Consider the following 144,179-nt stretch of genomic DNA (forward strand, 5'->3'; position numbering starts at 1 on the left):
TATTTGAATTTCTTTGATCTCTTTTATGCATGATTGCAAATAGCCTCGTATTTCCTCTCTGATATTTGGGTTTTGTTTGGCCAACATGATCTATTTATCTTACAATGGGAAGAGGTGCTTTGTAGTGGGTTCGATCTTACGGTGCTTGATGCGAGTGACAGAAGGGGAAGCAACACATATGTATCATTGCTACTAAGGATAAAACGATGGGGGTCTATCTCTACATAGATAGATCTTGTCTACATCATGTCATCGTTCTTATGGCATTACTCCATTTCTCCATGAACTTAATACAATAGATGCATGCTGGATAGCGGTCGATGTGTGGAGTAATAGTAGTAGATGCAGGTAGGAGTTGGTCTACTAATCTTGGACGTGATGCCTATGTAATGATCATTGCCTGGATATCATGTATTTGAAGTTCTATCAATTGCCCAGTAGTAATTTGTTTACCCACCATTTTCTATTTTTCTCGAGAGAGCCACTAGTGAAACCTACGGCCCCCGGGTCTCTTTCTCATATTATTTGCCTTCGCGATCTATTTTATTTTCCTTCTATTTTCAGATCTACTAAACCAAAAATACAAAAATACCTTGCTTCAATTTATTTTATTTGGCGTTCGATCTATCAATATTTACAACTCCCTCACGTTCGTTTGCCAATTTCTGGCGCCTCTACCCGAAAGGGATTGACAACCCCTTTTACACGTCGAGTTGCGAGTAGTTTTTATTTGTGTGCAGGTGCTATTTACATTGTGCTTCTTGGTTCTCCTACTGGTTCGATAACCTTGGTTTAACATCTGAGGGAAATACCTACTACCGTTGTGCTGCATCACCCCTTCCTCTTTGGGGAAATACCAACGTAGCTTCGAGTGACATCAGTGGGCGATAATAGTCATACTGCTTACCACCAATGTCTTATCTTGATTCAGTGGTATTGTTGGATGAAGTGGCCCGGACCAACATTACATGACCACGTTCATGAGACCGGTTCTACTGACGTGCTTTTGCACACAGGTGGCTGGCGGATGTCTGTTTCTCCAACTTTAGTTGAATCGAATTTGACTATGGCCAGTCCTTGTTGATGGTTAAAACAAGACACTTGACAAAAAATCGTTGTGGTTTTGATGCGTAGGTAAGAACGGTTCTTGCTAGAAGCCCGTAGAAGCCACGTAAAACTTGCAACAACAATGTAGAGGGCGTCTAACATGTTTTTGCAGGGCATGTTGTGATGTGATATGGTCAAGATGTGATGAGATATAAATTGTTGTATGAGATGATCATGTTTTGTAAAAGTTATCGGCAAATGGCAGGAGCCCTATGGTTGTCGCTTTATTGTATGAAATGCAATCGCCATGTAATTGCATTACTTTATCACTAAGCGGTAGCGATAGTCGTAGAAGCAATAGTTGGCAAGACGACAATGACTCTACGATGGAGATCAAGGTGTCAAGCCGGTGATGATGGAGATCATGACGGTATTTGGAGATGGAGATCAAAGGCACAAGATGATGATGGCCATATCATGTCACATATTTTGATTGCATGTGATGTTTATCTTTTATACATCTTATTTTGCTTAGTATGGCGGTATCATTATAAGATGATCCCTCACTAAATTTCAAGGTATAAGTGTTCTCCCTGAGTATGCACTGTTGCTATAGTTCGTTTGCCGAGACACCACGTGATAATTGGGTGTGATAAGCTCTACGTTCACATACAACGGGTGCAAGCCAGTTTTGCACGTGCAGAATGCTCGGATTAAACTTGACGAGCCTAGCATATGCAGAAATGACCTCGGAACACTGAGACAGAAAGGTCGAACGAGAATCATATTGTCGCGGGATTTCCGCGGCCACCTATGGGACCGGGTGGAGCCTTGTTGGTTCGGTGGGGGGACAGCATGTTGCACAAAGAGCAGACAAAGCGTATGGCAGCGAGGCAGAGAGCACACAAGCGATTTACCCAGGTTCGGGCCGCCACGAGGCATAAGACCGTACTCCTGCTTTAGTGGATTGATGGAGGAATGAATGTGGTGGTGCGTAGTACACTTTCCCGGCAAGGTTTGCCTCGTGGGCGCAGCAACTACGTGCATGTGGTGGCTTGGGGTTGTCAACTTTCCAACCTCCTAAGCTCGTCCTACGAGTGCCGTGGGCCTCCTTTTATAGATTAAGGGGTCACCACCGTGGTAAAGTGGTCATTATCCACTGATATGATAGCAAACAGTGCTATCATACCTAACTCTACAGGATGACAGGGTGCATTAAATGCGCCGCTTAGTGTCACATCACTGGGAACCCGGCAAGGCTTGTCTGGCTATCTCGCCAGCTCTGCACCTGTTCTCTTGACACGTCGCAGGACGGGTGTCATCTGTAGGCATCTCTATAGGAAATGGATGCCATGTGGAGAATGGCTGCCACTTAATCATATTGCGGCTTGACACCACACTAATTGACGACATGAGTCATACTTGAGTGGTTGGTGGGGTGGTTCTGTCCCCTCGAGCCCCGGCAGACTCTATCGGGGAGCCTTGATAGCTTGCTTCTGGTGGTGGCCTCGCCCCTTGCCGGGCTCGCCTGCCCGACAAGGGAGGCCCTTCTCTTGCCGATATGTTGCTCCTTAGGCTCAATCTTGGTCCTTCAGAGTTGCATGTTGGTTCTTCAAACCTCTTGATTCTTCAATATCTGACTTGTCCTGGCTTGTCCACGCATGAGCCAGGGGAAAATGTCCGCCCCTATATATTTTCCTTGACATAAGCCCCCGGGCCTTAGCCATACGTGTCATGTGGCACGTTGGGTTAGGCCCCAAATAGTGCACAAACACATGTTGGGAGAGGGCTGTGACGGTTTGCCACGATGACTAGTCAATCCACCGTTCACTTTGCACAATTACTACGCATCGTGGGGTCGTGGGGCGGTTGTAGTTATGGTAAAACGGTAACTTTCTGAAGTGTCACGCCTCTGCCCCACTTCCCCCCCCCCCCTTAAGAGTAGGGCAAATTGGAGCGGCACGATCCATCTGTTTCTCGCCCCGCTCCCCCATCTTCTTCCTCCGCAAGCCAAGCGACAATTCCCCATCTCGCTCCCCCTTCCGCCGCCACTCTCTCCAATGAATCCTTCTCTCGTTGCCGCAGCAATGGGGAGGAGACCCGCGGACAAGAAGAAGTCGACGACCGTGGTGAGGGAGCCCGCCGCCGAGGGGGATAAAAGGTTGGTGAAGCTGAACAAGAAGCAGAGTGAGGACGTCGTATTCATTCCATCCACCTTGAGCAGCCCCATCCTTCGGGCAAAGTACGGGTACCTGTGGGGGCGGCCCACTGAGAAAGGGCACGGAGTGTCCGAGGTCTTTGAAGCGGGCGAGGTGAATCCCCCCGATTCTTATCTGTTCTTTGCCGCTTATTTCATCTGTGGTCTTTGTCCTCATTTTTCTGAGTTCTTTGAGGCAATCATGAACATCTACGGATTTCACCTCCTTGACTTCACGCCAAATGCAATGGCGACCATGGCCACCTTCGCGCACTTGTGCGAGAATTTCGTCGGGGTGAAGCCCGATGTGGATTTATTCCGGCATTACTTCGTCCCGCGGGTGGAGAGCAAAGTTAACCGTTCTGGGATCATCAGTTGGATACCACAGTCAAAGAAGAATTACCTCCCGGGGTACCAACGCGAGGGATGGGATGAATGTAGAGGGGATTGGTGCTGGACTCAGGACAAAGAAGCCCCCGAGTTTTGTGAAGTGCGGCAAGGATTGGAGCGCCAAGGGCCTTTCTGAGGATAGGTTGCGCCCGGCAATTAATAGGATCATCCGCCTGGCGGCTGCCGGGTTAACCATCAAGCATGTGGGGGCATATTTCCTCCTCTGCCGCATCTCAATGCTGCAGGAGGGGGATAGGCCTGCGTGGCTGTACAGCGGCGCTACGGATAGGATGAGACTGTTGTCGGGGTCGGCCAATAACTTGTCAGTTTATGGCCATGCTTGGTTGTGCGACCAGCTATTTGGTCGCTTCGAGATGTTCAAGCTCTTAGCTACCGTCGTTCCCCTGAACACCAACTCTGCCCGTGATCAGATACTGAAGTGGATGCCAGATTGCAACACTGAGGGAGTATCGGGCACTTAGCAGCTCCCTTCCCTTGATGAAGAGCTCCAGTGGTTGAGCACCTTGGTGGAGAAGGCCACCAGGGACGAAGGGGAAATGTATAAACTCACCTCTGCTGCAGAGGTAGCATTCATTCTGAAGAACGTCGCGGAGGACAAAGATGCCCGCCGCGTACAGATGGAGAAGGCCGCAAAGGCCGGGAAAGCCAAAGGGAAGGCTGGGAACGGGAGCTCTTCCCAGGGCGGCAGCGATACACAAGCCACAGATGATACTACCGGGGGAGAGCTTGCCGGGGATAACTTTGACGGGCTAGACGCTCTAGCCGCGGCATCAACGAAGCTCCAAGAGGGAGAGGGGGACGAGTGGAAGGAGGGCGCGGCAGCGGCCCCTAAAGAGGAATGGCTTGCGGTAGGGCCGCAAGCCCCCGCACCGGACCTAGACCAGCGCACCCGTAGGCATGCCGCCTGTCGAGGACCGATGACCTCCAACCCGACGCCACCCACAAAGAAGGTGAAGAAGATCTCCACCAAGTCTTCCAAGTCCGAGGTGGCATGTCGCTAATCCCCTCGCCTTGCTCAGGACAAGGCGCCTTCTGCCAAGAGGCCGGTGGCCACGGAGGCGGAGTCCAGCTCATGTTCTGGCTAGAGCTCCTCGCAGAGCTCATCTCCCCTGGAGCCCCTGAAGTCACGGCAGGCGCCGAAGCTGCAGGAGAGCTCCACCCTTCCATCTCTAAAGAGAATATGAGAGTCCCCTCCTCCCACGGAGTTCAACTTGAACTCCATGCTCATTGCGGAAGAGTAAGGAGAATTTCTCTTTGTGGCAAACATCTTCCTAAGCAGATTTGAATGATTTTGCTGACTGACCTCTTGTTCTTGTTGTTGCTAGTAGGGAAGTGGAAGACGAGATGGAGACCCTCATCGATCATTCCCGGAGGAAGCTTCGGCGCTTTGGGTCACTAGAGGGCGTCGAGGGCTTGGCTTCGGCGGGGAGGGACGTCGAAGACCTCGTGTCGAGCCCCCAACCCAGCCCCCAGCCTGGGAGCAGAGACTTGGCCTCGCCCGCTGGAGGTGGTGGAGACAGTCTTTCCGCCCCATCACGCGGAGGAGGGGGCGAGGTAACACAGGACGAGCTCCCTCTGGAGGAGCATGTGTCCCCTGCCGCTCAAGTTGAAGACGTGGTCATGGAATCCTCCATGGCAGAGACAACACAAAAGGTTGTCGGATCTTTCCCGGCAGAGGGCGAGGTTCATGACCCGGCAACGACTGTTGTCGGGGAAACAAAGACCCATGCCCGGCAGACTTTGCCAGGTATCTAGCTTAATCCTTCTTCCCTTTCATATTCTGGCTGTCTCCAATGATTTCTTTATTTGCTTCGAGACTTCCATTCCTTCGTTTGTTCACTGGCCCCTTCCATCTGCGGCCCCCTAGGCTGAAGAACCAGACTTGTTGGAGGTGGTGGCGGACATAGGGAGGTCTGCCGCAGATGAAGCCGTGAATGTCGCGGCTACTGAGGGACAGGATATGGATGTCGGGGGAGCCCAAGGTTCCTTGGCAGTGGTGGAGCATCCCCTGGAAAGCTCCTTGGTGGATGAAGTGGTCATCGAGGCGAAGATTCCTCTTCAAACCATGGGTCCACTCCCTTCTTCCGGGGGCGCTGCTGATGCCCCGTCATCTTCTTTCAACATGCTGGTCGTGGCGCCATTGTTGCCTGATATCGAAGCCCCGGGCCCATCCTTGACAAACGCAGAGCTCGGCGAAGAGCTTCAGCATCTTCTGGCACCGTTGCATCTGGGAGGTGGGGAGGCCGACGACTCAGCTGCCATCACCATGGATTTGTCCTTCATCGAGCCCATGGCGGTGGGCTTGAAGGAACTGTAGGCCCGACACAACCAGAAGTGGCAGGAGCTCAAGGAGCGGCGCGAATCCATCAGCAAAGTGGATCAGAAGCTGAAGGACAAGTGCCTAGAATTGCGGGAATGGTATGAAAAGCAATTCAAGGCGCTCATGAGGCAGCAAGAGGTCATTCAGACGATGAGGGAAGATTTCGTGGCTCGGGAGGGGCGCTTGGCGGACCACAAAGCATCTTTGGATGCCAGGGAGCGAGAGATCTCCCTTCTGGAGGAGAACATTGAAGCTACCCTCCGTGCCAAGGATGAAAATCTGGAGGCCTTTGTGTAGCAACGCACCAAGGAATTGAATGACAAGCATGGGGCTGCTTTGGACACCCTCACTACTGACCATGCTGCCCATCTGAAGAAGCTTGTTGAAGATCTGGATGCTGTGTCTTCCACCAAGGCCGAGCTCGACCGGCAGGTGGCCAAACTAAATGAAGACCTTGCCGGGAGTGCCAAGGAGGTGAAGGCACCACTACAAAAAAAAGACACATCCATGACTTTTTGGGCCGAATGAAAAAAATTTCTGTCATACATATGAAACTTTTATGATGATAATTGTGACAAAACCCGGTATCATCATAGATGTGGTGGGCTACTACTTCTATGACAAAAAATCATGACAGAAAATGGGTTTTTCGTCCTGGGCGGGCCGGAGACGCAGCTGCATGACATTCTTTGGGCCGTCCATGACGGAAAAAACCATGCTAGAAGTGAGGGCGAGGAAAATTTCGGGGAGTTCCCGGTTACGGTGGGAGGTCGGGGGCCGAGTGATGCGCGTTTCTCTCGTACACGTACGCGCATGTGTGTGAGGCGTTGGCTCTAACTAAACCCGAGCGAGGCGTTGGGCTCTAACTGAACCCGAGCGATTGCACTGCAGGCTATGCGTTACTGAACCCAAGCGATCGATCGATGGCTGTTAACTGAACCCGATCGAGTGATTCCTTCGCTACTGCTGCTAACTGAAGCCGATCGATTGGATGAACAGTGAGCGTTGCGGGGGGTTGGATGAACAGTGAGTGGTGGCATTGCCTCTGGATGAACAAGACCCTGCGGTGTGGTGGAGGGCTGGATGAACACTAGACGGTGGAGGGGTGGTTCAACAGTAGCCGGTGGAGTAGCGCGCGGTGGAGGCTGGATGAATAGGAGCCCGTGGAGGCTGGAGGAGGTCGACAGTAGCCCTTGGAGGCTGGAGGAGGTCGACGGTGGAGATGAACAGTATCCCGTGGAGTCCCGTTTTGCGGTACGCCACACCCCTCCCGATGAACAGGACCCCCGTTTCGACCGTAGGAGGTCCGTTTCGTCCGTTTTGCGGTACGCCACACCCCTCCCAATCAACAGGACCCCCGGTTCGACCGTAGGCGGTCCGTTTCCTCCGTTATGCGGTACGCCACACCCCTCCCGATCAACAGGACCCCTGCTTCGCCCTAGGAGGTCCGTTTCCTCCATTCTGCGGTACGCCAGGCCTCGTTCCATCACATGTTCCGTCCAAGCCCTGTCGATGAACACGACCACGCATTCCGTTCCGACCCAGCCGGTTGGCTCCCACGCGTTCCGTTGCCTCCCGATGAACACGATGCATTCCGTTGCCTCCCCATGAACACGACGCATTCCGTTGCCTCCCCATGAACACGACGACGACGCTGTTTCTCCGTTCCGACACAGCCATGTACACGAGCCTTGGCCGTACGTATGCGTGAGTAGGCGTTCGAGACCCCGCCCGTATGTACACATACGTGGTCGTATTTTCTTTCTTGCACCCTGGCCGCTGTACGTACGTGTACATGCTACGTGCGCGCCTCTACTACGACACGTGCGCGCCTCTACATCGACCAGTATGTACGTACACATTCGCGACCAGAATGACAACGCTACGTACGCTTCGACCAGGTGGGTCCCGACTGTCAGGCACTTCCTTGCATCCGAAGATGTAGCTGGTGGGTCCTAGCATTCAGGGGGGCGAATCATTTTTTTTTGCCCGGAGGCACTTCCTTGCGTGCGAAGGTGTAGTTCGTGGGTCCAAGCAGTCAGGGGGGAAACGTTTTTTTCGCGAAATATGGTGGCCCGTCTGGTGGGTCCCCGCTGTCAGGTGGAGGAATAATTATTTTGCACGTAATAAGGAGGCACTTCCTTGCTGCGGCCGTGGACCCAGCTGTCAGCCTCTCCACGTACAGTCCACGTCCGATGGAAGTCGTTCCTTGACCATGTTGACCACGCCGCGCCGAGAGCACCAGGACGGTGGACGACGGCGAGGCCTAGGAAGGGGACGACACGGAGCCGGGGAAGACGCGACAGTGGATGCCCACGCGTAGAGAAGTAAAAGGGTTCGCTGGTTCGCTGCGGTGTGAGGCTGCCATCGCCGCGGAATAATAGGGGGTGTGGGTGAGTAGAGGGATGGCCTGGGCAGCGGTGGGAGTAGTAGGGGGCAGTGAGGCCTCCGCCGCATTGCAGCCGGCCACGGGAGGCAGGAGCACGAGGCACGACCGGCGCTGGTTTGGGCGGCTGGAGCAAGAAGACCAGAGGTTGAAGAAGCACTACGGCCGTTGGATGGACATCGTACGGTCACTGGAGCTAGAATCATGCATATTGACTAAGTTGACAAAGCCCTCCGTCACGGTCAACTTAGTAGGCCCACAAGTCAGCCTGCCACTATACATCGTACGGTCACTGGAGTATTCATTTTTTTGTGCGTAATAAGGAGGCACTTCCTTGCGTGCGAAGATATAGCTGGTGGGTCCGAGCTGTCAGCGGCGGTAACGTTTTTTCGCGAAATACAAAGGCCCTTTCGGTGGGTCCCTGATGTCAGGTGGAGGAATCATTATTTTGCGCGTAATAAGGAGGCATTTCCTTGCGTGCGGCCGTGGACCCAGCTATCAGCCTCTCCACGTACAGTCCACTTCAGATGCATGTCGGTCGTTGACCATGTTGACCAGGCCGCGCCGAGAGCACCAGGGTGGTGGAAGACGGCGAGGCCTAGGAAGGGAACGACACGGAGGCAGGGAAGACTCGGTAGTTGTTTCCCACGCGGAGGGGAGTATGACTGTATGAGGTTTACTGGTTCGTCTGCTGTTGCTGGAGAATAACAGCAGGTGTGGGTGATTAGAGCGATGGCTAGGCCAGCGATGGGAGTATGGTGTGGCGGTGAGGCCTGCGCGATAGCAGAGCCGGCCGCGGGGAGGAGGGAGCAAGCAGTCCTGCCGGCGCTTGTTTGAGCGGCTGGAGTAGGAAGAGCAGAGATTGAAGAAGCACGACGGCTATTGGATGGCCATCCAACAGTCACTGCTTATGCGTCAACCTTTTTTTAGGAAAGCCTCAAATCTGTGGAAAACAGCATACAACCCATTTGCCATTATTTCTAATAATTTACAGCCCATTTGCTAATTATTAAGGTTTTTTTGGAGCCCATATTCTTTTTGTTAGCATTATAGCCCATATTGTGGCCATGGTTAAAAAATTATACGAAATTTTTGCATATTTCGGTGCAGTCCGAACTATTTTTAATCCCGAAATTTCGACTCACATTCAAACTGATTTTAAAAATAAATGTATATCAATATAAAATCCAACAAATTCTCCACGCATAAAAATTAATGTAATTTAAAATCTCGAAATGAAAAAAAAAGATATTTGAAACTAATTGCCGGTTTGATGTGTTTTAAAAATGTACAACCCATTTCTCATTACCGATGGGCCATTTTCTTGGCCAGCCGAATGAAAGCTCTCCTCGTCTTGAAAATTTTGCAGCCCAACAGGCCTCACAAAGCGACTTACTTGGCAAATCACAAAAAATTGGGTTGTGGCTGTGGACCCAGCTGTCAGCCTCTCCACGTATAGTACTCTTCCGATGGAATGTCGTTGACCACGCCGCGCCGAGAGTACCAAGGCGGTGGACGACGGCGAGGCCTAGGAAGGGGATGACGTGGAGCCGGGGAAGACACGGCAGTGGATGCCCATGCGGAGAGGAGTACGAGGGTTCACTGGTTCGGCTGCGGTGTGAGGCTGCCGTCACCGCAGGGCCTGGCTAGCGGTGGGAGTAGTAGGGGGCGATGAGGCCTCAACGGCAGCACAGCCGACCACTGGAGGCAGGAGCAGGCGGTCTCCCCGGTGCTGGTTTGGGCGGATAGTGCAAGAAGAGCAGCGATTGAAGAAGCAGCAGGACCATTCGATTCAAATTCAACGGTTACTGCTACTAGAATCGTTTGTTGACTAAGTTGACAAGCCCTGCGTACGCGTCAACTTAGTAGGCCCACAGGTCAGCCTCCCAACCGGTGCTCCCCGATGTCAGTGGGAGGAATCATTTTTTTCGCGTAATAAGGAGGCAATTGATTGCGTGCGGCCAGGCCAGCGGAGGGAGTAGGGTGGGCCGGGGAAGCCTGCGCGGCATCACAGCGGGCCACAAGAGGAGGGAGCAGGCAGTCCCGCCGGCGCTAGTTTAGGTGGCTGGAGCAGGAAGATCAGAGATTGAAGAAGCACGTCGGCCGTTGGATGGACATCCAACAGTCACTGCTGCTAGAATCGTGTGTTCACTGACAAAGCCTTCCGTAAACAAGCCAGCCTCGAAATCTGTGGCGTGTATAGCCCATTTGCTATTATTTTTATAATTTTTACTCATTTTCTAATTCATATGGAATTTATTGCAGCCCGTTTTCCATTTTTAGAATTGCTAGCCATTTTCTGGTCAGTACCAGGGTCAAAAAATTAACAAAATATGTGGGAAATTTTGAAAATTCGCAAATTTTTGCTCGGGAACGAAATATTCTTAATCCAAAAATTAATAGCCATACTAAAACAAATATAAAAATAAATTAGTACTATGTCATGTTAAATCCAATGAAATACGTATAAGATATGAGTGAAGAACAAAAACAAAAAAAGAAACTTATATCCCAATTGCTATAATTTTTTTGGAATTTTCAACCCCTTTTGATATTACTTTTAATAGACATTGACCATACTCTTAAGCCAGGCCGGAATGCATCCCTCCTCGTCTTGAAAGATTTGCAGCCCAGTAATTCAGAGAAAACAAATAGGCCTAGCTTGGGTATTCTTCAAAAAGAAATACTGGGCTGCCTATTTTCCCAAAGAACTGGTGCATGAGCATTTAGCTTTATTTATTTATTTATTTACTTATTTATGTTTAGGGGACCATGAGCATGTACCTGGGCCGGATTCATGTGAGAGCCTCCCTTCCAGTTAATTATGGGCTTCTCTATTGGATTTTCATCAGTGGGCTGCTTGTTATCAACAAGTGGAAAATGTGTTCCGTACAAAAAATAGTATGCGCTACGTACGGTACGGGGCACTAAGGGATCGAACCGTGCAACGACTTCCAAAACATTATGTTTGTCGTTCTAAAAACACATTTATTCAACCAACAGACAAAATATACTACCGATTGTACATTGGAAACAGCAGCAGCAGCAACAACCAGGGCTGGGGGTGCAACAGAAGTAGTAAGCAGGCCAGAAGAGTGAAGACGCAACTCTCTCTTCCAAACCAAACATCAGCCATCATTACAAAAGGGCTACCAAAAAAGAACAAGTGTATGCATCAAACTAAATAAATATCCTACTACACCAGGTGTACACATCTAACTAACTGGCTCAGTTAGACGTTACTATTTATTAAGCTGTGGAGATTGGCTGACGGCTTGAACCAAATGGGTGCCTGACGGGGGAAACTCCAGCTAGCAGGTCGAAGTATGATACTTGCGACCCTCTCTCCTACTTTGGGCTGCAGAGCGTGGCGGCACATATCAGGGTATGGTGCATGCAGAGACGCATGGTACGCTGTGTACACACAGTTTTGCCTGATGAACGAAACCGCACTGCCATCATGATCCTAGCCGTCGGTTATCTCCTGGTTAATCGGATAATTCAGTCCGACAAACAGAGAGCATGTACCAAGGCTACTTACCAGCCTCCAGTCAAAAATTCCTGAAGGCCCAGAGAAGCTAGGATCCTGCTCAAAGACCTTGCAGTGACTGTGATTGTATTCCGCGAAACAACACGTCCGGTACGTGCGAACGATCATCAATCTTTCGCCGTCATCTGATCAAGCCAGGAACCACCTGCAACTGCCATGCCGCTTTTCTTTGAAAGGTTTTGGGATTAGGAAGGGTAGGGACACCAGGCGGCCTACAACATCATATCAAGTTGGAGTCAAATAAAAAAGGGCTCTTGATTTAGTCAATCTTAATAACAGCATGTTATGAGCATGAATATTTTTTCAGCAAATGTTGACAGTAATATAAGCAAGCCATCATGATATCATAGGAAAGTAACATACTGTTGTAACAGCTGTTTGTAGCAATGACTGGAGTAGGCCAGCAATACGTCCAGCTATAGAAGGAGTCGACAGCATAAATGAAGCCCTTGTGTTCAATGGCATCAGAGAACCATGGAGGATGTATGATCCTGCGATGGACGTGCAGATTTATCCACTTACTGCAGTGACCTATTAGATAGGCGAGACCGCGATTGAAGAACGCAATTAGCCTGAAGTCTTTATAATTCGCAGATCTTGTGGGCACTTGGCAGATTACAGCCTTGAGCAAATCAAACTTGGTATCATGTTGGCTATTGTAAGATTCCGAGTATTCTGGGCCATGGTGCCAAAGCAGTGCAGTGTTAATCGAAGGAAGGGGGATCAATCGCCGGGTGTAGACCTCCACGAGCATCCAGCTGCCGCGACCGTCGACGAGCACCATCCAAGACGTGTTCATGTCGACCCAGTACATACCATTAATGTAGTTGAGGCTGACGGGGATCGGATCGCAGTCAAGGGGATTGATGCTCGCCACCCTATGATCGTTATTCTGCGTGACATGCCATTTCTGAAGATCATGCGACATCAGCAAGCAAGGAGCTGTCTTAAAAAGCTCCGGCCTGAGGGCTTTGAGTAAACGGTACAGCCCCGACGAGCACGCGGCGAGCGGCATGGTACTGAGATTGTCCACACGTGAAACAATGAGCTTGATTACCTCTGTGGGGAGCGAATTCTAGCCACTCTTTCGGCGTACGCTGCTCGGTTCTTCCATTGTTAGTGCTTAGGTTTCGGACGAGGGGGAGGCGCCTTAGCGGGGATGGAAGATTGGACGAGATTATGTGCGGACAAAGATGGAGAAGTGAACATGTGCTGCGGGAAGTGGACAGGTGATGATGACTACAGCACACCGCTTGACTTACGAGACACATACCAGCAGCGTAGGGTCATGTCGATGCCAGACAACTTGCTTGAGTGATCACAGTATTGGTACTCCCTACAGTGCTATGCCCTAACTTGCTTGAGTAGAGTAGTAGAGTAGGACTCTGCTCTACTACTAGCACCGGAGGAGTAGTATATTCTAATCTAAAATAGTTACAAACTTCAATGCCGGAGAGTGGAACGACTACGAGCCATACTCAAAGACCGTGTCTACGTGGTGTTTGGACATGGGCGACAACCTCAACGCCAACGGTGCTGCTCCCGTTGCACCGTATGTGTTTCTGTCCTTCCTGTTCGAAATCGTGGTAGAATTCATGATTTATTTTGTGCTTATTCGGATTAAATCTCGTAGTAACTTGCTCATATATTCAACTGGTGCAACGTCCCCTACAGCCACTCCCGTTTCATGGACGGCCTGGTCGATGCCTCCAAGGAGCCCTTCGTCCACTGTTATGAGTGCCCGATGCCGTTTTGTGGCTCGCCAGCCGACATGGTGCATCACCTCACGGATGCGTGCAGCGGTCACTGCTGGCTCTTGGCGGAGAACATCAAGTACGAGACGTGCTACCTATTCACCATGCCGGAGTCATTGGAGGATCGACGTGAGAGGGAGGGGGAGGAGATAGCGATGAACGTGAACGTGAGGGGGAGGAGATAGCGATGTCGTGGGAGGCGCAGTATTTATAGTGAGCAATGGCACACCTAGGTAAGATATGGGCTGAGCTGCACTAACTTAACTGCAGGTCCAGTTGCGTCATTGACATGTGGGCCAGACCCCTGTTGGGCCCATATGTAAGTGACCCGATGCACCTGTAGTTAAGTAACAGCTACATGGGCATATTTGTTGGAGTAAATTACGGGGGAGCGAAGGGGTGGAAATATTGCTGGTCACAATGGATTGGATGAGCGTGGGGGGAGGAGAGTCATGCATGCAGATTTTTTCACACGGGGTGGAGTGGTGGGACCGCCGGAGGGAGAAGGAGAATTTGGCAGGCATATTGTTTCCACACATGGAGAGGAAAAGATTTGGAGACGAGCGGGCTTCCTCCAGGTATGGGGAACGGTGCATAGTAAGTCATCTTGCATGCCGAGCTAGGTACAATCTCAAGTCATTAAAAACATACACGCCCCACACATGTTCATATTTCAAGGTGCACTAAATTATTGCATGCAATGATTAAGGTCGGCCATAATGGTGGTATCTTAGCTGGTATCATGCACACGGGAATAGGAAACATGCTGATGTGGCAAAGAATTAAAGAAGAGAGGGGGGTTAGAGTAACTAGTGTTCATGCATGCATTGGTAAAAACGCATTTTTTTTGTGAAGAACGACAGCACTAGTTGAGTACTTTTGCAGACTTCAAAAACTATTCCACCGCCTCTACTATCTTGCTAAGAGTAGGTGAAATTTTTGAATCGAGCCCTTTAAACTAGAAGGGAGGTAGTGGTACTCTAATAGCTAACCTTGTTGTGATGACAAGATAGGACATGGCACGCACCTGGATGGAGGAACTAGTCTGCATTGCGCATTTAATTTTGTCTGAAGTCAGTGTACCTCTACTTTCACCAGACTTATAGAAAAATGTGTCAACATTCACAATGTCAAATCAATATTTTACACTCATTATAAAACGTAGTTCTTATACTCATTATAATCAGTATTGTAGATATTGATATTTTTAGTATAAATTTGGTCACGGGATTTCATTGGTGCATGTTAAAGCGTGGAGGAAGCGGAGCTTAGGGCTTGCATTGTCGGTCTCTACATAGGTATTTCTCTTCATAATCTTGTAATTTTAGAGACTGATTGCGCTTTTGTGGTAGCGTCTCTTGCATCGGGGGACTATGACAGGTCTGCTATGCGTGACCTGAAGATGAAAGCGTTGTGCATCTCGAAGTTGATAAACAATCTTCAATTGTCAAAGATTAGCCGTTCGCTAATAAGGTGGCACACTTAATCACTAAGTATAGCTTTGACAATAGATTAGATGGTATTCTTGTAAATAACGTACCGCCCTGTGTGGTGAATATTGTATCGAATGAGTGTACTGGTGTGGCTGGTTAATTAATATAAGGTGGTGTTCAAAAAAAAGTATAAATTTGGTCAAACACTTTGCAAACGGTTGACGGGAGTAAAAAGGACTGAGGGAGTATCATGCATGCGGAGTAGGCAAAAAAATTGCTTGTCTAAAAAAAGGCAAAAAAATATTGCTCATTTATAGCCGGTCGAAGTCTCAAAGGGCGCGACCGCGCGAGGGAGGCGAAGGTCATGGGAGGCGGGACGTTTGACAGAATTAAGTGAAGTTACATCCACGCGCCGGCATGGCGTGCGAATAGGCAGAAGCTATACCGTCAGGCCTACGATATGGGTCTAGTAGACATGACATCTAGTGGGTCCCGCATAGTTCTCGATAACTCTTTGGGGGCTTGCAGTCGTTTATCCACCGGGCAAGCCAGCAACCCCACGTCGTTCGCACGCCCTACTCTTCCCCGTCTTACCTTACAACAGTTCGCTCCCAGTCTTCCCGTCCTTTCACATTAGTTCGCTCCCAGTTTTTTTTGCGGCGTACAACAGTTCAACTTCTCCTAACCCTCCTCCAGAATCCATGGCCTCCCAAATCTCCATGGTCGCTGCTAAGTACCAGGTTAGAGCCATCACCGGCGATTAGTTCATCGTCATCTACACACGTGGATCTGAGACGGTGAAAGCATGGCTTGCTCGCTTCCTACGCATGTTCAACAGTTCAACGTGTGAGTGGGTCACTGGGCTAGATGTTGAGTACACCACAGTCCTGGGACGAGAGAAGGATCTAAAGGACGAAGAGAGGAAGAATCCCGCCATGATCCAGGTTTGCGTACATAACGTTTGCTTGGTCTACCACATATGCCATGCCGATGTTGAGTGCCAGGATTTTAAGAACTTCCTCAAGGACAAAAGAGTGAAATTCGTTACTGTAGGCTTTAAGAACGACAGGAATGTCCTGCGTCGGATAGGTCCCGTTGTAGGCCAGCCCTTCGATCTCCAGAAGGCAAGCCTGGTGTCCTCCTCTCAACCTTCAATGTTGACCCTGGCAGCAGCCATGATTGATCCTTCGTACGCTAAACTGAAGAAACCTCATCACGAGTTTCATCATGCATGGGAGTCGAAGACATTAGATGAAGATCACATCCTGTACGCAGCAATGGATGCCTACCTTTGTTTAAATATCTACAAGGGTTGGATGAAGAAGCAGAGCCCAGTGTCCGGTTCAAGCAAAGAAGCGTCGGCGAAGAGGAAGAGGAAGAGGGACGAGGACGAAGTCGAGGACGTGGACTCAAACTCCGAGTAGGTGGCAGTGCCATCGCTCATGCTGGTTCTACTGCAGTGTCAAGCGGACTAGTTGCTTAGTTTATTTTCAAGGGTGTGTTGTGCTGAGGCCCCAGTAGAACTATGTTTATGTTCTTTCTCGTTATTTGAACTCTTTAGTACGTACAGTAGTACTAGTACTATGTCTTACTACTGTTCTTCTTGCAGTTGGTACTACTGCTCGTATCTTCGTGTTCCTACTGTACTTAATACGTTCGTACTAGTAGTATAATTTGGGTCAGTAGATTTGTGAAAGAAGTTCGACGGAGCGAAGGAAGAAGACGGCAGAAGAGGTGGAAGAAGCCCTTCTAGCCATCCATGTTGCATCAAATGGCTCACATGAGTCGACTAACCCAAATTGCTCCTTCAGATTGCAGGATCCACGTGGCATTCAAGGTCTCGAAGGTAGATTTTGCGTCCGCACCCGATTTGCGGGCTCGACGCGCGCGCGACCGGCTTCTGCCGCGACAGCCACCATGCGCGCCACCATGCGCGCCTCCTCCGCGCGGCCGGAGACGACAATGACACGGTAGTTCCTCCTCGCCGGCGTGTTGGAGCACGCACTCGTCCTCCTCTTCATACGTTGCATGCATAGACGCGGCTCCACCAACTGCTCGCGTGCTTGGCAGCACGGTGGCATCGCGAGGAGGGACTACAGACGACGTGAGCGGGCGAGCCTTCGGCTTCATGGCACAGGGATGGCAGCGACACAGCGGTGATGGGTGAGAAATTGTTGTCCGCAGCAGGCGGGCGCCTGCATGCGCAACGGCGGTGGCATATTGATGAGTGCGCGTGTGGGAGCTTAATTTAGTTATATATATAAGGTTGGTCAAACTTAAAATAAAACCGTACTAGTACACGTAAACATTAGACTTAGGCAGCGCATTTATTAGTTAGTACCACAGCCACGATACGGAATCTTGTGCAAGCGTGTGAACCGCGGCCGCACGGTCGATCGAACGGTGTGTCACCATGTCGTGCTCGAAGGACATCCACCGAACCTTTTTGTGTGTGTGAAAACAATCCTCGAATATTACTCAACTTTTTTTCCTGTGAAAGTTCTTGACGCTGCAATATTTCCATATATTTGAATTTAGCTCCAGTTCGTGTTTATTTGGATTTGGACGTTTTAGGTGCGCCCTAGTTTTTTTTAATACTGATTTTGTGTGTGTGACTGAGAGAGAATGTGTGTATGTGTCCATATGTGTGTTGTGGCGGAAGGGCAATGTGGAGACGGTGTGCGTGTGATACAGACATAGAGAGGTGTGAATGTGAAAATGATCATGCATGAGTGAGACATAGACAGATGCCGATACGTTGTGTATACATGAGAGAACGGTATTCTAGTTTAGGGCCTATTTGGTTCCAATAAGTCACCTGACTTATAAGTCAGGTGACTTAAAATCAGTGACTTATAAGTCACGCCTGTTTGGTTGTCATCTGACTTATAAGTCACCTGACCACACCTTCCCACCTTTTTTAATGTAAAGGTGATGGGACCCACATAAAAAGGGGTGACTTATAAGTTTTAAGTTGGGGTGGAGCAACTTATGACTTATAAGTTGGGGTGACTTAAAAGTTGGGTCCGTTTGGCAAAATAAGTCACTTTTTGCACTTCTCGACTTATAAGTTGGTGACTTATTTGGAACCAAACAGGGCCTTACTTGTATGTGTGTGTGAGAGAGAGAGAGCGCGAGAGAGAGATAGAGAGAGGAGCATCCATAACACAACAACCATCTCTCTCGATTCGTTCGTCCCTCGCACGGTAGCATGCAACACATGCATCAACGCGCACATTTTGACACCCTCACCCGGCCCCTACCCACCTCAAGGCCCGCACAATCTCTTCGTGAATACCCATTTCTCTCCTTAGGTTTGTTTTCTCTCAATATCTGACACACACACACACACAGAGACACACGTAGCACAACACACACACACTCCTCGAGCACACAATTCATCCCCATCCAAGGTTATACGGCGACCACTCTCGCTTGTGCTTCTTTGCACCCCAACATGCACAACACCTCAATCTTCAAAGAGGGCATCAAGCAGATCGAAGACGGCGACCACACCGCGCTAGAGAATGCAGTGTCATTTGGAAGCAGGGTGATGTGACGACGGCTGACTGACTCCTCCCCCACCCTCTCTCTCTCTCTCTTGCACAAAATTACCAATCCCTCTCTCCCCTACACAAAATTGTAAATCCCTCAACCCACGAGATCCTTCCCCTCTCGTCCATGTTTTTCCAGCACTCTCATCAAACATGTTGTCTCTTCTCCTTCCACGTATACAAAATCCAGATGCACACGCATCTCATGTATATTACATGTATCCATCTTTCTCATAGACCTAACTTCTTCCTCTATCTTTCTCTATCTATCTCTCTCTCTCGGTGTGTCTCGTTAGGTTTGTCTCCTACTCTCTCGTCCACATACATACAATCTTTCCCGCCCTATCTGCTCCATCTTCAAAAGCTCTCTCTGCACATTTCATTCACACATTGGGATATGTCAAAATGTTGCTTCTATAATGGCTGATGTAGAGTTGGTTGTTTTTGTTGCATCCTACAAAGTAATAACTATGAAATGCATTTAGATTCTCATTTGACTAGGATTATGTGAGTTTGAGCATGTTGTGAAGTACTATAGACCTTGTATACATCTTGGGATTCGACAATGATTGTAACTATTGAATTGTATAGACCATTACATTCAAAGTCAATAGCCTAATATATTTATTTCACAATTTCAACAAATGATTAGTTCACTACAAACTAAGAAAACAAATGTGTACTCCCTCCGTTTTTATTCAAGTCCGCGTATTAGCATTGGTCAAAGTCAAGTTTTGTAAACTCTCAGAAAGCTTATAACAAAAAATATTAACATATACAATAACAAATAAATACCATTAGATTCATTATTGAATGTACTTTCACATCATACATATTTGTTATGGTAAATGTTTATATTTTTCTATAAACTTGGTCAAACTTTAGGAAGTTTGACCTCGGTCAAACCTAATATGCAGAGTTTACTACTACTACTCGCTAGTTGCTTAGCCGAATCACTCAACATGCCACACGGGGAGTCCAGTGTCACAAAATTTTGAGGTCGGCGGGAAAATCTCCCGCGATCCTGATTCGAGCAGTGGGAAGTTACCATCATAGCCTTTGGAATAGGCCTACGGATGACGCTTGGTAGGGGGCTGTTTTCATAACTTCAAGTTCACCCTACCCAGCCAACCCCACCCCGGCACCCAGAGTAGTACACCTGAATACTCCCCATTTTCTATCCCCACTGCAAAATAGACTTCTCCATGGCACCGCAGCCTTCGTGCTCCTCCCCTTTACATCGGCGCACTCGTCCACCGCAGTGCATCTGCCTCATCGACGACCTCGTACGCCGCACAGGAGCTGGTCCACCGTCGTCGTCGTACACGGAGCCTCTTCCCTGGCATCGTCTTCCATGGTCTCAGATCTGCTTCCCGGAAGCCAACGCCAAGCGCAGAAGTACCACCGTCATGGACAATGAACTGACTGTCGTTGCCGACCATGACTCACAGAGGCCGCCGCGACCATCGCTCTCCTCCTCGATTGGTAATGTGTGTATTGAATCACTTAGCAGTACATGTGCAGTTCCAATTTTGTTCATACCTACCCTTCAAATTTCCTGGGTGCTATTGTTCCCATAAAAGTAATTGGTTATAGCCTCCATTGTCCAACAGAATATCAGCTTGTAATTGTGCGTCACTCCTGTATCGTGTTGTGCTTGGGTAGGTTTTTCATCTGCAACCAGTAGTGTGGCAAATGATGGAAAGGTTTTTAGAACTAGCAAGATCCCCATGCGTTGCACGCATCAAGATGCATTTGTATGAGTAGTTTATCTTGTGGGAGAAAAGGATGGATGAGGGAAGGCCTTATTTGTAAATCTGGAGAGGGGTATGGGTATCTTTTTGCAAAATTCCCATTTTTTTCCTTCCTATCTGTCAGATATAAATCAGACGACCTATATTGCAAGAAAAAAAGTAGACAGTAAAGGAAGTAGAGATAAATATTAAATATTAAATAAATGTAACAGTAGAGATAGCATGTTGAGATTTTTAAAGCACCGCGCGTTGCGATTCTGTTGGAGATGCTCTAACATGGCAGACGAGTGCTTTAATGTTGCCCACAAGATGCGCGAGTATTACTAGTAGTATATTTTTCTTTCCATGTTGAGATTTTAAAACCACGAGTGCGAACATGCAGAGGAACAATGAAGACCAAACACGGGATATTCGGGGCATCTTCAAGGAGCGTGGCAAGTTAAAGAGGAGCTCCACCGAACCTGTAAAACGAGCTTTGGTAAGTAACACCCTTTCAATTACTTTCGTGTAGCCTTGTGTTCTTCGATGTGTATATGTTGTAGTTTCTGTTTCTCTTAAGCGTGGTGTTCTTCGATGTGTAATAAGAAGAGTCATAATCGTCCTAATGCTTTCGTTTTTAGCTTGATGTAGGAAGTGGGTGTTCTCACCTTGTAGTCTGTTTTTATTTTTTATTTTTCATTTTGAATTCACTTCTCTGAGTTTTATTTATCTGCTTCTACTAAATGGATCTAGGTTGCTTTGAGTATTGATCTAGAAAATAAGTAACTTCATGTCAGGATGCAGTTCCTGCGAGGAGGGAAGTATGGTCAACCTCGAGATCATGTTTCCAAAATGAGGCTGGATTACACACAAGGTGCCAGTTCGCTAATGATGTTGGATTAGACACAAGGTGCAAATTCCCAGATGATGCTGGATTACACACAAGCCGGGTGGAGTCGTCAGCTGTTCGTGTCCTCGTGGCATTAGTAAAGGCTGAAAGAAAGCGTGCAGCAGCCCTTGAGAATGTAGCTGAGTTCCTGAAGAAGAGAAAAGAGAAATCAGATGCTCTCTTCACCCAAGCCAAAGAAGAGATGGAAGAAGCCAGAAATAAGCTAGCAGAGGAAGAGCAGGCTAGGCGTCTCCTGCTATCTAAAATTGTTGTCAATACAAAATTTCCTTCATAATAGCTAGGTTCAAATGTTTATCCAGTCAGCATGCCTGTTGTGATGTCCGTGCATCTACTAATGTGGCACAAAATGTATTTTTTCGGGTCATGTAATAACAGCAATTACTTTCCAAACAATAACAGACGAAGCATTGGACATGGTATAGTTCACGCGCAAGCCCGACATTCCAAGTTCAACTTCCACATCAAACTCATGTCCACAGATATATGTACATTCATACATAATGTCCACAACCATGATTGACTTCAAAGCCAAAAAAATGTGAGGAGAGTTATAAATAAAGAAAATCCTCTACTAGTTCCTGCTACCAGTGCGAGCACAAGAAGTAAAGACCATGCGTAAATTAATTATATTTTAGTCATTTTTTGTGTTCTAAAATGCTTGTCGGCTCGCGGAAGGACGTGTTGCCAGCACATGCACGGATTCAATGAAGGCAGGCGGGGCAGTCTTAAGCTGGTTGCACGCGGCGAGGAGGCGTGCTTAGCCGAGCTTGCAACGAGTGCGGCCCTCTTGGCCGGCGCGCCGGTTCAATGCCTGCGCTATGAGAGGTCGTGTCCTTGTCAGAGCAATTACGTGGCGAGGAGGCGTGCTCAGCTGACTATTCCTACAAAGGTGCTCCACCACGAACCCGGTACCCGCGAATGCAGCAACCGTGCACCTAGGGTTTGAGGGTTTATTTGTTAATGTCACCTTTACGTAACACTCGTGTGTGCGAGACAGCGGGAGGCCGACTGCGTGCGTGCGCCTCTTCTTTTCGTATATGTACTCCACCGTTTGTCTGGTGTCCAAAAATTTATAATAACTACTAGCAATGTGCCAATGCGTTGCCACACGATCAAAGTAGATTAATACATATTCACCGATTTGATAGAAAAAAAGTCTAGTTTTGAAATACGTATATCACTAAAAATATGTTATGTTTCACTCAAAATATATTCCTTTGGCGGTTTTGATGAGATAAGGGAGGAATGTTGTTGGTTTCAAGATTCAAGAAGTGGTATATGTCTAATTTCTACTCTTACTAGCAAGATGCCCGTGCGTTGCACGGAACATCAAGATCTTGTGGGAGAAAAGGATGAACGAGGGAAGGCCTTATCTGCAAATGTGGTGAAGAGTGCGGGTAAATTGCCATATTTTCCTTCCTATCCGTCAGATATAAATCGGACGACCTACATTGCAGGATGGCAGGCCCACCATCATCACCAACTCTATTTTTTATCCCTACTCTTATAAAAAGCATTGTCGGTGATGATCGTGTGCCTGCCATCCTGCAATATAGGCCTTCTGATCTAAATCTGACAGATAGGAAGGAAACTATGGCAATTTTGCAAAAAGATACCCACACCCCTCTCCACATTTGCAAATAGGGCCTTCCCTCGTTCATCCTTTTCCCCCACAAGATAAACTACTCATATAAATCCATCTTGATGTTCCGTGCAACGCATAGGCATCTTGCTAGTTGTTGCAAAAAGCCCATGTGTGTGTGAGAGAGAGGGAGAGTGGAGGAGGACGGAGTGCATGTGTGACAAAGACACAAGGAGTGTGTGTGCGATAGGTATCAGCTTAAAATGAGGCGATAGTGTGTGTGTGCATGATCAAGAGGGCGTGTCTCAAGAAGGGAAGAAAAATCTACATAGATACAAGGAGCGGGAGAGAGACATGTATGCGATGGTGGAAGCACGAGTGTGCGGGTGTATAAACCTCTCTAGAGGCTAGCTAGTCGATAAATGTTTGTGAGAGAAATACGAGTCGGGGAGCGAAAGCCAGAGTTTTGTGTGTGAGAGAGAGACGGTAGTCGGGAAGGGGAGTGGAAGCAGGAGTTGTGTGTGTGTGTGTCTGTGAGAGAGAGGAGATAGTAGTCGGGGTTGTCTGATCGGTAAACAAATGAATAATGTCAGTCTGGGATGGAGACGAAAAGGAGACCGCAACAAGTGATGTGTTTACAGGAGAGAGAGAGAGAGAGTAATTTTAGTGGTATGAGTCATATGTAGAGACATATAGGGTGTGTGAGAGAATCCAATAGAGAGAAAGACAAAGTGAAAGACGAGTGGAGAGTGTGTGTGTGTGGCAGTGAAAAAGAAAGCTTAGGTACCGAGTGATACTACAGAACAGTAGAGACGTGAGAGATAATGAAAACTGTGTAATGTATAATGATAGGGAGAGTGTGACACTTCTCAAGGGAGACTTCGAGAGACCATGTTTGCGAGGATAGGAGAAACATGAAGTGAGCGTGCAAGTGAGCTGGAGAAAAGAGAGTGATAGCTACCTGAAGGAGCATGCATGCGAGAGAGATGAGCGTGAAAGGAGTGAACAAAAAGGGATTCAAATATTTGAATTCGAGATGATAATACATGTAATCCATACTCGAACCAAAATTAATCTATCAAACATGCGTACTCATATGAATTCACGCACATCTATGTTATTTAATATGTAGATATTACTGATCCATACATTTTAGTAGAACATAATTTGGTTAAATTTTTTCAAATTCAACCTTAAGATTTCGATATTGTTGTATTTGTAAATCATATTATACATATAAAGGAGCAGAATTCTTTGTTGTGCTTTTGAAAGTATATATAAAAAAATGATGTATATAGAATGTAATTCCAATTGAAAATGGATCCCGCCCGAAAAAAATAGGATACAAACGGGATTCGAATTGAGTTGGCACGGTAAACGTGCACTCTGCAAAATTTGAACAAAATGGGGAAAGTCGCAGTAACCGCCCGAAACCAAAATCTGCGACATGGAAATCACTACTGCCTATCCCTGCCACGCAAAGCCTATCTACTGGATTTCTATAGGTTTCGATAGGGGTAGGTTTGTAATTTCACCCAAACATGACATAACCGCCTCTCACCCGGATTCACACACGGTGGGCGCCAAAACACAGTGTGTCCTCGACTGGAATCAACTCCCTCCCCGATTCATACACGGTGGGCGCCAAAAACAAACTCTCGTCGGCAAATATTCGGTGTATGCGAGATTACCGTCCTATCCCCAGCCGACTAATGTTGCTGTGATGTAGTAGAAATTTGAAACAGGGGATAAGTTTGTAAATTTGCTCACATTTGAGACAAGCGCGCCCTGAATACATGGTTCCCCCTTCCTCTCTACATCCATTTTCCCCATTCGTACTCCGTCGGCGCCAAAACACCCTCTCCACCCCACCCTCCTCCGTCCGCCGCCATCCGCCACCCCATCCACCGCCGTCCTCCTCCACCATGCCTCAGCTGATACCCCGACGCCGCCGTCCATTACAAGAGATCGACCTCTCTCATCCACGGCTTCGGACCGGGATCCTTGCATCCCGTCCTCTCGCTTCATCCCTGCCGTCGTCCACCTTGCCAACACCGCTCCTACGACCGTCTCGTCCACCGCACCCTGCCGCCACTGTCTACCCTCCTAGATCTGCTTCCACGCCGCTGACAGCCATCGCTACCGCAGCACCATCAAATTCTCAGCAGATGCGTACACGGTGCCACACCAGAGGCGGTACTCTTTCAAATCTTCTCAACTTATTTGTCGCAGCAAGAAAATAGATCGCCACTGCTTTACTCCGATTTCTTGTCTTGGTTGCGAAGTTACCTTTGTCCGGTTTGCACCTTCAGATCCGCCATGGCACGCTCAACACTATACTCCCAATGCTTATGGTTTTCCCCTTTTATATTCCACACTAGTTAAATCATAGTAGACTAAATTTCAAAATTGGGTCAGTCGATTTTTCAGAGCTCACCGGAGTTCGCCGGTGCGATCGAAGGGGCTCGGATGGTTGTGGGGCCTTGCTGAATGAAGAAAACTCAACACGGGTGGGGGTTGGGGCAGGGGTGGGGGTGGGGGTGGCGGAGGAACACAGGCGGTGGGGGCCGGTGGTCCGGCCGGCGGCCCGTGCGGTGTTCTGTATGGGAAGAATTAGAGACGAGGAAGAAGAATGGTCAAGAGACGTAGGATCTTCATTCAACTGCCTGAAATGGTCGAGAGACAGCTAGGAGTTGCATTCTTAATGCGCTTTGGTTCATCATGTGTGGGCACTGCGCAACCAACATTTTATTATCCAAAATCTGCTTGCTCTTCTTTACCATGTTCCTCTTCCGTTCTTCTTTAATATGTACTCTCTCCGTTCCTAAATACAAGTCTTTGTATAGATTCCACCATGGACTACATAAGGAGCAAAATGAGTGAATCTACACTCTAAAATGTGTCTGGATACATCTGTATGTGATCCATAGTGGAAATCTCTACCAAGACTTATATTTCGGAATGGAGGGAGTATGATAGTAGTACAGTATGTTCCTTGTACTGAAGATGAGCAGGGATATTTGCAGTGTAGAGGTCTATACAGTCGGTTGTGATGGACACTTTGAGCCTCTTTGATTCGTAGAATCTTGTAAACATAGGAATAGGATTTGTAGTGGCCTGCCCACTTGAATCCTATAAGAATAGCAAGGAAATGCGGGGAGCTGTGTCGCCTTTGAGAGTTACACTGATATTAATAGTACCGCACCTTCACTTGAAGGGATCTGGTATCCGAAGCCTTTCTAGCTGTACCGGCAATACTAGCACATATATTCCAACAAGTTCCACTTTGTTGATTTTACTCTGATGCTTAAGGTTTTCCTATTATATCTACACTATGTTCTGTGTAGCTGCTTTGTGTTGCACTAGCAGCAGTCCACTCTTGAAGCTAAACACTGCAATGACTTACAAAATTAGCACCAAGGCATTGAGTGCCATTCTGGATGCAATGAAACTCATACGCTCCCCACCTATTGATTCTTGTTCAGAATATGATCCTAATGACTATTCTAACCTCGAGGAGTCAAAGGCAGATGGCCTGTCCTGTTCACCCATCAAGGTGCCTGTTCTAATTTGGCAATGTTTTATTGATTACGGGTATCTTGCATATGTTGTCTTGCATTTCTTCTACTTTGTTGCACCGCCATGTGCTTAGTTTACTCATCATATATGTCGAGATGCCATCCCCATCCATTATCAATACATATTCCATCTATCATCATACCATGTTTTTCCACTCAAATGTTGTTCTTGTGCATCAAACATCAAAAAGGAAGAGGGTGATTGCCGAACCTGAAGGAGCACCAGCAAAGTCCTTGAAAAACGTGGTGGTGCCGGAGAAATCAGACAACACCCCACTTATATTGGTTGTACAACCAGTGACACAAAATGTAGGACCGACTCCAGCAGACTGTACCCATATTTCACTGGCCACACCACTAGCCCCACCACACATCACCTGCACTCCAGCAAAAGGTATACCGATTTCATTTGCCATAGCACCAGCTGTACCACAGAAAAATCCCACTCCAGCAAAAACTACAGCAAGTCCACCGGCCGAAGACCTATCCCAACTGCAGAGACGGCCAATTCCTGCAGATTGGAACCACATTCCATTTATTCCTAGTTTAAAATACAATGCTTTCAATGTTGTTAGGGACTACGTGCATATATTCCCATCATGGGAAGATTATTGTGAAGACAAACACCATTTTCACATCTTCCTATCCAACTTACGTGTAAGTGCTATTATTCATGGTTATTATTTTCCTGTTTTCTGCTGATTGAACACATCAATGATTTACATTACATTGTTGTAACTAGGCGAGGGTCAATCTGGATAGTCATGACAAGCAAAGCTTGCTTGTGCTTTTCAAGGAAGCATTGCAGTAGTATCGGTGTTACCTGAGGAAATCACACTTTGATGGCAAGTCTATAAACGAATTTCCGGTGAAGTCTCCAGTGCTAAATTTAGAAGACATTGAATGGAAAAACCTTGTTATGCACTGGTCTCGTTCCCAGGATGAGGTACTGTCTATGAAATCACATGACAATTTGAACTTCTACTTTTCTGCATGTGCCTTACGGATCTTTTTTGCAGGAAATCTGCTCGAAGAAGAATTCTGGTTTGACAAGAACGACAGGATATCGCAAATATGCTGCCCGCTGCTTTGCTCTTGTTAGTACCTATTGTCTTGTACCATTGTACTTGCATACATACCTGGTTCATTATGTGACAGCAGTATGCATGATAGCTTGCTTATCAATTGTTCGCTTCAAATTATCTAATCTGTATGAATGGTTACATTAGTGAAGAATATATCCAATTCCAGTGTTTTTTTAGCTCTGCATTGTTCTTGTAAGTACATGTTGTCCTTTATCAGTGTACTTATAATGACAGGTAGTTGTTCATGTACCATCACTCTGCAGCTTATTTTCCTTTGCCCTCCATTTTCTACACATCAGATCTATATTTACTCTTACCATAAGGTTGGTACTGAAGAAGTTTAGTTGTGCATTGCTCTTGGCTGTACCTTTTGCCTGTATCGCTGCACTTACATTTATAGCTACTTGGTTATGTAGCATCACTCTTCATATTATCTTAAATATACTCCATTTTTTCGTATATTATCACATCTATATTTACTCTTAACAAAATGTAGAATAAAGGCAATGCTTTTGAAGAAGATTCTGTGGTAAACTTCTTGAATTGCCCCCCCCCCCCATCAGCATGGACAAGGCCTTTATAGAGCCTGTCTTCACCAATAATGTAAGTTTGTCCATCTCAAGCCTTCAAACTTTGTTGTATATATTTGGTTAGGTATGACTGCAACAGCTATTTATTTTTGGTGTTTGCATCAAATTGCTTGTTTAGAGTTTATTATGTAGTTCATAAACAAAAGTTTGTCCTTTCTCAATTTAAGTGTTCAGTTGTACAACCAAGTTCCTTCTTCATACCATGTAAATTAAACTATACAGAGCAAGTGATCTTCTTTTGCACTGCATGTATGCTTCTGTTCTTCATCCGTATTCCAGTGGTGTGGTGAACCTACCCACTACAGCACAATGTCATATTCTGCAATGTCTTAACTATGAACAATGTCATATCATTCTACTATTATTTAAACCGTCTCTTTATTTGCCAATCTGAAATGGTATAAATTGACAGCACACTAACCATTGATACTTATGAGTTCTTGATCTGTAATCCAGTGGTGTCGTGAAGCTGCCAACTCCTTCATAATGTCATTTCCTGCCATGTCTTGACCTGAATAATACCATATTGTGTTAATGCAATTTTAAATTGTGTCACTTTATTCGTCAGTAAGAAATGTGATGAATTGTCAGCACTGATACTTTTATGTGAAAAACCTGTCATCTGTCTGCTTGTTTATCTTTCAGAGTGAGGAAGATATAAGTGTTGAACAAGCACAGTCTCATCATCTTGCTCAGCTGCTTGCGCTGCAGCTCCCCAGCAGGGCTAATCTTTCTTGAACTCTATTGAGTTTTGTATATTATTTTGTCAGCGTGTTTATTTGCACTGGTGGCGATCTTTGATGCCTCGTGTATGTACTCTGATGTCTGCTTGTGCTTTATTATCATAGTGGCGAACTTTGCTGCCCAGTGGATGTAATATGCCGTAATTTCTTTATTGTATAGTCTAGGTTTTTTCTTATTCACGATGCCGCAATTATTTTACTATATATATCCTGTCTTCGCAGTAAATCGGCCAAACTATAAAATTATGGTACATAATCGGGCCGTCATGCAATCACGATGTAGGTTGGGCCTGAAACATGCCGAACAGCTCATAGGCCGGCAACAGCCCAAAATTAACCCCGGCCCATGATTGTGCGAATCAAATCACGGGCTTTTAACATGCCAAAATTGTCTCGGTCCTTGTTTGGCCCAATCAGATATCGACTGCGAGCAGGCCGGATGCAAAACTGGGCCGTAGTTAGGCCCAACTATATGACGGGCTCTTAACAGGCCGAAATTAATATAGGGCCGAAATGTTAAACGGGCCCTTAATAGGCCAAAACTAATATCAGGCCGAATTACTAAGTGGGCCTTTAGCAAGTGGGCCCAAAAGCATAGTGTCCAGTTGACGGGCCGAATCTGATATGGGCCATAATTGAGCCCAAAGCCTCTTAAAGGGCCGGACCTGATCTGGGCCATAATTTGGCCCAGAACGTGGTAGGCTTTTAGCGAGCCGGATCTCATATGGGCCACTATTAGGCCCGGAGTGTGGCAGGCCATTAATGGACTGGATCAAATATGGGCCGGCATTTGGCCCAAAACATGGCAGCCAGTTAATGGGCCGGCCTACTAGGGTCCTCAAAATCTTATGGGCCTATAGCTGGGCCGACCCATTAGTGTCGGCGAAATCTCATGGGCCTTTAGCTGGGCCGGCCCATTATGATCCGCAAGAATCTTGTGGGCCTTTACCTGGGCCGGCCCATTATGGCACACAAAAATCTTGTGGGCCTTTACCTGGGCCGGCCCATTATGGCCCGCAAAATCTTGTGGGCCTTTAGCTGGGCTAGCCCATTATGGTCCGCAAAATCTCGTGGGCCTTTAGCTGGGCCGGCCCATTATGGTCCGCAAAATCTTGTGGGCCTTCAGTTGGGCCGGCCCATTTAAACTTGATGGGTCGGTCCACGTGTCAACATATCATAGGCGTGTCTCGCCCATTGGATGAGTGACCCTGTGCCAACGCGGACCTGACACGTGTCTCCTCTAGCCAATGATGATTTTACACGTGGAAAATCCCCATTGGTTGGGGCTGTTAATGGGTTATCGGATCCAAAACCCGACCCGATAGCTTAACGGTCTTCCGTTACGGTGGATGCCACGTGTCGGCCACCCTTGACGAAAGCACTTCTGTGGCTCGCGATTTATCGTCATGGAAGTGGACACTTCCGTGATGATAATTTTGGTAATGTCATGGAACACTTCTTTGACAGCACAGGTATGACTATCTTGATTCTTTCATAAATTTGTCATGGATGTACATGCATGACAAAAAATGCGACCTACTGTGACAAACACATATCATCACGGAAGTGTATTTTTTTGTAGTGCACTCAAAGAAGAAGCACGACAAGCAGAGCTTCACTTGGCTGACGTGCAGTCTCAGCTCTCCTCCAAGACCCAAAGCCTTGAGACCACCAACGACAACATCTCTGATATGAAGGCAAGAATCGACTCGCTGGAGCGGTCGGTAGAATCCCTTGAATCCCAACACCAGTTACTGTCCAAGGACTTGGAGACCGCCAAGCGCCTCCAGCAAGATGAAGAGGACAGGCTGAAGAACCGGGTCGACATGAAAAACCTCTGGATCAAGATCCTGATTGACATTGCAGAACGTCTTGGCGCCCAAGCTGCGGCAATGGGCATGGACGGCCCAATCTACTTAGCCAGCACGCAGGAGGTCCCGAGTGTCAAGCTCGGGATCTTCTTCGACGAGTTGGTTGACAAGTTGAAGGTGCATGAAGAGGGGAGGGTCGAGCGTTTTGCGGCCGAGTCGCGGAGGCTCACTCATGACGCCCTCTTCATGGTCTTGAGCAACATCACCTGTCTCCACCCAGAGCTCGACCTTGGTGATGGCTTCAGGAAGCCACTAGCGGGTGCTGACGTTGCCGCTGCTGAGAGGAAGGTCGCTCCCCTTGCCGACAGGATTCTCCATTTTTAAGTTATCCCTTCTAGTCCTGTAACAGAACATGATGTATATTTTGTGTTTAGTCATTTCATCTCTAGTGTTTGTGCGAGGCTGATACTTCTAGCTGGATCTTTAAGTGTGTGTTTATCCCTTTAAACCCTATATGCTCGTGTTCGTATGATCAATTCCTATGCATGCTCTGGATGCCTGCCGATATCATATTACCGCAATTGTCGTAAGGGTCCGGCCCTTAACAGTCATCTTGGCGTGGATGTGTCTCGGCACATTTTTCCCAGGTAGCTCTCGACGCAGCCTCTCATTCTGTGAGTGTGGCTCTGGACAGGACGATGGAGCGATCAAAGAAACTAGCCAAGGTTCCATCGCATGAGGGCTTTCACGATACAAACACTTACTGGAGTTAAGGGATAGACGACTGCAGAAATCTGAAAACGCATCAAATAGAGTGATAACATGGACTTAGCTTTCATTTCAGGCTTCTTTTTCTGTTTGTCGGGCCGCACGCATTCTACGCATTCGCGGCGCCTGGAGAAGCAGAAGGCGGTCCGGAGGTTTCTTCATTCCCATCAAGGATTGTCATGTATCTCTTGTAGCTGGCGGGCATAGGGACATGGTGTCAGGCTTCCTCGGTCCTCCTCCTTTTCGCTCCCCCCCCTCGAGTCAGTGCAGCGGCTGCCGTCGTATATAATGTGCCAGTGCGGGCAGCCTCGCCGAAGTGTGCTTGCCGGGGCATCAATTGATGGAATCATCCCATCATTCTGATCAGGATTTCCCACGATGGGGAAAATACTGGACCGAGCGTCGCGTGGTAATCGTTGACATTGATGACGCTGAGGCTAAAGCAACTCGACTGTTGACGAGGTGGGGGAAACAGGAAGGATGGAGCTCGTGTTCGCAAATCTTGTGCCCCTTCCTCTAGACAGCGTTTAGATGGCGATAACGCCATATGAGCCACCAGAGTAAATCTATTGCCATCAGCCATGGTCTTGGTCGTGACCGTTGCCATGGTAAATCTTGGAAGGTGGCAACACGGCGCGAGGGTGAATCTTCCCCTGCTCCACTTCTGCGCCTCCTTGGGCGCCACGGTCGATGGCACAGTCGAGGATGAAGATTTTGATGAAGATGACACGTGGTGTACGCTCTCAGGTTCGCCAAGCACTCCCCCAGCCTGGCACGCCAAAGATGTCGCGGGATTTCCGCGGCCACCTATGGGACCGGGTGGCCCCTTGTTGGTTCGCCGGGGGGACGACGCGTTGCACAAAGAGCAGACAAGCATACGGCAGCACAGTAGAGAGCACAGAAGCAATTTACCCAGGTTCGGGCTGCTGCAAGGCGTAAGACCCTACTCCTGCTTTAGTGGATTGATGGAAGAATGAATGTGGTGGTGCATAGTACACTAGCCCTGCAAGGTTTGCCTCATGGGCGCAGCGACTACACATGTGTGGTGGCTTGGGGTTGTCAACTTTCCAACCTCCTAACCCCCTCCTACGAGTGCCATGGGCCTCCTTTTATAGATTAAGGGGTCACCACTATGGCAAAGTGGTCATTATCCACTGATATGATAGCAAACAGTGCTGCCATACCTAACTTTGTGGGCTGACAGGGTGCATTAAATGTGTTGCTTAGTGTCACATCACTGGGCGCCCGGCAATGCCTGCCGGGCTATCTCGTGAGCTCCGCACCTGTTCTCTTGACATGTCGCAGGACGGGTGTCATTTGCAGGCATCTTTGTAGGAAATGGCTGCCATCTAGTGAATGGCTGCCACTTAATCATCTTGCGGCTTGACACTGCACTGATTGACGACGTGAGTACTTGAGTAGTTAGTGGGGTGGTTCTGTCCCCTCAAGCCCTGGCAGACTCTGCCGGGGAGCCTCAATAGTTTGCTTCTTGTGGTGGCCTTGCCCCTTGCCGGGCTCGCCTGCCTGGCAAGGGAGGCCCATCTCTTGCCGATATGTTGCTCCTTAGGCTCAATCTTGGTCCTTCTGAGCTGCATGTTTGTTCTTCGAACCTCTTGGTTCTTCAATCTCTAACTTGTCCCTGGCTTGTCCGTGCACGAGTCAGGGGAAAATGTCCGCCCCTATATATTTTCCCTGACACATATAGTAGATATGATCAACTTTGTGATGTTCACCATTGAAAACTACTCCATCTCACGTGATGATCAGACATGGTTTAGTTGATATGGATCATGTGATCATTTAGATGACTTAAGGGATGTCTATCTAAGTGGGAGTTATTAAGTAATATGATTAATTGAACTTTAATTTATCAAGAGCTTAGTCCTGATAGTTTTTGCATATCTATGTTGTTGTAGATCAATGGCTCATGCTACCGTTCCCTTGAATTTTAATGTGTTCCTAGAGAAAGCTAAGTTAAAAGATGATGGTAGCAACTATACGGCCTGAGTCTATAACTTGAGGATTATCCTCATTGCTGCATAGAAGAATTACGTCCTGGGAGCACCGCTAGGTGCAAGACCCGCTATAGGAGCAACTCCGGACATTATGAACGTCTGGCAGACTAAAGCTGATGACTACTCGATAGTTTAGTGTGTCATGCTTTACGGCTTAGAATTGGGACTTCAAAGACGTTTTGAACGTCATGGAGCATATAAGATGTTCCAGGAGTTGAAGTTAATATTTCAAGCAAATGCCCGGGTTGAGAGATATGAAGTCTCCAACAAGTTCTATAGCTGCAAGATGGAGGAGAACATAGGATGGAGGCATGAACTCTTTTGGCTTGTTGATAGTGGGCATGCCCCTTGTGGCCTTCCCACTAACAACCTTACCTTTCTCCTTGTGCCCTTCTCGTACAAATGTTTCTTTTAGAGGAGTGGTGCACTTTTGAGAAGATGTCTTCTTCTTGCTTGTGCTTGGGTCAAACCCGAGCCCCTCTTTGGCAAACACATCATTGTGTTGGCTCAATACCTCATTTATGTTCTTTTGTCCTTGAGCACATGTCATGAGACCTTTCTCGATTTGAGCCTTGAGAAAGCGATTCTCCTCAAGAATGGATGCTAGGTCACTACTAGAGTTAGTAGTACAGGCATCAACATTAATAATAGGAGAAGAGTAAGCCTTGGCTAGAGTTTCAAGATAAGTAAGCTTGAGCATCTCAAAACTCTTTGTAATAAGGGTGAGCTCTTCTTCCTTAGTCTTGAGAGACACGGAAAGGAGCTCACAATCCTTAGAGAGAGAAGCATGAGACTTCGCAAGCTTACTTTTATCATTCATCAACTCTTCACAAGAGTCCTTAGCCTTTTTCAAGGAGGCAAGATCTTTAGAATGAACACCAATGTTTGCACCAATTTTCGAGCTTCCTCATATTGGACTTTCCGCTCAAGGATTTCATATTTTTCCTTTCCCTCGGTTACGAGGGTTTCGAGTTCCTTAATGGTGACAGTGTGCTTACCCACCATCTCCATAAGCATATGAAACATAGTGAGCTTCTTTCCTTTGAGGGAGCACATGACCTTATTTAATTTAGCAAACATGGGGTCATCTATATCATTATCATCATAATTATCCTCCGCATCAAGGTACTCATCACTAGGAGTAGGAGGTGCAAAGAGAGGATGATCTGATCGTGGAGTTACCTTGACCTTGTCAGGAGAGTTTTGGTCCTCTCCATCTTCTACCACAGACTTTGCCATTAGGAACTTGTGAGCATTGCCCTTGTAGTCTTTCATATAGTTGTAGGTGACAACATCACCACTCTTATTGACTAGCCTCAAGGTGTTTTGAGAATCTTGAGCAACTCTGACAACACCACTAACATCATCTGAATCGGATTCTTCATGAGCAACCATTGCTTTCCCATCTCTCTTATTGAGCTCTGAGTTCGAGGGGTTTGGCAACTTCTTCTTGCGAAAGGTCTTGTGAAACCTTGGTTTATCTTCTCTCTTCTCTTAGGGTCAATCGTTGGAGAAGTGGTTGGCTTCTTCGGAGTTGTAACATTTTCTCACTTTCTTCTTCTGGAATCTTCCCTTGAATTTTCCCGCGCTAAACTTCTTGACAAAGAGGGCAATGTCTTCATATGAAGAGCTCTCATCGGAGTCAATCTCATCACCATCTTCATCCTCGTCATCTTCTTCTTCTTCACTGTGCTCTTCTTTATATACATGCTTGGCCTTGAAAGCAAGAATGATTTTTGATGTTGAGGTACCATGCATGGCAAGATGTTTCGTGGCATTTTCCTTGGACTCTTCAAATAGTTGGAAAGTGGATATGATGTCATCTGGAGTCATTTCCTTGAATCCATGGTGTTGTCTTATGTCCCACACCATTTGGTGATGATACAGAGCAAGAGCATGGAGCAACTTATCCATGAGAAATCGCTTAGACAAGTTGAATCCATCTTGTGTCTTGTCACACTCACATGACTCGATGTCAGCGGTGAGAGTCATGAGACGCTCAAGGAGTTGGTTGGGAGATTCACCTTTCTCCATACAAAAGTTTTGCAATTGACCCTTGGCAATTTCATATTGAGCAAGCCGGAGAGTTGAGGTACCGGTCTTGGTCCTCACAATGTTATCCCATAATTCCTTGGCACTTGTGATATGTATGTATGGTCTCCTTTGCTTGTCAGTCATACCTCTCCTTATGCACATGGTTGTTGTGTTGTTGAGATTCTTGTCATACACCTCTCTTGGAGTAAGATTCTTTGGGTCAACCGCTTTGTAGGCATACTCCAAGATCTCCAACATCTCATCATTTCCATATCGAAGATGATCCTGCATAGAAACTCTCCACAAAGCAAAATCAGTAGTTGTCAATGTCAAAACCGGCCGATCTTGGGTAGGGCGTCCCGAACTGTGCGTCTGAGAATCGAAGGTAACAAGAGGCGGGCGACACGATGTTTACCTAGGTTTGGTCCCTCTTGATGGAGGTAATACCCTACTTCGTGCTTGATTGACTTTGATGAGTATAGGGGTTACAAGAGTTGTTTTACCTCGAGATCGTAATGGCTAAACCCTAGAAGTCTCGCCTGTATGATTGTGATTGCCTCTACGGACTAAACCCCTGGTTTATATAGACACTAGAGGGACCTAGGGTTGTATAGAGTTGGGTTACAGAGAAAGGAATCTTCATATCTGGACGCCAAGATTGCCACCCATGCAAAGGAGACCCCTATCCAGACACGGGGGGAAGTATTATATCTTGTACCTTTACAGCCCACTAGTCCGGCCCATGTCACATAGCCCGGACACCCGGGGACCCCTTAATCCAGGACTCCCTCAGTAGCCCCTGAACCAGGATTCAATGACAATGTGTCCGACACGCAGATAGTCTTCAGCATTCCAAGGCGGGTTCCTCCTCTGAACACTCCAAAGTAGTTGATCAAAAGAACTATATCTGGCTCCATACTATAGTTACAACTCTAAACCACAAGGGCAAAATACTTAAACAAAAATAGGTCATGTCTTCTGACAGCTCTTTCAGCGAGGCGCTGTGTTCTGGCCTTATTATTATTTCTAACCGTTTTTCAGCCTCCCGCTTCGCGTTTTGATATGCGGTCTTCATTGACACGTCTCATCAAAGTGGAGATTGTTCCCCCTTATTGTGGGATTCTCATCAATACGGGTTTGGGTAATCCAACTGTGTCGTTAGCATGACCCCTGGGGAATAGGCGAGTTTTAAGGCTTGTGGGGGTTCTCGATATTCACTGCCTTTTTAAGAAGATAAGGATCCACATTTCTACCCCCATGCCTTCTTCCTCCTCAGCCCATCTGTCCTCGAGCTCTAGCGCCCCAGCTTCAACCCCTTCCGCCCCCAACCAACACTCTAGCCATGTCTAGATCTGCAGCGCAGTGCAAGTGGATAGTCTCCTCCGTCACGGAGGAGAACATCAAGGAACTCCGGGAAGCGGGGTACTTAGCGAAAGAAAACACCCACCGGCTCCCTGCTAAGAAGCAGATTGATGTCTACTACACAACCTTCTTCTTGTAGACATTCTTGGGCCTCCAAGTGCAGAGGTTTGTAGGATAGTAGCAAATTTCCCTCAAGTGGATGACCTAAGGTTTATCAATCCGTAGGAGGCGTAGGATGAAGATGGTCTCTCTCAAGCAACCTTGCAACCAAATAACAAAGAGTCCCTTGTGTTCCCAACACACCCGATACAATGGTAAATTGTATAGGCGCACTAGTTCGGTGAAGAGATGGTGATACAAGTGGTATATGGATAGTAGATAATGGTTTTTGTAATCTGAAAATATAAAAACAGCAAGGTAACTAATGATAAAAGTGGGCACAAACGGTATGGCAATGCGTTGAAACAAGGCCTAGGGTTCATACTTTCACTAGTGCGAGTTCTCTCAACAATAATAACATAATTGGATCACATAACTATCCCTCAACATGCAACAAAGAGTCACTCCAAAGTCACTAATAGTGGAGAACAAACGAAGAGATTATGGTAGGGTACGAAACCACCTCAAAGTTATTTGTTCGGATCGATCTATTCAAGATTTCATACTAGAATAACACCTTAAGACACAAATCAACCAAAACCCTAATGTCACCTAGATACTCCAATATCACCTCAAGTATCCGTGGGAATGATTATACGATATGCATCACACAATCTCAGATTCATCTATTCAAACCAACACAAAGTATGTCGGCGTTCTGGGAATGGGGGTCCCCAGACTTGCCTGCCTGCGGCGTGGATCAAAGGGGGCCCAGCATGGCCCATCTTCATCAACATAGACCCAAGACCCTCGCGAGGGGCCAAGCCTCGCGGGGCGGACGACACGGAGCTCCCTCAGGCACGGCCTCGTCAGGCTGGCTCGCGAGGAGGCGGAGAGATCAAGGCGGGGTACCTCATGAGGTGCCCGTGACGCAAGCCATGACAACCCAGGGGCGCCAGGCGGGTGCCAGCCCGCGCAGTGTCCTCCTTTCCCCTTTGGTGCAATGGGGGCAAGCGTAGCCGCGGAGTACCAAGGCATCAGGCAAAGGTTGCCATTTCGGTGCAACAAGACCAATACCAGGAGGACTGCAAGACGGAGGTCATTGTGGAGCCCATGACAACGTCACCACCAGGGCTTTGTGCAGGCGAAGACTACTTTTGTCAGGATAGCTGGTACTATCTGTCCCCCTTCAAATTAGCCCGCCATTGTTGGCTCCCTTCCCGCTTGATATTTGGGAAGAGGACCAGGGCCTCTATAAATAGGACCAGCCACCCACGAGAGGTAAAAGAGGACAACCGAGGAGAGAGAGAGAGAGGGAGAAGGGTGACTGAACTCCTCCCACCAGTTCATCCCCCCAGCCAAGAACAGACCCTCACGAGGCTGTTCTTCCTTGTATTGTTCATCATCATCAGCCCAAGAGGCAATCCACCACACACTGGAGTAGGGTATTACACCACAACGGTGGCCCGAACCAGTATAAACCCTGTGTCTCTCGTGTTGTTCATTCCGTAGCTCAGATCTTAGCGAGGCGGAGGGGCGCAAGTAGGTAGGAGGCGAAATCTCCGCGCGCACCCCAGTGTTCGAACCTCAAGGGTCTGCCGGAACCCGAAATCCGACATTTGGCGCGCCAGGTAGGGGTGCGCCGGAGTTTTCTCTTCCGCCACCGCCACAGCCTGCCTCGCGATGAGTAGCGCGTCGCCCGCTCCGGCCACCGGCGCCAGCATGGGGGCCAGGGGGCTCCGAGCCCTGGCCCCAGCCCTGCAACGGGTACGGTGGCCGGACAAGTTCAAGCCAACGACGCCGCCGCGCTACGGCGGCGCGACAGACCTGCTTGCCTTCTTACTGGCGAGCGAGGAGGCCCTCCTTGAAGCCGGAGGTGACGATGGGGTCGTAGCCAACTGGCTCCCCATGGCCCTCACCGGCGCTCCGCGCACATGGCTGCTCCACCTGCCGGCAGCCTCCGTGGCCTCTCGGGAAGAGCCCCGCAGCCTCTTCCCCGCCCATCGCGCTACACCAACACCCCCGGTCATCGCGGCCCTCCTGGGCGGCTCGCAGGCGCCGCCTACAAGTCACCACATCAAGCCGTTCATCCGCTGGGTCAGCGCCGCTTCCACGTGGCAGGGGGCTCTCCTGGACCGGGCGGCGCCCGAGACCAGCCTGACCTTTAGCTCGGAGGACCACCCCTCCAACTCGGCCTGCTCGGGTGCGCTCCCCATGCTGTGCACCCCCACCATCTGCCAGGTGGCCGTCACCAGAACTCTCATTGATGGCGGTGCAGGCCTCAGCGTGCTCTTGGTCGAGGCTTTCAACCTCCTCTGCATACCCCTGGAACGGCTGCAACCCAGCCGGCCCTTCTCAGGCGTTGGGGGCGGATCATCCAGCTCCTTGGGACAGATCCGGCTCCCAGTAACCTTCGGCACCTACAACAACTTCCGCACGGAGCTGGTCGACTTCGACATCGCCCCCATCGGCCTCCCCTACAACACCATCCTCGGCTACCCAGCGCTGGCCCAGTTCATGGCCGCGACGCACCCGGCGTACAACCTCATGAAGAACCTCATGAAGATGCCCGTGAGCAGCGGTGTCCTCACCGTGCACGGGGACACCAGAGACGCGCTGCGGGTGCTCAAGCTCGCCTTCAAGACGGCGGTGTCGGCACAGCCCGCCGACTTGGAGACCCCCGAGCCCAAGGGGGCTGCACCCGCCAAGAAGAAACAGTTGTTCACCCAAGACAAGGCAGAAACCAAGCAGATACCCGTCGATGAGGACGGGTCCACCAAAGCCACTTTCACCATAGGCGCCAACCTCGAACCCGAGCAGGAGGAGGCCCTGGTCGGGTTCCTGCGCGCAAACAAGAAGGTATTCGCTTGGGAGACTGACTAGTTGGTAGGGATCCCTAGGAGTGTAATCGAGCATCACCTCAACGTGTGCCCCAACGTGCGCCCTGTGAAGCAGAAGGCCAGGCGACAGTCCACAGAAAAGCAGGCCTTCATCGTCCAAGAGACCCGCAAATTAGAAGCCGCTGGGGTCATTTGCGAGGTCCGATACCCGGATTGGTTGGCCAACCCTGTCGTCGTGCCAAAGAAGGGAGGGGAGGAGCGCATGTGTGTCGACTTCACCAACCTCAACAAAGCATGCCCGCAAGATCCGTTCCCGCTCCCCCGCATCGACCAGATCGTCGATTCCACCGCGGAATGCGACCTGCTATGCTTCTTGGATGCCTTCTCTGGGTATCACCAGATCAAGATGGCGGTAGAAGACGTCGAAAAGACAGCCTTCCTAACCCCGTGTGGGGTGTACTGCTACACATGCATGCCATTCGGGCTGCGTAATGCAGGGGTGACCTTTCAGCGGCTGATGCACATCACCTTGGGCCCGCAGCTCGGGAAGAATGTTGAAGTTTACGTCGATGACATTGTGGTAAAGTCTCGGGAGGCCAGGACCTTGATACAATACCTGGAGGAAACCTTCGCGAGCCTCAACGCAGTGAACCTACGGCTCAACCTAGAGAAGTGTGTGTTCAGAGTCCCCTCAGGCAAGCTCTTGGGTTTCCTCGTGTCCCACCGAGGCATCGAGGCTAACCCAGAAAAGGTCAAGGCGGTGGAAGACATGAGCCCGCCAAAGACCCTCAGAGAAATACAGAAGCTCACGGGGCATGTGACCGCGCTAGGGCGCTTCATCTCCAAGTTGGGGGAACGAGCGCTGCCCTTCTTCCAGCTAATGAAGAAAAAGGGGCCCTTTGAGTGGACTGAAGAGGCCGACAAGGCGTTCCAGGATCTCAAGAGATACCTGACCAGCCCACCGGTCATGGTGGCTCCGCGCCCTCAAGAGCCCCTGGTGCTTTACCTCGCCGCCACTCCCTACTCCGCCAGCGCAGCCCTGGTGGCAGTTAGAGAAGAGCGTCGAATCAAAACCGCGGCAGCAGCCCGGGACAAGGAAGAACAGGAACAAGGAAGGCCCACAGAAACCGCCACCGCGACTGAGGAGGATCAGCCGCCGCAGAGGAATGCACCGGAGGCGGAAGAGGCCCCTCTCCTAGATGGCCAGTCTCAGGAGGCCTCATCGCCTCAAGAGGCGCCATGGTCTCCGAATGGAGCCGCCAGCACTGACGCACCCAACCTCGTTGAGCACCCAGTGTACTTCGTCAGCACGGTGTTGCGGGATGCGAGGGCACGGTACCCCATGCCTCAAAAACTCCTCCTCGCACTACTGGTGGCCTCGCGCAAGCTGCGGCACTACTTTCAGGGTCACCCCATCATGGTCGGCTCGTCATACCCCCTGGAGAGAGTGCTCAGGAGCCCTAACTCAGCTGGAAGGGTCGCTGAGTGGAACATAGAACTGCAAGCATTTCAGCTCGAATTCAGCATGACCAGGGTCATTAAGGGAGCAGTGTTGGCAGATTTTGTGGCAGAATGGACGGAGGCACCAGGCCTCAAGGCAGACGAGGATAGGTCCCTCTCCCTGGGAAGTGAGGCGCCAGAAGGCTGGGTCATGTACTTCAATGGGGCGTTCTCCAGGCATGGCGCTGGGGCTGGGGCGGTGCTTATATCGCCCACTTAGGACAAGCTCTACTACGCTGTGCAGCTCTGTTTCCAGCAAGGTGAAAAGGTCTCCAACAACATAGCGGAGTATGAAGGTTTAATAACGGGCTTGAAGGCTGCAGCTGCCCTGGGAGTGAAATGCCTCACCATCAAGGGAGATTCGAAGCTCCTTGTCAATTTCTCCAACAAGGTGTACGAGCCGAAAGATGAGCACATGGAAGCCTACCTTGCGGAGGTCCGCAGGATGGAGAAGCAGTTCTGGGGGTTGGAGTTGCAACATGTGCCCCGTGGCACCAATCAGGAGGCCGACGACATCGCCAAACAGGCGTCCAGGCGGTTACCTCAAGAGCCTGGCGTTTTCGAGGAGCGGCTCTTCAAGCCCTCAGCCCTGCCGTCAATGTCAAACATGGCTCAGCCTCGGGAGGAGCTCCCCCAGCCACCTGCCAGGGGAGCTCCGGCCTGTGGCCCGGCCTCAGGAGCATGCCTGCTCCTGATGATGGAACCTCAGGAAGGATGCTAGATCATGGAGCTCCGGAGTTACTTAACACAAGGGACCCTACCGGAGAAGGAGGAGGAAGCGGAGTGAGTGGCACGCCAGGCAACGGCGTACTGCATCAAGGATGGAGAGCTCTACCGGAAGCGACCAAACGATGTATCCCTGCGCTGCATCTCCAGGGAGCAAGGGAAGGACTGCTAGAAGATATACACGGCGGAGACAGTGGACAGCATTCATCATCACGGACCCTCGTCGGCAAGGCGTTCCGCGGTGGGTTTTATTGGCCCACCGCGCTCAATGACGCCGTCGAATTAGTGAAAGCTTGTGAGGCATGCCAGTTCCACGCCAAGCAGATCCATCAGCCAGCAGGAGGCCTGCAGACCATACCCCTTTCGTGGCCATTCACAGTCTGGGGGCTGGACATCTTGGGCCCGTTTCCTCGGGTGCTAGGGGGCTACCGCTACCTCTACGTCGCTGTGGAAAAGTTCACCAAGTGGGCTGAAGTAGAGGCTGTCCGCACCATTCCCGCGGGTTCCGCGGTCAAGTTCATCAAGGGCATCATGAGCCGGTTCGGGGTGCCGAACCGCATCATCACGGACAACGGTTCGCAGTTCACCAGTAACCTCTTCAAAACATACTGTGCTAACCTTGGAACGCAGATATGCTACGCTTCGGTGGCGCACCCCCAAAGCAACGGCCAGGCCGAGCGAGCCAATGCAGAGGTCCTGAGGGGCCTCAAGACAAGGACGTTCAAGAAGAAGCTGGAGGCCTGCAGCAGAGGTTGGTACGACAAGCTTCAGTCCGTATTGTGGTCCATCCGCACAACCGCGACCAAGCCGACTGGAGAGACCCCGTTCTTCCTGGTCTACGGAGCCGAAGCGGTCCTCCCTCACGAGGTCAGACGTCGCTCCACGCGGGTCCTGCGTTTGACGAGGCACAGCAGGACGCCATGCGGGGGATGGACCTCGTGCTGGGGGAGTAACGTCACCGAGAAGCCGCGCTGTGAGCGGCTAGGTACCAACAAGCACTGCGGCGATATCACTGCCGCAACATCCGCCCCAGAACTCTTGAGGTAGGAGACCTCGTGCTCAGGCGGGTTCTCTCCAAGGAGGGGCTGCACAAGCTCTCTCCCATGTGGGAGGGCCCGTTCAAAGTTGTTCATGTTTCCAGGCCCGGTTCCGCGCGCTTGGAGACTCAGGAGGGGGTGCCGGTCCAGAACGCATGGAACATCCAGCACCTCCGGAGGTTCTACCCCTAAAAAGGCCCGGAGCCTGTGAAGAAGGCGAATGACTGTGAAGTTGTCGCGTTTTGGAAAAGTCCCGGAGCCTGTGAAGAAGGTGAATGCCTGTGAAGCTGTCGCGTTTTGGAAAAGGCCCGGAGCCTGTGAAGAAGGCGAATGCCTGTGAAGCTGTCGCGTTTTGGAAAAGGCCCGGAGCCTGTGAAGAAGGCGAATTCCTGTGAAGCCGTCATGTTTTGGAAAAGGCCCGGAGCCTGTGAAGAAGGCCAACGCCTGTGAAGCTCGCCGCCCGTGACACTCTCACGTAATAATGAGTTGGGGCTGTACACGCCCCGGAGTCTCAGGAGCGCCGGCCTCAGGCCCTGGGGCTCCCTCCCACGCCCAGTGGCAGCACTTAGCTCCGCGCTGGTGAGAAGATGTCGAAGACTAGATTAGGTGCCGGACGCGGCTTTTCATTTGCTTTCCGCAGTTGGCTCGTTCCTTCTCATTCGAAGTTTTATTGAAGTTGTTGCCATCTTTGGCTTGTGGTTCTTCGACTTTTCACTCTCCTGCCTCGATTTCTCTTATGCAAGGCCTCGCGAGGGGGGGGGGCAGCCGAGCGTCCTCGCGAGTGTTCCTATCCTAGTCGTTCAAAGGGTTCGCGACCTGGGCCCATTACAGGAGTACCCCTCCAGTCCGTGCCCCACGGGCACCGCGACACGAACACAGGGCCTGGGTCGGTCGCCCCCCCACGGCTGGGGCCGGGAACTATCCACGCGCGGGCATGTAGCCGGAAGGTACGATAACGGAAGCAAAACGATGATTAACAGCAATAACCCAAACATGCCCCCGCGGGGCTCCACACTACTGTCTTTTTACGCAGGAAAAAGGAAAGGAAAGAACAAATCAGGCGCAGCTCGCCTCACACCGGCCCGCAGGGAAGACCCGAGCTGCCTCCGGGGCTCAGGCAGACTCCCTCTCGCGCTTCACCGGGGCGCGACGGCGGGCGGACACGCTACCACCTCCCAAGCAGATACGACGGCGTGGAGGCTGACCGCGGCCACCGCTAGAAGAGTCGCCGCCTGAAGAAGAACCGGAGAAGCTTGGGGAACCCTGAGCGCCGCCAGCCACGCGAGCGCTGCCCTCTACATCATCGCCGGAGCTGGGTTCCCGGCCGCGGTCATCGCCCTCGGGGCAGCACCCTGCGCAGTGACCATCTTCCCCAAACACCCTCACGTAGAGGGTGGCATCGTCGTCGAACTTGAAGTGCAGGGTGCACCGACGGCTCAGGACACGCGCGCGGGCAAACGTCTGCCAACCGCGGGCCAGAGCCAGGCTCCCGGCTGCGGAGACCTCCAGTGAAGCCCATGAGGCCTGGCTGCAGCAGCCGTCGGCCTGAAGCCAGAGGCCGCCCGGGGCGCCGGCCGGGAGCTCGCCGAGGAGGAAGCAAGGAAGTGGAAGCCGGGTGCTAGTCGGCTCCGCCGACCACACAACGAACTCCGGCAACACCTCAGCAGCACGAAAGCGCGGCCTAGGGGGACGCGCAACCGGAGCGCGCCCCCCGGCCGCAGCAATCCGCCCGTCGCTGTGCTGGAAATCGTCTCCACGGCCGCGGGGAGCTGCCGTGGTGGCCACAGGATGTTTGCGAGGGCGCCCTCGGCCGCGCTTGGGCGGGGGAGAGGTAGGCTCAACCTGGCGAGCCTTCCCCTTCTCTGCGGCCGAGAACCTCCTCGACGGGGCCATGAAGAAGAATGAGAAGCAAGGGGGGATGAACCGGAAGGGCGCGCGCCGATCCGTACTTATAGCTAGCGAGGGCCAACCGACGGCCCCCACTATCGCAGGTAATTATGACCCGCTCTGCATGCAGGGACTTGTCCAATCCGTGCAGTTGCCGAGGCGCCATGGGGAAGTGGAGACGCCCACGTCCAATCAACCGCCACGCGGCACCCAAGACCGCAGGATGTTAGGGCCCGTGGCGCTTCGCTCTTGCCCTTTCGCCTCCCTGCACGGCCAAGCCCGGGCGCTCCTTGGGCCCAGGGGCTACTGTCGGCGTTTTGGGAACAGGGGTCCCCAGACTTGCCTGCCTGCGGCCTGCGGCGTGGCTCAAAGGGGGGCCCAGCACGGCCCATCTTCATCAACACAGACCCAAGACCCTCGCGAGGGGCCAAGCCTCGCGGTGCGGACGACACGGAGCTCCCTCAGGCACGGCCTCGTCCGGCTGGCTCGCGAGGAGGCGGAGAGATCAAGGCGGGGTACCTCATGAGGTGCCCGTGACGCAAGCCATGACGACCCAGGGGCGCCAGGCAGGTGCCAGCCCACGCGGTGTCCTCCTTTCCCCTTTGGTGCAAAGGGGGCAAGCGCAGCCGCGGAGTACCGAGGCATCAGGCAAAGGTTGCCATTTCGGTGCAACAAGACCAAGACCAGGAGGACTGCAAGATGGAGGTCATTGTGGAGCCCATGATAGCGTCACCACCAGAGCTTTGTGCAGGCGAAGACTACTTTTGTTAGGATAGCTGGTACTAGCTGTCCCCCTTCAAATTAGCCCGCCATTGTTGGCTCCCTTCCCGCTTGATATTTGGGAAGAGGACCAGGGCCTCTATAAATAGGACCAGCCACCCACGATAGGTAAAGGAGGACAACCGAGAAGAGAGAGAGAGGGAGAAGGGTGACTGAACTCCTCCCACCAGTTCATCCCCCCAGCCAAGAACAGACCCTCGCGAGGCTGTTCTTCCTTGTATTGTTCATCATCATCATCCCAAGAGGCAATCCACCACACACTGGAGTAGGGTATTACACCACAACGGTGGCCCGGACCAGTATGAACCCTGTGTCTCTCGTGTTGTTCTTTCCTTAGCGAGGCGGAGGGGCGCAAGTAGGTAGGAGGCGAAATCTCCACGCGCACCCCAGTGTTCGAACCTCAAGGGTCTGCCGGAACCTGAATCCGACAAATTACTTCAAAGAGTGCCCCAAAGTTTCTATCGAAGAGTCAAGACGAAAACGTGTGCCAACCCCTATGCATAGGTTCATGGGAGGAACCCGCAAGTTGATCACCAAAACATACATCAAGTGAATCAATAGAATAACCCATTGTCACCACGGTTATTCCACGCAAGACATACATCAAGTGTTCTCAAATCCTTAAAGACTCAATCCGACAAGATAACTTCAAAGGGAAAACTCAATCCATTACAAGTGAGTAGAGGGGGAGAAACATCATAAGATCCAACTATAATAGCAAAGCTCACGATACATCAAGAACGTACCACCTCAAGAACACGAGAGAGAGAGAGAGATCAAACACATAGCTACTGGTACATACCCTCAGCCCCGAGGGAGAACTACTCCGTCCTCGTCATGGAGAGCACCAGGATAATGAAGATGGCCACCGGAGAGGGATTCCCCCTCCGGTAGGGTTACAGAACGGGTCTAGATTGGTTTTCGATGGCTACTGAGGCTTCTGGCAGCAGAACTCCCAATCTATTGTGCTCCTCGATAGTTTTAGGGTATATGGATATATATAGGCGGAAGAAATATATCAGGGGAGCCACGAGGGGCCCACGAGGGTGGAGGGCGCGCCCAGGGCGTGGGCGCGCCCCCCTGCCTCGTGCTCTCCTCGTTGATCCCCTGACGTGCACTCCAAGCCTCCTGTATTGCTTTCTTTCCAAAAATAACTTTTCCGAAGGTTTCATTCCGTTTGGACTTCATTTGATATTCCTTTTCTGCGAAACACTGAAACAAGGGAAAAACAGAAACTGGTATTGGGCTCTGGGTTAATAGGTTAGTCCCAAAAATCATATAAAATAGCATATAAATGCATATAAAACATCCAAGGTTGATAATATAATAGCATGGAACAATCAAAAATTATAGATACGTTGGAGACGTATCAGCATCCCCAAGCTTAATTCCTGCTCGTCCTCGAGTAGCTAAATGGTAAAAACATAATTTTTGATGTGGAATGCTACCTAACATATTTATCCAAGTAATTCTTCTTTATTGTGGCAAGAATATTCGGATCCATAATATTAAAGACAAAAGTTTAATATTGACATAGAAATAATAATACTTCAAGCATACTAAGTAAGCAATTATGTCTCTTCAAAATAACAGGGCCAAAGAAAGTTAACCCTACAAAATCATATAGTATGGCTATGCTCCATCTTCACCACACAACGTATTCAAATCATGCACAAACCCGATGACAAGCCAAGCAATTGTTTCATACTTTTGATGTTCTCAAACTTTTTCAATCTTCACGCAATACATGAGCGTGAGCCATAGACATAGCACTATAGGTGGAATAGAATGGTGGTTGTGGAGAAGACAAAAAGCATAAGATAGTCTCACATCAACTAGGCGTATCAATGGGCTATGGAGATGCCCATCAATAGATATCAATGTGAGTGAGTAGGGATTACCATGCAGCGGATGCACTAGAGCTATAAATGTATGAAAGCTCAACAAAAGAAACTAGTGGGTGTGCATCCAACTCGCTTTCTCACGAAGACCTAGGGCATTTTGAGGAAGCCCATCGTTGGAATATACAAGCCAAGTTCTATAATGAAAGATTCCCACTGGTATATGAAAGTGACAACATAGGAGACTCTCTATCATGAAGATTATGGTGCTACTTTGAAGCACAAGTGTGGTAAAAGGATAGTAGAATTGTCCCTTCCCTCTTTTTCTCTCATTTATTTATTTAATTTTTTATTTGGGCCTTCTCTTTTTTATGGCCTCTTTTTTTATTTTTTTATTTGGGCTTCTTTGGCCTCTTTTTTTTCTTCCGGAGTCTCATCCCGACTTGTGGGGGAGTCATAGTCTCCATCATCCTTTCCTCACTGGGACAATGCTCTAATAATGATGATCATCACACTTTTATTTACTTACAACTCAAGAATTACAACTCGATACTTAGAACAAAATATGACTCTATATGAATGCCTCCAGCATTGTACCGGGATTACGATGAATCAAGAGCGACATGTATGAAAAATTATGAATGGTGGCTTTGCCACAAATACGATGTCAACTACATGATCATGCCAAGCAATATGACAATGATGATGTGTGTCATAATAAATGGAATGGTGGAAAGTTGCATGGCAATATATCTCGGAATGGCTATGGAAATGCCATAATAGGCAGGTATGGTGACTGTTTTGAGGAAGGTATATGGTGGGTTATGATACCGGTGAAAGTTGCGCGGTACTAGAGAGGCTAGCAATGGTGGAAGAGTGAGAGTGTGTATAATCCATGGACTCAACATTAGTCATAAAGAACTCACATACTTATTGCAAAAATCTATTAGTTATCGAAACAAAGTACTACGCACATGCTCCTAGGGGGATAGATTGGTAGGAAAAGACCATCGCTCGTCCCCGACCGCCACTCATAAGACAATCAATAAATAAATCATGCTCCGACTTCGTCACATAAGGGTTCACCATACGTGCATGCTACGGGAATCACAAAATTCAACACAAGTATTTCTCAAATTCAAAAATACTCAACTAGCATGACTCTAATATCACCCTCTCCATATCTCAAAACAATTATCAAGTATCAAACTTCTCATAGTATTCAATGCACTTTATATGATAGTTTTTATTATATCCATCTTGGATGCCCATCATATTAGGACTAAATTCATAACCAAAACACATTACCATGCTGTTCTAAAAGACTCTCAAAATAATATAAATGAATCATGAGAGATCAATTATTTCTATAAAATAAAACCACCACCGTGCTCTAAAAATATATAAGTGAAGCACTAGAGCAAATGACAAACTACTCCAAAAGATAAAAGTGAAGATCAATGAGTAGTCGAATAATTATGCAACTATTTGAAGACTCTCTAACATTTAAGAATTTCAGATCTTGGTATTTTATTCAAACATCAAGCAAAACTAAATAAAATAAAATTATGCTCCAAGCAAAACACATATCATGTGGTAAATGAAAATATAGCTCCAAGTAAAGTTACCGATGAATGAAGACGAAAGAGGGGATGCCTTCCAGGGCATCCCCAAGCTTAGGCTCTTGGTTGTCCTTGAATATTTCCTTGGGTTTCCTTGGGCATCCCCAAGCTTAGGCTATTTCCACTCCTTATTCCATAATCCATCGAATCTTTACCCAAAACTTGAAAACTTCACAACACAAAACTTAACAGAAAACTTGTAAGCTCCGTTAGTATAAGAAAATAAATCACCACTTAGGTACTGTTGTGAACTCATTATAAATTCATATTGGTGTAATATCTACTGAATTCCAACTTATCTATGGTTCATACCCTTCGATACTACGCATAGATTCATCAAAATAAGCAAACAACACATAGAAAACAGAATCTGTCAAAAACAGAACAGTCTGTAGTAATCTGGATCAAACGTATACTTCTGGAACTCATAAAATTCTAAAATAAATTGGTGGACCTGAGGAATTTATCTATTAATCATATGAAAAAATAATTAACTGAATAGCACTCTCCAATAAAAATGTCAGCAAATCTCGTGAGCGCTAAAGTTTCTGTTTTTTACAGCATGATCGCAAAGACTTCACCCAAGTCTTCTCAAAGGTTCTACTTGGCACAAACACTAACTAAAACATAAAACCACATCTAGACAGAGGCTAGATGAATTATTTATTACTTAAACAGGAACAAAAAGCAAGGAATACAAATAAAGTTGGGTTGCCTCCCAACAAGCGCTATCGTTTAATGCCCCTAGCTAGGCATGATGATTTCAATGATGCTCACATAAAGGATAAGAATTGAAACATAAATAGAGCATCATGAAGAATATGAATAGCACATTTAAGTCTAACCCACTTCCTATGGATAGGGATTTTGTGAGCAAACAACTTATAGGAACAATAATCAACTAGCATAGGAAGGCAAAACAACCATAACTTTGAAACTTTAAGGACATAGGGAGGGAACTTGATATTATTGCAATTCCTACAAGCATATATTCCTCCCTCATAATAATTTTAAGTAGCATCATGAATGAATTCAACAATATAACCAGCACCTAAAGCATTATTTTCATGATTCATAAGCATAGAATTTTATTACTCTCCACATAAGCAAAATTCTTCTCATTCTGAATAGTGGGAGTATCATAAGAGACTCGAATACTATAAATTGTTTCCACATTAAAAGAGTAATGTTCAAAAAAGGGGTAATCATAATCATGACAAGTTTTATAAATATAATCACTACTTTTTATAGCATAAGTATCATCACAATAATCATCATAAGTAGGAGGGCTATCATCATTATAAATTTGCATATCAAAACTTGGGAGACTAAAAATATCATCTTCATTAAACGTAGCATTCCCAAGCTTGGGACAAACATTAATTGCAGCAAATATATTCTCAAAAACATCATCTTCATCAAACATAGCATCTCCAAGCTTGGGCCTGCTCATATCATAAGCATAATCACTCTCATCATGAATAGTATTGATAGCACCAATAGTATAGCAATTATCATACTCTTCCAAGCAAGTGCCAAAAAGATTTTCAAGATCATAAGAAGTATCATTATCTTCCCAATCATAATCATCACAACAAGAAATAGGCATAACGAGATCATCATCAAGTGCATCATCTTCCACAATTATTTTTGATTCATTTTCATGAGGCACAACAATAATAGGAGCAACATTATTTGGGGGAGATATCTTTTTACCTCTCTTCCTTTTTCTTTTCTTCTTCTTCACCACATCATGTGTGGGTTCAATTCTCTTTTTGGAGCTCCTTATTAATGAGATTGGTTGAATAGAAGGCTCCTCCTCATTACCTGATTCATCATAAGAAATAATAGGAGGATATTGGGAAGTCTCTTCCCTTTCATTAGTATTCTCTTCATCTTCTATTTGTTTTCTTTTCTTTATGTAATTAGCAATATAAGGGTTTTCACTACAATTCACCGCACAATACATATAAATTTCCTCTAGATCAAAGCCAAGAAGTTTATCACGGGAAAATACTGGAAGATAGTTAGTTATACATTTCATTTCTTCGTAACCCATAAGCAAACTAAGTTCATTATGATGTGCAAGAGAAATCAAGTCATCACAATTTTTGGAAACGATTAGATCATGAAACAATTTGCATCGGATGGTTAAATGACCATGTTCATTGCAAAGCTCACAAGTATGGCCAAGAAAATTTAAATTTTCAGCACAAACATCTAGCCTTTCTTGCAACAATTTAGTTTCTAAGTACTTATGCCTCTTGCAAAATCTATCTTCCCTAATTGGTGTGTACTTGCAAACACAATGCACTCCACGAAAATTGAAATGTTTATAGGAGACATTTTCATCATAACTAGTGCAATCATCATTAGTACTATGGATATTCAAGGAGTTCATACTAACAACATTGCAATCATGCTCATCATTCAAAGATTTAGTGCCAAACATTTTAATGCATTCTTCTTCTAACACTTTGGCACAATTTTCCTTTCCATCATACTCACGGAAGATATTAAAAAGATGAAGCGTATGAGGCAAACTCAATTCCATTTTTTTGTAGTTTTATTTTATAAACTAAACTAGTGCTAAAACAAGAAACAAAAATATTCGATTGCAAGATCTAAAGATATACCTTCAAGCGCTAACCTCCCCAGCAACGGCGCCAGAAAAGAGCTTTGATGTCTACTACACAACCTTCTTCTTATAGACGTTGTTGGGCCACCAAGTGCAGAGGTTTGTAGGACAGTAGCAAATTTCCCTCAAGTGGATGACCTAAGGTTTATCAATCTGTAGGAGGCATAGGATGAAGATGGTCTCTCTCAAGCAACTCTGCAAGCAAATAACAAAGAGTCTCTTGTGTCCCCAACACACCCGATACAATGGTAAATTGTATAGGTGCACTAGTTCAGCAAAGAGATGCTGATACAAGTGGTATATGGATAGTAGATAATGGTTTTTGTAATCTGAAAATATAAAAACAGCAAGGTAACTAATGATAAAAGTGGGCACAAACGGTATTGCAATGCGTTGAAACAAGGCCTAGGGTTCATACCTTCACTAGTGCAAGTTCTCTCAACAAAAATAACATAATTGGATCACATAACTATCCCTCAACATGCAACAAAGAGTCACTCCAAAGTCACTAATAGTGGAGAACAAACGAAAAGATTATGGTAGGGTACGAAACCACCTCAAAGTTATTCATTCGGATCGATCTATTCAAGAGTTTGTACTAGAATAACAGCTTAAGACACAAATCAACCAAAACCCTAATGTCACCTAGATACTCCAATGTCACCTCCAGTATCCGTGGGTATGATTATACGATATGCATCACACAATCTCAGATTCATCTATTCAAACCAACACAAAGTACTTCAAAGAGTGCCCCAAAGTTTCTACCGGAGAGTCAAGACGAAAACGTGTGCCAACCCCTATGCATAGGTTCATGGGCGGAACCCACAAGTTGATCACCAAAACATACATCAAGTGGATCAATAGAATAACCCATTGTCAGCACGGTTATCCCACGCAAGACATACATCAAGTGTTCTCAAATCCTTAAAGACTCAATCCTACAAGATAACTTCAAAGGGAAAACTCAATCTATTACAAGAGAGTAGAGGGGGAGAAACATCATAAGATCCAACCATAATAGCAAAGCTCGCGATACATCAAGATCGTACCACCTCAAGAACACGAGAGAGAGAGAGAGATCAAACACGTAGCTACTGGTACATACCCTCAGCCCTGAGGGAGAACTACTCCCTCCTCGTCATGGAGAGCACCGGGATGATGAAGATGGCCACCGGAGAGGCATTCCCCCTCCGGTAGGGTGCCGGAATGGGCCTAGATTGGTTTTCGGTGGCTACGGAGGCTTCTGGCGTCGGAACTCCCGATCTATTGTGCTCCTCGATAGTTTTAGGGTATATGGATATATATATATATAGGTGGAAGAAATACATCAGGGGAGCCATGAGGCGCCCACGAGGGTGGAGGGCGCGCCCAGGGGGTGGGCACGCCCCCTTGCCTCGTGCTCTCCTCGTTGATCCCCTGATGCGCACTCCAAGTCTCCTGTATTGCTTTCTTTCCAAAAATAACTTTTCCGAAGGTTTCATTCCGTTTGGACTTCGTTTGATATTCCTTTTCTATGAAACACTAAAACAAGGGAAAACAGAAACTGGCACTGGGCTCTTGGTTAATAGGTTAGTCCCAAAAATCACATAAAATAGCATATAAATGCATATAAAACATCCAAGGTTGATAATATAATAGCATGGAACAATCAAAAATCATAGATACGTTGGAGACGTATCACAGATCATGCCCACCCCGGAGCCCAATGAGAGGGTAGTATTCATCCCCCACTTTTTTCGCGGGCTAGGGTTTCCACTCGACCCTTTCTTCCGCGGGCTCATGTTCAACTACGGGCTAGATTTCCACGATCGAGCCTCGAATTCATTCCTCAACATCTCGACATTCATCGTCGTGTGCGAGGCGTCTCCCCGGATCCCCCCCCCCCCCACTTCTGCCTGTGGCTCAAGGTCTTCAATGTGAAGCCAAAAGTGGTTGAGGGTCAACATGCGGAGTGTGGCGGCGCCATGGTGAGCAAGCTCCCTAACGTCACCTGGGCCAAGGGGACCTTTGTGGAAACCGTGAAGGGATGGCAGCAGGAGTGGTTCTACATCACAGAACCCCATGACACCACATTGGAAGCCATCCCTGAATTCAAATCCAGTCCTCCAATGCGGCTTACATCATGGATCAAAAAGGGCCTGGACTGGGCATCGTCCGATGAGGTGATGACATTGTAGAAGTGGGTCCAAAGCATGATAGAGAAGAACACCAACCTTACCAACATGATCCCGGTGATGCTTTTTCGCCGGATTCTCCCCTGCCAGCGCCGGACTCTCCATATGTGGGAGTTTGATCCGGCCAGTCCCGGACCTTGCAGCGGTTCTTCGGCACAATGCACGAAGATATATGGAAGCTGCTTTTCAAGGCCCAGAAGTCATGGCCGAAAATGACCGAACACCTTGGCCTTGACCGTGTTCATCCGGCTACTCCAGTAAGTTTTTCAGATTTCCAAACATATCCTCAACTTGTGGATCCAAGGAGCATACTAAGCCTTCCCCTTATTCTTCAGGACTGGACCAAGAAGGCGAAGCGGATCTGGTGTCCGGCTCCACTTCCTGAAGACCCAGCTATTCCTCTTCTGACGAAGATGCTAGTTCCGGTGCCGTACCAGGTGCCGGAGAAGAAGGCCAAGAAGAAGGGCAAGGAGGCCAGAAGTGGCCTTCGCCATAAAGGTACTTTGGACATAACATTCGAAGATACCGAAGCTCCCTCCTCCCACGAGGGAGACGAAGACGAAGAGGGAGAGGAGGAGAGAAATTCTCCCCTTAAGGGAGGAAATAATAAAAGTGGGGCTTCCGCAGACCTAGAGGCGGAGGCGTCCAAGAAGGGGAAACTCTCCCTTTTGGACGATTCGGAATCAGACGTTGAAGCCATCCCCGAATGGAACCCCAGACCGAAGCCCCTGGCCGAATCGTAAGTATTCAAAGATAATGCATATGTCCGGCTTTTTATAAATTATAGGGTGATATATCATCTATGTTTTCTAGTCCGGCCCGTGATCTCCCCCAACAATCATTGTCTTTGGGGAATTCTTTGGCGCCGGAGATGATGGAGAGCAAGTCCCCTCCATGAGCCTCCCCTCCACATGCCACGGATGACACCGAGGTGTTATCCCAAAGGACCTCTCCGGGCCAGGGAGAAGTGTGGAGGGCCACTAAAACGACGCCAGAGGGCAATGCCTCGGCGGATGGAGATATGGGGGGCATAATCCCCATGGATATTGATGGCAGGGGCCTTGACCAGTCCGGCCCCCAGTCGAATACTGCTCCGGAGTCCCCCACGGCTCCGGACCCGAGCGAGTAGTCCCCTTCGAAAGAGGGGGGAGTGCCAACTCCACTGACGACCTCCATCAATCCGGAGGCACCGGATACATTGAGGGAAGCACTTCACCGTGCTTCCATCATGGATGAGCACCGTGCCTTGATGGGTACGGTGGTTGAAAAGGTTCAGTCTGCCAAAATCGGACCGAACGAAGCATTCACTAGCCTGCTAACACGTTTTGAGGTATGTTATGTAATATTTGTGGTCGCTTTTGCCTGTATAATCATACACCTATGTATAGATAGTAGCCCCTGAGACTGTTCGGCTTTTTGAAGAAAGAGTCGAACAGAGGGTCGAATATTCCAGAGGTAACATACTTTTCTATTTTGGTGAACAGGCTTCGCTGCGGGCAGATTCGGCCAAGAACGCGGAAGTTTCCGAACTCCAGCGGAAACTGAAGCTGGATGATGATGAGATCGACCGTATTAACAAGCGGTTCGATGAGGCCCAAGGTATTCTTTTGAAAGACCCCTTACAAGCCTGAATTATAATGCAAACGTAGAGTTTTACGCTCATGCCCAACTATTAATGATTGTAGGCAACACGACCGAGGTCGAGGCCCTCAAGAGTGCCCTTGCCGAAGCTGAGGAGGCGAGGTTAAGCAAAGCAGCCGCAGAGAAAGCAGTTGTGGATGTGGAGGCCGAAAAGGCCGTCCGCCTTAAGTATGAGGCGAAGGTGACCAAAGTAGAGCAAGCGCACCAGGAGGCCGCCACCAAGTGTGAGTCCTTGGAGGAGAGTAATAAGGCCCAAGCGGCCGATCTTACCAAGGCTCTTCAAGCTGTGAAGGAGGCGCGGTCTGAGTCCCGGGCTGCTCGCGAGGAGATCAAGCAGGCCAGATAGATAGCGGCTGGTAAGCCTTTTCTTTTATAGAGTATATTCGGCGGTCGAAGATATGCTTTGCTAAATCGACTATGGAGTGCTCCAGACGCTTTTGCGGATCTCCCCAGGAGTGCGGCTAATGCCTCCCAATATTTCTGGGCCAAAGACAGGAATGCGACGGAGAAGCTCTTCTGGTCGCAGCATTTGGCGCTGGAGCGACCAACGCTACTCAACAATCCGATGATGCAGCTAGCGGAGCTGCACAGGATGTCCGGTTTGGCCATGGACATCATAGTCCGGCTGTCGCCAGCCGGACCCATTTTGAGCAACTAATTTGGCCTGGTCAAGCGTCTCGGCGATGCCTTGCCCCGAATAGAGGCAGTAAAGTGCTTGCATGCATTGAGGGCGCGCGGACGGCCTTTTCCCGTGTCAAGATGCATTGGGAAAAGATGAAGGCCGTCAACGTAGCCGTTGAAGGTCCGCCCAGAGACATGGTCCACCGCACGCCAGAGCGCTACTTCGACGATGTCCTTGAGGGTTCCCGTTTAATAGAGGGTCAATGCTCGAAGGATATTATGTTCGAGCAAATGTATTGTGACACTCCAATTTTTTTTATTTGGTTTTCAGCAAAAACTTTGTGGTTTTTGAAAAAAGAGGCCATTTAAAATTTTCCAGAAATCCTTCCTCTTAAAAACTTCCTTTTCTTTGGCAAGGATTTTATTTTTCTTCAAACTATGGTGTTTGATCTTTTGAAAACTTCTTCTCTGTTGGTTCCCTCTCAAATTATTTTGGGAGTTTAATCTTTTTCTTTTAAAAGGAAACTCTATGAAAATTTGGGATTTTCATATCTTGTTAACCACCCATGACTTTGTATTTAGTCCATGTGGTAAAACCCCTCCAAAACCTCCCCTCCTCCTTGAAATCAACCTAAGTTCTCTGTCCCAACTAATGCAAGCAAGTTTTAGATTTTATTCTAATTATTTTTCCCCTCAAATCATTTCTGCAAATTATTTGGAGCCTGAGGGATTTTCAAAGCAAGTACCCTTTTGCATTTGAGTTTTGACCTCAAACCAACTCTCCTGGATAGTCCTTAGTACCCACAACCCAGAACCATCTTGATCCACTCCTCCTCTTTTCAAATTTTTCAAAATTCAGTCTCTGCAAGTTTGGACCAGATTTGCCAAATTTGGTGAAATTCATATCTACACTTCTCCAAAAATTCCACCAAAATTTAGGCAGCCTACTGGAGCAATGAGTAGCCATTCCACCAAAAATCAGCTCAAGGAAAAATCCCCAGAGGCCAAATTCATTCTGTCGAACACCTTGCATGCACTGTTGCTATTCATATTCAGAAAATTCAGAGTTCAGTGTCGATCTTCGTCAGAAGTTCAGTCACATGCTCATAGTGCCTTGGCACGTTCCTCGCCGCCTCTTCCTCCTGTCTGGAGCACCACACGTGCGCTTGGCGCCTTCCCGGCGTCGGCGGCGCCCTGGCCCGCCTGCGCCGGCGTGTCTTGCGGCGGCCGAAACCCCGTAGCAACCGACAGGAAGCAGAACGGCGGCTCAACGCCGTTCGGTGCCGCCCAACGCTCCCTGGAGCTTCGCGTGGCCTCATGCACGCCAGCACACCTCGTTGCACCGTCGCCGTGGCCCGGCAAGCACTGGGCACGCTCCCTGCCGCCGACGGGCCTGCGCCGCCCCGTTCCGTCGAGCTCCCTCTAAACACCCAAACCCTGGCTAGTTTAGCACCAAAACGGACCCAGTGGACCCCCACGACGGCGCTCGACCCCTAAACCTCCCCGACCAATGCCCTGCGCCGCCGTAAGCTTCGCCGGAGAACCCCGTTCTCGGCCACCGCCTCGGACCGCCTATAAAAGGGGCTCCCGAACTCGCTCTCGAGCACACACTCCCTCTGCACCCCACAAACACCCTGCCAGGCCACTGGAGGAGCTTCGAGGAGGTCTCCTCCCCCGATTCCGGCCGCCCCATTCCGCCTCGGCCTCCACCTCAATTCGCTCCGGTGAGGCCGTCTCCGGCGCCCAAACCCTGCCAGTTACCCCCTCTAGCTTCCAGAAGTCTAACCCCCTCCTCAATTTGGCCTTCGCAGCTCCCTCCGACGAGTCCCACGACAACCCGAGCCGCCGTCCGCCGGAGCGAGGCTCGCCGTCGACGTGGTGCTCGCCGACCGCCACCACCACCACCAACCGACGCGGAAGGGCGCCCTGAACACGGAGGTACCCTCCGATCTCCCTGCCTCGCCGTGGATCGCCGCCGGCGACCACCGTGGCTCTCAGGCACCGGCGAACTCTGCCGCCCCGTTTGAACATTCAAACCTGACGGGCGGGTCCCGCCTGTCAGCCTCTCTATCCTGTCTGAGCGAAGCGTTTTCTGAAAACGTCTTCTGCCAAATGCGCTTTCCCTCTGGGCTGGCGTAGTCGCTACCGAAGCGCTTTCTGTTTTTATAAGCTAGCCCCTGGAAACCTTCTGTTTCATTACAGATGAGTCCCTGGACAAAAACCTTTATAACTTTTAAACAGTAATTGGAATACTTTTTGTGCACCTCTTGGTATTTACGATAGCGCATATATTTTCTTTATACCGTAGATACCGAAGGAGGTGACGGAGCCGCGAACTTCACCGAGCTAGGTTCCGACTACTCCGAACCAGGCAAGCATGTTTGAAATTTTGATATGATGAGTGTCTTGGCATGTTTTGCATTTAGTTAGTCTCATGGCATGTTGTTGAGCATACCGATGAACGTTATTTCCATGCATTGTTGAGGTAAGTGAGTTCGATGATCCATAAGTGGATGGATGTGAGTATAAATGGCCATGTGTTGGCATGCGGATGGGTAAGATGGCAGTGTTGTAGCATGCCAGTCTTTGGCCAGACTATATGACTTCAGTGTCAACCCGTATCATTCCAGTTCCTTCCATTCTTCCTTCCCTGTACTACCACATGTTTTCCGCAAGGAATATGGCATAGTAAGTTGTAAACCGCTTACCTGGTACACACCAAAAAGGAGAGGCCGTGATGATGGTTCCATGGCCCTGGATTAAAGCCAGTCATCCGGTCAGGGGGCATGGGTGTTTCCGGTTGGGACCGAGAGGGGGGCACCCCTTAGAGCGTGCGTATATAAATTTGATCCCATGATATTCGAGATTGTGATCTCCCCGTCTCAAAAGTTTTTCTTGGACGATGTCTAGGGTGATTCCTAGCATCGAGAGGTAGGATGGGTGTGTACTGGTTAGCTGTGTTTTCTTCCGAAATACCGTAAACGGAACTAGTCCTTCGTGACTACGGAAATCCGTTGGCTGTGGGAAATTTTTTACAAACTCTGCAGAGTCATATATTCCTTGAATCATCTATTCCATGTCCAAGTTCAGTATTATCTTATCCTGACAAGTGCCAGTTTTGATGACAGAGACTCCGGTGAATCGCATGAGTGCTAAGTCCGGTTAAATGCTTATTCCTGTGGATGGACTAACCCGTTTATTTTCATGAATTGAATGTTTATTATGAGTATTATTTACTTGTGAATAAGAGCCCTTTCTGCGATGTCGCTCAGACGTCCGACTGTGGCATTTATTTTAAAGCCCTTTATGTGGCGTCGCTCAGATGCCCGACTGTGGCATTTCTTTTAAAGCCCTTTATGTGGCGTCGCTCAGACGCCCGGCTGTGGCATTTCTTTTAAAGCCCTTTATGTGGCATCGCTTAGACGCCCGACTGTGGCATTTCTTTTAAAGCCCTTTATGTGGCGTCGCTCAGACGCCCGACTGTGGTATTTCTTTTAAAGCCCTTTCTGTGATGTCGCCCCGACGTCCGACTGTGGCATTTCTTTTAAAGCCCTTTATGTGGTGTCGCTAAGACGCCCGACTGTGGCGTCATTTCCTTATATTTATTTGTTCACCTTTCGAGGCGTCGCTTCAGACACCCGATCGGTTTTCATTTATGTTTTGTTGGGATTTCAGGCGGACTATCGCCTTTTCCCTTTTACTTACTTCGTTATGCTAATTTTTGAATGTACATTGGTGAATTAATCATGACGCATCCATGCATGCATTTGTTATATCTTACGTCCGAACTGTCTTGCGAGTACTTCCAAAGTACTCACTGGCTTGTTGATTTGGCCAGATGCTGACGAAGGCGATCTCATGGATGAAGAATTTGATAGCGAGTCCGACACCTAGAGGAGTCCCAGTCAGTCTCGTGCGACCCTGGATTTGGTCATTGTATTATATCCGCTTCCGCTACCAAATAAATTCATCGAGCCTCACCTCGACGCTCGATGAGATGACAGTTTTAGAGTCTTGTATCTCTCTCCCCGCTGTGTTTTTCCACCACCGCCCCATCGTCGAGTCAGTAGTATTCCTCCACACGACTATGTCATTTCCGCCATTATGTATAATTATTGGCGTGCTTGTAATAATTTGGTTGAGCAACCGTAGTTCGACCCTGTAATATATTTTATGCTACTGGCTTACTGTATCAAGAATTTCTCTACCAGTGAGGAGGATTTCTCTCATACTGGACTCAAAAGATTGGTTTCTCAATAAATATTTTTATTGGAAAACCGGTCGTGACAAGTATCCGAGCCACCCAAGCATTTTATCATAAACCGAAGCTTTTGTAATATATTTGTCCTGTTATCTTGAATTACTTCTCCTGTGCGGCCGTTTGTATCTTTGAGAGTTTCCCAGTCGTCGGCTTCAGCCCCCATGTAACTAGTACGGGGGTGTTCGGGATAGCACATAATCACTCTTGACCCAACGTCTTTGTTCGTAAAGGAGGTGTTAGTGCGGCGAGCGAGGCAATCGGACTATGCAGCTTTACCACTCTCACTTAGCCATAGGAGTTTGACAATGGGGTTGTAAGATAGCCCCTGGAGCATATGCAGCTATTGAACTTAGATGCCTTTAGACGCGTGTCTGAACAAAGCCAGACCTCTGTGTAATACGAAAGAAATCGCTAGAGATTTAGTAAGTCACCGAATTGCGGACCAGCTCTCGCCGCATCACGACAGTCAATTTTCAGCTTTCTCTACTGAGGTGCTTGACCGGGCTAGCCGAAACATAATCGCAGTAGTTCTCCCTTTACTACCTTAGCCGAAAAACAAAACGTAAGGTGGCAAGCACAGGAGCCGCGCAACCCAACTATTGACTAAAGACATGATTCAGAGCCGATGCATATAATGTAGTATTCGGGACGCTGAAGTATACTCTGAGTGTTTGGACTTTCTATTGTTGAAGATATTTATATGGCTTGAATAGAGCCCTTGGCGATTTAAGTCGTACCAAGTTGTATATGCCAATTTGAACGTAAAGTGGGAAAACAGAAAAAAGGCCAATACCAAACGAGGCGGGGCGAAACTGTTTCCATTATAATTTGATTGGTATGTCAAAACGTATTTTTACAGAAGATGCAATAAGCATCACGGGTATTTTACATGCTAAGAACAAGGGAAAGCTGTATACAGGTCCTCAATTTGAAAAATGATCTAGAAGATCCTTTGGACATACTGCTGCACGTCTGCGCCGCTTTTCACCTTGGTTTAGGATCCTTTGAGAGGATCGACAATCGAGTATGTTTAAGGGGCCTAGAAGGGGGCCCTTGTTAGATCTAGAAATGGATGCGAGTTGTAAAGAACCTGAAAAAATAAAAACAAGAAGAAAAATGTGGAGCAATATGTAGGTCCGGATAGGGTTAAGCCATATCGTGGACCCTATGTTTAGCATGCCTCCGTCCTAGCCCATGGTATTTTTAGCGCGTAGTTATGTACGCGCGGTACATATGCTGCCATCAGGCTGAGGGATTGGCGGAGGCCGAATTGCTAATCTAACTCTAGATGAGCCGGACTGTCGTTCTGTAGGGTAGACCGGACTCGTTTAACAATGTCCGGGGGCTTGACTGGTAGTGTGGTTTTCGGCTTAGCGAGGCCACCCTGCACCTCGGCCGCGAGGGCAGCGGTATGCTCCTTCGTACGGAGGAGCTCTCCATGTTTCCATTGACTGTTATAACGCCACGTGGTCCAGGCATATTAAGTTTCAGATAAGCGTAGTCTGGGACTACATTGAAATAGACGAAAGCGGTTCGTCCGAGTAGTGTGTGATAGCCACTTCGGAAGGAGACAATGTCGAAGATCAGGTCTTTGCTCCAAAAGTTATTCGGTGAGCCGAAGATGACTTCCAGCATTATGGATCCAGTGCAACAGGCCTCTACGTTGGGTATTACCCCTTTAAAGGTGGTTTTAGTGGGCTTGATTCTTGATAGATCAATGCCCATTTTACGGACGGTGTCCTGATAAAGCAGATTAAGACTGCTGCCGCCGTCCATAAGGACTCGCGTGAGGTGCAAATCCATCGATAATTGGATCGAGAACCAATGCGGCCGAGCCTCCGTGATGGATACTGGTCGGATGGTCTCTGCGATCAAAAGTGATCGGACAAGCTGATCATGGGTTAAATTTTTGGGCGACTAGCTCTATGGCATAGACATCCCTTAATGCGCGCTTGCGCTCCCGTTTAGGGATGTGAGTGACGTAGATCATGTTCACCGTTTTGACCTCGGGGGGAAATTTCTTCTGTCCCCCTATTTTCTATGGGCGACGCTCTTCATCATCGTCCTCGCTGGGCAGCCGTTTCCCCTTGTGTTCGGTGTTGAGCTTGCCAGCCTGTTTAAAGACCCCAACAATTTCTGTTGGTATGATTGGCAGGCTTATCGAGGGTGCCGTGAATCTGGCAAGGCCGATCGAGTATTATGTCCAAACTAGATGGACCATCTCTGTTTCCTTTTAATGGCTTCTTCCGCTGATTGGGTTTAGAGCCACTAAATCTGGCATTAACCGCCGTGTCTTCAGTATCTTGGTTGTTGCTTCGACGCTTGTGCTTTGTTGCATCGTGGCTTGCCATTGTCATCCCTGGCTTCGGAGGTGCCAGGGTCACTGGTGCTATTGCTCCTACGAGCTAGCTAGCTATCTTCTCCCACGCAAAAGTGGGTCATAAGTGCGGTAAGGGCTGCCATGGACTTCGGCTTTTCTTGGACGAGGTGTCGGGAGAGCCACTCGTCTCGGACGTTGTGTTTAAAGGCTGCGAGGGCTTCAGCGTTCGGACAGTCCAGACTTTGGTTCTTTTTAATTAAGAACCTGGTATAGAGTTTCCAGGCTAACTCTCCGGGTTGATGGACTATGTGACTTAGGTCATCGGCGTCTGGAGGCCGAACATAGGTACCTTGGAAGTTGTCTCTAAAGGCATCCTCCAAGTCTTGCCAGCTGCCGATGGAGTTCTCTAGGAGGTTGTTTAACCAGTGCCGAGCTGGTCCCTTTAATTTGAGCGGGATATTTGATGGCGTGGAGGTCATCGCCGCGTGCCATGTGGATACGGAGAAGGAAATCTTTGATCCATAATGCGGGGTCTGTCGTACCATTGTATGATTCAATGTTGATGGGTTTAAACCTTCTAGGAACTGATGTTCCATCACTTTGTCGGTGAAGCATAGGGGGTGTGCGGCGCCCTTGTACCGGGCGATGTCGCGGCGTAGTTCGAACGAAGGCCATATGCGGTTTTCGGCCCGGGTGAGGTTGTGCTTGTCACGCCAGGTCTGATGGCCGTCCTCTCGCGTTGGGACACACCCCCTCGATCCATAGATTGATCTTGTCTGACCGGTTCTATTGACCAGGTCATTGCGTAGGTCGTAGGTGTAGCCCGGGGCCTCTGCCCCCTACCTCGATGGTGGGGTGGCGCGGGCTAGTGTTCGGCATGAGTAGTCGTTTTGTCCCGTCCACGTGGTGGTCGGTTGGGCTCATCAGCAGTTTTGTGCTTTGGTGGTATTGGCTCAAGGCCTCGTCGTCAGATTGTGGTAATAGCTTGCGCTTCGGGTAACTCTTAGTTGGGTGTTCGAGGCCATACTCCTCGGCTGCCAGGACATTAGTCCATCTGTCATTGAGTAAATCCTGATCAGCTTGAAGCTGCTGCTGCTTCTTTTTCAGGCTGCTTGCAGTGGAGTTTAGCCGGTGCTTAAAGCGCTCTTGTTCGAGGGGTTCCTCCGGCATGATGAAATCTTCTTCGCCGAGGCTCACATTCTCTTCGGAGATCGGTAAGTAGTTACAGTGTCCTCCGAGTCCTCATTCCTGACAGGATCGTCAGGGTTAACTTGCCCATCCTCCCAATCATCCTGTTCGGATGTTGGCTCGATAGGGGCTTCAAGGTCTTCGGCGTTCTCTGGAGTGTTATTGTCTTCGGTGCTGGTATTGTTGTCATTTTCGCGATGCGATTTTGAGCGGCGCCGCTGACGTCGACGTTTTGGAGGTGCTTCGGCAGGCTTGTCTTCAACCGGATCCTTCTTGCCGTCGTCGTCATCCTCTTTGGGTCTATCCACCTTGTATACGTCATATGTGGAGGTGGCCATCCAACATCCAGTAAATGGAGGGTTTAGGCCTTGATCGTCTCCGGCATCGTCATCCATACCGTCAATGTCTTCGGAGGCATAGTCCAGCATGTCGGTTAGATCTTCGACAGTCGCTATGAAGTGGGTGGTGGGTGGGACATAAAATTCCCCGCTCTCAGCCCCTACTCTGGGCTGGGCGTAATTCAGAATTGATTACTCTATTATGGCGAGGGATCGCATTAAGTCCAGAGCCTTCTTTAGGAGCGAGGTTTGGTCATAGAGGCGAGAGTCCGCCGGGCCGACCGGGGTGAGGGTCTCCTGGCCGCGCCCGCTTGTTGCGGACCTCGAGAGTTCGGATTCAGAGTCCGAGGGAGAGTCCGGCGCTCTAGCGACAAGGGGAGTTCAGTTCTTCTTTGGGTTTGCTGATGATGCCGTCCCCTCCAGATCTCTGATAGTGAGCTACATAATTGTAGGGAGTCCGGCAGGCTCTGAATTCCCGTCTTCGGACCCGATGGTCTGCTCTGGATCTAAGGCCGGAGCAGCGGTCGGGGCTACGAATCCTTCGAAGATCAAGTCTCCTCGGATATCGGCGACATAGTTTAGGTTCCCGAAACTGATCTGATGACTAGGGGCGTAGCTGTCGATCTGCTCAAGGTGACCAATCGAGTTGGCATGCAGTGCGAAGCTGCCGAATACGAAAATTTGGCCGGGGAGGAAAGTCTCCTCCGAAACAGCATCGTTGCAGATGATCGAACGAGCCATCGAACCTTCCGTCGATAGCACAGGGGAACTCTCAATGAAAGCACCAATGTCAGTGTCAAAACCAGCGGATCTCGGGTAGGGGGTCCCGAACTGTGCGTTTGAGGATCGAAGGTAATAGGAGGCGGGGGAGACAATGTTTACCCAGGTTCGAGCCCTCTTTATGGAGGTAATACCCTACTTCCTTCTTGATTGACTTTGATGAGTATAGGGGTTACAAGAGTTGTTTTAGCTCGAGATCGTAATGGCTAAACCCTAGACGTCTAGCCTGTATGATTGTGATTGCCTCTACGGACTAATCCCCCGGTTTATATAGACACCGGAGGGACCTAGGGTTGTATAGAGTCAGTTTATAGATAAAGGAATCTTCATATCTGGATGCCAAGCTTGCCATACACTCAAAGGAGAGCCCTGTCTAAACACAAGGGGAAGTCTTCTATCTTGTATCTTCACGGCCCACCAGACCGGCCCATGTCACATAGCCCGGACGCCCGGGGACCCCCTAATCCAGGACTCCCTCAGTAGTGTCATCAAGTAAAGGAGGTTTGCCTTGAGGGTTATACTTTGGTTTCTCTATTTGGGGTCTTGCATAAAGCCAAGGAACACTGGAGTGTTCATTACTAGGAGGTTGTTGGCCAAGTGAAGGAGTAGGCACAGCTGGCCTCGAGGCCGCACCACCAGAAAGTGGTGCAAGCATCATGGTTAGTGTGGCTAGTCTCATTTGGACCAAGGCCTCAAGAGAAGCATCATGCTCCTCCTTTTGCTTAGCAAGCTCCCATTCCAGATCCTCAGAAGTGAAGGACTTGACTTCCGTGGAAGTCGCGCCCGTATTCTTCGGATCCGCAACAAGGGGAGTCCCATCGGGGTTCATCTCGCTCTAGGGTGGTTAAGCCACAAGAATAGAGCATGAGGCTCTGATACCAATTTAAAGGATCGAGATGGACCTAGGGGGGTGAATAGGTATAATTACAAATTTTAATTATTACTTAGCAATCTTAGGCAATAATGCGGAATATTGAAGTGAGCCTAATAATTGCACGTATGATGCTAAGGGCTAAGCAAGATAAACAAGTAACACAAATATGTGAGTAAGCAAGCACAATATAATATAAGTAAGTGCTAAGAGACAAGTAACCACAAGTAGAGAGTTAGGGTTAGGAATAACCGCAACTCCGAGAGACGAGGATGTATGCCGATGTTCACTTCCTTAGAGGGAAGCTACGTCACTGTTAGAGAGGTGGATGTTACCACGAAGGCTCGCCCTATTCTCCCTTTGAGACAACACCATGAAGACGTTTCTCAACCACTAGTGGTAGACCTTGGGGTGGTCTCCAAACCTCACAAACTTCTCCCGGGGTAATCATAATGGTCGATTCCTTTCCAAAAGACTCCTACTGCCTAGGAGTCTCCAACCTCCAAGAGTAACAAGAACAATGGGGAAGGAGAGGATCTATCACTTGGTCGGACAACATCTCTCAAATACTCTCAAGTCCCTTAGGGATCTAATATTTGGTGTGGATGAGAGAGAGAGAGTGAAATGTGTTCTAGGGTTTGCTCAAAGTGAATAGTCAACCCTCACCCGTGGGGGAAGAGGGCTATATATAGCGTTTGAGAAAATATGGCCATTGTAGTGTAAGTGACAGGGTAGGCCGGACATCCGGGACAGGTCCCGGACAACCGTCCTAGTGAAGTAAGTGCAGACAGAGGAAGAAAGCAGAGAACAAAACAGAGGACCCGGACATCCGGGGTGCAGCCCGGACATCCGGTGATACTGGAAGGCCCGGACATCTGGCAAGGTGGCCGGACATCCGGCATGGCGGACCGGAAATCCGGGGTGTATGGGGAGCCCATACATCCGGCATGGAGGGCCATACATCTAGAAGGAAATGCAACCATATATTGTATTCTGGATAGCAAGGTCTGGATATCCGGCGTGCGGGCCGAACATCTGGCAGGAGGCCCCGACATCCGGCATGGCCAGAGGCAGAATGAGCCAGAGAGTATAGTGATAGATCTGATGAATTTTGGGAAGGAGATTTTTGGCAAGAGCAAGTGTTTTACTAACCCTATAGATCCCCTCTTAATAGTGCGAGATCCTATACTCAAGAAAACAAATATGTATTCATTTTGATACGTCTTCCTTGAGTACAATCCACTTCGTCTGCTCAGGATCCACACACTTTTGATGAACCGGGGACTAACACATGAGATTCACTTGACGAACATTGTTATTCCCCTACATGTATATTGTCATCAACATAAAAACATGATGTAAGGGCATGATTCCACTTTCAATCTCCCCCTTTTTGTTTGTTGATGACAATCATACATGTAGTATCATAGATGCAATGAATAAATTTAGCATTGTAAATCATGAGAGCAAAAAGTAATACAATATATGTTCCTATTTGCTTTAGCTCCCCCTCATTGTGAGCATGAGATGATTAACACGTGTGAAACAACAAACAATATTTCATAACCACAAAGATAACAACATAGTCTCAAATGATAAGTATCTTATGTAGCATGCACAGAGAGTCATACATTAAAAGTTTGAATAATAGCTAACACAAATAGCCAACATATAGCATGACCACACTAAGATACTGCTCCCCCTTTGACAACAACAAGTAAAAAAGGGGCGAAGAACTAGAAGAACTCTGTCACTCCTGGAAGATGTCGTCATTATCATCAAAGAACTCGGCAAACTAGTCACGAGACGGGAAACCGAAGGTGGAAGAGGACGGAGCTATGGGAATCGGATCGTCATCACTCACGGGACTCCCACAGTCGCGAAGGCACTGGTTGAGCTGGTTCTTGGAGATGATGAGGCACTTCTGAACATCATGGTTTTGCTGATAGTTGAAAGTGATTGCCTTCATGATAGCGGACTGAGCCTTGCCCAAGAACGAGGCAAGACGTCCACGAGGAGCAATCGAGGAGGAAGGCACGGAAGAACCCGTGGGATGAGATATAGCATGAGACTTCCTAGGTGGCCGAGGTGCAGCAGCCGGTGCAGGAGTGACCATGCGCATATGAACAGGAGGCTTCCAAATGGAATGCACAACGGTCTTAGCAACCTCAAATGGAGCAGTGTGATCAATTATTGCCTGAATGAATGGAGCATGAGGGAATTGGCGCGTCTAAATAAAACTGGAGAGACGGATCTCATGCCAAATATAGTGGGCTGTGTCAAGAGGCTCAGTAGGTGCATCATGCATACGGACCATCAAATCAATGTAGTAGTTGCGATCCCTTGAGCGATCTCCCCTCTTAGGATAGAGAGTGCAAAGCACACACTGATAGATAATGTAGTAGGGAGACTAGAAAATGGATGTCTCATTGGGTGGATATGCATGTTCCTCTGGAGTGAGCTCAGAGATAGGCTTAAGAAGAGACATGCAAGCATCAATCCCTTTGGGCCTATAGTGAGGATCCATACTGTGGATGTGATGACCAACACCGGACAAGCCCAAAATCTGAACAAAATGGTCATAGGTGATGCTTAGCATAGTGTCATCAGTCATACATGTGAGAGTGTTGTCTGGCCCAAAGAAGCAGGTGGCATAGAACTAAAGGAGGGCAGCTTCATTCGAATCACACTTGAAGGTCATTGCTTGACCTAGAGTCATATAATCGATGATCTTGACCTTGTTGTCAGGGAACATGGCAGGATGATCACACATGAACTGAATATCCAGGTATTTATGAGGAGCAAGTCCACGATCATGGCCGAAGCTCGAGTAAAGATCTTGCTGCATGCAAGTATGGAAACAAGGATCCTCGACATCAGCCACCATCTCATATTGGTTGGTATCCCGTCGAAACTCAAGGTATGGACCAGCCCCCACAGTGATGAAGTCATGTGTGAGGCGGTCCCCGCTAAAAGGAAGCTCCATTGAGATGCGACGACCATGGACCACGGGCATTGTAGCACCACAGACTTGAGGCATAGGGGCCCTCCTAGTGCCAGGCTTGGACTGACCAACAGAGTGTCTTGGCGCAATGCCATCCTCTTCCTCCCCAACATAGTCCTCATCATCCGGATAAGAGGCTGACAGACTTGGGGATGGTGCCCGATGCTTCTTCTTAGGACCGGTGGTGGTCTTCTTCTTCTTAGGTCGAGCATGTTCATCGGAGCCGGTGGATCCTTGTCGGCGATCGACCGAAACAGATACACGATAAGGGTACCGATAAGGAGTCAAAATTATGAACAAGGATAAAGCAAATTAAACAATGGGATGAACATTTTAGAACATGACCATAGGACGAGTCCAAGTGGTAGATCAAAATATTGACATGCCCATGATTACCTTGTTTAGGTACACAGAGAGGATTTTAGGCTAGGTAAGTGACATCAAACCTCTAGAGAGAGATATACACCAAGATAGTCATGAGAGATAATAAAAACCTAGGATGGTTGGGCCAAACACAAAAGAGGCAAGAGTAGATAGCGGCCATACCCCGGGAAGAAGGAGGAGGGTTGCATTGCTTGGTATGCGCCATGAAGAACTCCGGTGGTCGATCCACAAGTCAACACCCGAACCATTCCCTCCCGAGTGATTCTCACCGCAACCCAAAGAATGGATTGGATGGAAACGTAGATCGGGAGGAGATGAAGGCATGGGCAGGAGATCGGGGCAGGAGGACGGAGCAGATGGCCGGGGCAGCGCCGGAGCACAGCCCAGCGGTGGCTGTTTAGAATAGATGGGGAGAGCAAGGGAGAGAATGGGGAACTGCCCGCCAAATCCCAAGCCCTCCCCCATTTTGTGTGTCTGCGGGCGACGGGCCGGACATCCTGGGTCCAAGCCCGGATATCCGGCGAATAGAAGTCAGAGAGCAAAATCCAGGGCCCGGATGTCCGGCTAAGGCCCAGATGTCTGGCCACTGGTGGTGCTCGATGGAAGAGTTTAGCAGCAAAATCCTGCCAGGGCCCAAATGTCCGGCTGAGGAGACGGATGTACAGCAACTGGACAAGGAGCCCAAGTAGGGGAAGATTTTGTAAGGGCCAACTAAGATATATTGATGTAGACTCCGCCAAGGAGATATAAAGTTTGTAGGGATGAAAACTTGAGTAATCTATGCCACTAAGATGTGCAATAATAACCTAACAATATGAAGTAAAGAAAGGTTCATATACGTAATCCACGAGCGGTGACCGAGGTCACCATGTTTGAGCACATGGGACATAGTACCGCAAAGATTGCGACTTTTGGGTACATAGTCACGACCCCATCATTTAAAGCACCATAGTTCAAAAACCATGATACCTTTGAGAGTGTTTGTTCTATTCATGCATTATGTAGGGTGAGAGTACTCATGAATTGAATATCTCCCCCTAAATATATGCCTGCATCAAGACAAGACATTCAGTACAAATATGGATGGGTACTAGATTTCACATAATGTTTTGTCAAGCTCCAAGATACCAAGTTCATGCCTAAGTTGACAAAACCTTGCTTCATCCAATGGCTTGGTGAAAATGTCTGCAAGTTGCATATCTGTGCCAACATGAGCAATATCAATGTCACCTTTTTCCGTGTGATCTCTCAAGAAATGATACCTAATATCAATGTGCTTGGTGCAGTTATGATCTTTGGGATTCTCATCAATATTGATGACACTTTCATTATCACATAGAAGAGGCACATTTCTATAGGTGATACCGTAATCCTTCAAAGTTTGCCTCATCCATAGTACTTGAGTTGCACAACTGGCGGTTGCAATGTATTCGGCATCGGTAGTGGAGAGGGTAACACAATTTTGTCCAAGAAATTGACATGCACAGGAGGTGGACTTACAATCCACTTTGTCTGCAGCCCAATCCGGTGTACCCAATGAGATCAAACTTGGCATCCTTGGGGTACCATAGACCCAACTTTGGGGTGTGAACAAGGTATCTAAGAATATGCTTAACTGCCTTATGATGACTTTCCCTAGGGGAAGCTTGAAATCTAGCACACATGCATACACTAAACATGATGTCTGGTCTAGATGATCAAAGGTAAAGCAATGAACCAATCATAGAGTGGTAAGTAGATGGGTCGAAAGGAATACCGTTTGTGTCTTCAGTCAGTACAATTTCTATAGGCATGGGTGTCTTACGTGGACTAGCGTCAGACATTCCAAACTTCTGTAGAATATCCTTGAGATACTTTGCTTGAGACAAGAAAATTCCTTCTTGAAATTGTTGAATTTGGAAACCAAGAAAGAACTTCAAATCTGCATTGAGTGACATCTCAAAGTTCTTGGTCATGGAAGCCGCAAACTTTGTCCCTCTTAGTAAAAAGAGTGGGATCGACCACCCATCTCACAAAACCATCATCGAGTAAAAACTTCTTAAGATGATCATGTTGGGGAACATTGCAGAAAACAAAAAAATTTCCTACGGTTTCACCAAGATCCATCTATGAGTTCATCTAGCAACGAGTGATCGGATTGCATCTACATACCTTTGTAGATCACGCGCAGAAGCGTTCGAGGACGGGGATGAGGAAGTCGTACTCGACGTGATCCAAATCACCGGAGATCCTAGCGCCGAACGGATGGCACCTCCGTGTTCAACACACGTACGGTTAGCGTGACGTCTCCTCCTTCTTGATCCAGCAAGGGGGGAGGAGAGGTTGATGAAGATCCAGTAGCACGACGGCGTGGTGGTGGATGCAGGGCGTCACTACAGCAGGGCTTCGCCGTTATACTGCGAGAGGGAGAGGTGTAGCAGGGGAGACGGAGGCGCCAAGACACAAGGGTGCGGCTGCCCCCTCCCTCCCCCCTTTATATAGGCCCCCTAGGGGGTGCACCAGCCCTAGGAGATGGGAACTCCTAGGGGGGGCGGCGGCCAAGGGGTGGAGTGCCCCCCAAGCCAGGTGGGGCGCCCCCCCACCCTAGGGTTCCCAACCCTAGGCGCATGGGGTGGGCCTAGGGGGGCGCACCATCCCACTATGGGCTGGTTCCCCTCCCCACTTTAGCCCATGGGGCCCTCCGGGATGGGTGGCCCCACCCGGTGGACCCCCGGGACCCTTCCGGTGGTCCCGGTACAATACCGGTGACCCCGAAACTCTCCCGATGGCCGAAACTGCACTTCCTATATATAATTTTTCACCTCCGGACCATTCCGGAACTCCTCGTGACGTCCAGGATCTTATCCGGGACTCCGAACAAATTTCGGGTTACTGCATATTCATATCTCTACAACCCTAGCGTCACCGAACCTTAAGTGTGTAGACCCTACGGGTTCGGGAGACATGTAGACATGACCGAGACGGCTCTCCGGTCAATAACCAACGGCGGGATCTGGATACCCATGTTGGCTCCCACATGCTCCTCGCTGATCTCATCGGATGAACCACGATGTCGAGGATTCAAGCAACCCCGTATACAATTCCCTTTGTCAATCGGTACGTTACTTGCCCAAGATTCGATCGTCGGTATCCCAATACCTCGTTCAATCTCGTTACAGGCAAGTCACTTTACTCGTACCGTAATGCATGATCCCGTGACCAGACACTTGGTCACTTTGAGCTCATTATGATGATGCATTACCGAGTGGGCCTAGAGATACCTCTCCGTCATACGGAGTGACATATCCCAGTCTTGATCCGTGTCAACCCAACAGACACTTTCGGAGATACCCATAGTATACCTTTATAGTCACCCAGTTACGTTGTGATGTTTGGTATACCCAGAGCACTCCTACGGTATCCGGGAGTTACACGATCTCATGGTCTAAGGAAAAGATACTTGACATTGTAAAAACTCTAGCAAACGAACTATATGATCTTGTGCTATGTTTAGGATTGGGTCTTGTCCATCACATCATTCTCCTAATGATGTGATCCCGTTATCAATGACATCCCCATGTCCATAGCCAGGAAACCATGACTATCTGTTGATCAACGAGCTAGTCAACTAGAGGCTCACTAGGGACACATTGTGGTCTATGTATTCACACATGTATTACGATTTCCGGATAATACAATTAAAGCATGAACAATAGACAATTATCATGAACAAGGAAATATAATAATCATTTTATTATTGCCTCTAGGGCATATTTCCAGCAGTCTCCCACTTGCACTAGAGTCAATCATCTAGTTACATTGTGATGAATCGAACACCCATGGAATTCTGGTGTTGATCATGTTTTGCTCTAGGGAGAGGTTTAGTCAACGGATCTGCTACATTCAGGTCCGTATGTACTTTACAAATCTCTATGTCTCCATTTTGAACACTTTCACGAATGGAGTTGAAGCGACGCTTGATATGCCTGGTCTTCCTGTGAAACCTGGGCTCCTTGGCAAGGGCAATAGCTCCAGTCTTGTCACAGAAGAGAGTCATCGGGCCCGACGCATTGGGTATGACTCCTAGGTCGGTAATGAACTCCTTCACCCAGACTACTTCGTGTGCTGCCTCCGAAGCTGCCATGTACTCCGCTTCACATGTAGATCCCGCCACAACGCTTTGCTTGCAACTGCACCAGCTTACTGCCCCACCATTCAAAATATACACGTATCCGGTTTGTGACTTAGAGTCATCCAGATCTGTGTCGAAGCTAGCGTCGACGTAACCCTTTACGACGAGCTCTTCGTCACCTCCATAAACGAGAAACATTTCCTTAGTCCTTTTTAGGTACTTCAGGATATTCTTGACCGCTGTCCAGTGTTCCTTGCCGGGATTACTTTGGTACCTACCTACCAAACTTACGGTAAGGTTTACATCAGGTCTGGTACACAGCATGGCATACATAATAGAACCTATGGCTGAGGCATAGGGGATGACACTCATCTCTTCTATTTCTTCTGCCGTGGTCGGACATTGAGCTGAGCTCAATTTCACACCTTGCAACACAGGCAAGAACCCCTTCTTAGACTGATCCATATTGAACTTCTTCAATATCTTATCAAGGTATGTGCTTTGTGAAAGACCTATGAGGCGTCTTGATCTATCTCTATAGATCTTGATGCCTAATATATAAGCAGCTTCTCCAAGGTCCTTCATTGAAAAACTCTTATTCAAGTAGGCCTTAATGTTGTCCAAAAGCTTTATATCATTTCCCATCAAAAGTATGTCATCTACATATAATATGAGAAATGCTACAGAGCTCCCACTCACTTTCTTGTAAACGCAGGCTTCTCCATAAGTCTGCATAAACCCAAACGCTTTGATCATCTCATCAAAGCGAATGTTCCAACTCCGAGATGCTTGCACCAGCCCATAAATCGAGCGTTGGAGCTTGCACACCTTGTCAGCATTCTTAGGATCGACAAAACCTTCCGACTGCATCATATACAGTTCTTCCTTAAGATGACCGTTAAGGAATGCTGTTTTGACGTCCATTTGCCATATCTCATAATCATAGTATGCGGCAATAGCTAACATGATTCGGACGGACTTCAGCTTTGCTACGGGAGAGAATGTCTCATCGTAGTCAACCCCTTGAACTTGTCGATAACCCTTAGCGACAAGCCTAGCTTTATAGATGGTCACATTACCATCCGCGTCTGTCTTCTTCTTAAAGATCCATTTATTTTCTATGGCTCACCGATCATCGGGCAAGTCAGTCAAAGTCCATACTTCATTTTTATACATGGATCCTATCTCGGATTTCATGGCTTCCAGCCATTTGTCGGAATCCGGGCCCACCATCGCTTCTTCATAGTTTGAAGGTTCACCGTTGTCTAACAACATGATTTCCAAGACAGGGTTGCCGTACCACTCTGGTGCGGAACGTGTCCTTGTGGACCTTCGAAGTTCAGTAGGAGCTTGATCAGAAGTATCTTGATCAACATCATTAACTTCCTCTCTGATTGGTGCAGGCACCACAGGAACATTTTCCTGAGTTGCGCCACTTTCCGGTTCAAGAGGTAATACTTCATCAAGTTCTACTTTCCTCCCACTTACTTCTTTCGAGAGGAACTCCTTCTCTAGAAAGGATCCATTCTTGGCAACAAAGATCTTGCCTTCGGATCTGAGGTAGAAGGTATACCCAATAGTTTCTTTAGGGTATCCTATGAAGACGCATTTTTCCGACTTGGGTTTGAGCTTTTCAGGTTGAAGTTTCTTGACATAAGCATCGCATCCCCAAACTTTTAGAAACGACATCTTAGGCTTCTTCCCAAACCATAATTCATACGGTGTCGTCTCAACGGATTTCGATGGAGCCCTATTTAAAGTGAATGCGGTAGTCTCTAAAGCATAGCCCCAAAATGACAGCGGTAAATCGGTAAGAGACATCATAGATCGCACCATATCCAATAGAGTGTGATTACGACGTTCGGACACACCATTACACTGAGGTGTTCCACGCGGCGTGAGTTGTGAAACTATTCCACATTTTCTTAAGTGTGTACCAAATTCGTGACTCAAGTATTCTCCTCCACGATCTGATCGCAAAAACTTGATTTTTCTGTCACGTTGATTCTCATCCTCACTCTAAAATTCCTTGAACTTTTCAAAGGTTTTAGACTTGTGTTTCATTAAGTAGATATACCCATATCTACTCAAGTCATCAGTGAGGGTGAGAACATAACGATAGCCACCACGAGCCTCAACACCCATTGGACCGCACACATCAGTATGTATGATTTCCAATAGGTTGGTTGCTCGCTCCATTGTTCCTGAGAACGGAGTCTTGGTCATCTTACCCATGAGGCATGGTTCGCACGTGTCAAATGATTCATAATCAAGAGACTCTAAAAGTCCATCAGCATGGAGCTTCTTCATGCGTTTGACACCTATGTGACCAAGACGGCAGTGCCACAAGTATGTGGGACTATCATTATCAACCTTACATCTTTTGGTATTCACACTATGAATATGTGTAGCATTACGCTCGAGATTCATTATGAATAAACCATTCACCATAGGAGCATGACCATAAAACATATCTCTCATATAAACGAGATCCTGATACAATGTTCATGCTCAAACTTGGCACCAAATAACAATTATTGAGGTTCAAAACTAATCCCATAGGTAAATGTAGAGGTAGCGTGCTGACGGTGATCACATCGACCTTGGAACCATTCCCGACGCGCATCGTCACCTCGTCCTTCGCCAGTCTCCGTTTATTCCGCAGCTCCTGCTTTGAGTTACAAATGTGAGCAACTGCACCGGTATCAAATACCCAGGAGCTAGTACGAGTACTGGTGAGGTACACATCAATTACATGTATATCACATATACCTTTCGTTTTGCCGGCCTTCTTGTCCGCTAAGTATTTGGGGCAGTTCCGCTTCTAGTGACCACTTCCCTTGCAATAAAAACACTCAGTCTCGGGCTTGGGTCCATTCTTTGGCTTCTTCCCGGCAGCTTGCTTACCGGGCGCGGCATCTCCCTTGCCGTCCTTCTTGAAGTTCTTCTTACCCTTGCCTTTCTTGAACTTAGTGGTTTTATTCACCATCAACACTTGATGGTCCTTTTTGACTTCTACCTCTGCTGATTTCAGCATTGCAAATACTTCAGGAATGGTCTTTTCCATCCCCTGCATATTGAAGTTCATCACAAAGCTCTTGTAGCTTGGTGGAAGCGACTGGAGGATTCTGTCAATGACCGCGTCATCCGGGAGATTAACTCCCAGCTGAGTCAAGCGGTTATGTAACCCAGACATAGTGAGTATGTGCTCACTCACAGAACTATTTTCCTCCATCTTACAGCTGAAGAACTTGTCGGATACTTCATATCTCTCGACCCGGGCATGAGCTTGGAAAACCATTTTCAGCTCTTCGAACATCTCATATGCTCCGTGTCGCTCAAAATGCTTTTGGAGCCCCGGTTCTAAGCTGTAAAGCATGCCGCACTGAACGAGGGAGTAATCATCAGCACGTGTCTGCCAAGCGTTCATAACGTCTTGGTTCTGTGGGACGGGTGCGTCACCTAGCGGTGCTAGTAGGACATAATCTTTCTTGGCAGCTATGAGGATGATCCTCAGGTTCCGGACCCAGTCCGTATAGTTGCTGCCATCGTCTTCCAGCTTGGTTTTCTCTAGGAACGCGTTGAACTTGAGGACAACGTTGGTCATTTGATCTACAAGACATATTGTAAAGATTTTAGACTAAGTTCATGATAATTAAGTTCATCTAATCAAACTATATAATGAACTCCCACTTAGATAGACATCCATCCAGTCATCTAAGTATAACATGATCCGAGTTAACTAGGCCGTGTCCGATCATCACGTGAGACGGACTAGTCAACATCGGTGAACATCTTCATGTTGATCGTATCTTCTATACGACTCATGCTCGACCTTTCGGTCTTCTGTGTTCCGAGGCCATGTCTGTACATGCTAGGCTCGTCAAGTCAACCTAAGTGTTTGCATGTGTAAATCTGTCTTACACCCGTTGTATGTGAACGTTGGAATCTATCACACCCGATCATCACGTGGTGCTTCGAAACAACAAACTGCCGCAACGGTGCACAGTTAGGGGGAACACTTTCTTGAAATTATTATGAGGGATCATCTTATTTACTACCTTCGTTCTAAGTAAACAAGATGCAAAAACATGATAAACATCACATGCAATCAAATAATAATAGTGACATGATATGGCCAATATCACATAGCTCCTTTGATCTCTATCTTGGGGCTCCATGATCATCTTGTCACCGGCATGACACCATGATCTCCATCATCATGATCTCCATCATCATGATCTCCATCATCGTGTCTCCATGAAGTTGCTCGCCAACTATTACTTCTACTACTATGGCTAACGCGTTTAGCAATAAAGTAAAGTAATTTACATGGCGTTTCTCAATGACACGCAGGTCATACAAAAAATAAAGACAACTCCTATGGCTCCTGCCAGTTGTCATACTCATCGACATGCAAGTCGTGATTCCTATTACAAGAACATGATCTCATACATCACATATATATCATTCATCATTCATCACAACTTTGGCCATATCACATCACAAATCACTTGCTGCAAAAACAAGTTAGACGTCCTCTAATTGTTGTTGCAAGTTTTACGTGGCTGCAAAAGGGTTCTAGCAAGAACGTTTTCTTACCTACGTAATAGACACAACGTGATTTGTCAACTTCAATTTACCCTTCATAAGGACCCTTTTCATCGAATCCGTTCCAACTAAAGTGGGAGAGACAGACACCCGCTAGCCACCTTATGCAACTAGTGCATGTCAGTCGGTGGAACCAGTCTCACGTAAGCGTACGTGTAAGGTCGGTCCGGGCCGCTTCATCCCACAATACCGATGAAGCAAGATAAGACTAGTAGCGGCAAGAAAGTTGACAACATCTACGCCCACAACAAATTGTGTTCTACTCGTGCAAGGAGAACTACGCATAGACCTAGCTCATGATACCACTTTGGGGAACGTTGCAGAAAACAAAAAAAATTCCTACGGTTTCACCAAGATCCATCTATGAGTTCATCTAGCAACGAGTGATCGGATTGCATCTACATACCTTTGTAGATCACGCGCGGAAGCGTTCAAGGACGGGGATGAGGAAGTCATACTCGACGTGACCCAAATCACCGGAGATCCTAGCGCCGAACGGACGGCACCTCCGTGTTCAACACACGTACGGTCAGCGTGACGTCTCCTCCTTCTTGATCCAGCAAGGGGGGAGGAGAGGTTGATGAAGATCCAGTAGCACGATGGCGTGGTGGTGGATGCAGGGCGTCACTACAGCAGGGCTTCGCCGTTATACTGCGAGAGGGAGAGGTGTAGCAGGGGAGACGGAGGCGCCAAGACACAAGGGTGCGGCTGCCCCCTCCCTCCCCCCCATTATATAGGCCCCCTAGGGGGGTGCACCGGCCCTAGGAGATGGTAACTCCTAGGGGGGGCGGCGGCCAAGGGGTGGAGTGCCCCCCAAGCCAGGTGGGGCGCCCCCCACCCTAGGGTTCCCAACCCTAGGCGCATGGGGTGGGCCTAGGGGGGCGCACCAGCCCACTATGGGCTGGTTCCCCTCCCACTTTGGCCCATGGGGCCCTCCGGGATGGGTGGCCCCACCCGGTGGACCCCCGGGACCCTTCCGGTGGTCCCGGTACAATACCGGTGACCCCAAAACTCTCCCGATGGCCGAAACTGCACTTCCTATATATAATTTTTCACCTCCGGACCATTCCGGTACTCCTCATGACATCCAGGATCTCATCCAGGACTCCGAACAACTTTCGGGTTATTGCATATTCATATCTCTACAACCCTAGCGTCACCAAACCTTAAGTGTGTAGACCCTACGGGTTCGGGAGACATGTAGACATGACCGAGATGGCTCTCCGGTCAATAACCAACAGCGGGATCTGGATACCCATGTTGGCTCCCACATGATCCTTGATGATCTCATCGGATGAACCACGATGTCGAGGATTCAAGCAACCCCGTATACAATTCCCTTTGTCAATCGGTACGTTACTTGCCCGAGATTCGATCGTCGGTATCCCAATACCTCGTTCAATCTCGTTACAGGCAAGTCACTTTACTCGTACCGTAATGCATGATCCCGTGACCAGACACTTGGTCACTTTGAGCTCATTATGATGATGCATTACCGAGTGGGCCTAGAGATACCTCTCCGTCATACGGAGTGACAAATCCCAGTCTTGATCCGTGTCAACCCAACAGACACTTTCGGAGATATCCGTAGTATACCTTTATAGTCACCTAGTTACGTTGTGACGTTTGGTATACCCAGAGCACTCCTACGGTATCCGGGAGTTACATGATCTCATGGTCTAAGGAAAAGATACTTGACATTGTAAAAACTCTAGCAAACGAACTATACGATCTTGTGCTATGTTTAGGATTGGGTCTTGTCCATCACATCATTCTCCTAATGATGTGATCCCGTTATCAATGACATCCCCATGTCCATAGCCAGGAAATCTTGATCAATGAGCTAGTCAACTAGAGGCTCACTAGGGACACATTGTGGTCTATGTATTCACACATGTATTACAATTTCCGGATAATACAATTAAAGCATGAACAATAGACAATTATCATGAACAAGGAAATATAATAATCATTTTATTATTGCCTCTAGGGCATATTTCCAACAGATCATACCAAGCACGAGGTGCTTGTTTGAGGCCATACAAAGCCTCATGAACTTTATACACATAATCTTTGTGATTGGGATCAACAAACCCAGGTGGTTTTGATACATATACTTCTTCTTGTAGAGGACTGTTAAGGAAAGCACTCTTCACATCCATCTTATCTACTAATAAATCACCGATTGCTTCTGGTTGTACGTCCCGGTAGTTTTGCAGAAAAGTCCCTGAGTTTTTCAGTATTCAACCCATAGTCCTTTCTTAAGTGAGAAAACGGTTTGTTCAGCCATTTTCCAAATAAATCCCTATAGTTTATGGTATTCAAACCACGGTCCTTTTTAAGTTTAAAAAATGAGAAACCCACACGAGAACAGGCTCTCCTCTCTCCCACTCGCCTCCTGATCCCAGATGCCAGGAGGTGCCCCACCCCACGCGGCAGTCGATCTGGTGCCGCGCCAGTGAGTCAGTCGGCATCCACGCCTTCGGAGTCCTCCTCAACGCCATTCTACATGGGGACGCGGCTAGAGGAATGAGCGGCTAGATTGGTGGCCGGGGGGCCCGGCGGCGTCGGTGGACCAGGAGGAGGACGCGGGCCTGGGCGTACCAGGAGGAGGGGGACGCAAGGAGGGGGAGCACGCGGGCCTAGGCACCGTGCCGGTGGTCGCCGCAGCGCTGGCCGAGCCCGGCGCGTCATCGACCGCTTGTCCATGCGGCGACCGCGATGGGGAGCTTTGCTTACGACGTCGACGATGGAGCGTGGGCCGTGATTGCTGTTGGCGCCATGGGGCACCTTACACAGCTCGCCGCCCACCCCCACGACAAGGTCTACTTCCTTCACTTTCCTATTTTGTATGCCTGCCCGGTTTGGGGGCTCCAAAACTCTATCGGGTTGAAAGTTGAACTATAGATGAAAAAGAGACAATGCTAACTTAATGAATGTTTTGTGTGGGAATTAGTCTGTACATTGGCCACAACCGGATCCACAGGGAAGAGGTGCTCGAGATGGAGGAGGACATCCAGATTGAGGTGGGAGGTCGATACCAACGCGGTCCTCGGAGGCGTGCACGAGATCGAAGGCGGGGAGCTCCGGAAGGCAGACGGCGCCATCTCCTTACTCTCTAAATTTACACTTATCTAGAATCCAATGTTTCATGACCATGGCAATATTGGCTTCACAAAAACGATATATAAAGTAGTATCTATCTTCTTTTCAGTTGTATGAATTTGGAACTGCATTCTAATCGCATATAGTTGTATGACGTGCTTTTATTATGCTCAAAATTGTTCATCCCAATACTTGATCGGAGTGTAGATTATATAACAACAACCAGGAACTACCATAAAATCTTCATATCACACATTCCACCGATGAGTATGAAGATCTGTGACAAGGTACATGCTCAACTATTGCTTTCTATGATCTTACTTGATCAAGTACTTTATAAATCTCTAATGCCAAATGAGGTGTTATATTTTTTCTAATATTATGCCTCATTTAGGCAAGAGCAATCATGAGGCCTTATATGCTTAGCTATCTCATCCATTGATGATCTCTTTCAAGGAACAGAAGGACTTCTTGTTCATTTAGAGAGGTAACAATAACATTCAACACACTTTCCTGACTGAGTGAAACTGATATTAGAGGTAGGATCTACATTTATACTTGGATGGTTGGACGCACAAACCTCTAACCGCGTCAGTGAACTATAGTGTCATTTTTCTGGCCCTGTAAAATTCTAATTATGCATATCAATGCGACATGTGCATGCTGTAAGTTTATATTCAGTTATAATATGCTCGCTACCATGTTGTTCTTCTGAAGCCTTCATCTCTGTAGGATCAATCTTTTGATTTTGTTACTTAATAAACTAAATCTTGAGCATTGGTGGAGGTAGCCCCTAGACTGGTGAAGATGCAAACGAGTACATGAGGAGGTTCATGGTGGTTCCAGGCTCATCTCTTCGATGAGCAGCAGTGTGCTATGTTGGACAATTACCAAGGCTGGACGGAGGTGTGGCCGTGCGGCCGGACGGTGTCGTCCTGGTCAAGGAGATCGCCATACCAAGGCTGCCTGCCGGACTCCAATTCCCTACCGTTGTCAAGCTCTAGATCAAGCTCAACATGGACATGTCTATATGTGCGATACTGCGTTTCCTCTAGTGGCTGTCTGTTCCTCTTGGCGTTTCCTCTAGATCTGGGAGGAGAAGGCCCCAAGGAGGGAGACGGGGAGGTTCGTCGAACCATGGAAGTTTTCAGATGAGATTAGTTGAAAGAAAAGGGAAATTTCCCATGCTGCCATGCGAGAGTCAGAGGTGGGTGAGTTCCCTAATCCTCGGTTGTAGCAACATTGGCCACCACTCTATGCAAATCTGTGCCGCCAAAATCAGATTTTATGTAGGTAACAAGCATACTTTCTTGTTTTCATCTGGTCTAGAAATATGGTGTGAATGCATGGCTATGCTTTTGATTTTTCCTCCTGTGCATTGACTTGATAAGTATAGAGCCCAATGAGCACTAATGACCAGCGATGCCATAACATAAGAATTTATATGCCATCTTGATGCTTATGGTTTCTTCAGCATATATAGTCTACTATGTAATTATCTGTGCAGCCAATATAACTATGTAAGAGCCATTAAATATATCTTTAGACTTGCACAGAAGTAATTCTTGTTAAACTGTTGTTTGGTGATTGTGTCTCTTGCAGCCAATTTCTAGAATACCAAGTTAACTATGTAAGAGCCATTAAATATATCTTTATACTTGCACAGAAATAATTCTTGTTAAACTCTTGTTTGGTGATTGTGTCTCTTGCAGCCAATTTCTAGAATATTCATTACATGAATAATCCAAGTTTCTTTTACTATTCTGGCTGCAGCAGGCTATCCAGGCCTACATGCACCTAGCAGTAAATTACTTCTTAAGGTTAATCTATCAGTGTTGTGTGTGTGTGTCTACACACACACATGCACACACACATTCTTGGCATACATTGGTGCACAGTATTGTGGCTGACTTCTGGCAGAAAGTTTGGTCGTAAATCTAAAATTCGTTGGTGGACTTATAGCAATCCATTGCGACATAATCTTGGATGAAGTTATGTTTTGATCAAATTATGATTTTTGACTGTAGTACATATAAATTATAAATAGCTAATCTGAGCTATTCATGGTTGGATGGGTTTCTATCAATCATTATTTTCTTCCTCGTCATAAAAATATTTCGTCCTCGGTTATGTTGAGGTGAATGTAGCTGATTGTCACACATTATCAATATAGGCATATCAAGCAGATTGTGAAGAAAATGTACCTGAAGATGGTTCCTTGGTATGAGAATCAGATTAACATTCACTTCAAGAATTAAGGCAAATTGTTTGTATGCCATTAACCATCTCCTGTGAAGATTCAGAGTCATAAAAGATAGTATTCATGTATGTGTACGTCCGCTCGAACGCAATCACATTCCGGAACAGTGACTTGCTGGAGTCATTGAGCTCTAGCTGTGGGATCTCCAGCAGCTCAAGTCTAGGAAGCTCGTCACCATCTTCCTTAAATTTCACTTACTGATGTTCTAGCTATTTTGTAGGTACAGAGTGACAGGCTTCATGTTCAGGAATTTGACACACACGATGGAGATTTAATGGACTAAGTACCTTTTTTAGGAAACTTCATGATTAATTACCGACACGTGCAGTTATTGGCTGCATTCTATTAGTCATACAGAGAGACACACTGACAAATTTCTATTTAGAGGAAGAAGTAGCCACAAGTAGACTGGAAAAACACACTGACAAAATATTCGTTGCTAAGAATGGATCCTTTCAAGAGAAGGAGTTTCTCTCGAAAGAAGTGAGTGGGAGGAAAGTAGAAGTTGATGAGGTAATTGTACCTTCTCCCAAATTGGAAAGTAGTTCATCACAGAAATTAGTTTCAGTGATTCCTACACCAATTAGTGAGGAAGCTAATGATACTGATCATGAAATTTCTGATTAAAATACTAGCGAACCTCGTAGGTCAACCAGAGTATGATCCGTGCCAGAGTTGTATGGTAATCTTGTTCTAGAGGTCATGTTACTTGACCATAACGAACCTACGAACTATGAGGAAGCGATGATAAGCCTAGATTACGCTTAATGGCTTGAGGCCATGACATCTAAGATGAGATCCATGTATGAGAACAAAGTGTGGACTTTGGTTGATTTGCCCGATGATCAGCAAGCAATAGAGAATAAAAGGATCTTCAAGAAGAAGACTGACGCTGACGACAATGTTACTGTCTACAAAGCTTGACTTGTTGCGAAAGGTTTTCGACAAGTTCAAGGAGTTGACTATGATGAGACCTTCTCACCCATAGTGATGCTTAAGTCTGTCCGAATCATGTTAGCAATTGCTATATTTTATGATTATGAAATTTGGCAAATGGATGTCAAAACTGCATTCCTTAATGGATATCTTAAAGAAGAGTTGTATATGATGCAACCAGAAGGTTTTGTCGATCCAAAAGGTGCTAACAAAGTGTGCAAGCTCTAGCAATCCATTTATGGACTGGTGCAAGCCTCTCGGAGTTGGAATATACGCTTTGATCGCGTGATCAAAGCATATGGTTTTATACAGACTTTTGGAGAAGCCTATATTTACAAGAAAGTGAGTGGGAGCTCTGTAGCATTTCTAATATTATATGTGGATGACATATTGTTGATTGAAAATAATACAGAATTTCTGGATAGCATAAAAGGATACTTGAATAAGAATTTTTCAATGAAAGACCTCGGTGAAGCTGCTTATATATTGGGCATTAAGATCTATAGAGATAGATCAAGACGCTTAATTGGACTTTCACAAAGCACATACCCTAATAAAGTTTTGAAGAAGTTCAAAATGGATCAATCGAAGAAAGGGTTCTTTCCTGTGTTATAAGGTGTGAAGTTGAGTCAGACTTAATGCCCGACCACTGCAGAAGATAGAGAGAAAATGGAAGTCATTCCCTATGCCTCAGCCATAGGTTCTATCATGTATGCAATGCTATGTACCAGACCTGATGTGTGCCTTGCTATAAGTTTAGTAGGGAGGTAGTAATCCAGGAGTGGATCACTGGACAGCGGTCAAGAACATCCTGAAATACCTGAAAAGGACTAAGGATATGTTTCTCGTTTATGGAGGTGACAAAGAGCTCATCGTAAATGCTTACGTCGATGCAAGCTTTGACACTGATCCAGATGACTCTAAGTCACAAACCGGATACATATTTATATTAAAGGGTGGAGCTGTTAGATGGTGCAGTTCCAAGCAGAGCGTCGTGGCGGGATCTACGTGTGAAGCAGAGTACATAGCTGCTTCAGGAGCAGCAAATGAAGGAGTCTGGATGGAGTTCATATCCGATCTAGGTGTCATACCTAGTGCATCGGGTCCAATGAAAATCTTTTGTCACAATACTGAAGCAATTGCCTTGGCGAAGGAATCCAGATTTCACAAGAGAACCAAACACATCAAGAGACGCTTCAATTCCATCCGCGGTCAAGTCAAGGAGGGAGACATAGAGATTTTCAAAATACATACGGATTTGAATGTTGCAGACCCGTTAACTAAGCCTCTCTCACGAGCAAAACATGATCAACACCAAGACTCCATGGGTATTAGAATCATTACTATGTAATCTAGATTATTGACTCTAGTGCAAGTGGGAGACTGAAGGAAATATACCCTAGAGACAATAATAAAGTTGTTATTTATATTTCCTTATATCATGATAAATGTTTATTATTCATGCTAGAATTGTATTAACCGGAAACTTAATACATGTGTGAATACATAGACAAACAGAGTGTCCCTAGTATGCCTCTACTAGACTAGCTCGTTAATCAAAGATGGTTAAGTTTCCTAACCATAGACATGTGTTGTCATTTGATGAACGGGGTCACATCATTAGATAATGATGTGATGGACAAGACCCATCCGTTAGCTTAGCATAATGATCATTTAGTTTTATTGCTATTACTTTCTTCATGACTTATACATGTTCCCCTGACTATGAGATTATGCAAGTCCTCAATACCAGAGGAACACCTTGTGCGCTACGAAACGTCACAACGTAATTGGAACACCTTATCTACAGGTGCCTCCGATGGTGTTTGTTGAGTTGGCATAGATCAAGATTAGGATTTGTCACTCCGTGTATTGGAGAGGTATCTCTGGGCCCTCTTGGTAATGTACATCACTATGAGCCTTGCAAGCAATGTGACTAATGAGTTAGTTGTGGGATGAAGCATTACAGAACGAGTAAAGAGACTTGCCGGTGACGAGATTGAACTAGGTATGATGATACCGACGATCGAGTCTCGAGCAAGTAGCATACTGATGACAAAGGGAATAACGTATGTTGTTATGCGGTTTGACCGATAAAGATCTTCGTAGAATATGTAGGAACCAATATGAGCATCCAGGTTCCGCTATTGGTTACTGACCGGAGAGGTGTCTCGGTCATGTCTACATAGTTCTCGAACACGTAGGGTCCGCACGCTTAACGTTCGATGATGATTTGTATTATGAGTTATGTGATTTGATGACCGAAGTTTGTTTGGAGTCCCGGATGAGATCACAGACATGACGAGGAGTCTCGAAGTGGTCAAGAGGTAAAGATCAATATATTGGAAGGTTATATTCGGACACCGAAATAGTTCCGAAGTGTTTCGGGTATTTTTCGGAGTACCGGAAGGTTACTGGAACCCCCCGGGAAAGTAGTGGGCTTTAATGGGCTTTAGTGGGAGAGAAGGACCTCAAGGGGTGGCCGCCCCCCATGGCTGGTCCAAATTGGACTAGGAGGGGGCGGCGCCTCCCTCTTTCCTTCTCCCCTCTTCCTCCTTCCCTCCTTCCCCTTGTTGGAATAGAAAAGGGGGGCCGAATCCTACTTGGACCGGGAGTCCAAATAGGACTCCCCCTTGGCGCGCCCCCTTGGGTCGGCCTCCTCTTCCCCCCTCCTTTATATACGTGGGAGGGGGGCACCCTAAAGACACACCAAGTCTTCTCTTAGCCGAGTGCGGTACCCCCTCCACAGTTACACACCTCGGTCATATTGTTGTAGTGCTTAGGCAAAGCCCTGCGCCGGTAACTTCATCATCACCATCGCCACACCGTTGTACTGACGGAACTCTCCCTTGTCCTCAACTGGATCAAGAGCTCGAGAGACGCCATCATGCTGAATGTGTGCAGAACACGGAGGTGCCATACGTTTGGTACTTGGATCAGTTGGATCGTGAAGACGTTCGACTACATCAACCGCGTTACTAAATGCTTCCTCTCTCGGTCTACGAGGGTACGTGGACACACTCTCCCCTCTCGTTGCTATGCATCTCCTAGATAGATCTTGCGTGATCGTAGGAATTGTTTTTGAAATACTTCGTTCCCCAACACTTAGAGTCATTATCACTTCTTATTGCCAAGATTTCTTTGTCAAACTTGCATTGTGCTTGCTTGGCAAAATCAATGAAGGCAATCTTTGTCTCGTCCTTGGACTTGAGGAAGAACACCCATGTATATCTTGAGTAATCGTCAACAATGACAAGCCCATACTTTTTCCCACCAAGACTATCCGATGAAGGAGGCCCAAAAAGATCCACATGAAGGAGCTCCAAAGTCCTTGAAGTAGACACAATATTCTTGGGTGGGTGCTTTGATTGATGTTGCTTTCCGGCTATACATGCACTACACACATGATCTTTCTCAAAAAATACATTGGTTAGTCCAAGGATGTGATTACCCTTTATGAGATCTTAAAGATTTCTCATGCCGACATGGGCTAGCCGGCGATGCCAAAGCCACCCCTTGTCGGCCTTGGCCATTAGACAAGTTGCATGGAATGTGCTCTCTTTCGAGAAATCAACCGTGTAAAGGTTGCCATCCAACTCTCCAACAAAAGCCTCTTCGAGAGTATCTCTCTTAAAGACTTGCACATCTGTTAGTCCAAAGAGTGTAACCAACAGAAGCCAATTGGCGGACGGAAAGAAAATGGTATTTAAGGGATTGGACAAGCATGACATTTGCAAGAGACATGTAATTTGTGATAGCCACCTTGCCCAACCCGATTACCTATCCTTTTGATCCTCCACCAAACACAATTCTCATAAATGTTTGAATAGCTTCCATGAAATCGTAGATCAATTTGCTATCTCCGGTCATATGATTGGTACATCCACTATCGATCACCCATTTTACTCCATCGGAGAAGGCAACCTACACACAATTATGACTTGGTTAGAGGCACCCATTTTGCAATGGGACCTCTCAAGTTAGTCACAAGGGTCTTAGGAACCCAAATAGCATAAAATCAGATTGCATTTCGAGGACCAACAAACTTTGCATAAACTTCTCCATCCTTAGTTTTACGGAGTACATAGGATGGAGGCATGAACACTTTTGGCTTGTTGATAGTGGGCATGCCCCTTGTGGCCTTCCCACTAACAACCTTACCTTTCTCGTTGTGCCCTTCTCGTACAAATGTTTCTTTTAGAGGAGTGGTGCACTTTTGATAAGTCATCTTCTTCTTGCTTGTGCTTGGGTCAAACTCGAGCCCCTCTTTGGCAAACACATCATTGTGTTGGCTCAATACCTCATTTAGGTTCTTTTGTCCTTGAGCACATGTCATGAGACCTTTCTCTATTTGAGCCTTGAGAAAGCGATTCTACTCAAGAATAGATGCTAGGTCACTACTAGAGTTAGTAGTACAAGCATCAACATTAATAATAGGAGAAGAGTAAGTCTTGGCTAGAGTTTCGAGATAAGTAAGCTTGAGTGTCTCAAAACTCTTTGTAAGAAGGGTGAGCTCTTCTTCCTTAGTCTTGAGAGGCACGGAAAGGAGCTCACAATCCTTAGAGAGAGAAACATGAGGCTTCACAAGCTTAATTTTATCATTCGTCAACTCTTCGCAAGAGTCCTTAGCATTTTTCAAGGAGGAAAGATCTTTAGCATGAACATCAATGTTTGCACCAATTTTCAAGCATAGTTCATCATTTTTTGCTTCCTCATATTGGACTTTCCGCTCAAGGATTTCATAATTTTCCTTTTCCTCGGTTACGAGGGTTTCGAGTTCCTTAATGGTGACGGTGTGCTTACCCACCATCTCCATAAGCATACGAAACATAGTGAGCTTCTTTCCTTTGAGGGAGCACATGACCTTATTTAATTTAGCAAACATGGTGTCATCTATATCATTATCATCATAATTATCCTCCACATCAAGGTACTCATTACTAGGAGTAGGAGGTGTGAAGAGAGGAGGATTTGATCGTGGAGTAGGACCTTGTCAAGAGAGTTTTGGCCCTCTCCATCTTCTACCACGGCCTTTGCCATTAGGCACTTGTGAGCTTTGCCCTTGTAGTCTTTCATATAGTTGTAGGTGACAACATCACCACTCTTGTTGACTAGCCTCAAGGTGTTTTGAGAATCTTGAGCAACTCCGGCAACACCACGAACATCATCCGGATCAGATTCTTCATGAGCAACCATTGCTTTCCCATCTCTCTTCTTGAGCTTTGAGTACAAGGGGTTTGGCGACTTCTTCTTGGGAAAGGTCTTGGGAAACCTTGGTTTATCTTCTCTCTTCTCATAGGGGCAATCGTTGGAGAAGTAGTTGGCTTCTTCACAATTGTAACATTTTATCACTTTCTTCTTTTGGTATCTTCCCTTGAATTTTCCCGCGCTAAGCTTCTTGACAAAGAGAGCAATGTCTTCATATGATGGGCTCTCATTGGAGTCAATCTCATCACCGTCTTCGTCCGCATCATCTTCGTCTTCTTCACTTTGCTCTTCTTCATATACATGTTTGGCCTTCAAAGCAAGATTGATTTTTGATGTTGAGGTACCATGCATGGAAAGATGTTTTGTAGCATTTGCCTTTGACTCTTCAAATAGTTGGAAAGTGGATATGATGTCATATGGAGTCATTTCCTTGAATCCATGGTGTTGTCTTATGTCCCACACCATTTGGTGATGATACGGAGCAAGAGCATGGAGCAACTTATCCACGAGAAATCGCTTAGTCAAGTTGAATCCATCTTGTGTCTTGTCACACTCACATGACTCGATGTTAGTGGTGAGAGTCATGAGACGCTCAAGGAGTTGCTTGGGAGATTCACCTTTCTCCATACAAAAGTTTTGCAATTGACCCTTGGCAATTTCATATTGAGCAAGCCAGAGAGTGGAGGTACCGCTCTTGGTCCTCACAATGTTATCCCATAATTCCTTGGCACTTGTGATATGTATGTATGGTCTCCTTTGTTTGTCAGTCATACCTCTCCTTATGCACATGGTTATTGTGTCGTTGAGATTCTTGTCATATACCTCTCTTGGAGTAAGATTCTTCGAGTCAACTGCTTGGTAGCCATACTCCAAGATCTCCAACATCTCATCATCTCCATATCAAAGATGATCCTGCATAGCAACTCTGCACAAAGCAAAATCGGTAGTGTCATCAAGCCAAGGAGGTTTTCCTTGAGGGTTATACTTTGGTTTCTCTATTTGGGGTCTTGCATAAATCCAAGGAACACTGGAGTGTTCATTACTAGGAGGGTTTTTTTTTACTAGGAACTGTAGGGGAACCCCCCACAACATTTAACTTTTATTTAAAGCAGAAGATACAATGTACAAAGATTACAAGGGGTAATCAGAACAAAAAGGAAAAAAAGGAAAGAGAACTAATCTACTGATACATCAAAAGAACCTCAAGGGGGTAAGAATGAAATCCATTTGAGCAGGTCCTCCTTGTATCTAGCCTTGACTCTGTGCTGCATGAGTGTAATATCATGGATGAATGCACTTCCCCATTTATTAATACTTTGTCTCTCATGCCTGAACACTTTTGCATTCCTTATTATCCAAATGTTCCAGCAAGCAACAAAAACAACTTCAGTAAAAAAGGCCGAGCAAAATCCTGCTTAGCTTGCATAACAATGGCAGACATGTCATCCCCTGGTGACCATGTAATTTGCAGATAGCTCCATATTCTGACACTGAAGTTACATTCAAAGAACAGGTGATTTCTAGTTTCCCTAGTTCTCAAGGGACAAAGAAGGCAGTTACCCCCATCATCAAGATGCCAATGTCTTCTTTCGACCATATCCTTAGTATTAAGCCTGTCCATGATTAACATCCAGGCAAACACTTTGATTTTCACTGTGCAGGAGGATTTCCAAATCCAAAGAAGAAGTGGATTGAAGGACATGTCAGAATGCATTAATGAGTAGAATAGCTTGGGCTTGAATGCATTACATGTCCCCTGCCAGAACCAAGTGTCCTTTTGCTCCACTTCTCTACTACAGGAAGCCATAAGATCTTGTACAGTCAAGAACTCCTGATATGCCTGAGCAGATAGAGGTAGATGGAACATATTAATCATATCCTGCGATTGGAAGACCTCATATACTGTGACCCATGGATCTTTCACATAAGAAAAGAGCCTAGAGAACCTTGATTGCAAAGGTGCAACTGAATCCCCAATCTTCCACTTATCTGACCAAAACAGAGCAGAGTTCCCAGAGTTTACTTGAATCCAAGTAGTGTTTCTGTAGTGATCCAACAACTTGCAGATATCCTTCCACCAAAAGGAACCACAAATGTCAGTCCCCTGAGGAACATAAGAGTGATGGTAGGTGTCCCAAATAAGAGAAACCCATGGTAGGTCAACTCTATTTAAAAATTTGTGCAAATGTTTTAGCAACAGAGCCATGTTCTGAACACCGAGATTCAAAATCCCTAGCCCTCCTTTATTTTTAGGCCTACAAATGAGGTCCCAAGCTGCCAAGGATGGTGAAGGCTCATCCCTATGTTTTCTCCATAGACACTGCCTCTAAATTCTCTCCAATTGCTTTAAAATTCCTGCAGGGGCCAGCAAACTACCAAGATAAAAGATGGGCAAGGAAGACAGCAGAATTGAGGAATTGAAGCCTTTCCCCTTGATTCAGAAATGAAGAACTGGCTATCATCCTCCTTTCCATACAGTCAACAAGTGGCATAAAATCCACCATTTTAGGCCTGGTAGTACCAATAGGCAGGCCCAGAAAAGTGAAGGGCATTTTACCCACTTGACATCCAAAAGCAGCAGCCAAACCAATGATAGAGTCATCATCAACATTAATGGGCACCATAGTAGACTTGTGATAATTAACCACTAGACCAGTTGATGTGGAAAACACCTGTAACATGTCTTTCAGAGCCAGAAGCTGAATTTTGTTTGCAGGTAAGATGATTAGGGTATCATCAGCATATTGCACTATTGGATAGTCCTGATCATGGCATGGTATAGGCAGCTGTAGAATTCCCCTCCTGAACATATCATTAACCACTGACTGCAACAGATCAGCAGCAATAACAAAGAGTAAAGGTGAGAGACAATCCCCTTGCCTCACCCCTTTCTTACAAAGAAACTGCCTACCAGGCACACCATTTAGTAGAATAGATGATGTCCCAGTGGAGAGCAACTGCTTGACCCAGGAGATCCATTTCTGATTGAAACCTTTAAACTTGAGGATCTGCAGAATTGCTTCATGTTCAATTGAGTCAAAAGCCTTTTCAAAGTCTAGTTTAAGAATTATTATAGGCCTCTTGGATTGATGACATAGATGCAAATACTCAAGAGACCAACCAATACAGTCCTGAATAGTCCTAATAAAACCATACTGATTCTTATGGATACATGCCATGATGATCTTCTGGAACCTATTAGCAGCCATTTTAGATAAAAACTTAAGCCCCATCCCTGTCAAAGAAATTGGCATGTAATCTCCAACTTCTTCAGGAACCAGCTTCTTAGGGATCAAGGTGATGTAAGATCCATTAATATTCTCTAGATTTGCATTTCCAGAATGAAAAGACTCAGCCAACTCATAGAAGTCCTGACAGATAATGTGCCAACACTTTTTAAAGAACAATCCATTAAAACCATCAGGTCCAGGGGCTTTATCAATGGGCATATGTTTGACTGTGTCATCCATTTCCTCCTTTGTGAAAGGCTCAGTAAGAAAATCCAACCCATCAATAGGTTTTAGCAAGTTACTGAGGTCAAAACCCATGACTATACCAGAAGAAACTCCCATTCTGTTCTTAAAACAATTCCAGATAATTCCCTCCATCTGAGAATGTTGAGAGACCACTGGCCCATCAATGTCTTTCAAAGAAGCAATAGAGTTTCTTCTATGTCTCTCAGTGGCCATTGCATGAAAGAATTTTGTGTTCTCTCCTGCCAGTTTAATATACCTGATTGTACACCTTTTTCCAATAAAGAAACTGAAGATGTAAAAGGTTTTCCACATGCAATTTAACCATTTTTATGAAGTTGAATTCAGGTCTAAATAAAGGCCTTAGCTCCTCAAGACCATCAAGACATAGTATGACCTCATTGAATTTGGAAATCAAGTCTTCCAGCTTAGAAATATTCAGTTGCCACTTTTTCAGAGCACCTCTGAAACACTTAAATTTATCAGCTATCCTGGCAGTGATGTGAGATTTATTAGAAGGTTTCAGCCATGATTTCTGCACACATTCCATAAACCCCTCAAGCTCCACCTAATAATTTTCAAAATGAAATATTTTAGATTTTGGGATAGAGGTTTTAATTGTGACCACACATGGCACATGATCAGAAGCAGTTCTGGCCATGGGCAAAACTTCAGTCATAGGATATGAAGTGATCCAATCAACAGATGTGAAGAACCAGTCCAACTGCTCTAATAGAGGGTTATCTTGCATATTAGACCATGTGTAAGATCTTCCCTTAAGAGGCAGTTCCAAGTCCTAAGTGAGCAATGATTTCATTACTAGGAGGTTGTTGGCCAAGTGAAGGAGTAGCACTACTGTAGGATGGTCCAAACGTGACACTATGATCAGAGACCCTTCGACGAAACTGTGTGCGATGCCATACTCGCAAACGGTGGTGTAAAAACGTCAAAAAGGTGCAAAACGTTTGCGATGACGGATGCATCAAACACGGTTCAGATTTTAGTTGCGTGTGCAATGCAGGGCATACGGTTCAGTTCAATTAACTGTTTGGGATGAGGAGGAACAAAAGAAACGGGTAGCCAGATGAAGGCATGTGCAATATACAGCATACGGTTCACTAGGATGAACTTTGTGTGATTAGGCAACACAATGGAAACGGTTCAACTGAACAAGATGTGTGTGATACACGCCAAACAGGTCCGTAATCAGAAATGTGTACGAAGACCAATAATAACACAGACCAATAATAACATGTATATATATATAATTGAAATAAACATCCAATTACATAAGTGACTATACAGATCATTCGCACACACCTCAATAAACAATTGCATGCATTCTAAAGTAGGAGAAACGATCGTCTAGTCATCTACTTCTTGTGCCACTCCTGCCACTGCTATGTGGCTCGATCCCTCGTCTGGGTCAGGAACAAGACAGTTCCTCATGTCAACAATCCACATGTACATCTCGTAGCTTGTGTACGCATCCATGGCCGCGTACTTGACATCTTGTTCATCCAGTCTCTCATGCCACACACTGTGCTAGGCGTCCCTATCCTTATTGCTCTTATTCTTCATCTTCATGTAGTAGGGGTCGATGATGGCCGAGGCGAGCTCAACCAGGGACTTCAGTTTTTTTTGTCGCTGCCCTAGACCTTGTAGTGGTGCTGGATCTTAACAAGATTCGGGCATTTCAAGCCCGAAACCTTGAGCACTTTTACATCATTAGTGGTGTCTACCGCAGCGAAACTGTAGTCGGAGCTGTTAACGAACCTGGAGAAACGCTCGCAAGGCATTGTGGCCAGGTGGTAGTTGTAGACGAGGACGTCATGTCGCACCCACAATTGGGCGATGACTGTCAGTGTTCTGGGAACGGGGGTCCCCAGACTTGCCTGCCTATGGCCCACCGCATGGCTCCACCAGCGGCCTGTATGGCCCATCTTCACCAACAAACACTCAAGACCCTCGCGAGGGGCCAAGCCTTGCGAGGTGGACGACGCAAGACCTCCTCAGGGGCGGCCTCACCAGGCTGACTCGCGAGGGGCAGAGAGATCAAGGCAAGGGGTACCTTGCAACGTTTCTGTGACGCAAGCCATGACGCCTGGAGCCAGGAGGGCGCCAGCGCGTGCAGTGTCCTCGTTTCCTCTTTGGTGCTAAAGGGGCAAGCGTAGACAAGGAGTCTCGAGGCATCAGGAAAAGGTTTCCATATCGGTGAAACAAGACCAAGACCAGCACGACGGCGGGACGGAGGACATCATGGAGCCCAAGACGACGTCGCCACTAGAGTCTTTGGCAGGCGAAGACTACTTTTGTCAGGATAGCTTGTACTAGTTGTCTCCCTTTGAATTTGGCCGTTGTGGGATCCCTTCCCGCTTAATATTTGGGAAGAGGACCGGGGCCCCTATAAATAGGACTAGCCACCACCACAGGGCGAAGAATCGCATCTTGGACTAGATCCATTCCACCTAGGCCACCAGACAAGTTCACCAAGCACAAGAACACCTCTCCTCACGAGGCTGTTCTTCCCTTGTAACTGTTCATCCGCAGCCCAAGAGGCAATCCACCACACCACACTGGAGTAGGGTATTACACCACAACGGTGGCCCGAACTAGTATAAATCTTGTGTCTCATGTTCTTTGGGTTCGTCGAGCTAGGCTGTGAGATCATAGAGTGTGCGAGCTAGAGAGGGGAGAGATCATCGTGCGCACCCCAGTGTTCGAACCGCAAGGGTTTTGCCGGAACCCGAAATCCGACATTTCGCGCGCCAGGTAGGGGTGCGTCAAAGGTCCCCCCCCCACACACACACACGGCCTCGCCTCTTTGACCGACTCTCATGGATGCCGCCTCTTCTCCGACTGGATCGACGGGCGCCCTCCGCAGCGCCGTGGGGCTCCGGGCCTTCACCCCCGCCTTGCGGCAGGTGCAGTGGCCACACAAGTTCAAGCCGGAGATGCCTCCCCCTTACGATGGTGCGACGGATCCAGCAGCCTTCTTGCTGGCATACGAGGAGGCCATCTTGGAGGCCAGGGGCAACGGTAAGGTCATGGCCAACTGGCTCCCAATGGCCCTGACTGGCGTGCCACGCGCCTGGTTCCTCCATCTGCTGGAGTTTTCCGTGGCCTCCTGGGAAGAGCTGTGTGACCTCTTCATCATGCGCTTCGGAGGACCAGCACCCCCTGTCGTCGCGGCTCTCCTCGGTGGCTCGCAGGCGCCGCCATCGGATCATCACGCCAAGCCGTTCTTTTGCCAGATCAGCGCCGTCTCCACGCGGCAGGGGGCTCCCCCGGGTTGGCCGGCGCCCAAGGGCGACCTGATCTTCAACTCAAGAGATCACCTGGTCACCACTGTCGGCTCAGGCGTGCTTCCGATGCTTTGCACGCCCACCATCTGCGGCGTAGCCGTTACCAAGACCCTCATCGGCGGTGGCACCGGCCTCAACGTGCTCTCCGTGGAGGCTTTCAGCCTCCTTCACGTACCACTTGAGCGGCTCCGCCCCAGCAAGCCTTTTTCCGGGATCGCCGGTGGCTCCTCTGACCCCTTGGGGCAGATCCATCTCCCCGTGACTTTCGGCACACGCGACAACTACTGCACCGAGCTGATCGACTTCAACATCGCCCGCATCGGCTTGCCGTACAACGAAATCCTCGGGTACCCGGCGCTGGCCCAGTTCATGGCAGCCACTCATCCTGCCTACAACCTCATGAAGATGCCAGGAAGCAAGGATGTCCTCACCGTGATTGGAGACACCAAGGAAGTCATGGCGGCCCTCAAGCTCGCCTTCAGGGCCACGACGGCAGCTTGCTTGACCGACAAGGCAGTGTCCAGAACCAAGGGGGTTGCGCCAACCAAGAAGAAGCAGTTGTTCACTCAAGGTCAAGCCAAGACGAAGCAGATATTGGTTGACAAGGATGACGCCTCTGGCGCCACCTTTACCATAGGCACCGACCTCACCCCAGACCAAGAAAGAGAGTTGGTGGAGTTCTTGCGGGCGAACATGGCGAGAAGAGTGATCGAGCATCATCTGAGGGTATGCCCCAATGTGCGCCCTGTGAAGCAGAGGGCAAGGCGGCAATCCATGAAGAAGCAGTCATTCATTGTTCAAGAAACCAGCAAGCTGGAGGCAGCGGGTGTCATTCGTGAAGTCTGGTACCTAGAGTGGCTGGCGAATCCGGTCATTATGCCGAAGAAAGGAGGGAAGGAGCGCATGTATGTCGACTTCACCAACCTCCACAAGGCTTGCCCTCAAGACCCGTTCCCACTACCACGCATCGACCAGATTGTCGACTCCACCGCCGAGTGTGATCTGCTATGTTTCCTGGATGCGTTCTCAGGTTACCACCAGATCAAGATGGCAGTGGAAGATGAGGAGAAGACAGCTTTCCTAACCCCATGCAGGGTGTACTTCTACACTTGCATGTCGTTCAGACTACGCAACGTGGGAGCAACCTTCCAGTGACTAATGCACATCGCCTTGGGGTGACAGCTCGGGAGGAACACTGAGTCCTACGTCGACGACATTGTGGTAAAATCTCAGGAGGTGAGAACTTTGATTTTGGACCTAGAGGATACCTTCGCGAGCCTGCGCCAGGTGGACCTGCGGCTCAACCCGGAGAAGTGTGTGTTTGGCGTCCCTTCCAACAAGCTACTAGGCTTCCTCGTGTCTCACAGAGGAATCGAGGCCAACCCAGAGAAGGTCAAGGCAATCAAAGACATGAGCCCACCATAAAACCTGAAGAAGATGCAGAAGCTCACAGGCTGCGTGACTTCGCTGGGGCGCTTCATCTCCAAGTTGGGGGAACGCGCCTTGCCGTTCTTCAAGGTGATGAAGAAGAAGGGTCAGTTCGAGTGGACCCCCGAGGCCGACCTGCTATTTCAAGACCTCAAGAGATACTTGACCAGCCCAACGGTGATGGTGGCGCCTCGTCCTCGCGAGCCACTAGTACTCTACTTATCTGCCACACCCCGCTCTGCTAGCGCGGCGCTGGTGGCCCTCAGGGAGGGGCCTGAGGTCGAGGACCCGCCAAGTGGAGTCGCCAAGCCGGATGAGGTAGCTCAACACCAAGGTGATGCTCCTGAGACAGCGGCTTCCCCGGCAGGTCATCAAGCCCCAGGAGCTGGAAACCCGCAGGAAACACCTTAGTCCTCAGGAGCCAAAAACTCCATCAGCTCCCCCACCCTTGTCGAGCACCCAGTATCCTTCGTCAGCACGGTCCTGCGAGATGCGAGGGTGCGATACCCCATGGCTCAGAAGCTCTTGCTCGCGCTCCTGGTGGCCTCGCGCAAGCTGCGCCACTACTTCCAAGGCCACCGCATCAAGGTCGTTTCAGCTTACCCATTGGAGAGAGTGCTCAGAAGCCCCAATGCTGCTGGAAGGGTCGCCGAATGGAACATTGAGCTGCAAGCGTTCAACCTGGAGTTCAGCACAACCAGAGTCATCAAGGGGGCTGCACTCGCCGACTCTGTGGCGGAATGGACCGACACCCCGGAGCTCGAAGCAGGCGAGAATCGATCCCTCTTGCCATGAAGTGAAGCGCCAAATGGTTGGGTCATGTACTTCGATGGTGCGTTCGCACGGCAGCGCGCAGGGGCTGGAGCCGTGCTCATCTCGCCCACTCAGGACAAGCTTTACTACGCCGTGCAGCTCTGCTTCCAGCGAGGCGAGAAGGTCTCAAACAACATTGCAGAGTACGAGGGACTCATCGCCAGCCTCAAAGCGGCGGCGGCCCTGGGGGTGAAGCTCCTCACCATCAAGGGAGACTCGCAGCTCCTCATCAACTTCTCCAACAAGGTGTACGAGCCAAAGGATGAGCACATGGAGGCATACCTCGCGGAGGTGCGCAAAATGGAGAAGCAATTCCTGGGCCTGGAACTACAGCATGTGCCTCGTGGCACCAACAAAGAGGCCGATGACATAGGCAGAAGAGCATCCAAGCGGCTGCCCCAAGAACCTAGCGTCTTCGAGGAGCGGCTCTTCAAGCCTTCAGCAACACCTCCGCCTGCGGAGCCGGTGCCATCTCAGGTGGAACTCCCTCATCCTCCAGCCTCGGGAGCCCCCGCCTGTGGCCCGACCTCAGGAGCATGCCTCCTCTTGGCGCTCGAGCCTCAGGAGGGATGCTGGATCGAGGATTTAAAGGCGTACCTGGAGCAAGGCACGTTGCTGGAGAAGGAGGAAGACGCGGAGCGTGTGGCCCGACAGGCTACGGCATACTACATTCAGGATGGTGAGCTATACAGGAAGCGGCCAAATGATGTTTCTCTACGATGCATTTCCAGGGAATAGGGGAATGAGCTACTGGCCGACATACATGGCGGAGACTGCGGGCACCACTCGTCGTCGTGCACCCTGGTCGGCAAGGCTTTCCGTAGCGGGTTCTACTGGCCCACGACACTCAACGACGCGGCCGAGCTGGTGAAGTCCTGCGAGGCCTGCCAGTTCCACGCCAAGAAGATCCACCAGCCCGCTCAAGACCTCCAGACTATCCCGCTCTCATGGCCGTTCGCGGTATGGGGGCTAGATATCCTGGGCCCATTCCCTCGAGCGCCTAGAGGCTACCGCTACCTCTACGTCGCCATTGACAAATTCATCAAATGGGTGGAAGTGGAAGCTGTCTGCACCATCCCAGCCCGGTCAGCAGTCAAGTCCATCAAGGACCTCGTAAGTCGATTTGGGGTCCCTAATCGCATCATCACCGACAACGGCTCGCAGTTCACTAGCAATCTCTTCAAAACGTATTGTGCTAACCTTGGAACACAGATCTGCTACGCCTCCGTGGCGCACCCCAGGAGCAACGGCCAGGCTGAATGCGCCAACACGGAGGTCCTGAGGGGCCTCAAGACAAGGACCTTCAAGAAGAAGCTCGAGGCCTGCGGCAGGGGCTAGCACGACGAGCTCCAGTCTGTGTTGTGGTCCATCCACACCACTGCCACCAGGCCAATAGGCGAGACCCTGTTCTTCCTTGTCTACAGAGCAGAAGCGGTTCTCCCACATGAGGTCAGGCATCGCTCCACGCGCGTCCTGGCGTTTGATGAAACACAGTAAGACGCCATGCGGGGGATGGATCTCATGCTGGGGGAGGAACGCCGCCGAGAAGCCTCACTCCGAGCTGCGAGGTACTGCTACCTCTTGAGCTTGCTTTGGATTTCCGCGAAGAGGAAAGGATGATGTAGCAGAGTAGCGTAAGTCTTTCCCTCAGTTTTTGAGAACCAAGGTATCAATCCAGTTGGAGGCCACGCTCAAGTCCCTCGTACCTGCACAAAATGATAGCTACTCGCAACCAACGCAATTAGGGGTTGTCAATCCCTTCACGGTCACTTACGAGAGTGAGATCTGATAGATATAATATTTTTGGTATTTTTGGTATAGAGATGCAAAGTAAAAAGTAAAAGGTAAAGTAAAAAAGCAAAGCAAGATTAAAGTGATGGAGATTGATATGATGAGAATAGACCCGGGGGCCATAGGTTTCACTAGTGGCTTCTCTCAAGAGCATAAGTATTCTACGGTGGGTGAACAAATTACTGTTGAGCAATTGACAGAATATCTAGGCATGATCATGTATATAGGCATCATGTCCGTGACAAGTAGACCGAAACGATTCTGCATCTACTACTATTACTCCACTCATCGACCGCTATCCAGCATGCATCTAGAGTATTAAGTTAAAAACAGAGTAACGCTTTAAGCAAGATGACATGATGTAGAGAGATAAATTCATGCAATATGAAATAAACCCCATCTTGTTATCCTTGATGGCAACGATACAATACGTGCCTTGCTGCCCCTTCTGTCACTGGGAAAGGACACCGCAAGATCGAACCCAAAGCTAAGCACTTCTCCCATGGCAAGAACTACCAATCTAGTTGGCCAAACCAAACGGATAATTCGAAGAGACTTGCAAAGATAACCAATCATACATAAAAGAATTCAGAGAAGATTCAAATATTATTCATAGATGGACTTGATCATAAACCCACAATTCATTGGTCTCAACAAACACACCGCAAAAAGAAGATTACATCAAATAGATCTCCATGAGAGAGGGGGAGAACTTTGTATTGAGATCCAAAAAGAGAGAAGAAGCCATCTAGCTACTAACTATGGACCCGAAGGTCTGAGGTAAACTACTCACACTTCATCGGAGAGGCTATGATGATGTATAAGCCCTCCGTGATGACGGCCCTGTATGGCGGAGCTCCGGAACAGGCCCCAAGATGGGATCTCGTGGATACAGAAAGTTGCGGCGGTGGAATTAGCTTTTTGGCTCCTGTTCTGTTCGTTTGGGGGTACGTAGGTATATATAGGAGGAAGAAGTGCGTCGGTGGAGCTCCAAGGGGCCCACGAGGCAGGGGGCACACCCTAGGGGGGCGGCCCCACCCTCGTGACCGCCTCTCTGATGCCTTGGCGTAGGGTCCAAGTCTCCTGGATCACGTTTGGTGAGAAAATCACGTTCCCGAAGGTTTCATTCCGTTTGGACTCCGTTTGATATTCCGTTTCTTCAAAACACTGAAATATGCAAAAAACATCAATTCTGGGCTGGGCCTCTGGTTAATAGGTTAGTCCCAAAAATAATATAAAAGTGGAAAATAAAGCCCAATATAGTCCAAAACAGTAGATAATATAGCATGGAGCAATAAAAAATTATAGATACGTTGGAGATGTATCAGGCATCCCCAAGCTTAATTCCTGCTCGTCCTCGAGTTGGTAAATGATAAAAAGAGAATTTTTGATGTGGAGTGCTACTTGGCATAATTTCAATGCAAATCTTCTTAATTGTGATATGAATATTCAGATTAGAAAGATTCAAGACAAAAGTTTATATTGACATAAAAATAATAATACTTCAAGCATACTAACAAAGCAATTATGTCTTCTCAAAATAACATGGCTAAAGAAAGTTATCCCTACAAAATCATATAGTCTGGCTATGCTCTATATTCACCACACAAAATATTTAGATCATGCACAACCCCGATGACAAGCCAAGCAATTGTTTCATACTCTAACTTTTTCAAAACTTTTTCAATCTTCATGCAATACATGAGCGTGAGCCATGGATATAGCACTATATGTGGAATAGAATGGTGGTTGTGGAGAAGACAAAAAGAGGGGAAGATAGTCTCACATCAACTAAGCGTATCAACGGGCTATGGAGATGCCCATCAATAGATATCAATGTGAGTGAGTAGGGATTGCCCTGCAACGGATGCACTAGAGCTATAAGTATATGAAAGCTCAAAAAGATATATGGTGGGCCTTTTCTCTCTTTTTTATGGCCTCTTTTCTTTCTCTTTTTTTGGGCTTCTTTGGCCTCTTTTATTTATTTTTCGTCCGGAGTCTCATCCCGACTTGTGGGGGAATCATAGTCTCCATCATCCTTTCCTCACTGGGACAATGCTCTAATGATGATGATCATCACACTTTTATTTTTCTTACAACTCAACAATTACAACTCGATACTTAGAACAAAATATGACTATATATGAATGCCTCCGGCGGTGTACCAGGATATGCAATATGACAATGATAGAGTGTGTCATAATAAACGGAACGGTGGAAAGTTGCATGGCAATATATATCGGAATGGCTATGGAAATGCCATAATAGGTAGGTATGGTGGCTGTTTTTAGGAAGGTATATGGTGGGTGTATGATACCGGCAAAAGGTGCGCGGTATTAGAGAGGCTAGCAAAGGTGGAAGGGTGAGAGTGCGTATAATCCATGGACTCAACATTAGTCATAAAGAACTCATATACTTGTTGCAAAAATCTACAAGTTATCAAAGCAAAGTATTACGCGCATGCTCCTAGGGGGATAGATTGGTAGGAAAAGACCATCGCTTGTCCCCGATCGCCACTCATAAGGAAGACAATCAATAAATAAATCATGCTCCGACTTCATCACATAACGGTTCACCATACGTGCATGCTACGGGAATCACAAGCTTCAACACAAGTATCTTTAAATTCACAACTAATCAACTAGCATGACTTCAATATTATCACCTCCATATCTCAAAACAATTATCATGCTTCAAACTTCTCATAGTATTCAACACACTCAAAAGAAAGTTTCACAAATCTTGAATACCAAGCATATTATTATTAAGAAAATTACCATGCTATTAAGACTCTCAAAATAATTTAAGTGAAGCATGAGAAATCAATAGTTTCTTTAAAATGAATCCACCACCGTGCTTTAAAAGATCTAAGTGAAGCACATAGAGCAAAATTACTTAGCTCAAAAGATATAAGTGAAGCACATAGAGCAAAACTACTTAGCTCAAAAGATATAAGTGAAGCACATAGAGTATTCTATCAAATTCTAATTCATGTATGGCTCTCTCAAAAGGTGTGTACAGCAAGGATGATTGTGGCACACTAACAAACAAAGACACAAATAATACAAGACGCTCCAAGCAAAACACATATCATGTTGGTGAATAAAAATATAACTCCAAGTAAAGTTACCGATAGAAGTACACGAAAGAGGGGATGCCTTCCGGGGCATCCCCAAGCTTTGGATTTTAGGTGTCCTTAGATTATCTTGGGGGTGCCATGGGCATCCCCAAGCTTAGGCTCTTGCCACTCCTTGTTCCATAATCCATCAAATCGTTACCCAAAACTTGAAAACTTCACAACACAAAACTCAAGGTAGAAAACTCGTGAGCTCCGTTAGCGAAAGAAAACAAAAGACCACTTCAAGGTACTGTAATTAAATCATTCTTTATTTATATTGGTGTTAAACCTACTATATTCCAACTTCTCTATGGATTATAAACTATTTTACTAGCCATAGATTCATCAAAATAAGCAAACAACACACGAAAAACAGAATCTGTCAAAAACAGAACAGTCTGTAGTAATCTGTAACTAACTCAAATTTCTGGAACACCAAAAATTCTAAAATAAATTTCTGGACGTGAGGAATTTATATATTAATCATCTGAAAAATGAATTAACTAAATAGAACTCTCCAAATAAAAATGACAGCAGTTCTCGTGATTGCTAAAGTTTCTGTTTTTACAGCAAGTTCAACAAGACTTTCCCCAAGTCTTCCCAACGGTTCTACTTGGCACAAACACTAATTAAACACAAAAAACACAACCAAAACAGAGGCTAAATAATTTAATTATTACTAAACAGGAGCAAAAAGCAAGGAATAAAAATAAAATTGGGTTGCCTCCCAACAAGCGCTATCGTTTAACGCCCCTAGCTAGGCATAACAGCGAGGATAGATCTAGGTATTGCCATCTTTGGTAAGCAATCCATAAGTGGCTCTCATGATAGTTTCATATGGCAGTTTTATTTTCTTTCTTGGAAAGTGTTCCATGCCCTTTTTTAATGGAAATTGAAATCTAATATTCCCTTCCTTCATATCAATAATCGCACGAACCGTTCTAAGGAAAGGTCTACCAAGAATAATAGGGCAAGAAGGATTGCAATCTATATCAAGAACAATGAAATCTACGGGCACATAATTCCTTGGAGACGTATCAGGTACTAGCAGGCACTGCGGTGGTACCACTGCCGCAGCGTCCGCTCCAGGATGCTCGAGGTGGGTGATCTTGTCCTGGGGCGGGTCCTCTCCAGGGAAGGGCTGCACAAGCTCTCGCCCATGTGGGAGGGCCCGTTTCAGGTCTCCCACGTCTCCAGGCCTGGCGCCGCGCGCCTAGAGACACAGGACGGGATCCCCATCCAGAACGCCTGGAACATCCAGCACCTCCGGAAGTTCTACCCATGAATCAAGGCCCGGTGCCTATGAACAAACGCCCAGTTCCTATGAAGAATCTCCGCTCGTGACACTCTCACATAATAATGAGTGGGTGGGGCTGTACACGTCCCGGAGTCTCAGGAGTGCCGCCCTCGGGCCTCGGGGGCTCCCTCCTACGCCTAGTGGCAGCACTTAGCTCCACGCTGGTGAGAAGACAAGAAGACTAGACTAGGTGCCAGACGAGGCTTTTCATTTGCTTTCCGCAGTTGGTTGCCCCCTCTTTTTAGTGAGAATTTGCTTTCTACTGTTCCTTGCTGGCCTGGTTCCATTGTCCTTATCGCCTCCTTTTTTGCCCTTGGTTCCTTGTTTTTGACCCGTCCTCTCCCTCGCGTGCCTCGCGAGGGGGCTGGACAGGCGCCCTCGTGAGCGTTTTTGTTTTCTTGTCTTTCGCAAGGCACCCTCGCTCGAGCTCGCAAGCTAGCGCTTCCCTCTCAATCCATGCCCCCCGGGTACCGCGATGTGAAGCACTGGGTTACGGCCGGCAGTGCCTACGACCAGGGTCCGGAAGGATAAGGATTCCCTAACGAATTTTTGCAGTTCTCAGGCGCCTCCCGAGCATAGGAGTTCTCGTCAGGCACTGGGGAACATGTGTATCGCGAGGCAGAACCTACCTCAGGCGCATCGAGCTAAGTCATTCTACGCACATACATAAAACATGATGCTGCAACACAACACAACACATGAATAATAAACATAACACATCCACTTAGAAATCATAATTGTCGCACGCCCTAGCAGGGCACCATACTTGTCTTTCTCTAATGCAGGAAGGGAAGGAAGAACGAAACTGTAACACCCACGATGCGGCTATATCTCCCACATGTCGGAGCATGACTTAGAGGCATAACCGCATAGTAGGCATGTCGCAAGAGGGGTAATCTTTACACATCCCATGTACTGAAAAAGAATGGGATAAAGAGTTGGCTTACAATCTCCACTTCACACAATACATAAATATAGCATTACATCATCCAGAATACAATCAAGGTCCGACTACGGAACCAAATAAAGAAAGACAACCCCAAATGCATAGATCCCCGATCGCCCCAACTGGGCTCCACTACTGATCAACTGGAAACGAAACAACACAATGAACACGATCTTCATCGAGCTCCCACTTGAGCTCAGTTGCGTCACCTGCACTGGTATCATCGGCACCCGCAACTGGTTTCGGAAGTAATCTGTGAGTCATGGGGACTCAGCAATCTCACACCCTCGCGATCAAGACTATTTAAGCTTATGGGTAGGAAGGGGTAGTGAGGTGGAACTGCAGCAAGCACTAGCATATATGGTGGCTAACTTACGCAAATGAGAGCGAGAAGAGAAGCAAAGCACAGTCGTGAACTAGAAGTGATCAAGAAGTGATCCTAAAACTACTTACGTTCAAGCATAACTCCAAAACCATGTTCACTTCCCGGACTCCGCCGGAAAGAGACCATCACGGCTACACACGCGGTTGATGCATTTTAATTAAGTTAAGTGTCAGGTTTTGTACAACCAAATATTAACAAATTCCCATCTGCCCATAACCGCGGGCACGGCTTTCGAAAGTTCAAAACCCTGCAGGGGTGTCCCAACTTAGCCCATCACAAGCTCTCACGGTCAACGAAGGATATTCCTTCTCCCAGGACGACCCGATCAGACTCGGAATCCCGGTTACAAGACATTTCGACAATGGTAAAAGAAGACCAGCAAAGCCGTCCGGATGTGCCGACAAATCCCGATAGGAGCTGCACATATCTCGTTCTCAGGGCACACCGGATGAGCCAGATGTCGGGTTGGCATAGACCCTGGTTGCCCAGGGGGTGCCAGACATCGCTCGGGTTGGACCAACACTTAGAGAAGCACTTGCTCGGGGGGGTTAAAATAAAGATGACCCTTGAGTCTGCAGAACCCAAGGGAAGGTGATAGGTTGTTAGTGCAAATGTAAAACCAAGGTTGGGCCTTGCTGGAGAAGTTTTATTCAGGGCGGACTTTCAAGGGGTTCCCATTATAACCCAACCGCGTAAGGAACGCAAAATCAAGGAACATAACACCGGTATGACGGAAACTAGGGCGGCAAGAGTGGAACAAAACACCAGGCATAAGGCCAAGCCTTCCACCCTTTACCAAGTATATAGATGCATTAATTCAATAAGAGATATTGTGATATCCCAACAATAATCATGTTCCAACATGGAACAAACTCGAATCTTCACCTGCAACTAGCAACGCTATAAGAGGGGCTGAGCAAAGCGGTAACATAGCCAAAAAATGGTTTGCTAGGACAAGGGGGTTAGAGGTTTGACATGGCAATATGGGAGGCATGATATAGCAAGTGGTAGGTATCGCGGCATAGCAATAGAGCGAGCAACTAGCAAGCAAAGATAGAAGTGATTTCGAGGGTATGGTCATCTTGCCTACAAGGTTCTCCGAGTTGACGTAAGCTTGATCCTCGTAAGCGTACTCAACAGGATCCTCGATCACATACTCGTCTCCTGGCTCTACCCAAGGCAAGAACACAAGCAAAGGAAACAACAATCAACCACGGTGCAATGCGCAAGCAACATGATGCAAAACATGGCATGATATGCGGGATGTGATATGCAATGCATATGCATGCTCTGGAAGGAAAATGTTGAAACAAGCCTCAACTTGGCAAACCAAGAGTGCCGCTGGAAAGATGAGTTGATTTCGGTCGAAATCGATATAAAGATCACCGGAATCGGATGCACGGTTTGCAAATGGCAAGCAAAACAAGAATGACACAATTCTGCGATTAACAGCACGATGCCATCTAGAATGCAACAAGAAACTAATCTACTGCACTCCAACATAGCAAAAAAGCACATGTCAGTGATCTACTCAAGATGCTTGACAAAAGATGAATACTGAGCTACGGCTAAATAACACAAGAGCAGGTTCAAACAAGCATGACAAAAGAGCAAAAGATATCAGCATCATAGACTTAGTGAAAATAACATGTCAGGAATAACATCAGGAAGCAATGTTTAGAGCAAGATAACAACATGCTACAAGAACTTAACATAGCAAACAAAGGCATGGCATGAATCTATGCAAGCATATAACAAAAGTCCCTTACTGGCCATAAGCCAAAAAGGATCAGAAGATATGATGGCACCCATGTAAACATAGCAAGTTTCGTTAACAGATTCAGACTTAGCAGAAAACTGGGCATGGCATAAACAGAATTATGTAGGCATGTTTGCAAGCTCGATGCACTCAACACAAGGCATTGCATGACAAACTAATCATACTACCAGCAAGAAGACATGATCAAGAAGCTAAACATGGCAAGAACAATCTCATAGCATGCATGGATCAACTACAACAACCTTGGCAAAATTGATTAACACGTAAACAATCTGCCAGGAACATTTTATAGCAAAAGTAGAGCAAGATTGAGTCATGCTAGGGCACTCCATAAATGCAAACAGAGACATGGATGGATAGAGCACAACCATATGTCAAAATCATCCTTACTGAACATACTCAAAAGTGGCATGGATCTCTCTGTAGCAACATGAATACATGGCATAAAAATAACAGCAGACAAAGACTGTGAAATTCTAAGTCTCTGAAATCGGCAACATCACGAGAGCTACTTTGCATGCTTGTGCTAGTAACCACATTGATCACAAAAATACATGGCATACACCCCTGTAAAGATGGCATGGCATATCCCAAAACACATGTAGAGCTCATGCCCATATGCAGCACACAATAATCATGGCAAAAATGACAAATGCTCATAAACTGATAAGAAACAGGAACTAACATTTTATAGCACTCTTGCATCAACAATTTGGGCATCAAGATGGACTCAAACAAGCATGGCACAATGGAACAAAATGAAGAGGGCATCATGATGAACATTTTGATACAATATGCATGCAAAACGGAGCAGTATGCAAGAAGTTACGTTATCACAAACATGAGCACATAATGTGGAAAACTTGGGACTTGGCAGAATTTACAGCGAGCGTCAAATAGTTAAAATGTGCACGGGCGGGATTTAGAGGGTGGCTCACCACTGGGCTCGGCCCAGGACGTGGAGGGGTGAGGCCGGCATGGCTGGGCCGGGGTCGTGGCCCATGAGGCCCGCTAGGCAGGGGAGGCCCAGGCGGACGTGGAGCGTCGTCCTCCTCATGCGCGGGCACGAGCGGGAGGCAGGGGAGACGGCGCTGCCGGCTGCCGATGTGGGGAGGCGCCGGGGCGGCGCTGCTGTGCCAGATCCGGACAGATCTGGCCGCGGGGGGCCCGTTCCCGGCAACGGAGAGGCCAGCCGGCGACGAGCGGAGCTCCAAGGTGGTGGGGTCACGGAGACGGGGATCTGCGGGCGCGGCGGCGGCGCGAGGAGCGAGCAGGAGGCAGGGGGCACATGCTCCGGTGAGCTCCTGCCGGAGCGGCTACGGGGCGGCGAGGGCGCACGGCGAAGGAGCAGCGGGATCGTGCGCGGCGGCGCTCGGACGGGGCGCGGGGATGCGGGGCGCGGCGACCGAACCCGATTCGGCCCGCGGAGGGCCGGATCTGGGTCTGACGGGCCTGCGCGGTAGGAGGCGTTGGCCGGCGGCAGTGTTGGCGACATGGCAGACGGGGATTCCCGGGGCAGAGGTGGCGGACACGTCCGGCGGCGGGGGGAATTTGTCCGGGCGCGAGGTGGAAGAGGGCTAGGTTTTGGACTGCGAGATTTCGGGGTAGAGGGTGCATATTTATAGGTAGAGGGAGCTAGGAGAGTCCAAATGAGGAGCGGTTTTCGGCCACGCGATCATGATCGAACGAACGAGAGGGTGGAGGGGGTTTTGGATGGGTTATTGGGCCACTTTGAAGGGGTGTTGGGCTGCAACACACACGAGGTCTTTACGGTTCCCCGGTTAACCGTTGGAGTATCAAACAGACTCCAAATGGCACGAAACTTGACAGGCGGTCTACCGGTAGTACCAAGGCCGCTTGGAAAATCTCGGTCCATTCCGAGAAAGGTTTAACACCCGCTCATGAAAAGAGACAAAAGGGGACGCCGGAGGACGTAGGAGCGCCGGATTGCAAAACGGACAACAGGGAAAATGCTCAGAAGCATGAGACGAACACGTATGCAAAAGAGATGCACATGATGACATGATATGAAAATAAATGCATGACACGCAAACAAATGATAAGGCAACAACAGTGAATAACTGGAAGACACCTGGCGCAATGGTCTTGGGGCGTTACAGAAACAAAACGGGACGTACTCCCGTGTCAGGTCACGAGGACGGGCCCGTGGCGCTCTCATGGGGTTAGCCAGACCCCTCCTCGTGCTTCACTGGAGGACGACGATGTGACGACCCACTGCCATCTTCGAAGCGGGCGCAGCAGCGTGGTGGCTGGTCGTAGCCGCCACTGCTAGAGCTGCTGTCGGAAGAGGAGCCGCCGTAGCTGGACGAGCCATGGCCAGCGCCTAGGACGAAGCCGCGCTCCTCCTTGTCACGACCACCTCATCATTGTCGTTGTCCTCGGGGCAGCACCCGACGCGGGGACCATCTTCCCCAGATACCCGCATGAAGAGGGTCACGTCGCCGTCATACTTGAAGTGGAGGGCGCACCACCTGCCCAGTTCGCGTGCGCGGGCGAATGTCTGCCATCCGCGAGCCAGGACCGCGTTGCCCGTGGCGGAGACCTCGACCACGACCCAGGAAGCCTAATTGCAGCAGTCGTCCGCCTGTAGCCAAAGACCGCCTGCGCCAGTGGCAGGCAGCTCGCCGACAAAGAAGCGCGGGAGCTAAAGCCAAGTGCCGGCCGGGTTCTCCGACCACACGAGGAACTCTGGAATCACCTCCGCTGAATGGAAGCGCAGCCGAGGGGGCCGCGCAACCACGGCACGCCTCACCTCATCGACAGGACTACCACGACCTGGGCGGCTGCTGCCACGAGAAGAGGCGCCGCCGCGGCCGCGAGGGGCCACGACGGGAGCCGCGGTGTGCTTGTAGGGATGGCCACGCCCCCTCTTGGGCGGCGGTGAGCCGGGCCCCTCCTGGCGAGCCTTCCCCTTCTCTGCAACCAAGAGCCTCTTCGCAGGCGCCATGGGTGTCGCTGCCGGAGGTAGAGCAAGGAAGAAGAAGAAGCGGGAGAAGCGAGGAAGAGATGGGTGACGAGGGCTCCCCCCCCCACTTCCCAGTTATAGCCAAGGGGAGGCCAACCGCCGGCCTCCATGATCTAAGGTAATAATGATCTTTTTCTGCATGCAGCAAGGACCCATCAAGTCAGGCAGTTGCCGAGGCAGCATGGGGAAGCGGAGACGCCCCCGTCCAATCGGTCTCCACACGCCAACTGTGGCCTCAGGCTGATGGGGCCCGCGGCGCTCCACACTTGCCCTTTGGCTTCGCCTCAAAGCCAAGCCCGAGCACGCCTTGGGCTCGGGGGCTACTGCTGGCGTTCTGGGAATGGGGGTCCCCAGACTTGCCTCCCTGCGGCCCACAGTGTGGCTCCACCAGCGGCCTGTACGGCCCATCTTCACCAACAAACACTCAAGACCCTTGTGAGGGGCCAATCCTCGCGAGGCGGATGACACAAGACCTCCTCAGGGGCGGCCTCACCAGGCTGGCTCGCGAGGGGCGGAGAGATCAAGGAAAGGGGTACCTCGAGAGGTTTCTGTGACGCAAGCCATGACGCCTGGAGCCAGGCGGGCGCCAGCGTGCGCAGTGTCCTTGTTTCCTCTTTGGTGCTAAAGGGGCAAGCACAGAAGAGGAGTCCCGAGGCATCAAGCAAAGGTTTCCATATCGATGCAACAAGACCAAGACCAGCACGACGGCAGGATGGAGGTCACCGTGGAGCCCAAGAAGGCGTCACCACCAGAGTCTTTGGCAGGCGAAGACTACTTTTGTCAGGATAGCTTGTACTAGTTGTCTCCCTTCGAATTTGGCCGTTGTGGGATCCCTTTCTACTCAATATTTGGGAAGAGGACCGAGGCCCCTATAAATAGGACTAGCCACCACCACAGGGAGAAGAATCTCATCTTGGACTAGATCCATTCCACCTAGGCCACCAGACAAGTTCACCAAGCACAAGAACACCTCTCCTCGCGAGGCTGTTCTTCCCTTGTGACTGTTCATCATTAGCCCAAGAGGCAATCCACCACACCACACTAGAGTAGGGTATTACACCACAACGGTGGCCCGAACCAGTATAAATCTTGTGTCTCCTGTTCTTTGGGTTCGTCGAGGTAGGCCGTGAGATCGTAGAGTGTGCGAGCTAGAGAGGGGGGGAGATCTTCATGTGCACCCTAGTGTTCGAACCTCAAGGGTTTTGCCGGAACCTGAAATCCGACAATGGCAACCTTCTGATCATGCCCGGCATGACCCATGGTGTACTCGAGGTCGAAGCCGACCACTTGGTACTTGTCCTCAGCAAGGAACTGCTCCATAGTTTGGATGGAGCTCTCCAACGAGACCGGATCGTTCGTGTACACCACCGACAGAGCCTTCCCCCTCACGTGGGTTTCCATGATGTATTGCATGGTGAATTGCCCGTCGTTATCGTCGTCGGCCATTGGGAGCGCCATTGGAGCCATGGGGAGCGCCATTGGAACCGCTGGATGTCCTATCTGTATGTGTCCTCATGGGTGTGCTTATTGTGTCATGTGAGATGAGAGATGAAGGTAAATGGCCACAAGAATAAAAGGGGGTTGGGCGGCGTGGATCCTCGGTGCGTCCACATGGCAATTTTTGCAGTGGGTAACTGCATCGTAGCACCGCGCCCGGCGCAACCGCATGCGCACGAACGTGTGTGATCGTGCATCGGCCCCAAACACTGGCAGCGCGCGTGGAGGGACGAGGGCAGAGCACCCGGAGGGACGCGAGAGCAGAGCGCGCGCGGTGAGACACGAGTAGAGTGCGCTGCGGCCGCCTGAACCGCAAGCAACCACACGCATAGAGCAGTTGAACACGCAGGAAATGGTCGCCTATAAGACGGCCGACAGTTGCGTTACTGCATAGAGAGCGGCCGTTTGCTACCACCTTCATCTAGTCTACAGTCCACTTTATATTCTTTGCCATACTTTGCCCTCAAATTTAACCAACCAAATGTTAATGCATGTTATAGAAATTATATAATTGGAAACTATGTTCAAATATGAATCCAACTATATAATATTTGGCGACATGCATTCGTATTTTAATATTTAAATCATACTTATAAACCAGGATGGGGGTATAGTAGGTAATTAAATTGCAAACGTTTATTATTAACTGTACAACGTACTTAAAATTAGCTAGTATATATAGTTGAACTAGCTATTTCAGTACGTGGTTGGCAAAAATTGGGGAAAAGTTTGGTCGGTTCAGCTGTCGAGTTGAACTGTTTGTATAAATTAAGAACGACTTCTTAATCTATGAATGAAATCTATGCTTAATTAATGAATTTTAGTTGCAAAAATTAGATATTGCTAGTGATTTTTAGCTTCATATTTTGACAAATCGCTGTGTTACAAGGTTCACAAATGGCAATGTTACTAGATTAAAAAATGTCAATCTTTCCAGTTTGACAAATAGTAACATACCCAATATGATAGATGCAAATCGCACCAAATTGTTTGTAAGTGGTTGCACACGGGTCATCCAAAAGAACCGTTTGCGCTGAAGAGATACATAAATCCTGCTATCACTTTGCATCATGTCGTCCCGGGGTCGATGGGCAGGGCGCGGGAGGACGGCAGTTGTCAGCGCTGAGAGATAGCGTTCGACGGCGGCGTCCCATGCTGCTAAGGGGTGGGGGGCGCACGCACGAAGAGAAAGGCGGATGGCCATGGAAGTCAAAGGGCTCGCTTCCCAGTGAGCCTGCGCAGCGTACAACTTGCATGCTTCCTGGTGAGCCTACACATTTGAGGATAGCTTGCACGCCTCTCGGCCAGCCTACGCACTGGACTGCGCTCACACGCATCCCGTTCAGTCAAGGTCAAGCAGTTGTCCGCACAGCACCTCTTACAGCCATTAAAACCAAGACATGTGGCGTCACGTGAATGGTTAACGTAACGCACACGGTTTGAATTATACAAACATTTGAGATATTAAAGTGGCAGCTATTTTTTCAAAAAGCCTTTGTTGGCTGTCATTATTCGAGTGCGCCTTCTCTAAAAATGGACATGAAAAATACCACAGCATGTCGGGTGCCATTCCATGATAGAATGCCAAGTTTCATGAATTTCAGACAAGTTTTGGATTTACTAGAATTTAAAAATAAAGTATATCAACGTTTTGCCGGAATCAACGGTACCCTGGTGTATGAAATTCATTCCCATTTCTTGCATGGGACCTAAGCATGCACCCAAGGACACATATTTGATTTTTCAACCAATTTATATGCACTGGAGCATGTGCATGTAGTTCAAATTTGAATTATGCACATAAATGCATTGAAAACTCACTTAATGCATAAAAATGTCCAAACGAACCCCGAAAAATCACAAAAATTGACACAACACTCCTATTGTTCTATGTTGACACGAGAAAATTTTTGCAAGCAATAAGAGGCAATGGATATCGTTTCGTCCCCAAAGGTGGGACATTCCCTACCGAAACCATCATGCTTGTTGTGAGAAACTCTTGTTTGTGATAAGCATATACCCAAACCTGCCCCAAATGGGACAAAAAATTTACCACGGCATGTTGATGCCGCTCCATGATAGCATGCCAAGTTTCATGAATTTCACACGAGTTTTGGAATTACTACAATTTAAAAACCAGGTATCTCAATGTTGTGCCGGCAATCGACGGTGCCCTGGTGATTGAAATTCATTACCATTTCTTGCATGGGACCTAAGCATGCACCCAAGGAAACATATTTGATTTTTCAACCAATTTATATGCACTGGAGCATGTGCATGTAGTTCAAATTTGAATTATGCACATAAATGCATTGAAAACTCACTTAATGCATAAAAATGTCCAAACGAACCCCGAAAAATCACAAAAATTGACACAACACTCCTATTGTTCTATGTTGACACGAGAAAATTTTTGCAAGCAATAAGAGGCAATGGATATCGTTTCGTCCCCAAAGGTGGGACATTCCCTACCGAAACCATCATGCTTGTTGTGAGAAACTCTTGTTTGTGATAAGCATATACCCAAACCTGCCCCAAATGGGACAAAAAATTTACCACGGCATGTTGATGCCGCTCCATGATAGCATGCCAAGTTTCATGAATTTCACACGAGTTTTGGAATTACTACAATTTAAAAACCAGGTATCTCAATGTTGTGCCGGCAATCGACGGTGCCCTGGTGATTGAAATTCATTACCATTTCTTGCATGGGACCTAAGCATGCACCCAAGGAAACATATTTGATTTTTCAACCAATTTATATGCACTGGAGCATGTGCATGTAGTTCAAATTTGAATTATGCACATAAATGCATTGAAAACTCAGTTAATGCATAAAATGTCCAAACGAACCCCAAAAATCACACAAAATAGACACAACACTCCTGTTGTTCGATGTTGACATGAGAAAAATTTTGAAAGCAATAAGAGGCAAAGGATATCGTTTCGTCACCAAAGGTGGGACGTTCCCTACCGAAGCCATCATGCTTGTTGTGAGAAGCTCTGGTTTGTGAGAAGCATATACCCGAACCTGTCCCAAATGGGACAAAAAAATTACCACGGCATGTTGATGCCACTCCATGATAGCATGCCAAGTTTCATGAATTTCAAACGAGTTTTGGATTTACTAAAATTTAAAAACCATGCATCTCAATGTTTTGCCGGCAATCAACAGTGCCCTGGTGTTTGAAATTCATTCCCATTGCTTGCATGGGACCTGTGCATGCACCCAAGGACACAGATTTTATTTTTCAACCAATTTATATGCACTAGAGCATGTGCATGTAGTTCAAATTTGAATTATGCACATAAATGCATTGAAAACTTAGTTAATGCATTAAAATGTCCAAACGAACCCCGAAAAATCACAAAAATTGACACAACACTCCTGTTGTTCTATGTTGACATGAGAAAAATTGGAAGCAATAAGAGGCAATGGATATTGTTTCGTCCCCAAAGGTGGGACGTTCCCTACGGAAACCATCATGATTGTTGTGAGAAGCTCTAGTTTGTGAGAAGCATATACCCAAACCTGCCCCAAATGGGACAAAATTTTTACCACGGCATGTTGATGCCGCTCCGTGATAGCATGCCAAGTTTCATGAATTTCAGACGAGTTTTGGATTTACTAGACCATCATGATTGTTGTGAGAAGCTCTGGTTTGTGAGAAGCATATACCCAAACCTTCCCCAAATGGGACAAAAAATTTACCACGGCATGTTGATGCCGCTCCATGATAGCATGCCAAGTTTCATGAATTTCAGACGAGTTTTGGATTTACTAGAATTTAAAAATAAAGTATCTCAATGTTTTGCCTGAATCAACGGTGCCCTGGTGTTTGAAATTCATTCCCATTTCTTGCATGGGACCTAAGCATGCACCCAAGGACACAGATTTGATTTTTCAACCAATTTATATGCACTGGAGCATGTGCATGTAGTTCAAATTTGAATTATGCACCTAAATGCATTGAAAACTCAGTTAATGCATAAAAATGTCCAAACGAACCCCGAAAAATCACAAAAATTGACACAACACTCTTGTTGTTCTATGTTGATGCGAGAAAAATTTTGAAAGCAATAAGAGGCAATGGATATAGTTTCGTCCCCAAAGGTGGTACGTTCCCTACTGAAACCATCATGCTTGTTGTGAGAAGCATATACCCAAACCAGCCCCAAATGGGACAAAAAATTTACCACGACATGTTGATGCCGCTCCATGATAGCATGCCAAGTTTCATGAATTTCAGACGAGTTTTGGATTTACTAGAATTTAAAAACTAGGTATCTCAATGTTTGCGGTCGAGTGACGGTGGCAGGGTGTTTGACATTCATTCCCATTTCTTGCATGGGACCTAAGCAGGCAACCAAGGACGCAGATTTGAATTTTTTTAACTAATTTATATGCATTAGAGCATGTGCGTGTAGTTCAAAATTGAATTATGCACATCAATGCATAGAAAACTCAATTAATGTATAAAAGTGTCCAAGCAAACCCCGAAAAACCCCAAAAATTGACACAACACTCCTGTTGTTCTATGTTGACACTAGGAAAAAAAATTGAAATCGAGAAGAGGCAACGGATATTGTTTCATCCAAAAAGGTGAAACGTTCCCTACCGAAACCATCACACTTGTTGCGAGAAGCTCTGGTTTATGAGAAGCTTATACCCAAACCTGCCCCAAATGTGACCGATTTTTTACCACGGCATGTTAATGTCGCTCCATGATAGCATGCCAAGTTTCATGAATTTCGGACGAATTTTGGATTTACTAGAATTAGAAAAGCATGTACGTCGATGTTTGTCGGAGAGCCACGGTGCTGTGGTCTTCGAATTTCATCCCCATTTCTTGCATGGGAGATAAGCATAAACCCATGGACACATATATGATTTTACAACCCATGTTGGTGCACCGGAGCATGTGCATGTAGTTTAATTTTGAATTGTGCACCTGAAATGGCTAGAAAACCAACTTAATGTATAAAATGTTCAAACGAACCCTGAATAATTCCTATTCTTTTACGACACACATATAGTTGCATGTTCACTCTAGATAAAAGGTCTAGCAATTCAAACACCGTCCATTGCCACTGTAACTCCATTATTTAATTCAAATCAAGATGAAAAATCAAGTAGATCGCACACAGTTTATTATCACCAACCGTGTGACATGCAGCACAAAATATCCTGGAGCACCGTCAGTGTATAGTATGCCAATGGATTACGCGAGAAGGTGCGTCGGCTACAGTCCACAGTCGGCGTCTCAAGCACGCTAGGTCGTTCCCCAAATATCATTTCACTGTTCAATCGTCGCTCGTGAAAGATGGGCACGTGGACCCGCGTCGTGAGGGCAACTTCGGTGGCCCACTCTGGCGAAAGCACGGCCGCAGCCGCCTTGCGCGTGCTCACAAGGTGCATGAGCACGGCCGCAATCTGCGACCGGGCGGCCAAGGCAGCCCAAACGGCAGTTGTTGCTTCTCAGGTGGCGGCAGGAACATCTACCTCGGGGATAGCAACTGGCGAGAGCGGCACAATAGCTGTCCGTTCCGCTGCGGCGGCCTTAGCCCTGATGGAGGCCGCCCAGGCCCAGCTCCTGGCGGTCACCGCACAAATCGAACGAAGCTTCTCCAACAACGGTCGGCAACCCACGGCCGAGGAGTTAGCAATCGCCGAGAGCGTTGGAGCAGCCTTCCGTTCCTCCGCTGCATACCTTGCGACGACGGAGCCGGTCCAAGCACAGATCGTGTTCGCCCACGCCCAGCTCGTGGTGGCCTTTTCAAAATACATTGCGGACGTGGATGGTGAGATGCTTGCCGAGTATGGTGTGATGGATGCCATGGAGCCCCTTCCCCAGGAGACCGTCAGGCACGAGCTGGACATGGAGGCGGCGGCGGAGATCGACGAGCACCAGCCGTAGTAGACTCTTTTTTTGTTTAATTAAGAGCGTCAGTCTTTAATTTGTTAGAGTAATGTTTAGGTCAGCTAGCTCTGTTTAATTGCTGAACTTGCTCAATTAAGAAGTGTGGGTGTGCTGTAGTCTCCTTTGTGTACCCAAATTATGCAATAACGTGGATGACCACTGTAACCATGGAAATTCGAACCAAAATTTTTGACGTTCAAACTCAACACACACGGGTTAAGCTATCTGAATCGTTTGTAATTTTCACATATCGTACACAGTTCTGAATAAGGGACGGTGTCTGATGACACTTTGCGCGCCAATTTTTTCGCTGAAGCGATTCCAAATTTTCGCTTCCGCGGAAATATCTACCTCCCCGCCCCTCCCCCTTACCAAAAGTCACATTTCCCCTATTTCCGCCTTCCTTTCCAAGTTGAAACCTTCACTCCTTGCTTGCAGCGCCGCCTCCTTGTCGGCGACCCTCCTTCACGCTTCTCGGCCTCGTTTATCCAGGCAGGTAATCCACACCCGAACCCTAGCCTCCTCCTCCTTCCACATCCCACATGCCCCAACCACCGGCATGAGCGTGACACCTTCCATCGAAATCACTGACCCCTCCACCAAATAAGCGCTGCCCTAAGCCATGGTGCACGCAGTATAGCCAGGATCTCAAGGAGCATTTGGCAGTGGAGAAGAAAATCGCGGCTGCACGCGCGGATGAGGTCGCGATGGCTGCCATTCGTGCCGACCCCCTGATCTTGGAGGAGCACCTTGCCATTTGCTAGCTACACCGGTTAAGCATGCTCAATTTACCCGTTGGGTGTGCTGCTCCTACTTTTACTTCACAAATTCTAGTGAATTGTGCTATCTAATTTTACCATGCAATCTGTTGCTCTAGTGTATATGTTCTATATGTCCTGCAGTGTGGTGCTCACTTATTAACTATTTTGTTAATTAGTTATCGTCTCCAGATAACTATTTGGTTCAATTCTGCAAATGTGATGTTCAATTCTTCAGGCTGCAATTTTGTATTGTCTTCCATGTGAGAAATAAATCGAATTTATATTTACAAAATACATGATAAACGAATACAATTGCTATATTTCCAAGTTGTCAAGCATGCTTGGTTTGGTTATACATTGTGCAATGTGGTGCTCACTTAACGTTTGGTCCATTTGTGTTGTGGTGTTTAGTTAACTGTTTGGTTCAATTCTGCAATGCGATGTTCAATAGTTGTGGGTGCATTCTGTTATTGTATACCATGTGAGGAATAAATTGAATTTGGCTATAGTAAATACATGAGAAACAAATACAACTGCTACAATTGGTTGTAGTTAACTGTTTGGTTAACTGTCTGATCTTCTATTAGGAGTATGTTATATTGTGCAATGTGGTGCTTAGTTAATGTTTGGTCCATTTGTTGTGGTGTTTAGTTAACTGCTTGGCTCACTAGAATTTGCAATGTCTTATTTTTCATCAACATATTTTACTGATAGCATGCGAACCTTGTTGGGAACGCAATAATTTCAAAAAAAATCCTACGCACATGCAAGATCATGTTGATGCATAGCAACGAGAGGGGAGAGTGTTGCCTACGTACCCTCTTAGACTGTAAGCGGAAGCGTTATGACAATGCGGTTGATGTAGTCATATGTCTTCACGATTGACCGATCCTAGTACCGAAAGTATGGCACCTCCGCGATCTGCACACGTTCAGCTCGGTGACATCCCACGAACTCACGATCCAGCAGAGTGTCAAGGGAGAGCTTCGTCAGCACGACGGCGTGATGATGGTGATGATGATGATGCTACCGGAACAGGACTTCGCCTAAGCACCGCTACAATATGACCAAGGTGGATTATGGTGGAGGGGGGCACTGCACACGGCTGGAAACAACAACTTGTGTGTTCTAGGGTGCCCCCTGCCCCCGTATATAAAGGAGCAAGGGGGAGGCCAGCTGGCCCTAGTGGTGCACCAAGGTAGGAGGAATCCTCCTCCTAGTAGGAGTAGGATTCCTCCTTTCCTAGTCCTACTAGGAGGAGAAGGGGAAGGAAGGAAGGGAGAGGAAGAGGAGAAGGAAAGGGCGGCGCGCCCCCTCCTTAGTCCAATTTGGAATCCCTATAGGGAGGGGGCGCGGCTGCCCCCTGTGGGCTGCCTCCCCTCTTCCCTATGGCCCATGAAGGCCCAACTTTCCCCGGGGGGGGGGGGTTCCGGTAACCCTCCGGCACTCCGGTTTTCTCCGAAATCACCCGGAACACTTCCGATGTATGAATATAGCCATCCAATATATCAATCTTTATGTCTCGACCATTTCGAGACTCCTTGTCATGTCTGTGATCATATCCAGGACTCTAAACTACCTTCGGTACATCAAAACACATAAACTCATAATACCGATCGTCACCGAACGTTAAGCGTGCGGACCCTACGGGTTCGAGAACTATGTAGACATGACCGAGACACGTCTCCAGTCAATAACCAATAGCAGAACCTGGATGTTCATATTGGCTCCCACATATTCTATGAAGATCTTTATCAGTCAAACTGTATAATGATATACTTTGTTCCCTTTGTCATCGGTATGTTACTTGCCCGACATTCGATCGTCGGTATCTCAATACCTAGTTCAATCTCGTTACCGGCAAGTCTCTTTACTCGTTACATAATGCATCATCCCGCCACTAACTCATTAGTCACATTGCTTGCAAGGCTTATAGTGATGTGCATTACCGAGAGGGCCCAGAGATACCTCTCCGATACTCGGAGTGACAAATCCTAATCTCGATCTATGCCAACTCAACAAACACCATCGGAGACACCTGTGGAGCATCTTTATAGTCACCCAGTTACGTTGTGATGTTTGATAGCACACTAAGTGTTCCTCCGGTATTCGGGAGTTGCATGATCTCATAGTCATAGGAACATGTATAAGTTATGGAGAAAGCAATAGCAACAAACTAAACGATCATCGTGCTAAGCTAATGGATGGGTCAAGTCAATCACATCATTCTCTAATGATGTGATCCTGTTAATCAAATGACAACTCATGTCTATGGTTAGGAAACATAACCATCATTAATTCAACGAGCTAGTCAAGTAGAGGCATACTAGTGACACTCTGTTTGTCTATGTATGCACACATGTACTAAGTTTCCGGTTAATAAAATTCTAGCATGAATAATAAACATTTATCATGATATAAGGAAATATAAATAACAACTTTATTATTGCCTCTAGGGCATATTTCCTTCAGTCTCCCACTTGCAATAGAGTCAATAATCTAGATTACATTGTAATGATTCTAACACCCATGGAGTCTTGGTGTTGATCATGTTTTTCTCATGAGAGAGGCTTAGTCAACGGGTCTGCAACAATCAGATCCGTATGTATCTTGCAAATCTCTATGTCTCCCTCCTTGACTTGATCGCGGATGGAATTGAAGCTTCTCTTGAGGTGCTTGGTTCTCTTGTGAAATCTAGATTCCTTTGCCAAGGCAATTGCACCAGTATTGTCACAAAAGATTTTCATTGGACCCAATGCACTAGGTATGACACCTAGATCGGATATGAACTCCTTCATCCAGACTCCTTCATTTGCTGCTTCCGAAGCAGCCAAGTATTCCGCTTCACACGTAGATCCCACCATGATGCTCTGCTTGGAACTGCACAAACTGGCAGCTCCGCCATTTAATAAAAATACGTATCCGGTTTGTGACTTAGATTCATCCGGATCAGTGTCAAAGCTAGCATTGACGTAACCGTTTACGACGAGCTTCAGGTATTTCGGGATGTTCTTGACCGCTGTCCAGTGATCCACTCCTGGATTACTTTGGTACCTCCCTGCTAAACTGATAGCAAGGAACACATCAGGTCTAGTACACAACATTGCATACAAGATAGAGCCTATGGCTGAAGCATAGGGAACACCTTTCATTTTCTCTCTATCTTCTGCAGTGGTCGGGCATTGAGTCTGACTCAACTTTACACCTTGTAATACAGGCAAGAACCATTTCTTTGCTTGATCCATTTTGAACTTCTTGAAAACTTTATCAAGGTATGTGCTTTGTGAAAGTCCAATTAAGCGTCTTGATCTATCTCTATAGATCATGATGCCCAATATATAAGCAGATTCACCGAGTTCTTTCATGAAAAATTCTTATTCAAGTATCCTTTTATGCTATTCAGAAATTCAGTATCATCTCCGATTAACAATATGTCATCTACATACAATATCAGAAATGCTACAGAGCTCCCACTCACTTTCTTGTAAATACAGGCTTCTCCAAAAATCTGTATAAAACCATACGCTTTGATCACACTATCAAAGCGTATATTTCAACTCCGAGAGGCTTGCACTAGTCCATAAATGGATCACTGGTGCTTGCACACTTTGTTAGCACCTTTTGGATCGACAAAACCTTTTGGTTGCATCATATACAACTCTTCTTTAAGATATCCATTAAGGAATGCAGTTTTGACATCCGTTTGCCAAATTTCATAACCATAAAATGCGGCAATTGCTAACATGATTCGGACGGACTTGAGCATCGCTACGAGTGAGAAGGTCTCATTGTAGTCAACTCCTTGAACTTGTCGAAAACCTTTTGCAACAAGTCGAGCTTTGCAGAGAGTAATATTACCGTCAGCGTTAGTCTTCTTCTTGAAGATCCATTTATTCTCTATGGCATGCCCATCATCGGGCAAGTCAACCAAAGTCCATACTTTGTTCTCATACATGGATCCCATCTCAGATTTCATGGCCTCAAGCAATTTTGCGGAATCTGGGCTCATCATTGCTTCCTCATAATTCGTAGGTACGTCATGGTTAAGTAACATGACTTCCAGACTAGGATTACCGTACCACTCTGGTGCGGATCTTACTCTGGTTGACCTACGAGGTTCGGTAGTAACTTGATCAGAAGTTTCATGATCATCATCATTAGCTTCCTCACTTACTGGTGTAGGAATCACTGGAACTGATTCAGTGATGAACTACTTTGCAATAAGGGAGAAGGTACAATTACCTCGTCAAGTTCTACTTTCCTCCCACTCACTTCTTTCGAGAGAAATTCCTTCCCTAGAAAGGATCCATTTTTAGCAATGAATATCTTGCCTTCGGATCTGTGATAGAAGGTGTACCCAATAGTATCCTTTGGGTATCCTATGAAGACACATTTCTCTGATTTGGGTTCGAGCTTACCAGGTTCAATATTTTTCACATAAGCATCGCAGCCCCAAACTTTAAGAAACGACAACTTGGGTTTCTTGCCAAACCACAGTTCATAAGGTGTCGTCTCAATGGATTTAGATGGTGCCCTATTTAATGTGAATGCAACCGTCTCTAAAGCATGACCCCAAAACGATAGCAGTAAATCAGTGAGAGACATCATAGATCGCACCATATCTAATAAAGTGCGGTTACGACGTTCGGACACACCATTACATTGTGGTGTTCCAGGTGGCGTGAGTTGCGAAACTATTCCACATTGTTTCAAATGAAGTCCAACCTCATAACTCAAATATTCACCTCCACGATCAGATCGCAGAAACTTGATTTTCTTGTTACGGTGATTTTCCACTTCACTCTGAAATTCTTTGAACTTTTTAAATGTTTTAGACTTATGTTTCATTAAGTAGATATACCCATATCTGCTTAAATCATCTATGAAGGTGAGAAAATAACGATATCCGCCGCGAGCTTCAATGTTCATTGGACCACATACATTAGTATGTATGATTTCCAATAACTCTGTTGCTCGTTCCATTGTTCCGGAGAACGGAGTTTTAGTCATCTTGCCCATGAGCCATCGTTCGCAAGTACCAAGTGATTCATAATCAAGTGTTTCCAGAAGTCCATCAGAATGGAGTTTCTTCATGCGCTTTACACCAATATGACCTAAATGGCAGTGCCACAAATAAGTTGCACTATCATTATCAACTCTGCATCTTATGGCTTCAATACTATGAACATGTGTATCACTACTATCAAGATTTAGTAAAAATAGACCACTCATCAAGGGTGCATGACCATAAAAGATATTACTCATATAAATAGAACAACCATTATTCTCTGATTTAAATGAATAGCTGTCTCGCATCAAACAATGGGAATATGTATTTGGGAGTTGCATGATCTCATAGTCATAGGAATATGTATAAGTTATGGAGAAAGAAATAGCAACAAACAAAACGATCATCGTGCTAATCTAATGGATGGGTCAAGTCAATTACATCATTCTCTAATGATGTGATCCCGTTAATAAATGACAACTCATGTCTATGGTTAGGAAACATAACCATCATTGATTCAACGAGCTAGTCAAGTAGAGGCATACTAGTGACACTCTGTTTGTCTATGTATTCACACATGTACTAAGTTTCCGGTTAATACAATTCTAGCATGAATAATAAAAATTTATCATGATATAAGTAAATATAAATAACAACTTTATTATTGCCTCTAGGGCATATTTCCTTCAAACCCTTACTTAACCTGATGACTAACTACCTTATATGTGTTGCAGGGAAACAATGGGATGCACTAAGGTTTACAAATCGAGGTTAGCACGTGCATGGTCCGTTGTCTAATAGCACATTATTGTGCAATTGCAGGAACCATTCTAATATTTAGGTTTTTATCAATTTGGTCTTGCACATGTAGGTCCTGCTGTCAGAGGTTTTGACCCACTGTTTGACCCTTTCTTGCATATGGGGAAATGAGTTGTCCATGAATATCAATCAAATCAAGAAACTCAGAAATATTGTTAGGATAAAGAAATTAGCGACAAAAACAACCAGATCTTTGTCTGCACAATGAAGAAGACATTAGTTCACTACAAGATGGTACTAACTATTATACCTTGCCTTTTTTTATTCCTTTGCCCCATTTCCAATATAGAGAAGATATTTATGCACATCCTTGTTTTCAGGCCTTTCCAAAGCAGTTCACTGATGATTACCTCTCAAACCACCTCTATGGTCAGGAGGCGAGGAAGGTTTTCATACAACACCCACGGTTCAATATTGAAGTGTTCCTGAAGAGGATGAAGGATGGACAGTCAATCATCCACGGGCACGGGCCTAAAGTTACAAAGACCTTCGACATGAATGAAGGCTCAATATTCGACTTTCGCTTCAGCAGTTTTCTAGATGAGATGCATATGTGAATATACCGTCTATGATGCTAATTTCAAACGGTTCTACATGTTGCATGTGAAACTTGGTGCTGGTGCAGTTGTGTAATGGCGTAGCTGAGTGCTGAAGCTATATAATGTTGTACTCTCATGTATTTCAATTATGAAATTCTACTTCCTTAATATGGAAATGAAATACATTATGTGCTTAATATGAATGTAAATTAGATTAATAAATGGATTATTAAAAATAGGGAAATTAGCCTGCTAATTGGGTTTTTCTATTGCACATGGTTTTTGAAAAAATACCATGGGCGATGACCCCAGGCAACGCACACAGTTTCTAGGAATAAACCGTGTTGGATCAATGAACAATCACACACGACTTTCTCTTGAAAACTGTTTGCGTTAGGCCACCTTGCGCAAACGTTTACCACATAAAAACTGTGTGTGATGGACAACCTTTGCCACACAGTTTCTTCTAAGGACCGTGTGTGATACATTCAATAACGCAAACGATTTAACGGGAAAATTGTGTGTGATGTACCTGTGAACAGAAATGTTTTCCTTGGAGCGACTATGTGGGATGTACATATTTGCGGAAACGTTTGGCGGGGACTGACTGTGTGGGATGTACTTGCGACCGAAAACAATTTTGCATGTAGAATTGTATTGTTTAGCTCTGTTGTACGTATTTCCATATTTGAGCACTCGTCGGTCGCACACAACCTCATTTTGCCGAGCGTGTGTGCTAGGAGGGCATATCCCCAACGGTTTCTGGGTCGTGTGGGAAGGACCCCCCCCTATCGCCCACACTCACTGGGCGACGGTTCCAAATGCCATCGTGGAAAGGGGTTTAAAACCGTTTGTATAGCACCAACGCGTACCAGTGTAGGCACAGCTGGCCTCGAGGCCGCACCACCAGAAAGTGGTGCAAACATCGTGGTTAGTGTGGCTAGTCTCATTTGGACCAAGGCCTCAAGAGAAGCATCATGCTCCTACTTTTGCTTAGCAAGCTCCCGTTCCAGATCCTCAGAAGTGAAGGACTTGACTTCCGTGGAAGCCGCGCCCGTATTCTTCGGATCCACAACAAGGGGAGTTCCATCGGGGTTCATCTCGCTCTAGGGCAGTTAAGCCACAAGAATAGAGCACGAGGCTCTTATACCAATTGAAAGGATCGAGATGGACCTAGAGGGGGTGAATAGGTACAATTACAAATTTTAATTATTACTTAGCAATTTTAGGCAATAATGCGGAATATGAAAGTGAGCCTAACAATTGCACGTATGATGCTAAGGGCTAAGAAATATAAACAAGTAACACAAATATGTGAGTAATAAAGCACAATATGATATAAGTAAGTGCTAAGAGACAAGTAACCACAAGTAGAGAGTTAGGGTTAGGAATAACCGCAACTCCGGGAGACGAGGATGTATGCCCATGTTCACTTCCTTGGAGAGAAGCTACGTCACCATTAGAGAGGTGGATATTACCACGAAGGCACACCAACACCATGAAGGCTCACCCTATTCTCCCTTTGAGACAACACCACAAAGGCATTTCTCAACCACTAGTGGTAGACCTTGGGGTGGTCTCCAAACCCTCACAAACTTTTCTGGGGGTAATCAGAATGGTCGATTCCTCTCCGAAAGACTCCAACTGCCTAGGAGTCTCCAACCTCCAAGAGTAACAAGAACGATGGGGAAAAGCTCAAGACTTGCTCAAATCATGAATTTCTTTGGTGCAAAGAAGGGGAAGGAGTGGATCTATCACTTGGTCGGACAACTTCTCTCAAATGCTCTCAAATCCCTTAGGGATCTAAGATTTGGTGTGGATGAGTGAGAGAGAGAGTGAAATGTGTTCTAGGGTTTGCTCAATGTGAATGGTCAACCCTCTCCCATGGGGGAAGAGGGCTATATATAGTGTGTGAGAAAATATGGCCATTGTAGTGTAAGTGACAGGGTAGGCCGGACATCCGGGACAGGGCCCGGACAGGGCCCAGACATCCGGATTAGTGCAGTAAGTGTAGACAGAGGCAGAAAGCGGAGAACAGAATAGAGGATCCGGACATCCGGGGTGCAGCCCGGACATCCGGCGATACTGGAAGGACCGGACATCCGGCAAGGTGGTCGGACATCCGGCATGGAGGCTCGGAAATCCGGGGTGTATGGAGAGCCCGAACATCCGGCATGGAGGGTCGGACATCCGGAAGGAAACACCACCATATATTGTATTCTGGATAGCAGGGTCCGGATATCCGGCGTGCCGGCCGGACATCCGGCAGGAGGCCCGGACATCCGGCTGGCAGCCTGGAAATCCGGCATGGCCAGAGGTAGAATGAGCCAGAGAGTATAGTGATAGATCTGATGAATTTTGGGAAGGATATTTGTGGCAAGAGCAAGTATTTTACTAACCCTATCAATCCTCTCTTAATAGTGCGGGATCCTATACTCAAGAAAACAAATATGTATTCATTTTGATACGTCTTCCTTGAGTACAATCCACTTCGTCTCCTCATGATACACACACTTTTGATGAACCGGGGACTAACACCTGAGATTCACTTGACGAACATTGTTAGTCCCCTACATGTTGATACATCCATTTTCATCATGATTTTATATCGATATTTATTGCATTATGGGCTATTATTACACAATATGTCACAATACTTATGCCTATTCTCTCTTATTTTACAAGGTTTGCATGAAGAGGGAGAATGCCGGCATCTGGAATTCTGGGCTGGAAGAGGAGCAAATATTAGAGCCCTATTCTATACATCTCCAAAAGTCCTGAAACTTCATGGGAGCATGTTTCAGAATATATAAAAAATATTGGGCGAAAGAAGTACCAGAGGGGGCCACCCACCATCCACGAGGGTGGGGGCGTGCCCCCTGCCTCGTGGGCCCTCTAGCAGCCCTCTGATGCCCATATTCTCTTATATGAGGTCTTTTGTCTAGAACAAAATCATAAGCAAGCTCACGGGATGAAACTCCGCCGCCACGAGGCGGAACCTTGGTGGAACCAATCTAGGTCTCTTGCGGAGCTGTTCTACCAGGGAAACTTCCCTCCAGGAGGGGGAAATCATCACCATCGATCCTCTCATCGGGATGGGGTCAATCTCCATCAACATCTTCACCAGCACCATCTCATCTCATCTCAAATCCTAGTTCATCTCTTGTATCCAATCTTTGTCTCAAAACCTCAGATTGGTACCTGTGGGTTGCTAGTAGTGTTGATTACTCCTTGTAGTTGATGCTAGTTGGTTTATTCGGTGGAAGATCATATGTTCAGATCCTTTATGCATATTAATACCCCTCTGATTATGGACATGAATATGATTTGTGAGTAGTTACGTTTGTTCCTGAGGACATGGGAGAAGTCTTGCTGTAAGTAGTCATGTGAATTTGGTATTCGTTTGATATTTTGATGAGATGTATGTTGTCTCTCCTCTAGTGGTGTCATGTGAACATCGACTACATGACACTTCACCATTGTTTGGGCCTATAGGAAGGCATTGGGGAGTATAAGTAGATGATGGGTTGCTAGAGTGACAGAAGCTTAAACCCTAGTTATGAGTTGCTTCGTAAGGGGCTGATTTGGATCCATATGTTTCATGCTATGGTTAGGTTTACCTTAATACTTCTTTTGTAGTTGCGGATGCTTGCAAGAGGGGTTAATCATAAGTGGGATGCTTTTCCAAGGAAGGGCAGCACCCAAGCACTGGTCCACCCACATATCAAATTATTAAAGTACCGAACGCGAATCATATGAAGGAGCGCTTTTCTTTATATAAGAGTTTGTCCAGGCTCGTCCTTTGCTACAAAAAGGATTGGGCCATCTTGCTGCATCTTATTTACTTTTATTACTTGTTACCTGTTACAAATTACCTTATCACAAAACTATCTATTACCGATAATTTCAGTGCTTGCAGAGAATACCTTACTGAAAACTGCTTTATCATTTCCTTCTGCTCCTCGTTGGGTTCGACACTCTTACTTATCAAAAGGACTATGATAGATCCCCTATACTTGTGGGTCATCAAGACTCTTTTCTGGCCCCGTTGCCGGGGAGTAAAGCGCTTTTGGTAGGTGGAATTTGGTAAGGAAAAATTCATATAGTGTGCTGAAATTTACTGTCACTTGTTACTATGGAACATAATCCTTTGAGGGGCTTGTTCGGGGTATCTTCACCCCGACCATTAGAGCAAAGAGTTTCTCCTCAACCTACTGAACCTACTTAAAATGTTTACTTTGAAATTCCTTTGGGTATGATAGAGAAACTGCTAACTAATCCTTTCACAGGTGATGGAACATTGCATCCCGATTTGCACCTAATCTATGTGGATGAAGTTTGTGGATTATTTAAGCTTGTAGGTATGCCCGAGGATGTTCTCAAGAAGAAGGTCTTCCCTTTATCTTTGAAGGGAAAGGCATTGACATGGTTTAGGCTATGTGATGATATGGGATCATGGAACAACAACCAATTGAAATTGGAATTTCATCAGAAGTTTTATCCTATGCATCGTGTTCATCGTGATCGTAATTATATATATAATTTTTGGCCTTGTGAAGGAGAAAGCATCGCTCAAGATTGGGGGAGGATTAATATTAATGCCCCAATCATGAGCTCTCAAGAGAAATTATTATTCAAAAAAATTATGCTCGGCTTTCTCTCGATAATCGCTCCATGCTCGATACTTCTTGTACTGGCTCTTTTATGATGAAGACTATTGAATTCAAATGGGATTTATTGGAAAGAATTAAATGCAACTCTAAAGATTGGGATCTCGGTGAAGGTAAGGAGTCAGGTATAATACCTAAGTTTGATTGTGTTAAATCTTTTATGGATACCGATGCTTTCCGTGAATTTAGCACTAAATATGGACTTGACTCTGAGATAGTAGCTTCTTTCTGTGAATCCTTTGCTACTCATGTTAATCTCCCTAAGGAGAAGTGGTTTAAATATAATCCTCCCATTGAAGTAAAAGTAGTTGCACCTATTAAAGTTGAAGAAAAGACTATCACTTATAATGATCATGTTGTTCCTACTGCTTATATTGAGAAACCACATTTCCCTGTTAGAATAAAGGATCATGCTAAAGCTTCAACTGTGGTTCGTAAGAGTAATACTAGAACACCTACACCCTCTGAGCAAATTAAAGTTGAACCTAGTATTTCTATGGTTAAAGATCTCTTGACTGATAATATTGATGGGCATGTTATTTACTTCTGTGATGAAGCTTCTAGAATTGCTAGACCCGATATTAAAAATAAAGATAGTGTAACATCCCAAATTTTCAATTTGAAATGTTATACATTAGATCATCATTGCATATCATATTTTATTGCATTTTGGCTAGATCCTAGAAACTCTACGCAACTCAAGGACCCACGGAGAGAGTTGGGAATTTCATTATTTTCATATTTGAGTTTTTCCCAAATTTTGAAAAGAGGATCATTTGATTTTAATTGTTTTATCTTCAAGTATTTCTTCTATAAAGATTAAAGAGAGAGGATAAAATGACTTCCTCAAAATAAAGAAATATTGGAGCTTTAGTATTAAAATCAAATAAGATTATTATTCAGAGTTTTATTGCTATTTTATTAGAATTAGGAAAAAATGTGTTTTCAAAATTGCATTTTAGGCCCAAATAAATGTTCACCTTGTCCGGCCTATTTTTAGAGGACGGGGAAAATTTATTTCGGGATTTTTGGAGTCCGTTTAGTATTTCTTTTCTTTATTTTTCTGCATGTCGAAATTTATTTAAAAAAAGTCAAACCGACTTCGGGCCGTACCCGGCCAGGAGACCTCGGGCTGGCCCTCTTATAAGCCGTCGCCCCGCACCCCGGACCCACCAGCCGCGCCCCGCCCCAAACCCTAACCCTAGCCGGAGCCGCCGCCTGTCGCCGCCGACCACCACCGTCGGACCCGTCGTCGCCCTCGCCGGAGTCGTCGAGGTAGACGCCGCCGCAGTTTTCGTTAGAAAACCATCGGGTTTTTTAGAAAACCCTAGATCCATTTTTTTAGATACGGTTCGGTTTTTTTTCTTTCCCAGTTTAGTTATTTAGAGAACGCCCGTCCTTACGTTCGTTTTAACGAACGGGTTTCATGATTTTCCGCGATTATTTTCGATCGCGATTTCTGATCCGATTTTCGTTCTAGTATAACTTTTCGCTCGTTTATCGGAATCAGACGATTCAAGCGCCTAGAGTTTTGTATCGAAACCCTCTTTCTGTTTAATCAACTTGAACAAGGTTTTGCTACTGTAAATTTGACTTTAGTCCAGATTAGTAATCGGAGCTTGTTTTCTTTCGTCGTTTGAGTTTTGTTGCTTCGTTTGATTTAATTCTTTTTGCCAACCGAAGTTCTTAAGTTGAACTTTCTGGTTAGATCTCTTATTTGAGTTTTACCCGTGCTCTTGCTTGATTGCTTATTGCATGCTTGATTGTTTGCGATAGAGTACCCGGAGTGGGAAGCGTGCTACGTCGAGTCTCTAAGTTTCACGGATCATCAGCAAGGCAAGTAACACTTTGATCATGCTTTTCATTACCCAATTTTTATGCATTAGTTTCAACCCTCACACATTGCATGAGTAGGACTGATAACATGTGGGTATTGGGAAGTAGATGATGAGGTAGAATTTGTCACCTGTTTTATTATCAAACATTTGCGAGTTACTTCTACGTTGCTTATATTGCCATGCTATGCTCGTACACGTGGATTGGGTTGAGTGTATCAATGACAGTTGTGAGATTGTTAATCAATGGTTTAACTTAAGGTGGCAACTTAAATACACATCTAGGTGGATTGAGGCACCTGGGGTATCCAGTGATTGCCTGTATTTTTTGGAAATCCCGGGGTACCGTGTGATTTTCCTATGGACCGCCACCCAGGCTCAAAGGGATCATGAGATTTTTCATACTAGAAACTTCCGTGTGCAGCCACATGCCATTATGGGCTCTAGCATAGTTGATTAAGTAGTGTGAACTCTTATAGTGGTAGACTAGCAGATGTAGGGGATGTAGGTGGTACTGTCTACCCATCATAAGGTGCTAACGCTTCTGAAAGACTGTGTCTCGGTCATCCATTTCTCAAACACCATGTAGTGCGAGAAATCCAACAGAGGAGATAGAGTCTTGTGGGTAAAAGTGCACAAACCTCTATGGAGTGTACAAACTAATCATGGTTAGCCATGTCCCCGGTTATGGACATCTTGAGTATCTGGTTCTTGGATTATCATGTTGATCTCATCACTCCAAATTAATTTTTGTTGGGTTATTAATTACCTTTTTTAATTGGGATTGAGATGGGGTTTACCATTCTCAATGTTTTCAACCAACTTTGTAGTTAAATAAAATATATTCCTTTGTAGTAGGGAAAAATTGGCTTTTCACAAAACCCTTTAACCATACAGCCTCCACCAGCCATATATGCATGTAGTGATAGCATTATTCTGTTCATTACTCTCTTGTGTTACATTGCCAGCATATTCCATGTGCTGAGCCGTTTTCGGGCTGCAACGTATCATGTTGCGGACTTTTCAAACGACGAGTAAGGAGCCTTAGGTCGTGGTCTTTCACTCAGTGATGCCGTTGGAGTTGATGGACTCACTTTATCTTCCAAGCCTTCCGCTGTTATCGTATTAGATGGCCTTAAGCCATATTTATTGTAATAAGTTCTCTGTTGAGACATTCGATGTAATAAGTGTGTGATTGCTACTCTGTTATAAATCCTCAAGTATTGTGTGTGTCAGCATTACCGATCCAGGGATGACACTGATGCACAGAGACTCGACCATTTGAGGTCTGGTCGCTACAGATAGACCTATTGTAGGCGTGCCTGTTATTTCTGTTAAAACAGGAGATCATTGCTATCATGGCTTATGTGATATGGGTGCTAGTGCAAGTGCAATACCTCATTCCTTATACAAAAAAATTATGCACGATATTGCACCTGCTGAGATAGAAGAGATTGATGTTACAATTAAACTTGCCAATAGAGACACTATTTCACCAGTTGGGATTGTTAGAAATGTTGAAGTCTTGTGTCGGAAAGTTAAATATCCTACTGATTTTCTTGTTCTTGGCTCCCCACAAGATAACTTTTGTCCCATTATTTTGGTAGACCCTTCTTGAATACTGTTAATGCTAGGATCGATTGCAAAAAGGATGTTGTTACTATTGGTTTAGGGGATATGTCTCATGAGTTTAATTTTGTTAAATTTCATAGACAACCCCATGATAAAGAATTGCCTAGTAAAGATGAAATTATTGGTCTTGCTTCTATTGTCGTGCCTCCTAATGATCATTTAGAACAATATTTGCTCGACCATGAAAATGATATGTTTATGAACGAAAGAAGGGAAATAGATGAAGTATTCTTTAAACAGGGACCTATTTTGAAGCACAACTTGCCTGTTGAAATTCTAGGGGATCCTCCTCCACCCAATGGTGATCCCGTGTTTGAGCTTAAACCTTTACCAGATACTCTTAAATATGCTTATCTTGATGAGAAAGAGATATATCCTAATATTATTAGTGCTAACCTTTCAGAACATGAAGAAAAGAAATTATTGAAAACTCTGAAGAAGCATTATGCTACTCTTGGATATACTCTTGATGATATTATGGGCATTAGTCCCACTCTATGCCAGCACAAAATAAAATTGGAGAAAGACGCGAAACCGGTTGTTGATCACCAACGACGGTTAAATCCTAAGATGAAAGAAGTGGTAAGAAAAGAAATACTAAAGCTTTTGGACGCAGGTATAATTTATCATATTGCTGATAGTCAGTGGGTAAGTCTTGTCCATTGTGTCCCTGAGAAGGGAGGTATTACTGTTGTTCCTAATGATAAAGATGAACTGATTCCACAAAGAATTGTCACAGGTTATCGAATGGTAATTGATTTTCACAAATTAAATAAATCTACTAAAAAGGATCATTACCGTTTACCTTCTATTGATCAAATGCTAGAAAGATTATCCAAACATACACATTTTTGCTTTCTAGATGGTTATTCTGGTTTCTCTCAAATACCCGTGTCAAAAGAGGATCAAGAAAAGACAACTTTTACTTCCCCTTTCGATACCTTTGCTTATAAACATATGCCTTTTGGTTTATGTAATGCACCTGCTACTTTTCAAAGATGTATGACTGCTATATTCTCTGACTTTTGTGAAAAGATTGTTGAGGTATTCATGGATGATTTTTCTGTTTATGGAACTTCTTTTGATGATTGCTTAAGAAACCTTGATCGAGTTTTGTAGAGATGTGAAGAAACTAATCTTGTCTTGAATTGTGAGAAGTGTCACTTTATGGTTAATGAAGGTATTGTCTTGGGGCATAAAATTTCCGAAAGAGGTATTGAAGTTGATAAAGCTAAGGTTGATGCTATTGAAAAGATGTCGTGTCATAAGGACATTAAAGGAATAAGAAGTTTCCTTGGTCATGCCGGTTTTTATAGGAGGTTCATTAAAGACTTCTCAAAAATTTCCAAGCCTCTGACTAATCTCTTGCAAAAAGATATTCCTTTTGTCTTTGATGATGATTGTGTAGAAGCATTTGAAATACTTAAGAAAGCTTTGATTTATGCACCTATTGTTCAGCCACCTGATTGGAATCTACCATTTGAAATTATGTGTGAGGCTAGTGATTATGTTGTTGGGGCTGTTTTAGGAGAAAGGGTTGATAAGAAATTAAATGTTATCCAATATGCTAGTAAGACTCTGGACAATGCCCAGAGAAATTATGCTACTACTGACAAAGAATTTTTAGCAGTTGTGTTTGCTTGTGATAAGTTCAGACCTTATATTGTTGATTCTAAAGTAACTGTTCACACTGATCATGCTGCTATTAAATATCTTATGGAAAAGAAAGATGCTAAAACTAGACTTATTAGATGGGTTCTCTTGCTACAAGAATTTGATTTGCATATTATTGATAGAAAGGGAGCTGAGAACCCCGTTGTAGACAACTTGTCTAGGTTAGAGAATGTTCTTGATGACCCACTACCTATATATGATAGCTTTCCTGATGAACAATTAGCTGTCATAAATGCTTCTCGTACTACTCCATCGTATGCTGATTATGCTAATTATATTGTTGCTAAATTTATACCACCTAGTTTCACATACCAGCAAAAGAAAAAGTTCTTCTATGACTTAAGACATTACTTTTGGGATGACCCACACCTTTATAAAGAAGGAGTAGATGGTGTTATTAGACATTGTGTACCTGAGCATGAATAGGAACAGATCCTACACAAGTGTCACTCCGAGGCTTATGGAGGACACCATGCTGGAGATAGAACTGCACATAAGGTATTGCAATCCGGTTTTTATTGGCCGACTCTCTTCAAGGATGCCCGTAAGTTTGTTTTGTCTTGTGATGAATGTCAAAGAATTGGTAATATTAGTAGACGTCAAGAAATGCCTATGAATTATTCACTTGTTATTGAACTATTTGATGTTTGGGGCTTTGATTATATGGGACCGTTTACTACCTCTAACGGGTATACTCATATTTTAGTTGTTGTTGATTATGTTACTAAGTGGGTAAAAGCTATTCCAACTAGTAGTGATGATCATAACACCTCTATTAAGATGCTTAAATAAGTTAATTTTTCCAAGGTTTGGAGTCCCTAGATATTTAATGACTGATGGTGGTTCACATTTTATTCACGGTGCTTTTCGTAAGATGCTTGCTAAGTATGATGTTAATCATAGAATTGCATCTCCATATCATCCACAGTCTAGTGGTCAAGTAGAACTGAGCAATAGAGAGCTTAAATTAATTTTCCAAAAGACTGTTAATAGATATAGAAAGAATTGGTCCAAGAAACTTGATGATTCATTATGGGCATATAGGACTGCATACAAAAATCCTTTGGGTATATCTCCGTATAAAATGGTTTATGGAAAAGCATGTCACTTACCTCTTGAACTAGAACATAAGGCATATTGGGCCATTAAAGAGCTCAATTATGATTTCAAACTTGCCGTTGAGAAGAGGCTTTTTGACATTAGCTCACTTGATGAATGGAGAACCCAGGCCTATGAGAATGCCAAACTGTTTAAAGAAAAAGTTAAAAGATGGCATGACAAAAGGATACAAAAACATGAGTTTAATGTAGGTGATTATGTATTGTTATACAACTCTCGTTTAAGATTTTTTTGCAGGCAAACTCCTTTCTAAATGGGAAGGTCCTTACGTCATTGAGGAGGTCTATCGTTCTGGTGACATAAAAATCAACAACTTCGAAGGCACGAATCTGAGGGTGGTGAACGGTCAAAGGATCAAACATTATATCTCAGGTAATCCTATAAATGTTGAAGCTAATGTTATTGAAACCGTAACCACGGAGGAATACATAAGGGACACTTTCCAGAACGTTTCAGAGTCCGAAAAGGAAGAGGTATGAGGTACTGTAAGTAAACTGACTCCAAAACCGTTCTAATAGCAATTTTTCCCCGTTTTGGAATATTTAATAAAATAGGAAAATAAGAAGTAGTCCGAGAAGGGCACGAGGCGTCCATGAGGGTGGAGGGCGCGCCCTACCCCCTGGGCGTGCCCCTGCCTCGTGGGCACCTCGTGTGCCCTTCGGACTCCGTTTTCTTGCACGATACTTCTTTTGGTCGGTAAAAATTCATTATATAATCTCCCGAAAGTTTTGACCACCGTATCACGCAAATATCTTCTGTCCTTGTTTTGAGCTGTTTTCTGATAGATCTAGATCAGCATGACGTCTTCAAGCTCCCCCAATGACAAGTTCTTTGACAAGGTGATCAACCCCTACCTCGCGGAGGTGCTGCAACACCCTCAAACCATTGAGATGCGTTAGGGGTTGCTGCACATCCACGATGCTGAGGGACCAAGGAGGACTGGAAGCGTGGAGACAAGGCTCAACGCGATGGAGCAACAAGTTTTCAAGTGCCAGGAGATGGTGGAACGTGGACTCGACGCCAATCGTATAATGATCACGGAGTTCACCAACAACCACAAGCTGGATGACAAGAACATTGGGGAGGCCATCTTCAAACTTCATGCGAAAATTGAGCGCCTCCAAGCCCAGATCTATGACCTGCAAAACCAAAACTGTGAGTATGAATATAGATTCAAGAGGATGAGTTTGGCTGTAGATTTGAGGATCCCGGGGACTCGATCATCCTTCTATGATGGTGAGCCTATGCCTTGGAAGATGGACGACAAGCCTACATCATCAAAAACTCCATCATCACCACCTCCGAGGAAGGAGACATAAACACATGGGTATGGGCACTCCCCTTGGCAACTGCCAAGCTTGGGGGAGTGCCCCGGTATCGTATCACCATCACACTTTTATCTTTACCATTTTTCTTAGTTCGATCCTTTTGGTAATATCTTGATCTAGTAGAATAAAGTTTTAGTATGATATAGTTTTGAGTTTTGCTTTATGATCCCTCTATGTAATCGAGTCTGTGAGCTATATATAATAAAGATTAGTGTTGAGTCAAGGGCTTGATTATCTTGCTATGATCTTGAGGGAATAAAATAAAAGAGAAAGAATAAAAAGAAATAAAGAGATCATATGGACCTTATGGAGAGTAATGACTTCACATATAAAGATTATGATGAATAAAAGTTGTTGAAAGTTGACAAACGTAGTTTTGGTCATCATTGCAATTAATAAGAAGTAATAAATAAAGAGAGGTTTTCGCATATAAATATACTATCTTGGACACCTTTTATGATTGTGAGCACTCGTTAAAATATGACATGCTAAAGAGTTGATGTTGGACAAGGAAGACAACTTAATGGGTTATGTTTTCTTACATCCGAAATAAATTATATTGTCATGGATCATCCAACATGTTGAGCTTCCCCTTCCCTCTCATGCTAGCCAAATTATTTGCACCAAGTAGAGATACTAATTGTGCTTCCAAATATCCTTAAACCCAGTTTTTCCATAAGAGTCCACCATATCAACCTATGGATTGAGTAAGATCCTTCAAGTAAGTTGTCATTGTTGCAAGCAATAAAAATTTCTCTCTAAATATGTATGATTTATTAGTGTGGAGAAAATAAGATTTATACGATCTTGTGATGTGGAAGAAATAAAAACGGCGGATTGCATAATAAAGGTCCATATCACAAGTGGCAATATAAAGTGACGTCTTTTGCATTAAGACTTCGTGCATCCAACCATAAAAGCACATGACAACCTCTGCTTCCCTCTGCGAAGGGCCTATCTTTTATTCTTGTCTTATACTTCATACAAGAGTCATGGTGATCTTCACCTTACCTTTTTACATTTTATCCTTTGGCAAGCACAATGTGTTGGAAAGATCCTGATATATATATAGTTAATTGGATGTAAGTTTTCATGAACTATTATTTTTGACATTACCCTTGAGCTAAAAGGTTGGGAGGCAAAACCATAAGCCCCTATCTTTCTCTGTGTCCGACTAAAACTTCATAACCATAAATACTGCGTGAGTGTTAGCAATTGTGAAATACTAAATGATAGTTGAGTATGTGGACTTGCTGAAAAGCTCTTATATTGACTCTTTCCTATGTCATGATAAATTGCAATTGCGTCAATGACTGAGATTATAGTTTGTTAGTTTTCAATGAAGTTTCTGATTCATACTTGAAATTGTGATTGAATTGTTACTTTAGCATAAGAAACCATATGACAATATATATATATATATGTTGATGTCCTAAGAATGATCATGATACCCTCATGTCCGTATTTTATTTTATCGACACCTCTATCTCTAAACACGTGGACATATTTTTCGATCTCGGTTTCCGCTTGAGGACAAGCGAGGTCTAAGATTGGGGGAGTTGATACATCCATTTTGCATCATGCTTTTATATCGATATTTATTGCATTATGGGCTGTTATTACACAATATATCACAATACTTATGCCTATTCTCTCTTATTTTACAAGGTTTACATGAAGAGGGAGAATGCCGGCAGCTGGAATTCTAGGCTGGAAGAGGAGCAAATATTAGTGACCTATTCTGCACATCTCCAAAAGTCCTGAAACTTCACGGGAGCATGTTTCATAATATATAAAAAATATTGGGCGAAAGAAGTACCAGAGGGGGACACCCACCATCCACGATGGTGGGGGCGCGCCCTACCCCCTTGGGCGCGCCCTCCTACCTCGTGGGCCCTCTGGCAGCCCTCTGATGCCCATCTTCTGCTATATGAGGTCTTTCGTCTAGAAAAAAAATCATAAGCAAGCTCACGGGACGAAACTCCGCTGCCACGAGGCGGAACCTTGGTGGAACCAATCTAGGGCTCTAGCGGAGCTGTTCTGCCGGGGAAACTTCCCTCCGGGAGGGGGAAATCATCACCATCGATCCTCTCATCGGGAGGGGGTCAATGTCCATCAACATCTTCACCAGCACCATCTTATCTCAAACCCTAGTTCATCTCTTGTATCCAATCTTTGTCTCAAAACCTCAGATTGGTACCTGTGGGTTGCTAGTAGTGTTGATTACTCCTTGTAGTTGATGCTAGTTGGTTTATTCGATGGAAGATCGTATGTTCAGATCCTTTATGCATATTAGTACCCCTCTGATTATGAACATGAATATGATTTGTGAGTAGTTACGTTTGTTCCTGAGGACATGGGAGAAGTCTTGCTATAAGTAGCCATGTGAATTTGGTATTCGTTCGATATTTTGATGAGATGTATGTTGTCTCTCCTCTAGTGGTATCATGTGAACGTAGACTACATGACACTTCACCATTGGGGAGTAATAAGTAGATGATGGGTTGCTAGAGTGATAGAAGCTTAAACCCTAGTTTATGAGTTGCTTCGTAAGGGGCTGATTTGGATCCATATGTTTCATGCTATGGTTAGGTTTACCTTAATACTTCTTTTGTAGTTGCGGATGCTTGCAAGAGGGGTTAATCATAAGTGGGATGCTTGTCCAAGGAAGGTCAGCACCCAAGCACCGGTCCACCCACATATCAAATTATCAAAGTACCGAACGCGAATCATATGAACGTGATGAAAACTAGCTTGACGATAATTCCCATGTGTCCTCGGGAGCGCTTTTCTTTATATAAGAGTTTGTCCAGGCTTGTCCTTTGCTACAAAAAGGATTGGGCCATCTTGTTGCACCTTATTTACTTTTATTACTTGTTACCTGTTACAAATTACCTTATCACAAAACTATCTGTAACCGATAATTTCAGTGCTTGCAGAGAATACCTTACTGAAAACTACTTATCATTTCCTTCTGCTCCTCGTTGGGTTCGACACTCTTACTTATCGAAAGGACTATGATAGATCCCCTATACTTGTGGGTCATCACATGTATATTGTCATCAACACCAAAACATGATGTAAGGGCATGATTGCACTTTCAACTGGTCACTTCAAGCAGAACTGCCCCAAGTATTTGGCGGATAAGAAGGAGGGCAAAGTGAAAGGTATATTTGATATACATGTTATTGATGTGTACCTTACTAGCTATTGTTCATAGTAGTGCCTAGGTATTTGATACTGGTTCTATTGCTCATATTTGCAACTCAAAACAGGGGCTATGGATTAAACGAAGATTGTCTAGGGACGAGGTGACGATGTGCGTCAGAAATGGTTCCAAGGTTGATGTGATCGCCGTCAGCACGCTATCTCTACATCTACCGTCGGGATTAGTTTTAGACCTGAATAATTGTTATTTGGTGCCAGCATTGAGCATGAACAATATAACTGGATCTTGTTTGATGCTAGACGGTTATTCCTTCAAATCAGAGAATAATGCTTGTTCTATTTATATGAGTAATATCTTTTATGGTCATGCACCCTTGATGAGTGGTCTATTTTTGTTGAATCTTGATCGTAGTGATATACATATTCATAATATTGAAGGAAAAAGATGCAAAGTTAATAATGATGGTGCAACTTATTTGTGGCACTGCCGTTTAGGTCATATTGGTGTAAAGTGCATGAAGAAACTCCATGCTGATGGGCTTTTGGAATCACTTGATTATGAATCACTTGATACTTGTGAACCATGCCTCATGGGCAAGATGACTAAGACTCTGTTCTCCGGAACAATGGAGCGGGCCACTGACTTATTGGAAATAATACATAATGATGTATGCAGTCCAATGAGTGTTGAGGCTCGTGGCAGGTACCATTATTTCCTGACCTTCACAGATGATTTGCGTAGATATGGGTATATCTACTTAATGAAACATAAGTCTGGAACATTTAAAAAGTTCAAAGAATTTCAGAGTGAACTCCAAAATCATCATAACAAGAAAATGAAGTTTCTGCAATCTGATCGTGGAGGTGAATATTTGAGTTATGAGTTTGGTCTTCATTTGAAACAATGTGGAATAGTTTCGCAACTCACGCCACCTAGAACACCACAGCGTAATGGTGTGTCCGAACGTCGTAACCGTACTTTATTAGATATGGTGCGATCTATGATGTCTCTTACCGATTTACCGCTATCGTTTTGGGGTTATGCTTTAGAGACGGCTGCATTCACGTTAAAAAGGGCACCATCTAAATCCGTTGAGACGACCCCATATGAACTGTGGTTTAGCAAGAAACCTAAGTTGTCGTTTCTTAAAGTTTGGGGCTATGATGCTTATGTGAAAAAGCTTCAACCTGATAAGCTCGAACCCAAATCGGAGAAATGTGTCTTCATAGGATACCCAAACGAAACTGTTGGGTACACCTTCTATCACAGATCTGAAGGCAAGATATTCGTTGCTAAGAATGGATCCTTTCTAGAGAAGGAGTTTCTCTCGAAAGAAGTGAGTGGGAGGAAAGTAGAACTTGATGAGGTAATTGTACCTTCTCCCGAATTGGAAAGTAGTTCATCACGGAAATCAGTTCCAGTGATTCCTACACCAATTAGAGAGGAAGTTAATGATGATGATCATGAAACTTCAGATCAAGTTACTACCGAACCTCATAGGTCAACCAGAGTATGGTCCGCCCCAGAGTGGTACAGTAATCCTGTTCAAGAAGTCATGTTACTAGACCATGACGAACCTATGAACTATGATGAAGCGATGATGAGCCCAGATTCTACGGAATGGCTTGAGTCCTTGAAATCTGAGATGGGATCCATGTATGAGAACAAAGTGCAGACTTTGGTTGACTTTCCCGACGATCGGCAAGCCATAGAGAATTAATGGATCTTCAAGAAGAAGACCGACACTGACGGTAATGTTACTATCTACAAAGCTCGACTTGTTGTGAAAGGTTTTGGACAAGTTCAAGGAGTTGACTATGATGACACCTTCTCACCTGTAGCGATGCTTAAGTCTGTCCGAATCATGTTACCAATTGCCGCATTTTATGATTATGAAATTTGGCAAATGGATGTCAAAACTGCATTCCATAATGGATTTCTTAAAAAAGAGTTGTATATGATGCAACCAGAAGGTTTTATCGATCCTAAAGGTACTAACAAAGTGTGCAAGCTCCAGCAATCCATTTATAGACTGGTGCAAGCATCTCAGAGTTGGAATGTATGCTTTGATAGTGTGATCAAAGCATATGGTTTTATACAGACTTTTGGAGAAGCCTATATTTACAAGAAAGTGAGTGGGAGCTCTGTAGCATTTCTAATATTATATGTGGATGACATATTGTTGATTGGAAATAATACAGAATTTCTGGATAGCATAAAAGGATACTTGAATAAGAATTTTTCAATGAAAGACCTCGGTGAAGCTGCTTATATATTGGGCAGCAATATCTATAGAGATAGATCAAGATGCTTAATTGGACTTTCACAAAGGACATACCTTGATAAAGTTTTGAAGAAGTTCAAAATGGATCAGTCAAAGAAAGGGTTCTTGCATGTGTTATAAGGTGTGAAGTTGAGTCGAACTCAATGCCCGACCACAGCAGAAGATAGAGAGAAAATGAAAGTCATTCCCTATGCCTCAGCCATAGGTTCTATCATGTATGCAATGTTGTGTACCAGACCTGATGTGTGCCTTGCTATAAGTTTAGCAGGGAGGTACCAAAGTAATCTAGGAGTGGACCACTAGACAACGGTCAAGAATATCCTGAAATACCTAAAAAGGACTAAGGATATGTTTCTCGTTTATAGAGGTGACAAAGAGCTTGTCGTAAATGGTTACGTCGATGCAAGCTTCGACACTGATCCGGATGACTCTAAGTCACAAACCGGATACGTATTTATATTGAATGGTGGAGCTGTAAGTTGGTGCACTTCCAAGCAGAGCGTCATGGCGGGATCTACGTGTGAAGCGGAGTACATAGCTGCTTCGGAAGCAGCAAATGAAGGAGTCTGGATGAAGGAGTTCATATCCGATCTAGGTGTAATACCTAGTGCATCGGGTCTAATGAAAATCTTTTTTGACAATACTAGAGCAATTACCATGGCGAAGGAATCCAGATTTCACAAGAGAACCAAACACATCAAGAGACGCTTCAATTCCATCAGCGATCAAGTCAAGGAGGGAGACATAGAGATTTGCAAGATACATATGAATCTGAATGTTGCAGACCCGTTCACTAAGCCTCTTCCACGAGCAAAACATGATCAGCACCAAGACTCCATGGGTGTTAGAATCATTACTATGTAATCTAGATTATTGACTCTAGTGCAAGTGGGAGACTGAAGGAAATATGCCCTAGAGGCAATAATAAAGTTGTTATTTATATTTCCTTATA

General features: G+C 46.5%; 1 long non-coding RNA gene across 1 annotated transcript; it reads left to right on the forward strand.

The window, feature by feature from the left end:
• The first annotated feature begins 80,991 nt into the window (after positions 1-80,991).
• LOC125548376 lies at positions 80,992-82,042 on the forward strand. Its single transcript, XR_007301048.1, has 3 exons — positions 80,992-81,532; positions 81,640-81,732; positions 81,978-82,042. It is a non-coding gene; the product is annotated as an uncharacterized LOC125548376 (long non-coding RNA).
• The last annotated feature ends 62,137 nt before the right edge of the window (positions 82,043-144,179 follow it).

Source organism: Triticum urartu, chromosome 3 (assembly GCF_003073215.2).
Source record: "Triticum urartu cultivar G1812 chromosome 3, Tu2.1, whole genome shotgun sequence".
In the NCBI taxonomy this organism is placed as follows: Eukaryota; Viridiplantae; Streptophyta; class Magnoliopsida; order Poales; family Poaceae; genus Triticum; species Triticum urartu.